The sequence below is a fragment of the Oncorhynchus mykiss genome, chromosome 16 (genome assembly GCF_057628025.1).
Source record: "Oncorhynchus mykiss isolate SJ-2025 chromosome 16, ASM5762802v1, whole genome shotgun sequence".
Classification (NCBI taxonomy): domain Eukaryota; kingdom Metazoa; phylum Chordata; class Actinopteri; order Salmoniformes; family Salmonidae; genus Oncorhynchus; species Oncorhynchus mykiss.
In genome coordinates, this window is record NC_143037.1 from 25247492 (window position 1) to 25353065 (window position 105574).

The following is a 105574-nucleotide window of genomic DNA, read 5'->3' on the forward strand; positions in this document are numbered from 1 at the left end:
ATGGAGAGGTCCATCACAGTGGCAGACTCTTTTCATAGTGTCTCCAGCCATGGAAAAAGGACAACGAGGAATAACGTATGGATACACACCATGACTGACAAGGCCTATCAATCAAAAGAGGTAATGAAGAGACAAACATGAAACTCTGGACAGTTTGTTATAGGGATGGGCCTGCAACTGGTGGCCCGCGCAGCAGAACCGTCCCGACCTTCCCCTTTTTTTATCGTTCAGGTGTATTTTTTACCGTATTTTATCTCTACCAATATATTTTCCACAAATAGTATATCCAAAATAGATTACAATTTATAGTGCCATCAACTTTGATTGTTATTAGCTTCTCATAAGCGCTCTGTTTCAGTCGATTTATGGATTGTACCTTGGGACAGAGGAAGAGCAAAATTGTCTCACTCGGGATGAGTTGTCTGAAAGGTCAACATTTCTGCAGTGAATCTCATTCCAAAAATGCCCTAGTTTTCATCCACTCGCTGCATGTGCTACACTGAACGCTGGGGAATTCATCATTGAGATACGCGCTCTTAAATGGAACTTAATTCCTTTTGTTATGCCCGTTCTTCTCCGTGAGTATTCTGACCTTGAACTAAAGCATGGGGGGAATGCAAGTGCCAACCTGGTCCACGTTTGGGGTTGATATCCCTGAAATGGAGGTGTGGTAGAGGTGTGTCTACAGATAAGATAATTCTGATTTTGGCTTAATGCTGCTTTATAACCAAGTAGGAAGGTGGTAATTACCAGTTGTGAAGTTGTAAATACCAGTTGGATGCATTCACTTGCTTTGAACTCATTGACAAAAGCTTATTGGCTAATGGCCAACAAGCTGCGTAAACCCCAAACTAAATGTTCAGCTATAGTATCACTCTTGTAAACAAATTATAGTGTTCAAAAACGATATTAATAGATTGCCTTTATATGTAATGTTTTTTGTTGCATTTAACTGCCCATAAATGCTGTTGTTGAGATAATTTCCTTAGTAGGCGCCGTCAGAGGTCAGCATGTGGGAGAAGTCGGAGCTCAGGGATGATAGACGAGTCTCCCACTAATAATTACCAGTTGGAGGGGCGTTCAAGTGAAATTTTCCCAGTCATATATGATAAATATCACCTTCCCACTTGGTTATGAACACAGCATAATTCCCTGATAATTCCACCACCTTTACGTGTGAGAAAACCTAGAATAAACCTAGAAAATCGCTGAAGTTATATCTCCCTCACTAACTTTAAGAATTAGCTATCTGAGCAGCTTACCGATCGCTGCAGCTGTACATAGCCCATCTGTAAAGAGCCCACCCAACTACCTACCTCATCCCCATATTGTTTTGATGTACTTTTTTGCTCTTTTGCACCCAAGTATTTCTACTTGCACATCTTCATCTGCACATCTATCACTTCAGTGTTCATTTTTTAAATTGTAATTACTTCACTATTATGGCCTATTTATTGCCTTACCTCCTTACTCCATTTGCACACACTGTATATAGATTTATCTATTGTGTTATTGACTGTACTTTTGTTTATCCCATGTGTAACTCTGTGTTGTTGTTTGTTACACTGCTTTGCTTTATCTTGGCCAGGTCGCAGTTGTAAATGAGAACTTGTTCTCAACTGGCCTACCTGGTTAATTAAATAAAGGTGAAATAAATAAAAAATATTTAAAAAAAGTTAAAATGGGAAATGACAAGATTGCAAAATGTTGTTGACCTCTAAAACATAATTTAGGAAAAATGAAATGACTAAGATGTTTAGTTTTTTTTCATTTGAGGAAATATTGAAAAATATGCCCTACCAGGTGGTTAAGTTTCCCATTAAATGTATTTAACACAAGTTACGCACTTGCATAAGGTCTGAAAACAAACGACTGAGAAATGCTTCAATTCAAACATGTAGAAAGGGCACATAATGTATATTCTTACAGTAAGTTGGAATCGGGGCCTGTGTGAATTGTGTTTTGTAGATCAACACATGCCTTTTTACAAAAACAGTGTCTGCATCCTGGAAAATCTTTAAAAGTTTTAAATGAATTATATTAGTCATAGAGTCATGAAACTTTCACAGAACATGGAAACATAACATTCACATACATTGTCGGGAATCAAGTTCAGGGAGTGAGTGTTTTAATTAAATAAATGGAACATCATACGAAAGAACCTCGAACAACGCACAGACATGAAACAGAAATTGGAAACAATGACGCCTGGGGAAGGAACCAAAGGCATTGACATATACAGGGCAGGTAATCAAGGAAGTGATGGAGTCCAGGTGAGTCTGACGACGCGCAGGTACGTGTAACGATGGTGACAGGTGTGCGCCATAACGAGCAGCCTGGTGACCTAGAAGCCGGAGAGGGAGCACAAGTGACATACATGCACATAAAGTGAGATATACGTTTTTCTTGGACGCCCAACAATAGGCAAACCAACTTTGTTTTGTCTGTCTACAGCCGGCTATTTAGACAGTGTTGTTTATTATCAAGGGCTCGATTCAATTCATATTGCGGAAGTTCAGCGCTATAGCTCGATTGTAATTTAAAGGTATATTCCGATTGAGCCGACATATGCAGCGTTTACAGTGAAATCAGTCGCCGCAAATTTCAATCACGCTATAGCGCTGAACTTCAGCTTTACGGATTGAAACACCCCCAAAATGAAGATAGAACAATAGGATCATTTTGCAAACTGAGGTTAACCATGACAGGATGATAACTTACCTTTGCAGCTCACTTGCTGAACCCTCTGAGTGTCATTCTCAGCCCTGACTTCCACCATCCTCCAACAGTCTCCCTACATTTCCTGACAATCTAATGAGCATTTCTGTCTGCAGTTAGACTCATACGAGTCAGCCTGAAAAGGGGCTGTGTGTGTGTGTACTAAAACCTCTGTTTTAGTGTAGGTCTGTGTGTGCGCAAAACCTATTTTTGTGTGTGTGTGCACTAAACCTCTTTGTGTGTGTGTGTGTGTGTGTGTCTTCGCCTGTGCCAGTACACATTGTGTGCGTTTGTGCTCATCGGTCTTTAAAAGAATGAAAGAGAACGTGTTTTGCTCAGCTCTCCTCGGCTGTAGAGTCCGTGGGAGTATTGACATTTAATCATCCACAACAGCTGTGCAGGATTTTACCAGACTTGTTCCACTTCATTTTAACAGTGTGCCAACAACGCACAACACAATTACCCTACTCCTTCCAGTCGCCATGGGGATGGGAAGAGGCACAGTGTAGGGGTGTCTAAATATTGGTGTTGGCACTACTTTTTCTCAGCCACATGGACATCCAATGTCCACAGTTATGAGTGTTGCGGCGTAATACACCAATAAAGGATCCAATGTCCGATGTCACTGCTCCATAGCAAGTGTTGAGTGAAGCTTATTTTTATGTTTTGGTGTATTTTAAACATGACTGATTATTTGAGAGACTGGATCAACACACGTTCCTGTCGCACAGTTCTACTGTTTGACTAGTTCGTTTTTGTTTTGACGGATGTCCACAGGAGGGTGCCACGTGCCTGGCAGCTTCTGTGGAAGAAATATATAAATATTTCTATGTAGGGTAGTCTCAGCCCTGTGTCTAAATCAGAGCAGTGCTCAGGAGAGGGAGAGAAAGAGAGAGACGCGGGGAGTGAGAAAAAGGAGGGAGGGTGGCCGAAAACTAAGAGAGGAGAGCGAGAGACGGGGAAAGGAGCAGAAAACCTGCAACACCTCATCAGCTGTTTGTACTGTTTGTCAACTCTTCTTTTACCATGGCTACAACATCCCAGGACTTAGACTAAGGAGGAAACAAAGACACGAGTGTGAGAGAGAAAGAGAGAGGAGTGAGAAAAAGAAAAAAGCAAGAACCAAAAAAAAAAAGGAAGAAGAGTGAGAGTGAAAGGAGAGAGAGGAAAGGTGGGCGAGAGGAGGAGTAGGCACCCTTTCCTTGAAGAAGTAAGCGTGCAAGGGGAAAAGGAGAGAGGAGGAAGGAGGGAGCGCACTCTACTGTGTGGACATGGGGTTGTGTGCTGTTCTGTTGATCTGTCTATCCCAGGCACAGTTTGGGAGAATTTGGGCGCAGGAGCGAACAGGTAAGATCTCAACTTGTATCACATGAACACACACACACAAACAAACACTAGCACACACACACACACACACACACACACAATACACTTACATACCTGAGGTAAATAGTCCCAGAACTAACTTCCCACTGTCAAAATACTGTGAAAGTGTGTGTGTGTGTGTGTGTGTGTGTGTGTGTGTGTGTGTGTGTGTGTGTGTGTGTGTGTGTGTGTGTGTGTGTGTGTGTGTGTGTGTGTGTGTGTGTGTGTGTGTGTGTGTGTAAGAGAGAGAAAGAGAGAGAAAGAGAATGTGTGTGTGTGAAAGAGATTTGTTTTCGATTCATGGACAAAAGTTTGTATATGTGGCCAAGCCTTACTCTTCTGAACATCTGTGCAAGCTATGCTAAAAGGCTAACAGTCCTTTCGAAACTTATCTCTGTGAGTCAGAGGAAATACTTGAAGGCCCTGTGATGGATTTGATTTTCTACCCACTCTTTGTCCTCATCACCAGTCATGAGTGTGTGTGTGTGTGTGTGTGTGTGTGTGTGTGTGTGTGTGTGTGTGTGTGTGTGTGTGTGTGTGTGTGTGTGTATGCATGCATGTGTGTGCGTGTGTGCGTGTGTGTGTGTGTGTGTGTGTGTGTGTGTGTGTATTTGCATGAGGGAAAGTATGTATGTGTGTGTCTGTGTGTGCAAACACCTTTATGTCTGTTCAACCACGTCACAGTGTTTGCCTATGAGTGTGTGTGTGTGTGTGCGTGTGCATGTGTGTATTTCAGTACTCCTTGGAGATGCAGTATTTTTAGCAGCCTCCGTTCTTCCACCGCTCCTCCTCCTACAATCAGTGCTGCTCTAGATTCACTGCCCTCTCCTGTGGTCCCCCTCCCTCTGATCAGGGGCCCAGCTCTGCAGTGAAGAGCCCAGCCCAGAGAGGCCCCTCTGGGCCCCCAGTGAGAAGAGACAGACCCCAGCCCCATATGCCCACCACAGGGGCCCCATATCGCAACAGCAGAGCCTGGCAAGAGAACAGTGCTTTCCCCTTGGATGAAGAGGTTGTCATGCCTCATGAAGTGTTCCTCGATCCTGGTCGTGGAGAACCACTGGATGTACAGCCTTCTAGTTCCATCACACACATGATTTAGATATTGTTATCGAGGGGTGTTATCGATGCAGGGGTGCTAATGCTCGGCTGGAACATAAGCCTGCCCACCATGTAGGTATACCCAGGTCCATGATGGAAGAACTGGCCTAATGTTAAAGGAACATCCACAAATCAGATGATGGTGAGACAACAGGATAAAGGAACATTAGAGCCCTCGAATCACATAGTTGGTTCTGATGGAGACTAGCTTGAAGTGCTTTGAAAGGTCAGTTAGGTGTCTCGGGATTGAGAATAAAATAAAAAATGACGTAATAGACACCTGGGAGGGGTCAGAAGAGCGCTCAAAAGGTTCTCAAAGATCAGCTATGACTTTGTGTTAAAAATGAAGGACTCAAATCGAAGTGGACATTGGTGAACTTTCATCCGTCCAGTTATTGCAGATGAGTGAAAGGAGTTAAGAAAAGGAAACATGTTTATCTAGCACTCATTTAACGAGCCTAAACTGAGCATTTGCAGCTTCGGCATGAACTGTCTAAGCATGTGCGTACCGAGCACAACCCGATCGTGTGCAGACCAAGTACAGCCAGAGCATTTTTGAAACGAACAACGAGGAAACACACCAATTGTGGTTGAACAGCCATTTTGCTGTTATCGTCATCTTTTGACTGTATGACCATATGGATCTGAAGCTCAATCCCTTGTCTGCAGCCTCTGGCAAATATAGGCAACCTGGAACACACTCAAGACGTTTGTCACTCTCTGTGGGCACATCGGTGGTTGTAAATGTTATATAATGATGGCATGAGGATTTCATATATTTTGGAAAGGGAAGAATGTAGCATGTGCGTTTACCATTGTAGAATGACTACATGTGAACACAATTCTCCCTGAGGTAATTTGTGTGAATTAGGTCACTTAACCTTGGGTGATTTTCCTGAAACATTCGTAGCACTAAGACCATTGTTGGTCCATTGCCTAGAAAGTACTTAAATGGACTGCTGTGACAAATCGTCAAAAAACTTCACTCGGGGCAAGGAAATGATTAAGATTGGGACAAAAAAAACGGGGAATCTATCCCTTTAAGATGATCTCTGTGCTACAAAGTGTCTGGGAAACTCACCCCTGATTGAAGAACAGTCAATAAAAAGATAGTGGTGTTAATAAAGCCCTTTGTAAGACAGCAGTGAATCCAACTCATATTAACTCTATTGCCCCCTATAAACTATTACAGGCCCCACTCAATATGGGTTTGGCCACAGAGTTTTGAAACCCAGAAGCCCCAAAAGACCGATACTTCCAGGAATGCCTCGCAAAGCAGACTCAACAGACTAGGTTTTGGGATTTGGAAAGTCAATGAGAGAAGTGAAAAATTAATCCTTATAGTTGTTCATTTTCTGGATAAAAAACAACTATATTTTGATGATGTGATGGGGCGGCAGGGTAGCTTAGTGGTTAGAGCATTGGACGAATAACCGAAAGGTTGGAAGTTCAAATCCCTGAGCCGACAAGGTTACAAATCTGTCATTCTGCCCATGAACAGGCAGTTAACCCACTTTTCCTAGGCTGTCGTTGAAAATTAGAATTTGTTCTGAACTGACATGCCTAGTTAAAAAAAAATGTGACTATTGACATTCAGTTTTTTGAAAGTCCTATATTTTGAGAAGTTAATTGCTGACCTGCTGAGTAATAATACCCCCAAATAAATAAAAATATAGGTTTTTGTGGATTATTCCTTCAAATAGATGAACATGGTATTACTCCAACTTTGTGAAAGTGTCAACTTGACATGTTTTAATTTGTGTCAAAGGATTGCCTTTGATTTGGATGCCTGGAAATGTGCAGTTCAGTACGACATGACCGTTAGACCCGCTGACGTGTTTCTACTCATGAGCTTAGCTAGCTAACATCCCCATGACATCGCTTACAAATGTGATCAAGGATTTATATTGGAGAAGCAATTTCTGTTGCCTGGCTACCCAAACTCCAAACACTACGCCACGCCCCCACAGACGTTAGCTTATTCTCTGCAATGAGTCTGGATCTGGATCTAAACGTGACAACATGGGGATGTCAAATTTTAACGTGATAACATGAAACAACACACATAACAACAGGTAAGCAGATGTGAAAACATCTCGTGAAATAAATGTGACAATTGTAACGTGATAACATGAAACTACACTTAACATATAAGCACAGTGGCGGTTCTAGCTTGTATGGCGCCCAGCTTGTGTGGCCCCACAAAAGAAAGCACCATTCTGCAATAACTGTCATTTTTATTCAGACATTTGGAACAACACAAATAAATAATCATAGTAATCATAATCATAATCATTTAAAACTATATCAATATATATGCAAAATGAATGAAAATGAAGTAACAAAAACAAATGGAAAGAAATTGTAGTATATAAATACAAATAAAAAAGAGAATCAAATTATTACGCTATTACCCTATTGCTAACAAAAAACACACAAATACAACTAAATTGCACAAATCCTATATCAAAAAATACACAAATAGAATAACACACTTATAAAGAAGAGAACCTGATTACTACACTGTTGCACTTCAAACAAGAAACACACAAACTAAATTGCATTACTAATTGAATTAGCACTGTACAAAGTTAGAGGTGCGCTATTTGATAGATTCCCCCGCTCCCACTACCTCGGGCTTCCAGTGAGGAGACCTGAGGTCAACCCCCCCCCCCCCCCCCCCCCACCCACCCACCCACCCACTCCGACAAGGTTAATTGACCCACAGTCCCACACGGTGACATGATGTCATTGACGTGACGTGCAAATGAGCGATAGAAAACCGATCACGCAAATGTCACCATTCTGAATATTTGTTATTTTATTTTTTTGTGCGGGTGCCCCACGCCGCCCCCGACAAGATGCCGCCCTGGGCGGCTGCCCATGTCTCCGATGCCTAAATCCGACACTGTATGAGCACATGTGAAAACACAAATTTTAACATGGGAAGTCAGGGCCAGGGGCACATATTGTATGTGCATCCGTAGCTGCAGTGAGAGATGGGAGCAATGAAACAGATTTAGATAGAATTAAAACACGATTTAAAAATCATATTAATCATATTTCCATTTTCAGAGAAAAGCTCTTCTCTATGTTATGATATGTGCAACATAAACACCTTTTCATCCCACACCCCTATGACCTTTCAGTTGAATGTGAAAACGTGTTTTTGGAACACTTCATGTGGAATTTCACGTGAAATGATGTGTTTTCCCCGTAAGAGTGTAACCTGCATGAACAGAAGCCATATTTGTTTCAGTCACAAGGCCACAGTGATTATAATGATTAGCAGTCCCCAAGAAACATTTTGCTCCACCTCAAAGATAGCCATCTCCTTTTATTAAAAGTGATTTTACTGACTTAAACTCTGGCCGTTCTCCCTTTCTTTGTCTGTCCACAGGGGTTTGAGCATGCGTGTCTGGGCAGAGGAGACGTAGTCATTATTTGTGTGCGTCTGTAAGTTGTTGTTCGCATGACTTAATTCCCTAATAATTCCACCGCCTGTACACGTGAGGAAACCAGGAATAACGTCCAGCAAACCTACCGGTTCCAAGTGGAAAAAGCATCTACCTCTTTTTTTCTGATAGAAATAACACTATTCTCTATGCATAGCTAGGTAAATGAGTAATCAATTTGGATAAAGGAATTGTAAATATAAATATAAACCTTATAATCGCCGGAGACAAATGTGAAACCAGTCATATGGCAGCAAACTGAAACATATCAACATATCAACTTTCCCACAGTAAAGTTTATTAAATGCTGTGCCATTATGCAGAAATTAAATTGTACAGCCTTTTAACTTGGAGAGATCGGCGCTGTCAAATGTCTTAATTATAGACTACTCCGACGTTCTCTGTTTCCTATTTCTATCATGTGAAACATTAGCCACTATCAGTATTGACTGTCAGTAGGTCTAATGACAACACATATTCAACTGCCAGTTAACTGTTAGTGCCCTTCAGTTGGTATAGCCTGCATTATTATTCCATTTAATTACATTGTTTAGTTTACCTTCATTTGTTTCCTCTGTAGATGCTGTCACGGCCATGTGGTTGTTGCTGAGGATCATTAGTAGCAGTTAATAATATGTTTAAAAGACCAGTCCGTAAGAGTTTCAACGCAAAGCATGGTGCAATATTTGGCATCACACAGTTCCATGGGTGGTGCAAGTTATAGATGAGATAAGTTATAGATGAGATAAGGAGATAGCCTACACTATAGTACACTATTCTTCCGATTATAAGTCTATGTACACTAATCTTTCAACAGTACCATGGGTTGAAGAACTACAGTTGATTTCGGAGGTTTACGTACACTTAGGTTGTTCAACCACTCCACAAATTTCTTGTTAACAAACTATAGTGTTGGCAAGTCGGTTAAGAAATCTACTTTGTGCATGACACAAGTAATTTTTCCAACAATTGTTAACAGACTTGTTAACCAAGGCCCTTCTCCCCCGATTGCTCAGTTTGGTCAGTTGGCAAGATCAAGGAAGATCTTAGGTTGGAGTCATTAAAAATAATTTTTCAACCATTCCACACATTTCTTGTTAACAAACTATAGTTTTGGCAAGTTTGTTAGGACATACTTTGTACATGACACAGGTAATTTTCCAACAATTGTTTACAGACAGATTATTTCAATTAAAATTCACTGTATCACAATTCCAGTGGGTCAGAAGTTTACATACACTAAGTTGACTGTGCCTTTAAACAGCTTGGAAAATTCCAGAAAATTATGGCATGGCTTTAGAAGTTTCTGATATGCTAATTTACATCATTTGAGTGAACTTGAGGTGTACCTGTGGATGTATTTCAAGACCTACCTTCAAACTCAGTGCCTCTTTGCTTGACATCATGGGAAAATCAAAAGAAATCAGCCAAGACCTCAGATAAAAAAAATTGTAGACCTCAGATAAAAAAAATTGTAGACCTCCACAAGTCTATATCCAAAGTATCTATATCCACAGTTAAACAAGTCCTATATCGACATAACCTGAAAAGCCGCCCCGCAAGGAAGAAGCCACTGCTCCAAAACTGCCATAAAAAGCCAGACTACGGTTTGCAACTGCACATGGGGACAAAGATCGTACTTTTTGGAGAAATGTCCTCTGGTTTGATGAAACAAAAATAGAACTGTTTGGCCATAATGACCATCGTTATGTTTGGAGGAAAAAGGGGGAGGCTTGCAAGCCGAAGAACACCATCCCAACCGTGAAGCATGGGGGTAGCAGCATCATGTTGTGGGGATGCTTTGCTGCAGGGGGGATTGGTGCACTTCACAAAATAGATGGCATCATGAGGTAGGACAATTACGTAGATATATTGAAGCAACATCTCAAGACATCAGTCAGGAAGTTAAAGCTTGGTCGCAAATGGGTCCTCCAAATGGACAATGACTCCAAGCATACTTCCAAAGTTGTGGCAAAATTTCTTAAGGACAACAAAGTCAAGGTATTAGAGTGGCCAACACAATGCCCTGACCTCAACCCCATAGTACATTTGTGGGCAGAACTGAAAAAGTGTGTGTGAGCAAGGAGGCCTACTAACCTGACTCACTTACACCAGCTCTGTCAGGAGGAATGGGCCAAAATTGACCCAACTTATTGTGGGAAGCTTGTGGAAGGGTACCTTAAACGTTTGACCCAAGTTAAACAATATAAAGGCAATGCTACCAAATACTAATTGAGTGTATGTAAACTTCGGACCCACTGGGAATGTATAATAATAATAATTCTCTCTACTATTATTCTGACATTTCACATTCTTAAAATAAAGTGGTGATCCTAACTGACCTAAGAGAGGACATTTTTACTAGGATTAAATGTCAGGAATTGTGAAAAAGTGAGTTTAAATGTATTTCGACTTCAACTGTAAATGTGGCATGATTTTTTTTATTTTGTTCGTAAAGGCTCTCCAAACCCTTTTTTATGATTCACAAATACTTTCCTAACCCTAAATAATCTAAAAGACCAGAGTATTATTAAATCTACCAATTGTTGCTGAAACAGAGACGAACATGCATATATTGAGGTGGCGTTCTTTCATTGATCCCTAATATTCTGAACCCATTCTGTCAATATATTCTATTGAATCTGTTGACAAATTTCTAACTTAAAGGTTCACCATATTTAAAGGGATGGCTTAAAGATAAATGTACTGAAAACCCTGTTGAATGAAAACCCCATGAGAAAATATGTTGGCCAGCAAGTGGGAGGGATGAATTACATTTATTCAGCGTGCGCAAGGGAACCATGCATGCAAAGCCCGTTTCACACCTTCATAAGGTAAGTCTGAATACCAACTACTGAGAAGTGCGTAGCAAAGGCGTTCTTAATTAAGAAATGCGTAATCTCCTACGTTTGGAATCTTTACCCAACAGTATGAGCGCCATCCGTTAAGTCAGCAGAAGTAATTTATTGTTCATTAATGTATTGGAAAAAGCTTAAAGTACCAAGTCCATTAACTTCCCTGCAAAAGAAAGTACATAAGTTATATGCAGCTATAAGAAAAGGGGCAGTATGGATTACCTTCATTGTCACTCATTTTGTTGGATGACACTGAACTTAGACAGCTTGAACTTCAGTGCATTCAGCATGGAGTATGGCCGTATTGGCCCATGATAATGCTGAGGCTTGTGAGATAACTGTGGATGGATGATATGCTGACAGAGAATGGGGGAAAGAAAATAACGATAGTGAATAGTTCAATTTGAGAGACTCAGGAGATGGATGACAGTGTATTGTCCCATACAAAAACTGCTAATGATGAGTGATTATGACGCTTAATTAACCTACATAATTTAGTGAGATAATTATTTTGTCTCGATAAGGTGGTAAATAGTAGCTTCACTTGATGTGGGTTTATTGACTCTAGGCCTACTGATCTCTCTGTGTGTGTGTGTGTGTATGTGTGTGTGTGTGTGTGTGTGTATGTGCATGCATGCGTTTCTGAGCATGTTACCCAGTGTGGAAGCTTTAGGGATTTGTTCTTACCAGTGTATTATATAGGCCTATGTATCTGTACTGTACATATGTGGCTGATGATGCTTGCCCTACATTGGCTTCTTTCCTTACATGTGTTTCAAACACCCACCAGATTTGCAAGGTTGGTGCCGCAATGCAGGCACTCCTGAGGGATGTTCTAGGGCGGACACATCTCCCTTTGTCGTAGTGTTATCTCACATAAAGCAATGGTGCCGTCCTGTTCCAAAGGATCTATAGAAAACCTGGGTTCAAACAGTATTTGTTTTGTTTCAAATGATGCACTTGATTGAGCTTGCCTGGTACAATGGAACCAATGGAATAGTCCCAGAAGTGCAAACTGCAAACCCTGCCCATCTGACACGCAGGCAGGTTCAATCGAACTCTGAAAGTATTTGAAAGAAAATGGATACTAATTTAGCATAGGTCTGGTGTAGAGGGGTGCACCTATTGTAAGACATGTATGTACTGTGCAGTATATAGGCCTGTCCTCCCATTGATTGCCTTTAAGATGTGCTGAGATTTGTTGGATCGTTGAGGGAGACACACTGATGGAGCAAGACCCAGTGTGTGTGTGTGTGTTTTGCAGAACAGTGTTATGACAACTGTCCATTCCTTGAGTCACTGTCCATCTTTCTCTCTCTCTCTCTCTCTCTCTCTCTCTCACTCACCCTCTCTCACTCCTCCTTTTCGTCCTCCCTCCGTACTCGGACGACACCCCTCAGCTAAGTCCCAAATGGCACCCTTTTCCCTATATAGTGCACTACTTTTACTGGTCAAAATGGCACCCTATTCCCTACATAGTGCACTACTTTAGACTGGTCAAAAGTGGTGCCCTATATAGGGAATAGGGTGCCATTTGGGATGCAGCCCCTCATCTTCTCAGCAGAGATAAATGCAGCCAAATTGACCCAATTAAACAGCTTTGATTGTGAAGCGTCAGAAATAGATCCTCTTCCGCTGTTGCAGTGAAATCAAACAAAACCCCTTATTAGAACCACCTCCCCCCTGTGTAGGTTTCTCTCTCTCTCTCTGATGTTCTCTCTCTTTCACTCTAGCTGTCTCTTTTCGACAACATCCTTTCTTTTCGACAACATTGAGGTCCACATTGGAAACAAGTGTTTTAATTAAGGGAGTGGCTGCATGACCAGGCTCAACACGCCTCTTCCTGAAAGCGAAACAACCTTAACGTCTCTGCATATGCTACTTTATGCAAAAAGCCATTTACATCGCTCCGCTGCTGTTTTCCCCTCCCTTCCTGTTCTCCATCACCCGATGTCTTTAGAACTGCTTTGTCTGTTGTAACTGCAAATGATATGATCAACATTTTGTACAAACCTTTTTTGTCTGTAGTTACTGTAATAAACAACATGATCAACATCTTTGTACAAACTTCTTCGGCTGCCCAGAGGCGGAACTGTATTGAAGACCATTCCTCTTCCGATGACCTGATTGCACTAATTGCTCCAAATTGGTGCAGGCCACGCCTTGTTCCACTACACCTGTTCCCACACCTGTTCTCACTCCCAAATCACCACTCCCAAGCCTTTTCTCACTCCTCACCATCCCATATAACCACAATCTCCCCTTCTGAACACTAACAATACTTTCATGGGGATGCCATGGGTGGCATGTTCTCCTTTTTTTTTTCTGGAAAATAATAAGTGAGTGCCTTATTCATTGGAGAATGTAACATGCTGATGTTAGAGATGCTTGCAATGGCTGCAGTTTGTACGCTACTGTCATCACCTTAGTACACGTATTGTCCCTATTGTCAGTAGTTATATCCTTTTTGTTATCTTTTAGATGTTTTATAATCTTCACCTATAGTTTTGGCACGGTCAGTCACGCTTGACGCTCTGTTTATCTCCCGTTTTGTATTTCCTCTGCAGAAACTGCCTAAACTTTGCAGGTGAGACAGCAGTGATTTGCTAAGGGGAAGCCACAACTCAGGAATGGCAGCCCACTGCTGGTGGTGTTTGCTCAGGTTTAGGGGTTATAGCTGGAGGCTGGGTTGGAGTAGTGCTGTGCACTGGACCTTGAAGGGGTGTATGGTTCCTGTAACCACAACTGTGCAAACAGTGCTGCATGGTCCTGAAGCTGTTCTCCATTTAGTTTTAAACAGTGCTTCGTGGGTTTGGAATGTTTGAACCATTTTCTGCGTCTGAGCGCACGTTTGTGGTCGTTGTTGAATGGTCCCTGCAGTGTACCTTTGCAAATATGTCTGGAACAGTAGCAACAGAACGAAACGCATTAACAGCAGAACTCAATCTATAAACCAGCCTAAGTAACAGGTTGCGCTGACAAAAAAACTAAATGTAAGTTAGCGACCTAACAGCTAGACTTGTTTACAATGTGCTCACCAGAGATGTGGTACAACGAAGAAATGTAATATTGTTTAGAAAAGAGATGCGCGTCAGCTGCTGTTAGTTTAGCTAACTTGGATGGCAGCCATGTTTGTTAAACAAGCGAACTTTCATCCCAGATTGTTTATTTGCATCTTACAGTGAATTGCAAAGTCAAAGATGGCTGCGCCCATTGCCTGTAAAATATTAATTTAGTTTGGGCATTTTTAAAGGATATTATAAGTCTTCAATCTACTTGTTAGTGTTTACAAGAACTGGAGCACATGACTTGACAAGTTGTTTACAGTTTGACAAAGCAAATAATGTTATCACCTCAGATCATCGCAAATGCAAGCCTAACTGCCTAACCGTAGCGTGAAAGTTAAACAGGGCTGCCAGACTTGGTTGAAACGATTTGTAGGGGGGTTAATTTCAGTTCTGGGGAAATGCAGTAAATGTTACTATGATGGAGGATTTATCAATAAATTGGGGTGGAAGGAAACAAAGTTTGTAAGATAAATAAAACCTTCTGGAAAGGGGGGGGGGGGGGGTCTGAGCTGGCAACCCTGAGTAACGATAGTTACAATCTAAGTTGAGTGAACAATCAATTTTGTTATGACATCCAGAAAGCATTGTATGATGTCAAACACGGCACGATGTATAGCTGGCATTTAGCTTAGCATTAGCTCAGTACAACCTTCAAAAATTATTTTACACACAATCTATACAATAATCAAAATGCATGATTTGTCACCATTATTTGAAAATGTGATTAAAACAGAATATACATCATGCTCCATAGTGTGCTACAGTAGAAACGACAACACGATGTACAGAAACTATAATGACAATGTAATAAGGCACTTACTTTGAAAGGAACGCACACATGTCCAATGTTGTTATTAGTAAAGAAAACCACAGAAGCAATGCGGGCGCCAGCCGGTATATTGGCCAGGAGGAAAAAGTTTGCAAGTTACAGTGCATTTGGAAAGCATTCAGACCACTTGACTTCTATATTTTGTTACCTTACAGCCTTATTCTAAACTTGGTGAGGTTTTTTTTGTGTATCTAAATCTACACACAATACACCATAATGACAAACCCGTAAACATTTATTTTTAACATTTTAAATGTATCAAGTAAAAACATACCTTATTTACATAAGTATTCAGACCCTTCGCTATTAGACTCAATTGAGCGCAGGTGCATCCTGTTTCCACTGATTGCCCTTGAGATGTTTCTACAACTTGATTGGGAACCAGCTGTGGTAAATTCAATTGATTGGACATGATTTGGAAAGGCACACACAGATACTTTACCCAAATAACATGGGAACTGGATGAGGACATGGATTAGTAGTTGTGGTTTCTACAGGGGGAACACAAAGAGGAGAAAAACAATAGGGATGCGCCGATCTCGTCATACTTACATTTGTAATCCTATCTGTTTTATCACACCCGAAACTCGGTGTGATAATCGGATTTACTCGTGATCTAAAAAACGGAAGTGCGCTTTAAATGCCAGTAAGCCTATACCCCAAGTGCGTATGACTGCACTATCAATCCAAGCACATCTGTATGTTTATTTTACTCTTCACAAGTTGTTCCAAGCTAAGAAACAATCCCGACAGCTGAAAATGCACATGATTTACTTACTTAGTCCTATTCAATTATCCACGAAATAGGCTAATAAATAATGCATGGCTGGCTACTGCAGACCTGCATTTATGCCAGACGCAGATTTAGTTGAAGGTATTCACTCGCCCTATACTTTAAATCAAAGTTTATTGGTCACGTACACAGATTTGCAGATGTTATCGCAGGTGCAGAGAAATGCTTGTGTTTCTAGCTCAAACAGTCCAGTAAAAACACCTAGCAATAAGCACAAAATCCAAAAAGAAAGAAATACCCCATAATTACAAAGCGAAAACAGGTTTTTAGACATTTTTGCTAATGTATAAAAAACAAAACAAAACTTGATTGGACATGATTTGGAAAGGCACACACTTGTCTATATAAGGTCCCACAGTTGACAGTGCGTTGTCAGAGAAAAAAACAAGCTATGAGGTCGAAGGAATTGTCCGTAGAGCTCTAAGACAGGATTGTGTTGAGGCAGAGATCTGGGGAAGGGTACAAAAAAATGTCTGCAGCATTAAAGGTCCCAAAGAACTCAGTGGCCTCCATCATTTTTAAATGGAAGAAGTTTGGAAGCACCAAGACTCTTCCTAGAGCTGGCCACCTGGCCAAACTGTGCAATCGGGGGAGAAGTGCCTTGGTCAGGGAGGTGAACAAGAAACCGATGGTCCCTCTGACAGAGCTCCAGAGTTTCTCTCTGGAGATGTGAGAACCTTCCAGAAGGACAAGTATCTCTGCAGCTCTCCACCAATCAGGTCTTAATGGTAGAGTGGCCAGACTGAAGCCCCTCCTCAGTAAAAGGCAAATGACAGCCCCCTTGGAGTTTGCCAAAAGGCACCTAAAGTACACTCAGACCATGAGAAACAAGATTCTCTGGTCTGATGAAACCAAGATTGAACTCTTTGGCCTGAATGCCAAGCGTCACGTCTGGAGGAAACCTGGCACCATCCCTACGGTGAAGCATGGGGGTGGTAGCATCATGCTGTGGGGATGTTTTTCAGCGGCAGGGACTGGGAGACTAGTCAGGATTGAGGGAAAGATGAAAGGAGTAAAGTACATAAATATCCTTGTTTAAAAACCTGCTCAGGACCTCAGACTGGGGCAAAGGTTCACCTTCCAACAGGACAACGACTCTAAGCACACTGCAAAGACAACGCAGGAATGGCTTCGGGACAAGTCTCTGAATGTCCTTGAGTGGCCCAGTCAGAGCCCGGACTTGAAGCCGATCGAACATCTCTGGAGAGACCGGAAAATAGGTGTGCAGCAACGCTCCCCATCCAACCTGACAGAGCTTGAGAGGCTCTGCAAAGAAGAATGGGAGAAACTCCCCAAATACAGGTGTGCCAAGCTTAGCATCATACCCAAGAAGACTCGAGGCTGTAATCGCTGCCAAAGGTGCTTCAACAAAGTACTGAGTAAAGGGTCTGAATACTTATGTAGAAATTGAAAAACCCATTTGCTTTGTCATTATGAGGTATTGTGTGTAGATTGGTGGGGGAGGGGGGTTGAATAAATTTTAGAATAAGGCTATAACCTAACCAAATGTGGAAAAAGTCAAGGGGTCTAAATACTTCCCAAACGTACTGTAGGTAGATCAATGCTTGTTCTGTTGGTCACAAACATTATTATACTTGGTTCACAGCAGTCCAATCATCCTGATACACCACCGTGTCTGTGTCAATGACTGATTTCACCTTTATTCCATTTACTTTGCACTTAAGTAAATCAGAACGTTGTTAAAACTACACGAGAATCGATTTAATTTAACATAGTGATTTCAGGAGTAACATCTAAACAGAATGATATGCCCCACCAACATTATACAACTATACAGAAAACCCTCATTGCTTGAATAAATACATTAAATATGTGATTAGAGAAGAGTCAGATTAACTGAAATAGCAGAGCAGGTGGGTATCTTTTTCTAAGAGGTGTATCATAAGTAATGAATGTGTAGGGGACTTCTGAGAATGCTAGAGACTTTCTTTGTGGCGCAGCAGAAAGATCAGAGTACCCAAAATCCCAGGTGGGGTCATATTGAAAAAGCAGTACTTAGTGATCATGTCAAATGTAATCATCTTGCCACTGCTTTAAAATGTTGTTTTTTTTACATTATTTTAGCTGAACAGGACCACCGCACAATGTCCTGAATGAAGACTGTTAAAATGAATGTCCTGAGCGTGTTAAATACGTCCCAACATGGTATTCAGCGACATCCTGGTAACTTAGAGGAACTAGACTAAGGTCCCCCATAGAATGTTCCCTTGGGACAATCACGCAATGTCCTAACGACGAGTAAAATGAGTCCTGAGAACGTCCTAAAAAAGTATTGACATGGTCCTCAGTGACATCCTGGTAACTTACAGGAACTAGACTAAGGTCCCCCATAGAATGTTCCCTTGGGACAATCACGCAATGTCCTAACGACGAGTAAAATGAGTCCTGAGAACGTCCTAAAAAAGTATTGACATGGTCCTCAGCGACATCCTGGTAACTTAGAGGGAACTACACAAAGGCCCCATGAACAACGTTCCTTTGGGACCGTTACGAAATGTCACCAAGGATGATGTTCTATCAGAACCAAATAGGAACCTCTTTGTAACGTTCCCTCATGGACATCAAAATAGCGTCGGGTAGTTTGGGTCCTGAATGCTGATTGGCTGAAAACTGTGGTATATCAGACAATACGATGCAAAAATTATTGTTTACTGTTCTATTTATGTTGGTAGCCAGTTTATAATAGGAATAAGGCACCTTGTAAAATATATATATATATATATATTTTTTTTTAAATTTTATTTTAATTTATCCATATCCTAGAACTTGGCACACCCCTAATAAACAGACATGTTACTTTACTTTACTGTCTTTATTGTTCCCTTGGGGAAAATGTGTTGCAGTATCATGTAGACATCTTAAAATGGTGTTTAAGAAAATAACCATACAAAAGGACCATACAAATTCATGACCGTTATATACAGTATGTTTCTCATGGTTCGCGCTTGGCCCCTTAATTCCAGCGAAGATACAGTTTAACGCTACAGCATACAATTACATTCTAGAAGATTCTGTGCTTCCAATTTTGTGGCAACAGTTTGGGGAAGGCCCTTTCAGCATGACAATGCCCCCGTGCACAAAGCAAGGTCCATACAGAAATGGTTTTGTGATTGGTGAGGAAGAACTTGACTGGCCAGCACAGAGCCCTGACCAAACACCTTTGGGATGAATTGGAATGTCGACTGCGAGCCAGGCGTAATGGCCCAACATCAGTGCATGACCTGACTAATGATCTTGTGGTTGAATGGAATTAAGTCCCCACAACAATGTTCCAACATCTAGTGGAAAGCCTTCCCAGAAGAGTGGAGGCTGCTACAGCATCAAAGGGAGGACCAACTCCATATTAATCCCCATGATTTTGGAATGAGATGTTCGATGAGCAGGTGTCCACATACACTACATGACCAAAAGTATCTCTCATACTGTATATAGGACAGATACTTCAAAACCTGGTTCCTTATGATACATTTCTTGACTTTCTGGTTTGCCATTTATGAATGTGTTATTCAATGTGATTATATGGGATACAGTGGCATAAAGTACTTAAGTAGTACTTTAAATTATTTTTACTTAAGTCGTTTTTTGGGGGTATCTGTACTTTACTATTTATATTTTTGCCTACTTTTACTATACTACATTCTGAAAGAAAATGTACTTTTTACTCCATACATTTTCCCTGACACCCAAAAGAACTCGTTACATTTAGACAGGAAAATGGTCCAATTCATACACTTATCAAGAGAACATCCCTGGTCATCCCTACTGTCTCTGATCCGGCGGACTCACTAAACACAAATGCTTTGTTTGTAAATTGTGTTGGCGTGTGCCCCTGGCTATCTGTCAATAAAAAGAACAACTCCCGGTGATCACCCTGTTGAATGTGCAGTCACTAAATAATAAACTGGATGAGTTGGCAGCAAAGGGCTAGATTTGAAGATTCATTCAATCTGCTTTACAGATACGTGCCTCAAGCAGGACAATGTTGATGTGAACATTGATGGATACACTTATTAGAGCAGATCAAGACATCACAAATCAATAGGTTGGGGGCTATGTATCTTTTGTAGATAATAGTGTAATGCGATTGAAATTCCTGTTGTATCATTTGAGTTGTATCATTCAGGCCATTCTATCTACCACGTGAGTTTGGACAGATTACCGTTATTCTGGTCTAAGTGCCTGGACCAAACAATAAAGAAGCTGCTGCTAGGATTACAGATGGTTTCAATGCTGCGCTTTCACGATCAACTGACCCGCCAGTATTTGCTTGGGGGATTTTAATACACTCTACCTCTCCTCGCACTTCCCAACTCTGCAACAGTATGTCACCTGTCCAACTCGCTCAACTTGTATCCTGGACCAGTGTTATGGCAACGCAGAGGATGCATACAAGGCAGTGTGCAGAGCACCCATCGGGAAATCAGACATAACGTTATCCATCTCCTACTGAGATACAGCCAGCAGGTGAAACAAAGAAAAATAACCTGTAGAGAAATCCATTCAGGTATGGACAGAGGAGAGTAGGGAGGAGCTCAAGGATTGCTTTGACGTCACAGACTGGGAGGTACTCTTTGACTCGTGCAGGGATCCCCACGAGTTGAGTTGACAGACAGCATCATATCATACATACAGTATTTCCCAACAACAAGCCCTGGGTCTCCAATGACTTGAAAATGTGCCTCAATGAAAGGAAGTTTGCATCCCTGAAAGGAGATACTGATGCTGTAAAGAGAAATGAATTCCGGTCAAAAATGTTGAAAGCTAAAAAAGGACTTCAAGGATAAAGTGGAGCAGTGGATCTGTCCAGCCAATCCAAAACAAGCATGGGAAGGGATTAATGCAAGGGTGGGAGGAGAAAGGAAAAGAGAGGACAATAACATAGCAGACTGTTCATCTTTTGTAAACGACCATAACTGTTTTTATGGAAGATTTGATACCGTCGATTTTAAAAGACTGATGAAACAAATATGAGCGCATCCCCAAATCCTCTCCTGTCAGAGAACAAGGTGGCTTCAGGATTGTCACATATTAAGTCACATTAAGCACCGGGCCCAGACGAACTATGGGGCAAAGTACTGAAGGTCTGCGCCAACCAACTCAAGGGAGTCTTCACACGACTGTTTCAACTCCTGCTGAGCTCCTGTACAGTGCCAAACTCCTGGAAGCTGTCGGCCATTGTACCAGTGCCTAAGAAGGCAGATGCTAAATCACCAAATGGCTTTCGACCTGTGGCCCTCACACCGCCTTCAGGCCAAATGCATGGAAAGGGGTGTGTCCTTTCACCGTTGTTGTTCTCCATCTACACTAATGAGATGAAGATCCAAGGAAACAATGTGAGCCTTCTCAAGTACACGGATGACATGGCTCTGGTAGGATTTTAAAAACATAATTTTTTTTAGATGCTACGTCAGATGGGGACAGCTATTTTAAACAGACCAACAACCTTCAAGAATGGTGCTCGTCAAGTGGAAAAGACAAAGGAGCTGATCAAAAAAAGAAGAAAGAAAACCAACGCCTGTTTTTCAATCGGGATATTGAAGGGGTTTGGGATCAGCCAGGATGTTCTGGAGAGGGTGTACAGCAGCTTGGTGGAGAGCATCCTCACGTTCAACATGACAGTCTTGTATGGTGAGGAGCAAAATCAAACTCACCAGAATAGCAAACACAGCCAGCAAAGTGATTGGTTGACCACAGGCACATTTCAGCAGTCTGTTCCACAAAGCAACCAAAAAAGAAGGCAACGGCTATCATTGGCGTCCCCTCTACACCCTCCGTTCGAGAGGCTTCCTTCTGGCCGGTGCTTGAGGATGCGTTCAAACATTCATTCGTTCCTTGTGCTGTTGTATCAGTATACATACTTATCTATCCAGTCCAGTTGGGAAAGCGGTCGCTTGGGAGTGAATGTGTCAATGCCCTCTGTTTAGTGTATGCAACATTTTATTTTTTATTTTTATTTCACCTTTATTTAACCAGGTAGGCAAGTTGAGAACAAGTTCTCATTTACAATTGCGACCTGGCCAAGATAAAGCAAAGCAGTTCGACACATACAACGACACAGAGTTACACATGGAGTAAAACAAACATACAGTCAATAATACAGTATAAACAAGTCTATATACGATGTGAGCAAATGAGGTGAGATAAGGGAGGTAAAGGCAAAAAGGCCATGGTGGCAAAGTAGATACAATATAGCAAGTAAAAGACTGGAATGGTAGATTTGCAATGGGAGAATGTGCTAAGTAGAAATAAAAATAATGGGGGTGCAAAATAAATAAATAAATAAAATACAGTAGGGAAAGAGGTAGTTGTTTGGGCTAAATTATAGGTGGGCTATGTACAGGTGCAGTAATCTGTGAGCTGCTCTGACAGTTGGTGCTTAAAGCTAGTGAGGGAGATAAGTGTTTCCAGTTTCAGAGATTTTTGTAGTTCGTTCCAGTCATTGGCAGCAGAGAACTGGAAGGAGAGGCGGCCAAAGAAAGAATTGGTTTTGGGGGTGACTAGAGAGATATACCTGCTGGAGCGTGTGCTACAGGTGGGAGATGCAATGGTGACCAGCGAGCTGAGATAAGGGGGGACTTTACCTAGCAGGGTCTTGTAGATGACATGGAGCCAGTGGGTTTGGCGACGAGTATGAAGCGAGGGCCAGCCAACGAGAGCGTACAGGTCGCAATGGTGGGTAGTATATGGGGCTTTGGTGACAAAACGGATTGCACTGTGATAGACTGCATCCAATTTGTTGAGTAGGGTATTGGAGGCTATTTTGTAAATGACATCGCCAAAGTCGAGGATTGGTAGGATGGTCAGTTTTACAAGGGTATGTTTGGCAGCATGAGTGAAGGATGCTTTGTTGCGAAATAGGAAGCCAATTCTAGATTTAACTTTGGATTGGAGATGTTTGATATGGGTCTGGAAGGAGAGTTTACAGTCTAACCAGACACCTAAGTATTTGTAGTTGTCCACGTATTCTAAGTCGGAGCCGTCCAGAGTAGTAATGTTGGACAGGCGGGTAGGTACAAGTAGCGATCGGTTGAAGAGCATGCATTTAGTTTTACTTGTATTTAAGAGCAATTGGAGGCCACGGAAGGAGAGTTGTATGGCATTGAAGCTTGCCTGGAGGGTTGTTAACACAGTATCCAAAGAAGGGCCAGAAGTATACAGAATGGTGTCGTCTGCATAGAGGTGGATCAGAGACTCACCAGCAGCAAGAGCGACCTCATTGATGTATACAGAGAAGAGAGTCGGTCCAAGAATTGAACCCTGTGGCACCCCCATAGAGACTGCCAGAGGTCCGGACAGCAGACCCTCCGATTTGACACACTGAACTCTATCAGAGAAGTAGTTGGTGAACCAGGCTTGGCAATCATTTGAGAAACCAAGGCTGTCGAGTCTGCCGATGAGGATGTGGTGATTGACAGAGTCGAAAGCCTTGGCCAGATCAATAACATGACGGACTGACTGGTTTAAATGTGTATGATGTGTGAATGTATGTGATCCTTTTCATGGAAGGTGATGCCAAAGAAAAATGTCCATCCTGGATGGGCAATAACATTTTATTCTGTTCTTTACTCAGTACTTTGTTGAAGCACCTATGGCAGCGATTACAGCTTTGAGTCTTCTTGGTGTATGACACTACAAGCTTGTGTGCAAAGCTGTCATCAAGGCAAATGGTGGCTAGTTTGAAGAATATAACATATTTTTGAATTTGTTTAACACTTTCTGGTTACTACATGATTCCATATGTGTTATTTCATAGTTTTGATGTCTTCACTGTTATTATCATACTTTGTAGAAAATAGTAAAAAATAAAATCCAAGACCAGCGATACATTGATTCAGCAAACAACCCAGCTGATGATCTGACTAGAGAAAATATTTTATCAGAGCTCTCTAAACCAAGCACATGGCAACGTGGCCCTCTTCTACCCCAGTCTCCAGAGCAACCGCCCAAAGACTCTACTCCTGAGCCATCAGAAGATCAATCAGAGGTCAAGAAATCCTTCTTCTGTGGTACAGTGACGTTCAACCCTTGTGCTCAAGATGTAAGCATACACAAATCCTATCAAGAGCTCCTAGATGCTGCTGCTCAAGTACAACACATTATCAACCACTTAACCGCAAGTCCCTCTGCAGCAGACTACCTTGATGCAAAGCTAGATCTACTCAGAGAAGCCCAGCTAGACCGTTGTAGTGAAGACTTGGCATGCCTACAAGCCCAGGAATCGCTCTCATCCACTAGCTACATACTCTGCTTAGATCTGCATCATCTCGGGACTAATCCGGGTGCGAGGGATACTACGTCACTGTGACAGGATGGATGACTCCAGGTACTATCATCCTAGACCCCTGCCATCCTGTCACAAAGCTAATCATCCAGAACTACGATGACAAACGGAACCATCCTGGGACCTCCCAGCATCCCGTCTCCACCTATACAAGCCAGCCTTCTGTTCCACAGGGATGGATCGTTTCAGACCCTACAACATTAAGCTTGACAGTAAAACGGAAAAGAGATGTGCCATAATGTTCAAATGCTTGACTACTCAGTCTGTGCACATGAACTCCATTGACACAGATTCCTTTCTTGTGAAAGTATTAAAATGAACACTTTTAAGTGCTATCCTCTGGGGATGCAATGGACATCGTGCTGTATGTTTCTACCCAAATAAATTCAATTTGATTTCAATTAAATCCTATATCTCGCTCTCTCTTACTCCTCCCAAATGTGTTTCCCTCTTTTCAGTTATTTTGCCTGGTGTAATCTTCCTTTGTCTTGGTAGCCTGGTGGAACAGGCCTGCTTTTGCTCACATTAACATTTCAATGTGAGCGCAGCAGTCAGTCTGCTTGACCAGGCTAGTCTTTTGTTACATCCGTTGACGCAAAAATGGTCTCAATAAATATAGTTGTCGGCTATGCACATTCTGCACTCAGGAATGGCTGTGTTGGCCAACCTCCCTCGACAAATTATTTTGTTTAAACTTTACATTCCAACGCCATAAATACGGACTATATTTAGGTATACTACCTTACATCATATGGTTCTGTAGAAAGAGGGAGAGACAGTTGGTTTTTCAAAATAATCAGTTTCATTCCTACACCATAAGTGGGGGCTATATACAACCTAACATTATAGTTTTTGTATACCTTTAAGGAGAGAGCGAGAGAGGGGGGGAGAGAGACACTCGTTCTGCCTCCCTGGTTTGGAATCACTCCTGCTATTTCCTCCCTGGTGAGGGCATAGCGTCACTAGAAAGAGATCCAACCAAACCAGCCAAGCTTCTCGTGTATCCCCCTTACCCTCTTCACCCTCTGTGTATTTTGTAATAATATATTACTACCTTGACTCAAGCTTATTAACGTCCATGTCACAGTTTAATAACCCACCTCAACTAAGAATGTCATTTCTGAAGAGCATTTGTTAAAGTCCCCAAATAACTACCACTATATTGTTTGTCTAATGTGTTGGGCTTTCTGTTTATCTCCTCCCTCTCCATATGACAGTCTGTTTATATAACCATTTCTACTGACCGAGTTACTTGGTAAATGTGGTTTTGCCGTAGTAAAATGTCCACAACACAGTAAGTCACGATGGAGCTGTTAAATAGGACATAAATTCCTCCAGCAAAGCAATGGCCAGAGTGAACATGAAAACGTAACCCTCTGATGTGTTGACCAGATGACATAACACACACATACATGCGCATGCACATACTCGGACACTGAAAAAAAAACACACACCCACGCACACACCCACACACACACAGGAATTGGACAAATTCCAAATATGTTAGATGCAGGTATGAAGTATTTTGTAATTCTTCTGACTGTGTGAACTTGAAATATGAAAAGACCATCAAACAACTCTCCAGAAAACATTCAAAACACTAAGCTCACCGTAAAGCGTTGCACATCAAATGTTAACTCTGATTATTTCCCCATTGAGTAACTTGACTCAAAAAACAACTCTGTTAAAATAGTTGTTCAGGGTTAAATTAGTGAAACACATCAATCCTGGTCTTAATTTCCACTTTTAGGTGCAAAAGTGATATGTTTTTCATTCTTAATTTCCTACTTTTAACCCCTCCCCCTGAAACAGAACTGATAGGTGGACTCAGAGATGCTGTGATGTCACGATACCCCTCAAGGGTGTTTTCTTTTCTTTCTTTCCTGTAATCACTCTTAATTTGAGAAAAATAAAATCATCAAAATAGATATTTTGTACACAAAGAAAATCAATTAGGGGTCCACATCTAAATATTGCTCCTAGTGTTGCTCAAAGCTCAGAACACTAATCTTATCGAAAAGAAGATGTGTTACAGTATAAACATCTCCACATGGCCTGTCTTCTCTATAGACCTAGGCCTACTTTCAAATGCCATAAAAATGCAAGCAATACAGTTCTGAAAATGCAATACGTTTTTGTTTTGTCGCTGATGCTACGTATCAGTGTGATACATTGTTCATATTTCCCCCTTTTCAAGGCTATAACATTACAATTGTATCGCTAATAGGCTGTGTTTGTAGATCGACCTGAGGTGATTGAGCCTACAGCAGCCGGGGTAATTTTTGCATGTTTTTGAGGTTCTTCAAATAGCATTTTTTAAGTTTTGTAATTGTATAGAAATGCAGTAAATCAGCTTCGACTTTCAAAAATACCCCCCCCCCCCCCCCTTTCGGACCTCACACAAACTCAAATCCTGTTTACGGCCTTTCTACAGTTATAATATAGTTGGCCAAACAGCCAATGTTGGACTGAAGATGTTAACTTAGGTAACTTCCTGGGCACGGTTTCCCGGTAGCGATGGACACTTAAGCTTACCAGGGTTTTAATAATGCATCTTTCTACAGCTGCCAAAGATTTCACATGCGTTTCCCAAAACGCCGCGTATTGAGAACGTTCAAGTGCGTCGTTGGAGCATGTGTCAATAGGATCGAAAGAAAAGCAGTGCTGCTCTCATATCAGCTTTCTCCATTCAAATCTTACCCTACCATTAGAATTATTCCACAATACTGATGACGGATCAGCTCCTAGAGCGGTTGTATTCATAGTCATGGTTGAAATATATAGGCCTTTGTAGCCTATACTGTATACTGTTATCTTTTAATGCAGTCATCGCAGTTTTCCTCTGAAATAATTTTTGTTTTTGCCTTTGCTTGTTTGAAACAATTACAGACATTGGCAACTTTGTCTTTGTAGTCAACTTTGTTCTGAAGTTATTGGCGGTCACAGAGAGCCAGAATCAAGACGTTTATGTTTAGTGGAGACGTTTATGTCTGTGTATAAACTGATGCGGAAGAGCAAAGAAGCATCTAAGCACTTAGCAGTCGGTAAATAATGAGAGTTTTCAAAGTGCAACTTTCGTAACAATGGTTTTTAGGAAACAGCTCAGAGATAGATACCAATGCATTAGCAGTCTGGTCTGCTTAGTTCATTGACTGTAATGTAACTAGAAGAGATGAGGGATGTCTCGTTTCCTCTTCCGTCTCTGACTGGAGTGTGAATTAGCCATCGAGGAGGTAGAGTGTGGCGATTGTGTCTGCTTCGGGTCTAAACTGCAGTGACTTTCCATTGCATGTAGTAGAGATAGCAAAGCCATTTTCAGTTTGAATATTGTTGCTATATCCATACAGTAATCCATTCAAAAATGTGCTATTTGTGGCCTCGCCATAACATTTTGGAATGTAAAATCAAATCGTTCAACTGAAATTGATACCAGGTGGTAGGTTTGTTGAACGAACTCACCTTTTGTAGAGATGACACACTCAACATAATGCTCCCAGTTTTCAAGCATTTTTCAAATGGAAAAGGGGGCAGACAGGGCGAAAAGAGGCACTACAGTTACCCTTTTAAGTGATTTGAATGTCTGTACTATGGATTAAATGTCCTGGCATTGTCAGAACACTATTTGTTTCTACAGACTAATTGTTTTTCCTTAATTATACTTTGGCTCAATTACAGAACGTTTACGAAACTATTGACCACTTGCACGGTCCTTACAAAAGTACTTTTTATTCAACCTGAAAGTTTCATTCAGCCTGAAAGTTTTGCTCATAATGTGGCAGGGGATAACTTTTTCCACATGTGGCGTGATGCTAAAGCCAGAGAGTGCTAACCCAGTTGATTATTTGGGTCTACAATCTAGAAAATCCCAAGATATTAAGTCACACGAACTTGCTGTAATGCGTATGTCAATGGTCACTGTCTTCTTCCCGCCAATTGTATATGATTCATATGCTGATTTGCTGTTGAATCAATTTCGGTTACAAGGCTCATCATAAAGCAAGCACACACGGAAGTGTTACTGTCTGTCCAGATGTGTCGTGTTGAGTTGTCTCTGCAAAGGTGTCCTGGTGGTCTCCCAGAGATAGTTTAGAGTTATTGATTTTCCTGCTGGGAATCTTAATTGTGAATGTTAAAAACTTCCATCCCCATGTTTCTGTTCATTGACTGTATTCCTTATGAGGCGCACATAGTTGTGACTTGTGGTTTGATGAGTATCTTTCCCACCTAATGCATCACAACTCTATCTATCTTTTTCACACGTCTGTGTTACGCAGTCAGCTTCAAAGGTAATACCTCCACAACCCACAGACCAATCCAAGTCACTGGTGAAACACTAGGTGCCAAATAAGGCAGTAAGATTTAAGGTTCACCTATGGGTCATAGGACATCGGGTGATGTTCAGAAGGCATTGTTTTACAAGTATAACCAGATGTGTCACCCCCATGCGGGGCACGGGCACATGCCACCTCAGATTTGTTCCGTTTAAAAATTCTAAATAAAATACTAGCCACCTAGCAGTTTTATGAAGTTGGCTTTAGCTAGCCCAGACAGGTTCCCAATGTCCCAACCTCATAACTAGCTACCAAGAAGCCATTTCAGGCTATCAATGAAGTTAAGAGGTAGGCTTACAGTGCCTTCGGGAAGAATTCAGACCCCTTCACTTTTCTCCACATTTTGTTATGTTACAGCCTTATTCTAAAATGAATTCAATAAAACAATTTCCTCAGCAATCTACACACAATACCCCGTAATGACAAAGCGAAAACAGGCTTTTATACATTTTTGAAAATGTATCAAAAACAAACACATCTTATTCACATAAGTATTCAGAACCTTTGCTATGAGACTCGAAATTGAGCTCCGGTGCATCCTGTTTCCTTTGATTATCCTCGATGTTTCTACAACACGCCTGTCTACGGTGTATAAGGTTCCACAGTTGACAGTGCAGACCAGAGCAAAAACCAAGCCATTAGGTCGAAGAGTCTGGGGAAGGGTACAAAAACATTTCTGCAGCATTAAAGGTCCCCAAGAACACAGTGGCCTCCATCATTCTTAAATGGAAGAAGTTTGGGACCACCAAGACTCTTCCTAGAGCTGGCCGCCCGAACAAACTGAGCAGTCGGGGGAGAAGGGCCTTTGCTCAGGGAGGTCACCATGAAATGGTTGTCCTTCAGGAAGGTTCTCCCATCTCTGCAGCACTCCACCAATTAGGTAGAGTGGCCAGACAGAAGCAACTCCTCAGTAAAAGGCAAATGACAGCCCCTTTGGAGTTTGCCAAAAGGCACCTAAAGTACAAGATTCTCTGGTCTGATGAAACCAAGATTGAACTCTTTGGCCTGAATGCCAATTGTCACGTCTGGAGGAAACCTGGCACCATCCCTATGGTGGTGGCAGCAGCATCATGCTGTGGGAATGTTTTTCTGCAGCAGGGACTGGGAGACTAGTCAGGATCGAGACAAAGATGAACGGAGCAAGGTACAGAGAGATCCTTGATGAAAACCTGCACCAGAGCGCTCAGGACCTCAGATTGGGGCGAAGGTTCACCTTCTAACAGGACAATGACCCTAAGCACACAGCCAAGACAATACAGGAGTGACTTTGGGACAAGTCTCTGAATGTACTTGAGCGGCCCAACCAGAGCCCGTACTTGAACACAATCGACCATCTCTGGAGAGACCAGAAAATAGCTGTGCTGCGATGCTCCCCATCCAACCTGATCTGCAGAGAAGAATGGGAGAAACTCCCCAAATACAGGTGTGCCAAGCTTGTAGCGTCATACCCAAGAAGACTCGAGGCTGTAACCGCTGCCAAAGGTGCTTCAACAAAGTACTGAGTAAAGGGTCTGAATATTTGTGTAAAAATGTTGAAAAACCCATTACTGCTTTGTCATTATGGGGTATTGTGTGTAGATTGATGAAGGGGGAACAATTGAATACATTTTCGAATAAGGCCACAACCTAACAAAATGTGGAAAAAGTCAAGGTGTCAGAATACTTCCCAAATGCACTGTAAGTAGATCACTGCTTGTTCCGTTGGTCATAAATATTATATTTTCATTTTATTTACAATATGGATTACGGGTTAGGGTACTAGTGGCATAAGAATATACATTTTTGCCTGGGGGGGGGGCATGACGCCCCCGAGTATAGCTTTTCTGTTTGTTTTTAATCAGTTATGTATTTCTTGTTGTGGTGTTCTCATAGTTTGCATGAGATGTGATATTGCTGTTTCTATCGAATGGCCATGTTGTCTTGACTGTTATGTCATCTTTCATGTTTGTAGATAATACGTCACTGCGGATAGATGGGGGCTCGTCTGAGATGGGCAGGATCTACCAAGACCAGCAGCCCTCCATCAAACATGGTCAGAACCGAGCGGTACGCAACGCACTGGGGGGAGGACTGGACATTGATACCCTGCCCGACAACATGACCCATGTGGTGGTGAGAAATTGAATGAGTTATGTTCAGTATAACTCTTGTAGTGGTAAGGTCTAACTAACAGGCATGATATCGATAGCAATATTGTTATTTTCCCCTCTGCTCAGCATCTTTTTAGTTGCCATCCTAGCACCCACATCACGTTTGCTCAGGATCAGGCTCATGTGACCGACTGCGTCTCCTGCACACCACATAACACTCTTAGCCCTGTGAGCTAAAGCCTAGGCCCTCTCTGTGACACAGCTGGTTGTAGGTAATTAGCCACATCTTCATTAGCCACCGCTAATAACCACATCTCAATGCATGGCTAAGCACTTTGATAATGGGCAGCAGTGTGTGACCCCAGCAGATGAAGCCAATTGATGGGAACACGTTGGCTGAAGCTATGACCCTTTATCAGGGGTGACTGCTATTGGGATATTAATGACAGGTGTATGGTAGTTTGCAAGCGAGTTTTCCATAGATGGGTTTTTACACCGTGTGTTTGTGGTTTGGTTTTACTATCCTTGTGGGTAACAGAAGTCTTCACAAGGATATTAAAACAAGGACAATTCGGAAAAGTGGGGACATTTTGTCGGTCCCCACAAGGAAAAAGGCTATTTTAGGCTTTGGGGTTAGGTTTAGAGTTAGAATTAGGGTTTAGGAGTTAAGGTTACGTTTAGTTTTAGGGTTAGGGGTTTGAGGTTAGGGAAATAGGATTTTGAATTGGAATACATTTTTGGCTTAATAAAATGTGTGTTTAAATGTGTTTGTTGGATTAGTTGGTGTGGTGGGGACCAGTGTATCATCTTGCTCTTATTACCACATAAGTATAATTTCTGCCAAATAAATTGTGATGAGCTTTTTTCGGCACTACAAATTGACAACAGATCCTGGCCTTGTCCTGTCAACTTAGCGTGTGTGTCGTCTGGTTTCACACAAGACCCTCTAACTAACTTCTCACCGCGGCAGCTCTCGTTGACCAATCTCAATGCAGCTTAGGTGTTTCAGCCCTGGGCAAAGTCTGGGGATCTGCCCTCCTCTCAGACCCGGAGATTCCCCCAGAAACAGTGCCTTGTGTTGGGTCTCGGGGAAGGAGAGAAAGTGGGTCACTCGCTGTATGTGGAGCAGCCAGATCGTCATTGAGAACACTGCATTTAACTGCTCCACTTTCACAGCCCACACCTAAACCCCAGCACCATTGCTCTCTGTCACCTTGAAGCAAGGCACACATTAATAATGTGATCGAGTTCTGAGATCCGTTAAATAGATAGAGAGGCTTACAATGCCAAAGCACTGAGATCATTAGAGTATGTATACAGCTCCCCCACCTGGTGTAAATGAAAATACAGTACATGGAAAGGACCCCTGGTGTCACTATGCACAATAGTTAACTCCAACCTCTATTACTAATTAGCATCATAGCTATCATCTTACCATCATAAGGACTACCATCTTCCACAACCATACATATTAAGAATACAATGGAATAGCCTCCTGCTCTAGATTGAATCAAGGGTAATGATTTAATTTGACTACATAGCCATAACACCTTCATTACACATCTATAAGTATTTCATGAACGTGTTATAACAGGTCCTAACCACATTAAAGGTTAATGAAATATATCCATAGCATATCTATAGCATCTTAATAGACACATCATTACAACGACAGCGTAGTGTGATCATTATGGCTGTTCTCTAAAATGTGCCATACCAGTGTTAGCGAATATGCCTAAAGGCCAAACCACATTTTGAAAATGATGCTGCTATATAGCCAGTACTTGCCCCATTTCCCGCACCGGCCGGTATAGGCCCGTGACTTAAAGTATGGTATTTTTCTTCTCAATGAGGTCAATGGTGCATGAAGATCCCCACAGTGTTGAATCCTCAGGGTAAATTTTACAGATCAAAATCGTGTAGTTGAGGGTCAAGGCTCTTTCGCAACTCATTAAACAGCCCTCCTCCACATCCCTATTAGGTTGAGCATACTGGTCCATAATGCACACAGAAAGGGTCTATTTATGAATTATATGCAGTCAAAGTAAAGCTTATCTATTTTCCCATTCATTAAGCATTTATAACTAAGCATTTCATGGTTAATTACCTGTGCAGTTTGCCACTGATCTATAACACCAACATTAAAAGTCTATGTATGATTTCTATGCAGTCAATGTACTGTCAATTCTATTTTCCCATTAAAGTATTTATAAAGCATTTATAAACATGCCTCACTTATCAAAAAGTATACAGACACAACACAATATTAAAGGCCCAGTACAGTCAAAATAAATAAAAATTCCTGTGTTTTTCATATTGTACAACAGCTAAAACTAACATTTTGAAAAAAATCTGTGTTATCAGTGTTAAATCAGTGTTAAATCAGTGTTATTTTCTGACAGTTGCTGGTTAAAAATACAATCTACACAGGACCTTCTAATCCGCAGGTTTGCATGCGAGGGAATTTCAGCTTTCCATGGTGACATCACCATACGGTAAATTTGTTAATAGACCAATAACACAGTTCCAAACCACTCCAATAAGAGACTGTTTTAGTTTTCCCCCTCCCCCCAGATCATTCTCAGACAGTCCTTGCTTGACAAAGTTTTTTGCTAAAAAGCTATTTGTGCCCAGTTAATGGAAATCTATTACTGTAAGGTACCTAATTATTACCCAGTAATGACTTGATGTTGGGCTAAAAATGGCCGCATTGTGCCTTTAAAGGAAATATGAACATTCTATTTACATTTTCCAGATGTAGCTAGCACAGAAAATAATTGTTGAGGACATCGCCGAAGAATCCTACTGTTGACATTTTTCAGTTAGACTTTTCTTGAGTAGATTTGACAAAGATTGGTAGAGCATGGCACTTGTAATGCCAGGGTAATGGACTTGATACCCAGGAACACCCATTCGTGTGGGTGTATGCATGTATGCATGAATGACTACTTCGCTTCGGAAAAAAGCATATACACTGAGTACTCAAAACATTAAGAACACCTGCTCTTTGCATGACAGACTGTGCAGGTGAAAGCTATGGTCCCTTATTGATGTCACTTGCCACTAACTATTAGGAAGGTGTTCCTAATATTTGGTATGCTCAGTGTATATGAGTCAAACATTTATTATACTGTCAAAATTGACAAATTGTGAATAGTTTAATTTTGGTCATAGTCAGGCTCGTCCAAAACTGAATTTTGTGAGACTTGTGGTAATCAAATTTATTGGTCACATACACGTGTTTAGCAGATGTTATTGCGGGTGTTGCGAAATGCTTGACTGCATCACAACGTAAATGGAGGTTGGGTTTGTTTCAATCCTGCCCACACGCCCATGGTTTGCAGCACACAAGGAATCATCAATGCAGAGTGCAGTTGCACATGACCCGATTATAATGCCTGTGATAAATTTGGGTTACTTTGGATATCCCTATGGGGCTAGCTAGGGACCATCTGTAAATTACACAATGTACATGGGACAATATGTGACCGACTGCTTCGATTCAGTCTTATGCAGCAAAATAATTGAATTGTGTTTTTCTTTTTACATTAGATAAAAGTAGAGACTCAGAACTACAAAATTGTATATCATACACTGTAGTTGAGGAACAATAGGAAAGTAATTCTGCATTGAAAGTTGAACGTGTAACCCCACTTTTGAGCAAATGGCCCTTGAATGTTTTGGAACACCTACTGGAGAGCTCTTCTTTGTTTACAACTATTGTGCATCGTTCACACCCTCTTAAGTCTTAAACCCACCCAATCTCTTTAAGGATTCACATGTGCTAAACAGAGTGAGTAAGGTGGTGTAGTAAAGAACCAAAGATTTCAAGACTGAAAGTAGTAGCCTACAATAAGGAGAAACTCCAGGTAAAAATAGACCTGATCTAATCCTTGGCCTATATTCTAATCTGACTTTGGTGCAGGTTATGTTGTTCTTCACATTAACGTCTCTAGTAAACACACTATATCAAATAAAATCATTTTCTGTCACGTGCACAGGATGCAGAAGGTGTAAACGATACAGTGAAATAGTTACTTGTATATTTGCATAGCAGCACTATTAAAAATATAAAGTGTCCAGATAAAAATATAGTATAAATATTTTATCATTATTAGGTGATGCGTATCCAGACACTAGGGGTGTGCCGAGTAGTCCGACAAACGAGTATCGTAACGGATATGGGCAATTTTCTGGATACAATTATGATCAGAGTATTTTTTTGTAATTATCTATGATCAGAAAAAATATGTTTTTTGGGGTGCCAGCAAGCATGTTTCTTACTTGTGAGAGTTTTTTAAATCAAACTATTTTGTCTTTGAGTCACTCATATGCGTGGTCTAAATAACTCAACTGGCTAGTTTGTCTGTCTAAAGAGAAGGGCGGGCTGTATGTTGAACTTGCTGTTCTGATTGGATAGAGTGAAGCTGTATTTCTCCGCCCACTCGCTTCATAATTTCATCCAAACACTTTTCCTCGCATGTTTTCGATCTGATCATTTAGATTGCTGCTGCCTGTTACTATGATAAATCAACATGGCGAGGACATTTGTATTCAATGAGCATAATATCTAACAAGTGGGGCAAGGGTTTGGGAAAGATTAAACGCTAATGCGCATTCTGACTGAGTGACAGCAAACTTGTCTGCCTGCTGCAAATTGAGGACAGACACACATACAAACCCACCCCTCCGCACACTGCTCTTAATCTGCAGCTTTTTTTGCAGTGAGAACATGCAGGGAGGTGTTTTGCCAACATCTATTTAGGCATATTAAAGCACTTGTTTTTTCCCCGATCAAGAGTATAATCCGATTCAACTGTCAATTTACGGATACGAATATAGATATGTCGGCGCACCCCTACCAGACACACTTGTCTAAATTGATGGGTCATGTGAAAGAAATGCTATAACCACCCCCCAGCCACATCTAGCTAAGTGGATGGGTCACTATTGTCTAGGCGTGTACACATGTTTGTGAAATACAATAGATGGCTGTAATCATCCCCAGACACACCTGGCTAACTTGATGAGTAATCATCTAGCGAAGTGTAGTCTTTTGTTTAGACATGTAACGTTATCTAGCTAGCTAAACAATGAACCATAATCCCAACCCATACTAATAGCAATACAAACTGATTTTCATAGCTAGCCACCATACATGAAATGCTGTAGTATCAATCTGCAGGTAGCTAAAGTTAACCAACTAGGTTCAATTTTAGATAGCTAGCTAATATTAGGCTATAACTAGCAGTGCAAATGGCTTTCTGAGATACAAATAATATTACTGCATAGATCACACACGTAACGTTTGCTAGCTAGCGAACAGTACGCTTTAATTTGCAATGAAAAAGAAACGTGTAATATTTGAAAATGTAGCTAAACTCTTACCCATATACATAGATGAACGTTTCACAGCAGACTAGAACCCCTTTAACTATGTTTTGTTTGTACAGCTTGTTTGGCCCGTGTTGTGTCAAGTCTCTCCGGTTCACACTGACCGTGTGCAGAAAGTAGTCCATCACAACTTTTTCCCACTAATCTTTGTCGATAGTGCCTGCTAAATTCGGGACAGGAATGTTAAGAGCAGTAGCAACACTTTTGCAGTAATCCATGGCAAAAGCAAGGATTATCTACACATGCTGAGCAGCTCATGTTATAGACAGAATCATGCTTGTGGCAGACTAATCTGAACTCATTGCTTGGCATGTCCAGTCCATCCATTATCTCAGACAATCATGGCTAGCGGGAAGGTTCCTGTCTTTTTCCGTGTCTAAACCAACTAGACTCGTAATTTAACCATTTTATTTGTATTTACAGATGGCGTACAAGTTCGTTATTAAGGTACATGTCAGTTTGCATATTCCAGAAGGCATTTCTGGCAAAACAAAAACGCATTTTGATAAACAAATTAAAAACAAATGCCTCTCCTGTGAAGTACTGATGTACGACATTAGCATAGCTTCATGTTAAAATTGACATAGCTCCAAACTTCAATGACTTAAACCTAAAACCAACTATAAATTGTAGAAATTAAAATAAAATATTGAAAGCATTTAATGAGAACTAAAAGGATGAAAACAAGAAAATATTGTCATCTACATTGTGTAATTCACTGATGGTCCCTAACTAGCCACGGAGATAGGCAATCCAAAGTCAAACCAACTTTGCAACGGTCGCACACCAGCCGGCTGAAGCTAATTAGTTAAATAATTTGGCTAACTCTTCCCACCATTGAACAAACACATCAAACCACACATCAAAACCAACTCAGGTCTGAATTCAGTCATGGCCGCAAGCATTTCTAAGAGATTCTCAGGTACTTTGTATACACTGTATAGCCTGTACTAGCCCTTTTCCTCCTCCTCACTTAGGTCAATAGTGCATTAAGATCCCCACAGGGTTGAATCATAAGGGTACATTTTTTTTGTTCTGAAAGTCGCAAGCACAGGCCAAAAGTGTTCCCCCAGAACATTGGGTACTACATCACATATGTGCGGTTATGTGCACCACATTATTGCTCTCTGTCTGCTATGTCCACTGAGCTGTTGGGCCCGCCCTGTAACCTCATTGGATAACGCTGGGCAGGCATCTTGATTGCTGTCACTCAAATGCGAGGGGCTGAAGCTCATTGTCTAGAACTCGAATTGCTAGAGGGCTGGCCCACGTGGGGGGAAATGTAGGGAAAATGGCGCAGCACAGCTTCAAGAAAAGTTACTTTCAAACTAGGGATTTCGTAGTTAATTGAGATGAGACAGTAATTCTGCACATAGATTATGCATGTATGAACTACACACTCACACATCCAGCCGAACGTTCCCAAAGTATTGGAAAATGTCTTTAAAACCTCTTTGGGCTAGGTGGGGCACTAGTGACCCACCTCGCCAACATCCAGTGAAATTGCAGAGAGCGAAATTCAAAATACAAAAATCATAATATTAAACATTCATGAAAATACATGTCATACATTTAAAAGCTTAACTTCTTGTTAATCCAGCCGCTTTGTCAGATTTCAAAAAGGCTTTACGACGAAAGCACACCGTACGATTATCTGAGGACAGCGACCCACTTACAAAAGCATTAAAAACTTTCCCAAACCAGCAGAGGCATCACAAAAGCCAGAAATAGCGATAAAATAAATCACTTACCTTTGAAGATCTTCTTCTGTTTGCAATCGCAAGGGTCCCAGCTACATAACAAATGGTTGTTTTGTTCGATAAAGTTCTTCTTTATATTCCAAAAAAGTCAGTTTAGTTGGCGTGCTTGATTCAGTAATCCACCTTTTCCACTCATTCAAAATGCATACAAAGGAATCCCAAAAGTTACCAATAAACTTTGTTCAAACAAGTCAAACAACGTTTCTAATCAATCCCCTAATATGTAAATAAACTATAAAATTTAAGACGGAGAATTGTATGTTCAATACCGGAGATAAATAACGAAGTGCGCACTCATCCACGTGCGCCACAACACTACAGTCAAAATAAGAGCCACCTTGAAAAACTACAAATTCTAGCTAATTTTTCAAAGAACAAGCCTGAAACCCTTTATAAAGACTGTTGACATCTAGTGGAATCCAGAGGAACTGCAATCTGGGAGGATTTCCTTTGATTTTCCCATAGACAGGCATTTCAATGGGTGGTCAACTCAAAATAAAAAAATTCCGGATGGATTCTCCTCGGGTTTTCGCCTGCCATATCAGTTCTGTTATACTCACAGACATTATTTTAACAGTTTTAGAAACTTGTGTTTTCTATCCAATACTACCAATTATATAATTATATATATTTATATCCAATACTATCAATTATATAATATATATAAATATATATGCATATTCTAGCTTCTGGGCCTGAGTAACAGGCAGTTTACTTTGGGCATGTCAGTCATTCGATCTTCCGAATACTGCCCCCTATCCATAAGAAGTTTTAATGAATCAAATCAAAAACAAGGCCAAATCAGGAAGTGCAGTTGCCTTTAACCACTCCTCTGCTGTCAAAACGAAAGCAACTGATTTCTGTGTCTTAATTTGATCCTGTTTTATACAGGACAATATACAGTGCCTTCGGAATCTATTCAAACCCCTTGACTTTGTCCACATTTTGTTAAGTTACACACTTAGTCTAAAATGTATTTGTTTTTTTCATCATCAACACACATTACCCCATAATGACAAAGAAAACACAGGTTTTTAGAAATGTTTAGAAATGTAGAAGTATTTTTTTAAACCCAGAAATATTACATTTACTTAAGCATTCAGACCCTTTACTCAGTACTTTGAAGCACCTTTGGAAGCGATAACAGCATTATGACGCTACAAACTTGGCACACCTGCATTTGCGGAGCTTCTCCCATTCTCTGCAGATCTTCTCAAGCTCTGTCAGGTTGAATGGGGAGCGTCACTGCAAAGCTTTTTTCAGGGCTCTCCAGAGGTGTTTCTATCGGGTTCAAGTCCAGGCTCTGGCTGGACCACTCAAGGACATCCAGAGACTTGTCCAGAAGCCACTCCTGTGTTGTCTTAGCTGTGTGCTTAGGGTCGTTGTCCTGTTGGAACGTGAACCTTTGCCCCAGTCTGAGGTCCTGAGCGCTCTGGAGCATGTTCTGATCAAGGATCTCTCTGTACTTTGCTAGGTTCATCTTTACCTCAATCCTGTCTCTCAGACTGGGGTGAAGGTTCACCTTCCAACAGGAAAATTACCGAATGCACTGTATATCAGCATAATTTTCAAGTCATCGTTTGGCCTTTTTGCATATTCACTAACAATGGTATAGCAGAAGCACACTTTTGAGAACATCCATAATGATGACACTATGCTGTCATTGTAATGATGCATCTATTAACATCTTATGGCTGCAGGGGCAGTATTGAGTAGCTTGGATGAAAGGTGCCCAGAGGTGCCCAGAGTAAACGGCCTGCTCCTCAGTCTCAGTTGCTAATATATGCATATTATTATTAGTATTGGATAGAAAACACTTTGAATGATGTCTGTGAGTATAACATAACTCATATGGCAGGCAAAAATCTGAGAAGAAATCCAAACAGGAAGTGAGAAATCTGAGGTTGGTCGATTTCCAACCCAGGCTCTACTGAAATCACAGTGGGATATGAATGAAGTTGCACTTCCTAGGGCTTACACTAGATGTCAACCGTCTTTAGAAACTTGAATGAGGCTTCTACTGTGTTGTGGGCCTGAATAAGAGCTGAATGAGTCAGGTTACTGGCAGAGAGCCATTTCCTGGCCACATGATATCATACTGTGTTCCATTGCTTCTCTAGACACAGATTTTAACTTTATCAAACAAAACATACATGTATTGTGTAACAGGAAGTCCTTTGAGTGTCATCTGATGATCATCAAAGGTTAGTGATTCATTTTATCTCTATTTATTTTTTGTGACTCCTCTCTTTGGCTAGAAAAATGGTTTTGAGTTTTTGAGTTTTTCTTTGGCTTGGTGGTGACCTAACATAATCGTTTGTGGTGCTTTCGCTGTAAAGCCTATTTGAAATCGGACACTGTGGTGGGATTAACAACAGGATGACCTTTAAAACGGTGTAAAATGCATGTATGTTTGAGGAATTGTAATTATGAGATTTCTGTTGTTTTGAATTTGGCGCCCTGCACTTTCACTGGCTGTTGTCATATCATCCCGTTAACGGGATTGCAGCCCTAAGAAGTTTTTAAGATACCTAAATATGAGCTTTGCATAACATGAGTGCGCTATACATATGCTATGAATATATTTCATTAACCTTTAATAATGCAGTTGGAACATGTTATCACGTTGATGAAATGCTTATAGATGTGTAATAAATGCATTATGGTGATGTAGTCAAAGTCAATTTCTACCAAATCAAGGCCTTGGGCAATTGACCAGTGAATTCATTGAAACTCTGGAAAAGCTTTCCGTGCTAATCAGCGCCCTCTCTCTCAGGAGGACTCTCAGAGGTACTACAGGTGGAGGAGTTACGGGCCAGGAGACAGACGGATGGAGGAACTCTGGGTAGACCTAAATGCTGTGCAACAGAGCAAAGTCAGAGTGCACGGCATCCTGTCCAACACACACCGGCAGGCAGCGGTGAGACATGCACGCATGCGCACACACACACACACACACACACACACACACTATACACATACAGATGGAAAGTGGTTAGAATGGTGGGAGAATGAGACGTACACAAGAGCACAGAAACGATACTGTACATAGGCCTGCATGCAGTCTTTGACACCATGACATTGCCATCATGACTGACATGCTGTCTGATATGATATATGCTCCTCCTAGCGTGTGGCTCTCTCCTTTGACTTCCCCTTCTATGGACACTACCTGAGACAAATCACCATAGCAACAGGAGGTAAACTGAATTTATATTACTAAAACTGTCCAAACTAGCCGTCTCTTCACTATGCAGTAAATGCTTCTATGCGAACACATCCAACAGTATCACATTATTATGTATTGAAAAACTAGACTGTTGCCACACAGATATATTCTTAAACCCTTCAAATTGGGCCCCAATTGTTTTGTTTCCTACAAGGTACACTTTAAGCAAGAGAAGCTATTAGCGCTCTGCTTATCCCATTTCCAGAGTAGGTTCCAGATAAATGGAATTCTAAATCGCTTTTCATAATGAAATATTAAGATTGAAAATGGTAACCATTGAGTTAGCCGCTACAGACCCAAAGCCTCCAAATTACAGGGATGTGTGATTTATGGCACCATTACTAATTAATTCACATTCTGCAGTTCCTCCTCTGAAACTATGAGAGGGTTTTCGATATATTTGACAATTTCAATAATTTCTATATTCTTGGAATGAAAGGCTTTTGAGGTAAAACTGTCTTATTGTTTTATTTGTCACTATGCAAGCCACTGTACAGAACAACATGCTACTTTTGACATCGTACTGTACATAGGAGTGTATAAGAGATGTTGCACCTACCGTGACAATTAAAACCTACCCTAACAAGAAACTGTGGATAGATGGCGGCATTCGCACAAACCTGAAAGCGCGAACCGTCGCATTTAACCATGGAAAGGGAAAGGGAATATGGCTGAATACAGTGTAGTTATTCCCTCCGCAAGGCAATCAAACAAGCAAAATGTCAGTATAGAGACAAAGTGGAGTCGCAATTCAACGGCTCAGACACGAGACATATGTGGCAGGGTCTACAGACAATTACGGACTACAAAAGGAAAACCAGCCATAACACGGACACCGATGCCTTGCTTCCAGACAAACAAAACACCTTTTTTGCCCGTTTTGAGAATAATACAATGCCACCAACATGGCCCGCTACCAAGGACTGTGGACTCTCCTTCTCCGGGGCTGACAAGAGTAAGACATTTAAACGTGTTAACCCTCGCATGGATGCCGGCCCAGACGGCATCCCTAGGCACGTCCTCAGAGCATGTGCAGACCAGCTGGATGGTGTGTTTACGGATATATTCAATCTCTCACTATCCCAGTCTGCTGTCCCCACATGCTTCAAGATGTTCCTGTACCTAAGGAGGCAAAGGTAACTGAACTAAATGACTATTGCCTCGTACCACTCACTTCTGTTATCATGAAGTGCTTTGAGATACTAGTCAAGGAACACCTCCACCTTACCAGTAACCCTAGACCCACTTTAATTTGCTTACCGCCCAAATTTAGGTCCACAGATGCTGCAATTGCCATCACACTGCACACTGCCCTATCCCATCTGGACAAGAGGAATACCTATGTAAGAACGCTGTTCATTGACTATAGATAAGCATGGGTCAACAACATCTCCACTTCATTGATCCTCAACACTGGGGCCCCACAAGGGTGTGTGCTCAGCCCCCTCCTGTACTCCTTGTTCACCCATGACTGCATGGCCATGCACGCCTCCAACTCAATCAAGTTTGCAGATGACACAAGAGTAGTAGGCTTGATTACCAACAACTACGAGATAGCCTACAGGGAGAAGGTGAGGGCACTCAGAGTGTGATGTCAGGAAAACAACTTCTCACTCAATGTCAACAAAACAAAGGAGATGATAGTGGACTTCAGGAAACAGAAGAGGGAGCACCCCAATATCCACATCGACGGGAAAGCAGTGGAAAAGGTGGAAAGTTTTAAGTTCCTCGGGCGTACACATCACAGACAAACTGAAATGGTCCACCCACACAGACAGTGCGGTAAAGAAGGCGCAACAGCACCACTTCAACCTCAGGAGGCTGAAGAAATATTGCTTGTCACCTAAAACCCTCACAAACTTTGACAGATGTACAATTGAGAGCATCCTGTTGGGCTGTATCACCTCCTGGTACAGCAACTGCACCTCCCACAACTGCAAGGCTCTCCAGAGGGTGGTGTGGTCTACACAACGCATTACCAGGTGCAAACTAACTGCCCACCAGGACACCTACAAAACCCGATGTCACAGGAAGGCCATAAAGATCATCAAGGACAACAACCATCCGAGCCACTACCTGTTCACCCCGCTACCATCCAGGAGGTGAGGTCAGTACATGTGCATCGAAGCTGGGTCCGAGAGACTGAAAAACAGCTTCTATATCAAGGCAATCCGACTGTTAAACAGCAATCACTAACACAGAGAGGCTGATGTCTCATACAGACTTGAAATCATTGGCCACTAAATGGATCACTCGTCACTTTAATAATGTTCACATTTCTTGCATTAATCAACTCATATGTATATGCTGTATTTTATACAATTTATTGCATCTTGTCTGTCAATGCTCATCCATATATTTATATGTATGTATTCTTATTCCATTTCTTTACTTAGATTTGTGTCTATTAGGTAGTTGTTGTGGAATTGTTAGTAATTGCTGCACTGTCAGAACTAGAAGCACAAGCATTTCGCTACACTCGGAAAAACATCTGCTAATCATGTGTATGTGACCAATAAAATTAGATTTGATATTACTGTCAAAAAGATGCTACAGCTGCAAAAGTTGGCCATATTCCAAAGTTAGAAACATACAGTACCAGTCAAAAGTTGACACACCTACTCATTCAAGGGTTTTTCTTTAGTTTTACAATTGTCTACATTGTAGAATAACAATGAAGACATCAAAACTATGAAATAACACACATGGAATCATGTAGTAAACAAAAAAAGTGTTAAACAAATCAAATTGTATTTCATATTCTTCAAAATAGCCACCCTTTGCCTTGATGACAGCTTTGCACACTCTTGGCATTCTCTCAACCAGCTTCAAATGTTCTGGCCTCCACAATCACCCGACCTCAACCCAATTGAGATGGTTTGGGATGAGTTGGACCGCAAAGTGATGGAAAAGAAGCCAACAAGTGCTAAGCATGCAGTGGGGCAAAAAAGTATTTAGTCAGCCACCAATTGTGCAAGTTCTCCCACTTAAAAAGATGAGAGAGGCCTGTAATTTTCATCATAGGTACACTTCAACTATGACAGACAAAATGAGAAGAAAAAAATCCAGAAAATCACATTGTAGGATTTTTTATGAATTTATTTGCAAATTATGGTGGAAAATAAGTATTTGGTCACCTACAAACAAGCAAGATTTCTGGCTCTCACAGACCTGTAACTTCTTCTTTAAGAGGCTCCTCTGTCCTCCACTCGTTACTGTCCTCCACTCGTTACTGTCCTCCACTCGTCAAAAATCCCAGAACCACACGGGGGGACCTAGTGAATGACCTGCAGAGAGCTGGGACCAAAGTAACAAAGCCTACCATTAGTAACACACTACGCTGCCAGGGACTCAAATCCTGCAGTGCCAGACGTGTCCCCCTGCTTAAGCCAGTACATGTCCAGGCCCGTCTGAAGTTTGCGAGAGAGCATTTGGATGATCCAGAAGAAGATTGGGAGAATGTCATATGTTCAGATGAAACCAAAATATAACTTTTTGGTAAAAACTCAACTCGTTGTGTTTGGAGGACAAAGAATGCTGAGTTGCATCCAAAGAACACCATACCTACTGTGAAGCATGGGGGTGGAAACATCATGCTTTGGGACTGTTTTTCTGCAAAGGGCCCAGGACGACTGATCCGTGTAAAGGAAAGAATGAATGGGGCCATGTATCGTGAGATTTTGAGTGAAAACCTCCTTCCATCAGCAAGGGCATTGAAGACGAAACGTGGCTGGGTCTTTCAGCATGGCAAAGATCCCAAACACACCGCCTGGGCAACGAAGGAGTGGCTTCGTAAGAAGCATTTCAAGGTCCTGGATTGGCCTAGCCAGTCTACAGATCTCAACCCCATAGAAAATCTTTGGAGGGAGTTGAAAGTCCGTGTTGCCCAGCAACATCCCCAAACATCACTGCTCTAGAGGAGATCTGCATGGAGGAATGGGCCAAAATACCAGCAACAGTGTGTGAAAACCTTGTGAAGACTTACAGAAAACGTTTGAACTCTGTCATTGCCAACAAAGGGTATATAACAAAGTATTGAGATAAACTTCTGTTATTGATCAAATACTTATTTTCCACCATAATTTGCAAATAAATTCATTACAAACCCTGACAAATACTTTCTTTTTTTTATGTGGGAACTCCTTAAAGACTATTGGAAAAGCAATCCAGGTGAAGAAGGTTGAGAGAAAAAAAGAACACTTTTTTGGTTACCAGATGATTCCATGTGTGTTATTTCATAGTTTTGATGTCTTCACTATTCTTCTACAATGTAAACTCAGCAAATAAAGAAACGTCCTCTCACTGTCAACTGTGTTTATTTTCCGCAAACTTAACATGTGTAAATATTTGTATGAACTTAAGATTCAAAAACAGAGATAAACTGAACAAGTTCCACAGACATGTGACAAACAGAAATTGAATAATGTGTCCCTGAACAAAGGGGGGGTCAAAATCAAAAGTAACAGTCAGTATCTGGTGTGGCCACCAGCTTCATTAAGTACTGCAGTGCATCTCCTCCTCGTGGACTGCACCAGATTTGCCAGTTCTTGCTCTGAGATGTTACCCCACTCTTCCACCAAGGCACCTGCAAGTTCCCGGACATGGGGGGAATGGCCCTAGCCCTCACCTTCCGATCCCAGACGTGCTCAATGGGATTGAGATCCGGGCTCTTCACTAGCCATGACAGAACACTGACATTCCTGTCTTGCAGGAAATCACGCACAGAACGAGCAGTATGGCTGGTGGCATTGTCATGCTATAGGGTCTTGTCAGGATGAGCCTGCAGGAAGGGTACCACATGCGGGAGGATGTCTTCCCTGTAATGCACAGCGTTGAGATTGCCTGCAATGACAACAAGCTCAGTCAAATGATGCTGTGACACACCGCCACAGACCAGGACGGACCCTCCACCTCCAAATCGATCCGGATCCAGAGTAAAGGCCTCGGTGTAACGTTCATTCCTTCGACGATAAACGCGACCATCCCTCATGGTGATACAAAACCGCGACTCGTCAGTGAAGAGCACTTTTTGCCAGTCCTATCTGATCCAGCGACGGTGGGTTTGTGCCCATAGGCGACGTTGTTGCCGGTGATGTCTGGTGAGGACCTGCCTTACAACAGTTGTTGTTGCCATCCTGTACCTGTCCCGCAGGTGTGATGTTCAGATGTACCGATCCTGTGCAGGTGTTGTTTCACGTGGTCTGCCACTGCGAGGACAATCAGCTGTCCGTCCTGTCTCCCTGTAGCACTGTCTTAGGCGTCTCACAATACGGACATTGCAATTTATTGCCCTGGCCACATTTACAGTCCCCATGCCTCCTTGCAGCATGCCTAAGGCACGTTCACAATGATGAGCAGGGACCCTGGGCATCTTTCTTTTGGTGTTTTTCAGAGTCAGTAGAAAGGCCTCTTTATTGTCCTAGGTTTTCATAACTGTGACCTTAATTGCCTACCGTCTGTAAGCTGTTAGTGTCTTAATGACCGTTCCACAGGTGCATGTTCATTAATTGTTTATGGTTCATTGAACAAGCATGGGAAACAGGGTTTAAACCCTTTATGTTGAAGATCTGTGAAGTTATTTGGATTTTTACAAATTATCTTTGAAAGACAGGGTCCTGAAAATATCAGCCATATTTGCCTTAGTTTAGTAAATAATACAAAGACAATGAACGTCTATATCTGATTGCTTTCAGATAAATAACACATCCAGCTTTTCTTATATATAGCTTCTACTCAAATAAGCTAAAAACGTCACAATTCACATACAGTGAAAATCATGAATATACATCTAAAAGGTCATGAATTTGAAAATTAGCATCTATTCCTTTTTGAAATAAAAAACAAAACCTTGACAATTGGTACAGAGCATTCGGAAAGTATTCAGAACGCTTGCCTTAATCCTAAAATTGATTCAATTGTTTTTTTCCTCATCAATATACTGTACCATACAAATACCCCATAATAAGCAAAACTGTTTTTTAGATATTTTTGCAAATGTATTAAAAATAAACAACTTAATCATTGTATTTACATACGCTTTCAGACCCTTTACTCAGTACATTGTTGAAGAAAAGTCTTCTTAGGTATGACGCTACAAGTTAGGCACACCTGTATTTGGAGAGTTTCTCCCGTTCTTCTCTGCAAATCCTCTCAAGCGCTGCCAGGTTGGATGGGGAGCGTCGCTGCACAGCTAGAGTGGGGAGGACAAGTATATGATACACTGCCGATTTTGCAGGTTTTCCTACTTACAAAGCATGTAGAGGTCTGTAATTTTTATCATAGGTACACTTCAACTGTGAGAGACAGAAAAAATCCAGAAAATCACATTGTATGATTTTTAAGTAATTAATTAGCATTTTATTGCATGACGTAAGTATTTGATACATCAGAAAAGCAGAACTTAATATTTGGTACAGAAACCTTTGTTTGCAATTACAGAGATCATACGTTTTGCACACACTGCAGCAGGGATTTTGGCCCACTCCTCCATACAGACCTTCTCTAGACCCTTCAGGTTTCGGGGCTGTCGCTGGGCAATACGGACTTTCAGCTCCCTCCAAAGATTTTCTATTGGGTTCAGGCCTGGAGACTGGCTAGGCCACTCCAGGACCTTGAGATGCTTCTTACGGAGCCACTCCTTAGTTGCCCTGGCTGTGTGTTTTGGGTCATTGTCATGCTGGAAGACCCAGCCACGACCAATCTTCAATGCTTTTACTGAGGGAAGGAGGTTGTTGGCCAAGATCGCGCGATAAATGGCCACGTCCATCCTCCCCTCAATACGGTGCAGTCGTCCTGTCCCCTTTGTAGAAAAGCATCCCCAAAGAATGAGGTTTCCACCTCCATGCTTCAAGGTTGGGATGGTGTTCTTGGGGTTGTACTGATCCTTCTTCTTCCTCCAAACATGGCGAGTGGAGTTTAGACCAAAAAGCTCTATTTTTGCCTCATCAGACCACATGACCTTCTCCCATTCCTCCTCTGAATCATCCAGATGGTCATTGGCAAACTTCAGACGGGCCTGGACATGCGCTGGCTTGAGCAGGGGGACCTTGCGTGCGCTGCAGGATTTTAATCCATGACGGCGTAGTGTGTTACTAATGGTTTTCTTTGAGACTGTGGTCCCAGCTCTCTTCAGGTCATTGACCAGGTCCTGCCGTGTAGTTCTGGGCTGATCCCTCACCTTCCTCATGATCATTGATGCCCCATAAGGTGAGATCTTGCATGGAACCCCAGACTGAGGGTGATTGACCGTCATCTTGAACTTCTTCCATTTTCTAATAATTGCGCCAACAGTTGTTGCCTTCTCACCAAGCTGCTTGCCTATTGTCCTGTAGCCCATCCCAGCCTCGTGCAGGTCTACAATTGAACCCTTATGTCCTTACACAGCTCTCTGGTCTTGGCCATTGTGGAGCGGTTGTAGTCTGTTAGATTGAGTGTGTGGACAGGTGTCTTTTATACAGGTAACGAGTTCAAACAGGTGCAGTTAATACAGGTAATGAGTGGAGAACAGGAGGGCTTCTTAAAGAAAACAGGTCTGTGAGAACCAGAATTCTTACTGGTTGGTAGGTGATCAAATACTTATGCCATGCAATAAAATGCAAATGAATTACTTAAAAATCATACAATGTGATTTTCTGAATTTTTGTTTTAGATTCCGTGTCTCACAGTTGAAGTGTACCTAGGATAAAAATTACAGACCTCTACATGCTTTGTAAGTAGGAAAACCTGCAACATCGGCAGTGTGTCAAATACTTGTTCTCCCCACTGTATTTTCAGGTCTCTCCAGAGATGTTCGATTGGGTTCAAGTTCGGGCTCTGGCTGGACCACTCAAGAACATTGTCCCGAAACCACTCCTGTGTTGTCTTGGCTATGTGCTGAGGGTCATTGTCCTGTTGAAAGGTGACCCTTCGCCCCAGTCTGAGGTCTGAGTGCTCTGGAGCAGGTTTTCGTCAAGGATCTCTCTATATATTGCTCTGTTCATCTTTCCCTCGATCCTGACTTGCCGCCCAGTCCCTGCCGCTGAAAAACATCCCCCCGGCATGATGCTGTCACCACCATGCTTCACCGTAGGGATGGTGCTAGGTTTCCTCCAGACTTGACGCTTGGTGTTCAGGCCAAATAGTTTAATATTGGTTTCATCAGACCAGAAAATCTTGTTTGTCATGGTCAGAGTCTTTAGGTGCCTTTTGGCAAACTCCAAGCGGGCTGTTGTGCTTTTTAATGATGAGTGGCTTCTGTCTGGCCAACTCTACTATAAAGGCCTGATCATTGGAGTGCTGCAGAGATGGTTGTCCTTCTGGAAGGTTCTCCCATCTCCACAGAGGAACTTTGGAGCTCTGTCATTGTGATCATTGGGTTCTTGGTCACCTCCCTGACCAAGGCCCTTCTCCCCCGATTGCTCAGTTTGGTCAGGTGACAAGATCAAGGAAGATCTTAGGTTGGAGTCATTAAAAATAATTTTTCAACCATTCCACACATTTCTTGTTAACAAACTATAGTTTTGGCAAGTTTGTTAGGACATACTTTGGAAAATGACCTGTGTCATGTACAACAATTGTTTACAGACAGATTATTTCAATTAAAATTCACTGTATCACAATTCCAGTGGGTCAGAAGTTTACAATACACTAAGTTAACTGTGCCTTTAAACAGCTTGGAAAATTCCAGAAAAGGATGTCATGGCTTTAGAAGTTTCTGATAGGCTAATTGACATAATTTGAGTCAATTGGAGGTGTACCTGTGGATGTATTTCAAGGCCTACCATCAAACTCAGTGCCTCTTTGCTTGACATCATGGGAAAATCAAAATAAATCAGCCAAGACCAGACCTCAGACCTATACAAGTCTGGTTCATCCTTGGGAGCAATTTCCAAATGGCTGAAGGTACCACGTTCATCTGTACAAACAATAGTATGCAAGTATAAACAGCATGGGACCACACAGCCGTCATACCGCTCAGGAAGGAGACACATTCTGTCTTCTAGAGACGAACGTACTTTGGTGCGAAAAGTGCAAATCAATCCCAGAACAACAGCAAAGGACCTTGTGGAGATGCTGGAGGAAACAGGTACAAAAGTATCTATATCCACAGTAAAACGAGTCCTATATTGACATAACCTGAAAGGCCGCTCAGCATGAAAGAAGCCACTGCTCCAAAACTGCCATAAAAAAAGCCAGGCTACGGTTTGCAACTGCACATGGGGACAAAGATCGTACTTTTTGGAGAAATGTCCCCTGGTCTGATGAAATATAAATAGAACTGTTTGGCCATAATGACCATTGTTATGTTTGGAGGAAAAAGGGGGAGGCTTGCAAGCCGAAGAACACCATCCCAACCGTGAAGCACGGCGGTGGCAGCATCATGTTGTGGGGGTGCTTTGCTGCCATTTTGTGCACATCACAAAATAGATAGAATCGAGAGGAAAGGAAAATGATGTGGACATATTGAAGCAACATCTCAAGACATCAATCAGGAAATTAAAGTTTGGTCGCAAATGGACAATGACCCCAAGCATACTTCCAAAGTTGTGGCAAAATGTCTTAAGGACAACAAAGTCAATGTTTTGGAGTGGCCATCACACAGCCCTGACCTCAATCCTATAGAACATTTGTGGGCAGAACTGAAAAAGCATTTGCAATCAAGGAGGCTTACAAACCTGACTCAGTTACACCAGCTCTGTCACAGGGAATGGGCCAAAATTCACCCAACTTATCGTGGGAAGCTTGTGGAAGGCTACCCAAAAGGATTGACCCAAGTTAAACAATTTTAAAGGTAATGCTACCAAATACTAATTGAGTTTATGTAAACTTCTGAACTGCTGGGAATGTGATGAAAGAAATAAAAGCTGAAATAAATAATTCTCTCTTCTATTATTCTGACGTTTCACATTCTTAAAATAATGTGGTGATCCTAGCTGACCTAATACAGGGAATTTTTATTAGGATTAAATGTCAGGAATGATGAAAAACTGAGTTTAAATGTATTTGGCTAAGGTGTATGTAAACTTCCGACTTCAACTGTTTCTTGATTACATACATATTCAACCCCATGAGTCAATACATGTTAGAGTCACCTTTGGCAGCTATTAAAGTCTTTCTAGCTTAGTCTAAGAACTTTTCACACCTGGGTTGTACAATATTTGAACATTTTTAAGCCGATTTAAGTCAAAACTGTAACTAGGCCACTCAGGAACATTCAATGTCGACTTGATAAGCAACTCCAGTATATATTTGGCCTTGTGTTTTAGGCTATTAACCTGCTGAATGGTGAATTTGTTTCCCACTGTCTGTTGGAAAGCAGACTGAACCATGTCTTCCTCTAGTATTTTACCCATGCTTTGCTTTATTCTGTTTCTTTTTAACCTAGAAACTCCCTAGTCCGATGACAAGCATAGCCATAACATGATGCAGCCACCATGCTTGAAAATATGAAGAGTGGTACTCAGTGATGTGATGTACTCAGCTGATGTAAGAAGGGCTTTATAAATACATTTGATTTGATGTGTTGTGTTGGATTTGCCCCAAACATAACGCTTTTCATCCAAGACATGAAGTACATTTCTTTGCCATGTTTTTTGCAGTTTTACATTAGTGCCTTATTGCAAACAGGATTTTTGTTTTGGAATATTTTTATTCTATACAAGCTTCTGTCATTTAGATTAGTATTGGGGAGTGACATTGTTGTTGATTCATACTCAGTTTCTCCTATTATAGTCATTAAACTCGGCCTCATGGTGAAATCCCAGAAGGGTTACCTTCCTCTCTGGCAACTGAGTTTGGAAGGACGCCTGTATATTTGTAGTGACTGGGTTTATTGATACACCATTCAAAGTGTAATTAATAACTTCACCATGCTCAAAGGGATATTCAATGTTTACTTTGTTTTACCCATCTACCAATAGGTGCCCTTCTTTGCGAGGCATTGGAAAACCTCCCTGGTCTTTGTGGTTGAATCTGAGTTTGAAATTCACTGCTCGACCGAGGGACCTTACAGATAACTGGGTGTGTGGGGTACAGAGATGACTGAATCCATGCAACTTATTATGTGACTTGTTAAGACTTTGCGACCTTTTGCCACATTTCAGGCTTCAAACATAAAGATATGAAACTTTGTTTTTTGTGAAGAATCAACAACAAGTGGGACACAATCATGAAGTGGAACGACATTTATTGGATATTTCAAACTTTTTTAACAAATCAAAAACTGAAAAATTGGGCGTGCAAAATTATTCAGCCCCTTTACTTTCAGTGCAGCAAACTCTCTCCAGAAGTTCAGTGAGGATCTCTGAATGATCCAATGTTGACCTAAATGACAAATGATGATAAATACAATCCACCTGTGTGTAATCAAGTCTCCGTATAAATGCACCTGCACTGTGATAGTCTCAGAGGTCCGTTAAAAGCGCAGAGAGCATCATGAAGAACAAGGAACACACCAGGCAGGTCCGAGATACTGTTGTGAAGAAGTTTAAGGCCGGATTTGGATACAAAAAGATTTCCCAAGCTTTAAACATCCCAAGGAGCACTGTGCAATATTGAAATGGAAGGAGTATCAGACCACTGCAAATCTACCAAGACCTGGTCGTCCCTCTAAACTTTCAGCTCATACAAGGAGAAGACTGATCAGAGATGCAGCCAAGAGGCCCATGATCACTCTGGATGAACTGCAGAGATCTACAGCTGAGGTGGGAGACTCTGTCCATAGGACAACAATCAGCCGTATATTGCACAAATCTGGCCTTTATGGAAGAGTGGCAAGAAGAAAGCCATTTCTTAAAGATATCCATAAAAAGTGTCGTTTAAAGTTTGCCACAAGCCACCTGGGAGACACATCAAACATGTGGAAGAAGGTGCTCTGGTCAGATGAAACCAAAATTGAACTTTTTGGCAACAATGCAAAATGTTATGTTTGGCGTAAAAGCAACACAGCTCATCACCCTGAACACACCATCCCCACTGTCAAACATGGTGGTGGCAGCATCATGGTTTGGGCCTGCTTTTCTTCAGCAGGGACAGGGAAGATGGTTAAAATTGATAGGAAGATGGATGGAGCCAAATACAGGACCATTCTGGAAGAAAACCTGATGGAGTCTGCAAATGACCTGAGACTGGGACGAGATTTGGGAATGGGACAAAATGGGACAAAATGGGACAAATATATCAGTTTTGGGACAGAATGGGACAAAATATCAGTTTTGCACATCGAGAGACTGACAGAGACATACCCCAAGCGACTTACAGCTGTAATCGCAGCAAAAGGTGGCGCTACAAAGTATTTTCAGTTTTTGATTTGTTCTTCACGACTTCACGATTGTGTCCCACTTGTTGTTGATTCTTCACAAAAAAATAGTTTTATATCTTTATGTTTGAAGCCTGAAATGTGGCAAAAGGTCGCAAAGTTCAAGGGGGCCGAATACTTTCGCAAGGCACTGTATTTAGGCTTTCCATAACGTGGTTGAATACTTACTGACTCAAGACATTTCAGCTTGTCATTTTTTATTAAGGTGTACATTTTCTAAAAACATAATTCCACTTTGGCAGTATTGGGTGTTGTGTGTAGGCCAGTGACACATCTCAATTGAATCTGTTTAAATTCAGGCTGTAACACAACATTTTGAAAAGTCAAGGGGTATGAATACTTACTGAAGGCACTGTATTTAAAACACAGGTAAAATCATATTTGTGACTGCTCTGAGCCTTTAAAGTCCCCAAAGTGTCCTTTCTAAACTCTCGTCTGAACAATCAAGTCCCAATAACGTTTCCGATTCCTCGCCTGCCCTTCAGAGTGAAGAATGGCTGGGTTTCTGTGGTACAAGGAAATGGCCGTATATCACTTCCCCGGGTCCTGTTGGTTTGTTTATCATCTCATTGGGGTGCCAGACATAACAATGTAGAATGATGTAAGACTTTCGTGCAGGCGTGCTTCTTCCAGTCTCTTGACGTTTGAACTTTTGGGTCCTGTTTTCCTGTTTTATTTATCATCTTGTTGGGGTGCCAGACACAACAATGTAGAAAGTTAAGACTTTCTCCCAGTGCCTCTGATGTTTGAACTTTTGATCTTTCTAAGGGTTCATCTTCACGGGGGAGATCACGCATCGCATGCTGACAGCCACACAGTACATCGCCCCCCTCATGGCCAACTTTGACCCCAGTTTTTCAAAAAACTCAACAGTGCGGTACATGGACAATGGTGAGTGTGTTGGTATATGTCTATATTTGTGTGTGGGTGGGTGGGAGTGGGAGTGGGAGTGGGAGCGGCAGTGTATGTGTGGGGTTAAGAAAAGAAAAGGAAAAGTAGCACACTTTAGTTGCTCCGGTGTAATAATTTATTTTACCAACGTTTCAACAGCTAAATTGTCTTCATTAGGGTTTTAGCTGATTTTATTTTTGTGGGTGCCTTTAGGGAGCCCTTACGTGACCTTTAATGTTGACCTCTGACCCTTGCTCTGTGCTAGGTGAGGTGTTTGTGGTGCAATGGGACAAGGTGCGGCTTCAGGGGCGCGAGGCAGAGGGAACCTTCACCTTCCAGGCTGCTCTCCATAACAATGGAACAATTGCGTTCAACTACAGAGAGGTGAGTTCTAATACAATATACTATAATAGGTGTTGTTTTTTTTTACTGTTAAACGGATGATCTACTTCATATATTTTGACGAATCTAATGATTTGCTCTAACATTATAATAGTTGGGGTTCGGTTCAATCGCAGTGAATTAAAACATGGGAATCAAAATAATAATTTGTGAATCGCGAACAGTAAAAGCACCTTCCCAGAAATGAGTTCCTTTAGCATCCCTTTGATATTTTATGTAGAAATTGTGACCACATGAACAATTCAATAAATATGACTTTTTCATATGAATAAAGACTTGCCAAAATTCAGCATTTTGACATGTCCCTCTGGGCACGCTGTGGCTTCTTAAAATATTTTAACCCACCTAACCCCAATATTTCTCCAAGTTTTCACCATCATTGTAAAGCCATAGGGACCTGGTGGATGAGGCTCTAGCAAATTACATTTTGGGAAAGCCCGGCAGAGTTCAAGTTAAACCATTCACGGGCCAAGTGAATAGTTCAACTTGAACTCTGGAAAGTAAATCTGCCCCCAGATTCAGTACTCCTGGTATATGAGTAGCTCTCAGTGACTGGAGATGCACACTGCTCCACATAATCAGTCTGTGTGCCAGTGTGTATAAGTGAGGGGATTGCAGTCCCCCTTGTCTGTTTATGTAAGCCACAACAGTTCTGACTAGAACATGACAACCCTCCAGAAATGGAGCAATGTCTTTAATGTTAGGGACACTGCAAGGAGTTCCAGGCAGTTTATGTGAGTAGAACGGTGATGGGGTCCCCACACTGTTCTGCCCTCGTGAGTTTCACCCCAACCCGAGAGAGATGCGTCCGTTGTGAGTACTTTTCTGGATAAAACAGTGCCCATCTGGGCACCCTGTGACAGAAACTTCCGGTGTCCCCAGGAGTGCAGTGCTACCATGCAGCCTATGGAGATGTCTGTGACGTATTGGGCTCAGACCTTGAGAAGAGACCCAGCGTTGAAAGCCTCTCATATTCAAACGTCCTAATGGGATGACTACTAAAGCAGTCTCAGGCATGCTTTGAAAGAGACCAGGTTTGCAATGTGAAACAGTGCTAGGCAATCTTGGAATGTTCTTATACGTTCCACTGAAAGGCGAGCTTTGAATGAGCGTGGAAATCAGAACGCTCTTTACTGTGTTTATTCTGAAACCTAGTAATGTCAGGTGTTCCAATAGTAGCTGACTGTGTACTAAGACCTATTGTCTCGATTGCGCAAACAGCAGCCAATCGTCTATGTAAATCATCAGCTGAATGCCCCTTTCTCTGAGTGAGTCGATGGCTGCCTCGGTACTCTGAGTGAGGCGATGGCTGCCTCGGTACACTTCGTAAAAATTGAGGTGCCCGTGAGAGGCCGAAAGGGAGAACGAGAAATGTGGAGATTACTGGGCCTTGAAAAGCGAATCTGAGAAATGTCCTGTGAGGAGGGTGTATTGAGATGTGGATGTAAGCGACCTTCAGGTCGACAGATACGAACATATTGCCTGGGCGCAGAGAACGTAGCAAAGCAGTGTGTGTCAACATTCTGAACGTGTACTTTCTCATGTGCCTGTTCAGAACATGTAGATCTAGGATCGGGCGAATACTGCCCCCCTTTTTTGGAACCAGGAAATATCAATAGTAAAAACTGCAGTTTTTTTTTCGGGAGGAACAACTCTTATTGCCCTTTTCACTATTAGCAATGTGATATCCTCCTGGAGTACACGCACTGATTCCCCCTGAGCCGGAGTGTATCATCTGCATCATCTCAACAGAGGGACCGAAAAGGTTTTTAGGGTCTACTGGAGCATCCAGGATCATCAGCTTCTCACTATCACACACCGTGTTTAGGTTGAGCAATTGAGCCTTCTCCTGGGATATCATGAGCACCATCGCTCTTCCTGACACCTGGACAACGGCTTTAAGCAGACGAAGATGGAGGTCTGTGGCAACACAGGCCACGAGGTTGCTGCTGAAGTCCTCCGACAGCGGGGCAATGGCGTCGAGCTGGTCGCCCCAGCTAGCGTCTTACCACGATTCCCTGTGGGGATATCCATTTCCTCTGGTGAGTGGTGCGCCGGCCCCCATGTTAGGTTCCTGTTGACTCAGGCTAGCTTGCCGTGCTCTTCACAGTGGCTGGCTCTTCACAGTGAAGAGGGCACAGTGTGGACAGGAGCCAGGGGAGGCTAAGGCTTCCTGGGCATGTTGCAGCCCAAGGCAAGTGGAGCACACCGAGTGGGTGTCTTTGGCCGATATCTTGTTTCCACAGGAGCAGATTAGTACTGGGAGCTTCTCTTCATTTGGGGTGGGAGATGTGTTTGTCGCCATAGCTTGGATGCTACGTTTTTAGCTGTCTGAAAAAACTAGCGTGGTAGGCTAGTTCGTTAGCTAGTGATTAGTGGGTTATCTCCAACGGTGCCACTCGGTGTGACGGCCGGATACCGTTTCTGAAACAACAGGTTAGAAAAGATAGCTTGCTGTAGCTAGTATAACCTTTTCTCCTCAAAGTAAACCAGAAAAGCTAGCTACGACTAGTCACTGTTTGGATACAGCTAACTTGGTCGTGAACGAGTTAACCGTGTCACAGCTGTACCCGTTCCTCCCTCCAATAATTTTCCTCTAACTATGGTTAAGGAAAAGGAACCACTGCAGTCCCGAAAATAACACCCGGCAGCGAGTTGTAAGCTCACATCTGTGGACAGTTTAGCTTGTTCTGGAAAATGCAGTCGCATCAAGGTAAGCTTTTTGAAAAAAGCGGGAAGACATGTTTGAATGACTCAGAGACGACCTTTTATAGGGTAGGAGGGACACCCTTCCCTGACGCACAAGTCTCGACATCCAGCCAATCATGACTGGCGTAGTGTAATAAATGCTTTTGAGGATTACACTCGGGGCATATCCCCAGAAGTGAAATACCGAAATGAATACTTGAAAGAACCCATCTTAATTAGGTCTGTAATCAATAGTCTAACTGTTAAATGTGCCTGACTTTATATATTATCCATATACACGACCGGTCAAAAGTTTTAGAACACCTACTCATTCAAGGGTTTTTCTTTATTTTTACTATTTTCTACATTGTAGAATAGTAGTGAAGACATCCAAACTATGAAATACACATATGAAATCATGTAGTAACCAAAAGAGTGTTAAACAAATCAAAATGTATTTTAGATTCTTCAAAGTAGCCACCCTCTCTTGGCATTCTCTCAGCCAGCTTCACCTGGAATGCTTTTCCAACAGTCTTAAAGGAGTTCCCACATATGCTGAGCACTTGTTGGCTGCTTTTCCTTCACTCTGCAGTCCAACTCATCTTAATTGGGTTGAGGTCAGGTGATTGTGGAGACCACGTCATCTGATGCAGCACTCCATCATTCTCCATCTTGGTCAAATAGCCCTAATACAGCTTGGAGGTGTGTTGGGTCATTGTTCTGTTGAAAAAAAAAATGATAGTCCCACTAAGTGCAAATCAGATGGGATAGCGTATCGCTGCAGAATGCTGTGGTAGCCATGCTGGTTATGTGTGCCTTGATTTCTAAATAAATCACAGACAGTGTCACCAGCAAAGCACCCCCACACACCCTCTTCCATGCCTCATCCATTCACCTACTCTGCATCTCACAAAGACAGCAGTTGGGACCAGAAATCTCAAATTTGGACTCATCAGACTTAAAAGACAGATTTCCACTGGGATAATGTCTATTGCTTGTGTTTCTTGGTCCAAGCAAGTCTCTACTTCTTATTGGTGTCCTTTAGTAGTGGTTTCTTTGCAGCAATTCGACCATGAAGGCCTGATTAACATCGTCTCCTCTGAACAGTTGACGTTGAGATGTGTCTGTGACTTGAACTCTGTGAAGCATTTATTTGGCCTGCAATTTCTGAGGCTGCTTACTCTAATGAACTTATCCTCTGCAGCAGAGGTAAATCTGGGTCTTCCTTTTCTGTGACAGTCCTCGGGAGAGACAGTTTCATCAAAGCACTTGATGGTTTTTGCGACTTGCACTTTCAAAGTTCTTGAAATTTTCTGCATTGACTGCCCTTCATGTCTTGAAGTAATGATGGACTGTCGTTTCTCTTTGCTTATTAGAGCTGTTCTTTGGTATTTTACCAAATATCTTCTGTATACCACCCCTACCTTGTCACCACATAACTGATTGGCTCAAACGCATTAAGGAAAGAAATTGCTCAAATTAACTTTTAACAAGGCACCCCTGTTAATTGACATGCATTCCAGGTTACCTCATGAAGCTGGTTGAGAGAATGCAAAGAGTGTGCAAAGCTGTCATCAAGGCAAAGGGTGGCTACTTTGAAGAATCTCAAATATAAAATATATTTAGATTTGTTTTGTACTTTTTTGGTTACTACAGTGGGGAGAACAAGTATTTGATACACTGCCGATTTTGCATGTTTTCCTAGCAATCAGCTAGCTATTAGCTACCTTGATCCAAAACAAAATATATATTGAACATTTTCATTTACTGTTCCATATTTTATTTAACTAATATTTGTTGTCTTATTTATGCATTTGCTCGTGTCTTTTACAGAATACTATCCTAGTAGCAGACCGATATTTACAATGTACCATGAATACTAGGCTATAATATCAACATACCCTTCTTTTATCTGATCCTCTTCTCCTTCAGCTGGTGGAGGTCTATATTTAATCTCTTGTAATTTGGGCCAACAATGTGAATGAGTTTAAATCAATATGAACAAAAATATCAATGCAAAATGCAACGATTTCAACGTTTTTACTGTGTTCATATAAGGAAATAAGTCTATTGAAATAATTTGATTTCACATGAATGGGCAGGAGTGCATCCATGGGTGGGCCTTGGAGGGCATAGGCCCACCCACTTGGCAGCCAGGCCCAGTTAATCAGAATGATTTTTTCCCGCACAATAGGGCTTTATTACCCCTCCCCCCTCACACAATCCCTCAGGTGAAGAAGCCAGATGTGGAGGTCCTGGGCTCACGTGGTCTGCGGTTGTGAAGCCAGTTGGACATGCTGCCAAATTCTAGAAAAATGATGTTGCAGGCAGCCTATGGTAGAGATATTAACATTACATTCTCTGGACACAGCTCTGGTGGACGTTCCTGCAGTAAGCATGCCAATTGGACGCTCCCTCAAAACTTTAGACATCTGTGACATTGTGTTGTGTGACAAACTGCACATTTTAAAGTGGCCTTTTATTTTCCTGAGCACAAGATGCACATATGTAGGGATTATACTGTTTAATCAGCTTCTTGATATGGCACACCTGTCAAGTGGATGGATTATCTTGGCAAAGGAAATTGCTCACTAACAGGGATTAAAACAAATTTGTGCACAAAATGAGAAAATGGTATGGTACATTTCTTTTTTTTCAGCTCATGAAACATAGGACCAACACTTTACATGTTACACTGAACAAATATATAAATGCATTTTAATTCATGGTGTCAGAATGCTCTGTGGAATAAAGCAATTCAGAACTAACTTGTTGACATGTTCTGTATCTGATTAAAAACCAGATTAACTCATTGCAGAATGTATCCATAATCAAGCATATTTATTTGACAAGAATACAACTAGTCACCCATCAATCATATCAAACACCTGCACTCCATCAATTACATTGTTATAAATAAATAAAAATAGTAAACAATGCATACACATGCCTTTTATACATGACATAACATATAAACATGTAACTCGAAGTAAATACTACATTATTTATTAATTAATCAATGCCACAAACCTGGGACATCTTAGAGCACCAACCATAGGAACTATTATTACTACCTGAGATGGCACAGACTCTTCTGCTCTTCTATTTTAGGAATTAGACCAGCACAAATAACACAAAATGTAAAACAGGCTGCGTGGTTATGGCGTTGAACTGAGCGGACTTGTTTTTACTGCTCCTACCAACTTCAGCAAACTTCTTTTAAATTATTTTAAACTCTTATTTTAAATCCTCATAACACGAACAACAATTTTCTTGGACAATTTCAAGTGTATCTACATCCATTATGAATCGACTTAAACATAGTCCTCCTAAAACAAGAAGAACATATTTTATCGACAACTTGGTCCAGGCTAGGCCAGGAAAGCCAGCTCTTCTAACCTAGCCCTGCAAGCTCAGCTAGCTGCTCACACCACGAGTCCGACATGGCAACCAATGATGTCGACGACCTAAACCAGAACCAGAACCAAGGGGTTTTGGAAGCCATGTCTGCCATGAGGGCAGACTTTTCCACCAAACTCAAAGCTGTCCTAACAGGGATTAGTGAGGTTAAACGTGACCTTCAAGCCTACTTCACACACTTGGACGAAGCAGAGCAACGCATTAATGAACGCAAGGTGTTCATCTGTGGCATACAACATGTTGCCACTTTGAAGTTTACCACCACTCTGGACTATGGAGAATTAAACCACCTTGGATTATGTGACTGTTGGCAAGCTAACTAACATTAGCTAATTTATTAGCTGCTACTGTAGTACTGTAGCTAGCATAACAGTTAAGTGAATAATAGGCGAGCTAGCCCACTCAAAATGTCCTTATATTATTTGTGGCCTGTATGTGCTCATCAGTTAGCTCAGTTTCTTCTGTATTTCAGGCTAGATAGCTGTCCTTTGAACGTTTGATGTCATGTTTATTTTTGTTATGTTGATAATTCTCTTCCATTGGATAACATAAAACACTGTAAAATGCCGGCGAGTATGTTTAGCTCCATGTCAACAGACTCAAAACGACTACGGTAACCTTATTTAGCCAGTGTGCAAGCCTTAACACAGCGGGACTTTATTCATTCATCCTGCACGACCGAGAAGCATCGGGACTACTTTATATGAAGACTTAAGTTTCGATCATATCCTTGGACTAAAATAATTGAGACTCACGTGCAAGCCGGACCTCATGTGCAAAGGGTCTTTGGTTAACGTAGCACATATTCAATGGTACCTATTTTTCTCACGTAGCCTGTTCATTTCGGATCTTTAATCGTTTTTTTGAGTTTATAAACTTATCATGGTATACCATGTTCACCCTAACCGAGACACACAATTGAGACTCCTGAGTGGCACTGCATCTCAGTGCTTGAGGCATCACTACAGACGCCCTGGTTTGAATCCTGGCTGTATCACATCCGGCCGTGATTGGGAGTCCCATAGGGTATCAGAACAGCAAATACTCACCTCAAACTGGACAAAGATTTTTTCTTTAATGAGTCTGACGCGAAGGATATACTGTTTCTCTGAGACCAGTCCCAAATCCTCGTTGTTCGCGTGAAGAAAAGACAGAGGTACAGGGGGCGGAGATCGGGGTGCCTAGTGAGAATTCGGCGGTGAGCGGGTAACCCGCCTCTACTGTATGTTCTATTGCCCAATGAGAAATCACTGGAGAATAAACTGGATGAGCTCCGTTCGAGACTATCTTATGTTTCACAGAGTCGTGGCTGAAAGACGAAACAGATAATATACAGTTGGCTGGGTTTTCTGTGCATCGGCAGGACAGGATTGCTACATCCAGTGAGACGAGGGATGATGTTGTGTGTCTATTTGTCAATAACAGCTGGTGCGCGATGTCTAATATTCCGGAAGTGTCGAGGTATTGCTCGGCTGACACTATCTACCAAGTGAGTTTTCAGCGATATTTTTTGTAGCCATCTATTTACCACCACAAACCGATGCTAGCACTAACACCGCACTCAACAAGCTGTGTAAGGCCACAAGCAAACAAGAACATGCTCATCCAGATGCGGTGGTCCTAGTGGCCGGGGACTTTAATGCAGGCAAACTTAAATCCGTTTTACCTCATTTCTACCAGCATGTCACGTGCAACCAGAGACCAAAAAAAATCTAGACCACATCTACTCCACACACAGTCAAAGCTCTCCATCGCCCTCCATTTGGCAAATCTGACCATAATTATTTCCTCCTGATTCCTGCTTACAAGCAAAAACTAAAGCAGGAAGTACCAGTGACTCACTCAATATGGAAGTGGTCAGATGACACGGATGCTACGCTACAAGACTGTTTTTCTAGCACAGACTGGAATATGTTTCGGGACTCATCAAATGGCATTGAGGAGTATACCAGCTCAGTCACCGGCTTCATCAATAAGTGCATCAACGATGTTGTCCCCACAGTGACCCAACCGGAAGCCATGAATTACAGGCAACATCCGCACCAAGCTAAAGGCTAGAGCTGCCGCTTTCAAGAAGCGGGACACTAATCCGGATGCTTATAAGAAATGCTGCTATGCCCTCAGACGAACGATCAAACAGGCAAAGTGTAAAAACTGGACTAAGATTGAATCCTACTACACCGGCTCTGATGCTCATCGGAAGTGGCAGGGCTTGCAAACTATTACGGACTACAAAGGGAAACCCAGCCTTGAGCTGCCCAGTGACACGAGCCTACCAGACGGGCTAAATGCCTTTTATGCTCGTTTCGAGGCAAGCAACACTGACGCATGCATTAGAGCACCAGCTGTTCCGGACGACTGTATGATCACGCACCCCATAGCCAAAGCCAGACGGATTACCAGGACCGATCACGGCCCCATTCTCATCGACAGGGATTTAGTGGAGCGGGTCGAGAGTTTCAAGTTCCTTGGTGTCCACATCACCAACAAACTATCATGGTTCAAACACACTAAGAAAAGTTGTGAAGAGGGCACGGCAATTACTTTTCCCCCTCAGGAGACTGAAAATATTTGGCATGGGTCCCCCGATCCTCAAAACGTTTTACAGCTGCACCATTGAGAACATAAAGATGGGTTGCATCACCGCCTGGTATGGCAACTGCTTGGCATCCAACTGTAAGGCGCTACAGAGGGTAGAGCATACAGCCCAGGACATCACTGGGGCCAAGCTTCCTGCCATCCAGAGGAAGGCTCCAAAAATTGTTAGACTCTTGTCACGCAAGTCATGGACTGTTCTCTCTGTTACCGCATGGCAAGCGGTACCGGAGCACCAAGTCTAGGTCCAAAAGGCTCCTTAACAGCTTCTACCCCTAAGCCATAAGACTGCTGAACAATTAATCAAATGGCCACCCGGAGTATTTACATTGGCACTCCAACCCCACCCCTTTTGTTTTTACACTGCTGCTACTCGCTGTTTATTATCTACGCATAGTCACTTTACGCATAGTCACCTGTTCTCCCGCACATTGACTTGGTACCAGTACCCCCTGTATATAGCCTCGTTAATATTATTTTATTGTGTTACGTTTTATTTAGCAAATATTCTCTATTTCTTGAACTGCATTGTTTAAGGGCTTGTAAGTAAGCACTTCACAGTAAGGTCTACATTCGGCGCATGTGACAAATGTGATTTGATGATGATAATCCCAAATTCTTTGTGAATTTAATTCTATTGATAGCATCCCGTTCTGGTAAAGTCCTAATGGCAGGGGATTTTCCTTGCACTCTTGATCCTAATCTAGATCGCTCCTCTGGTTTAGAAACTTCCCACTCGCAGAGTAGAAAGAAATTACAGCATTTCATTAAGGACTTCAATCTATGTGAACCTTGGAGGACTCAGAACCCGAGTAAAAGGGAGGATTCATGTTACTTGTCGACATTTAAATCATATTCTCGTATTGACTACTTCTTAGTTTATTGCTCATTGCTTCCCACTGTAGCAGGAAGTGGATATGATAGGATTGTTCTGAGTGACCATTCCCCTGTGTCATTATTCTATAGGGATACAAAACTAGTAAAAGGATCCTCTACATGGTGTTTGCATCCCAGATGGTTACAAGACCCAGACGTCTTACATTACGTTGGAGTGCAAATAGATGTTTATTTTTCATTGAACACTGACCAAACGTCAGCAAGTACCAGATGGGAGGCTTTTAATGCATATGTTAGGGGTTAAATGATACGTTTTACCAGTTTTAAATCAATAAATCTGAAAATGAGAGAGATGGACAGCAAAATCAGAAGATTTGAGAGGGAAGCTTTTAAAGACAACTCAGTAGAAGTAAACAAGGAATTATTTGGTCTTAAAGCTCAGTGTGAAGAACATTCCACCTCAAAGGCTGCAAACAGTTTAACGAGGCCTTCTGTGATCAAGGTGAAAAACCTGGTAAATTGCTGGCCTGGTTCATTAAGCAGTTGAATTCAGACAAATCCATTAATGCAATTCATAATTTACAAGGACAATTATCAATGGATCTTGTAGAAATAAACCAAACATTTGCTTCCTACTACAACTCACTTGAAAACTCTGGATCTCCTGAGAACTTAACTACTCAGACATCAGTCTTGATTTTCCCTCTATTTCAGAAGACATAAAATTGGATCTGGAAATGGAATTGGATGGTGTTGAAATATCTGATGCCATTTTCAATATGAAGGGAGGTAAAACGACAGGTCCAGATGGGCTCCCAATAGATATTTATAAGATATTTAAGGACAAACTTCTAGGTCCACTTTTTGATATGTATGCTGAATCCTTTCAGCAAGGTTGTCGCCCCCCCCCCCCCCCCCCCCCCCCTCTAAGGAATGCTTTAATCACTCTTATTCTGAAGCCTGATAAATCCCCAACAAAATGTGAAAGTTACAGACCGATTTATCTTCTGAACTCAAAAATGATTGCTAAAGCCTTGGCCAGGAGATTGGATAGAGTGCTCTCGTATCTAATACACGAAGACCAAAATGGCTTTCTGAAAATCCGTCATGGTTTTCACAATGTGAGGAGAGTACTAAACATAATGTTTTTGTTTTTTTCATTTTACCTTTATTTAACTAGGCAAGACAGTTAAGAACAAATTCTTATTTTCAATGACAGCCTAGGAACAGTGGGTTCAGGAGCAGAACGACAGATTTGTACCTTGTCAGCTCGGGGATTAGAACTTGCAACCTTTCGGTTACTAGTCCAACGCTCCAACCACTAGGCTACCCTGTGAAGGGTCCCCTGATACTGCCATACTCTCACTTGATGCAGAGAAGTTTTATTTATTTGAAGTTACATTAACAGATTTGGGTTTGGAAACTACTTCTGTAAATGGATTAAGATATTATATAAATTGCCATTAATAACTTGATTTAATAATCTTTTAAACGTTTTTGGGGCACGAGACAAGGATGTCCGGCCAGTCCAGGACTCTTTCTTTTAAAAATACCTTATCTATATGGCACAAAGTACAGCAATATCTGGGCGAATTCCCTGTATTATCCAGTTTTACACCAATTTGAGACAATGACAATTTCACACCCGGTAAAAATGACTTGGTGTTTAAAGAATAGGCAAGAAAAGGTATTGTTAAAGTAATAGATTTTAACAATGAAAAAGGGCTCATGCCATTTAAAGAACTAAAGGGAAGATTTAACTTACCACAAAAGCTTTTTTTCAAATACTTACAATTGAGAAGCTTTATTTTCCAGTCTAAAACAATCTACCCTACAACCTCCTTTGACCACTTTAGAAATGCTCTCTATTAATGTGTGTTGTGGGAGAGGTCATTATATGGGAAAATGGTAGCTACTCGTAAAGACAACTCTGACACTATTTCAGCAGAGGACTGGGGTATGATATGCTCTAGAGCTCAGATACAGACAAACACACGCCTGAGATTGTTGTAATACAATTGGATAATGAGAACATGTATCACCCCTGTTAAGCTCCATAAATTTGACCCTAATATCCCAGACCTGTGTGTTAAATGTAACACACATTTAGGCACCTTGTATCATTGCCTGTGGGAATGTGCTGAGTACTGCGGTGTATCTCTGAGATTACCCCAATACCCAAATACCACTAATCCCTAAACTTTGCATCCTAAATCTTTACCCAGAGAATATATCTTTACATAGGAGGGAAAATAAAATGGTTGACTTCTGTCTATTACAAGCTAGAGGTTCAATTGCTCTACACTGTAAGTATGTCAGTTCCCCCTGACTTGGTCATTGGTTAAAATAACGCCAAGCCTGGCTCTTCAAAATGTTACTTATATAGTTAAAAAGAAAGCCCCATAGTTTCATGATATTTGGGAACTGTTTTGAGAGTTTTTGCAAACCGGGGATATTGGAGAAGCATTGAAACTCTAAATCTGTATATTCTCTAGTTTTTTATGTGAATATTGGCTATAGTCAAACCGTAATCTGCATTATCTGCGACTGCATATTATACTTTTTATGTATTTTATGGTTGGAAATCTGCATCCCTTTTAGGTCATTGTCACTATCACTCAAGCCTTACACAAATAACTGATGATTTGCTGAGAGAAATAGATGATACAATTATTGTTGGGGCTGTCCTGTTATTATACCCTGACAACATCGCTCACATCGCATGCGCGAGCGTTGCAAAATAAATGTAGGAATCTGTTATTCAATTATTGCAAACACACTGCTCGTGCGCGCCAACGAGTGTCTGCATTGCCAAGGGCTAAAATAGAATTCAGTTCTATTTGTGACGCAGATCGCGCTACAAGTCCTGCCTCTCCCATCTCCTCATTGGTTTATAGATGCAGGTACCCACGTACCATCTCGTCATTAGTTATACCCAATGGGTGATTGAAAGATGAATTGTGTTGTCGGTCATCGTGGTAATACTATGAAAGTTTAGATGCCAATCACCATATAAGTTCAAAGAAGAAAACGCCTGGAAGGAGGAGAGATGACTAGAAACGATTCGATTGACCGTTTTATGTTTGGATTAATTGTCGGAGTAGAGGACCTTGTTAATTTCAACTCAATGTTTATATCCCAAGACAAATTAGCTAGCAACAGCAAGCTAGCTAAATAGGGCATATTAGCTAGAAAGTGCAAGCTAACTAGCTAAATTGCCATAAATGTTTAATGCTTTTCGACCTGTCCCCAAATTAATATAATTGGTTCAGAGTTTGTTTTGATATTTTAACCTGTGTCGTGATCGCGTTTGGTATGGAGGGACAAAATACATTTATGCGCGCAGCCGGTTTGGGTTCCGTGTGGACTTCAGTGCAGATTTTGACATTATCGATCATTGTCTGCTGCAGTAAAAACTGATGTGTTATGGCTTTACACCCCCTGCTATAATGTGGATAAAGAGTTACTTGTCTAACAGAACACAGAGGGTGTTCTTTAATGGAAGTCTCTCAAACATAATCCAGGTAGAAGCAGGAATTCCCCAGTGTAGCTGTTTAGGCCCCTTGCTTTTTTCAATCTTTACTAACGACATGCCACTGGCTTTGAGTAAGGCCAGTGTGTATATGTATGAGGATGACTCAACACTATACACACTGGCTTTGAGTAAGGCCAGTGTGTATATGTATGAGGATGACTCAACACTATACACATCAGCTACTACAGCGACTGAAATGACTGCAACAATTAACAAAGATCTGCAGTTAGTTTCAGAATGGGTAGCAAGGAATAAGTTAGTCCTAAATATTTTCAAAACTAAAAGCATTGTATTTGGGACAAATCATTCACTAAACCCTAAACTACATCTCGTAATGAATAATGTGGAAATTGAGCAAGTTGAGGTGAGTAAACTGCTTGGAGTTACCCTATATTGTAAACTGTTATGGTCAAAACGTATTGATACAACTGTAGCTAAGATGGGGAGAAGTATGTCCATAATAAAGCGCTGCTCTGCATTCTTTACAACACTATCAACAAGGCAGGTCCTACAGGCCCTAGTTTTGTTGCACCTGGACTACTGTTCAGTCGCGTGGTCAGGTGCCACAAAGAGGGACTTGGAAAAATTGCAGTTTGCTCAGAACAGGACAGCACTGCTGGCCATTAAAAGTACACGGAGAGCTAACATTAATGACATGCATGTCCATCTCTCATGGCTCAAAGTGGAAGAGAGATGGACATCATCATTACTAAAGTAGCTAAAGGATGGGATTAAAAACAAACAAAAAATAATTAATGTAAAATATACTGTGTCCATAAAATGTATATATTATGTAGAGGCCTAAGTGTTGTTGTCCATTAGTTTCCTACCAATTAGGGGAGGGGTGATATGGTTAGAGGAAATAATCAAGGAAATATGTATACATATTTTTAAATACAATACCGGTCAAATTTTTTAGAACACCTACACCTATCAAGGCAAAGGGTGGCTATTTGAAGAATCTCAAATATAAAATATATTTTGATTTGTTTAACACTTTTTTGGTCACTACATGATTCCATATGTGTTATTTCATAGTGTTGATGTCTTCACTATTATTTTACAATGTAGAACATAGTAAAAGTAAAGAAAACCCCTTGAATGAGTAGGCATTTGAAAACTTTTGACCGAAAATATATACGTATATATATATGCAAAAAATACACATTGGTCATTGGAAATGATGCAGACAATTACATTGATAGAAGCCACAATCTATCTGCAATATTAAATCTGATATGCCCCCTAAAAAATATATACAGTGCCTTGCGAAAGTATTCGGCCCCATTGAACTTTGCGACCTTTTGCCACATTTCAGGCTTCAAACATAAAGATATTAAACTGTATTTTTTTTGTGAAGAATCAACAACAAGTGGGACACAATCATGAAGTGGAACGACATTTATTGGATATTTCAAACTTTTTTAACAAATCAAAAACTGAAAAATTGGCGTGCAAAATTATTCAGCCCCTTTACTCTCCAGAAGTTCAGTGAGGATCTCTGAATGATCCAATGTTGACCTAAATGACTAATGATGATAAATACAATCCACCTGTGTGTAATCAAGTCTCCGTATAAATGCACCTGCACTGTGATAGTCTCAGAGGTCCGTTAAAAGCGCAGAGAGCATCATGAAGAACAAGGAACACACCAGGCAGGTCCGATATACTGTTGTGAATAAGTTTAAAGCCGGATTTGGATACAAAAAGATTTCCCAAGCTTTAAACATCCCAAGGAGCACTGTGCAAGCGATAATATTGAAATGGAAGGAGTATCAGACCACTGCAAATCTACCAAGACCTGGCCGTCCCTCTAAACTTTCAGCTCATACAAGGAGAAGACTGATCAGAGATGCAGCCAAGAGGCCCATGATCACTCTGGATGAACTGCAGAGATCTACAGCTGAGGTGGGAGACTCTGTCTATAGGACAACAATCAGTGGTATATTGCACAAATCTGGCCTTCATGGAAGAGTGGCAAGAAGAAAGCCATTTCTTAAAGATATCCATAAAAAGTGTTGTTTAAAGTTTGACACAAGCCACCTGGGAGACACACCAAACATGTGGAAGAAGGTGCTCTGGTCAGATGAAACCAAAATTAAACTTTTTGGCAACAATGCAAAACGTTATGTTTGGCGTAAAAGCAACACAGCTGAACACACCATCCCCACTGTCAAACATGGTGGTGGCAGCATCATGGTTTGGGCCTGCTTTTCTTCAGCAGGGAGAGGGAAGATGGTTAAACTTGATGGGAAGATGGATGGAGCCAAATACAGGACCATTCTGGAAGAAACCTGATGGAGTCTGCAAAAGACCTGAGACTGGGACGGAGATTTGTCTTCCAACAAGACAATGATCCAAAACATAAAGCAAAATCTACAATGGAATGGTTCAAAAATAAACATATCCAGGTGTTAGAATGGCCAAGTCAAAGTCCAGACCTGAATCCAATCGAGAATCTGTGGAAAGAACTGAAAACTGCTGTTCACAAATGCTCTCCATCCAACCTCACTGAGCTCGAGCTGTTTTGCAAGGAGGAATGGGAAAAAAATTCAGTCTCTCGATGTGCAAAACTGATAGAGACATACCCCAAGCGACTTACAGCTGTAATCGCAGCAAAAGGTGGCGCTACAAAGTATTAACTTAAGGGGGCTGAATAATTTTGCACGCCCAATTTTTCAGTTTTTGATTTGTTAAAAAAGTTTGAAATATCCAATAAATGTCGTTCCACTTCATGACTGTGTCCCACTTGTTGTTGATTCTTCACAAAAAAATACAGTTTAATATCTTTATGTTTGAAGCCTGAAATGTGGCAAAAGGTCGCAAAGTTCAAGGGGGCCGAATACTTTGACGTAGAAATGTGGGGAATTTTAAACAGCTAAATAACGTTATTCAGTAATGTTAGAGATGTCCTTGACCTAAAAATAATGTTCCCCTGAAACGTCTCCTACATGTACCTGTGGTGTCAGCTGACGTAAGTCACGTCCCAAGTCTTTTCAGGACGTAGAAATGTGGTGGATTTTAAACAGTTAAATAACATTATAAGAGATGCCGTTGAATCTTCCGGAAACGTGCACACTTACGTGCCTTGTTGGTACTGTAGGTACACACAGACGAAAGTTACGTTTCCAGTAGTTACCAGAAACTGCATTTTGTGGGGCTCTCAATGTACTTTTTTATTTTTAAACTTAAACTGTATCACAATAGATTCGGAAACAAAATCACAGCAATAAAGTCACAAAATAACAAGTCAGTAAAAACATGAACACTGCACACCAATCAAGAACTGTAAATCTGCTTTAAGCTAAAAGTGTGCTTCACTTGCATCATCTTACGAAGCACAATACAAAAAAAAGTAGTCATTATTTTAACCTACTTCCTGATGCATGTAATGCACACAGTGGAAGAAGAGTAGCTAAGAAATCCTCACCAGGTGGCTCTACACGGAATCTGCTAGGTTTAGTCACCCTCTTCGCTGGTTCCTCGTCAGATTCAACATTGGAGGTGTCAACCCACCGTTTGGCTCGTTGCTCTGCCACAAAGAAATTGTCTGTACGTGCAATAAACATTGTCATAAATACTTTCCTATTAACACTGACAAAACAGGGTCAATTGAGTATTAGTAATTCACAAAGGAATACTTTCAGCAAATAAACATAGTACTTAAGAGGGGGAAGTTACTGACTCTACTGACCAGGAGTGGGTTGCACCTGTTAGACACAAAGGTGTAAGAGATAAATTGGGCCTACCTACGCCCGACGTAACGATTTAGAAAATTGAACAAGATGTGACATGACTATCCATGAAACACTTACCTTGGAAACTAGTTATAGATTTATGCACTTAGCTTTTGCTACGCCAGGGTGTAAAAGCTATTACTTACAACCATGTGGTAACACAGGTTTACGCATGGCTTAGAACATATTCTACTTTGGAACTAGCCTCACGCATAGGATTATGTTCAACTGATGCAACCTGCTCCAGAGCCACACAACCAAGCATGCATGGCAAAATAAACGGGAGTGGATTGATACAGTAAAATATTATTTTACCAGTGGATGAAAAGATGGATATTCTGTACTTCTCCCCTAATATTTTGTCAGGCCGGTCTCCTCTCTTAATCATTGCTGCACTGGCATTCCTTGGCCGGTAAGCAACACAGTACCTGCAAGAAATGAGGCAATGTTTAAAGTTAACTATTTATCCATCTCTTTGGCTGAAAATGGTAAACCATTTAACTGATCAATTCACCCCATCTCTCTCCTCCACCCACTGCTTTGGTACAACTTCAACAGTGTTCTCTTTTACAAAATGTACAACATAATAACGCTGTGTGCCCTGTGCAGAAAAACAAAACTCAAGTTCCACACTGTCTCTTGATTTACCAGACAAGATCCTTTGCAAAACTAATACAGCTTGTGAACTTGGCTGTAGCTAAATGGGGCTTGCTACAGGCTGTGCAAAATGGTAAGCACAACACGAGTGCCATGGTTCTCCTCAAATATAATAGCTTGCTTAACAAGACTGCTCTTTGCAATGAGATGCATTTGTGCGCTCCTCGTAGTGGTGCGGAAAGTCCAATAGAGTCTTGAGTCACAGAGACTCAGCATGTAAGATTCCAGATGCTGAAACACCCTGCAGAGGTTAGTATCAGAGGCATCTTCTTGGCTCACTACCTCACAGCATGACCTATCATTAAGTACGCAGGCATTGTTTGGCCATCTCATTTTGATGACCTGTTGGCGGGGAGAAGCTCTAACGTGACTGCCTCCCTGAACGGACCATCTTCTTAAGTTGTTGCAAGTAGTTCTCAAACTTGAAAGCACTACAGTTGTCAAGGCAGCTGTTCTTCAGCATCAGCAGTGAGGTGTATGAGGGAGTGAACATTATACACAAGAAATGTGTCTCCATACAGAACCCTTCCCTGCTCAGTAAAGCATGAGCAAATTCACTGTGGATTGAAGAAAGATTGAAGCAAGATTTCTCTGGACTACTTTCCCAGTGTAGAGTAGAAACTGTCTGAATTCTGTAGCCTTCCAATGGTCAAGATCATCCAATCCCTCTGGTTTGTGAGCAAAGCAGTCTGGAATTGAATCATTTAGTCGGTTTAGTCGTTGACTGACCTTGACTTGCACCAACGACAACCTGGCCCCAGTCTTTCCCCTAGTCCACATCATCAAGAGCTTCCGGGTTACTCCGAGGCAACAAAGGTGCATATAGTCAGTTGCGAATGACTTCACCATATCAATGGGGAGGATGCAACAAAGGAGAGGTTTTCCCTTCATGGTGATGTTCTGGCTGTACTAATTCCCTAAAGGATTTGTCAGTTCTGAGACACAGGTTTTTTACCTGCAGGTACGTCATCCTCCCATCATACATGCCTTTTTGTGTGCACCTGTCACAGCCATGGTATCCAGAATACATCTTTATGCATTTTACCTTGGCTTTTGCAGGTGCATCACATGTTACAGAACAAACTTTCACTTGCAGCGTTTTGTCTCCCCACTTCAAGCCAGTCTGCATCAACTCTTTCAGCTCCAGCAAAGTGTCATGGAAGAATTCCAGGGAGCTTGGTTTCAATGATGCCATTGCAAGGGACAGAGGAAACACTGTGGGTGGTGATACTTCACTTTAAATCTGACGAACTACACATCAAACTTGACTTCAACACAAACATTGGCAGTGGAAGGCAAATCTGGGTGACCATCAGACTGCAGCATCTTCAGAAGTGCATGCCAGGTCCTATCTGAAGATAGAATATTTTTCAACATCATCATTGTCAGAGTCAGTTGTCTCCTGAATTGCACAACCAGCATTGGTTTCAGTCTCTGAATCTATGTCACTGTGTGAAGGCAGTCTTGGACGAGTACCACCTACTGCCTCAAGCTCACAATCTGACTCTTCGTCAGCATGTGTTGGCAGTCTTGGAGGAGTACCATCTACTGCCTCAAGCTCACCATCTGACTCTTCGTCAGCATGTGTTGGCAGTCTTGGAGGAGTACCATCTACTGCCTCAAGCTCACCATCTGACTCTTCGTCAGCGTGTGTTGGCAGTCTTGTAGGAGTACCATCTACTGCCTCAAGCTCGCCATCTGACTCTTCGTCAGCGTGTGTTGGCAGTCTTGGAGGAGTACCACCTACTGCCTCAAGCTCACCATCTGACTCTTCGTCAGCGTGTGTTGGCAGTCTTGGAGGAGTACCACATACAGCCTCAACGTCACTATCTGACTCCATTTTACTCTCAGTTTCAGTAGGACTGTTATCTTCACTCTTCGCGTCAGACTGGCTGATGAGACTAGATCCACTTTCATTGTCACTGTCTTCCTTCTTCACCCTTTTTTTCTTAAGAGTGGTTTTCTCCATTGATCCGTGTTAGACAAGCGAATTAAACAATGATATAACAATGGCTCCACACATACAGTACAATATGAAATTGGACTGCCTTACTTGTCCATTGAAAATTAATAACCAGTTAGACAACACATAGGTTTTCCTTTTTTGAAGACATTTTCAATCTTCAGAACATAAGTAAAGAAATAGAAAGAACATGAATCTCTACTACCCAAGACGTTATCCATAATATCAGAATCATAATATTGAATCATAACTTAAATGAGGAAAGAGCTTCTACAGCTTTTCAGGAAATCGTGACACTGCAAGGCGTTTGAATAATGTTGGTGTTATAGAACGGATAAATTGCACTTTTCATAATCTGGATTGTGCAAATTTAGACAGCCCTTTAGTTAAAATGTATGTATCAAGCCATAGCTTGTATGATATTTTTTGATGTGCTTATGCTAGTAATAGACCAAGAACACTTGTCAATGTTGTTCGTCAGGACCAAAGAACACGATTACTGAACCCTGTAACACAGGCTGTGATTACGCAGTACAACACAGCTGTGCAAGACATCTTACTCACAATAGCTTTTTCTTATTTCATACCCTCAGTCACAAATTCCACATGGACTGAGTGGAAATCAGCAAATCGAGTTCCAACATCTATTTGATCACGGCAAGCACACAAAGGAACCACAGCAACAAGAAAGTACACCAAGTTAAATGACTACATTATATCTATTCAAAGCCCTCGTGAGTGAATAAGTTACACAAACATAAAAACCATCAGGTTGAAGTCAGTTTTTTTTAAATAAGTATATGGAGCATTCTGGAATGGAATATGATTCCCCAGAGAAAAAGGTGCCAGTCTTATAGTTCACAAATCAAAGGAACAGGCGGAACAGAATATTTACATACAGAGCGAAGGGATCGGACAGATTGTTTACATGACAGTGGATTGGTGTAATTCAGTGATATGCCCTGGTTACTGTCCGGGGGGAGTCAAACTTACTGGTGCACAAGCCTGTGACCATTTGCGTCTGTTTCCTTCTGATCAGAAACCAGTTGTTCTTAAACAAGACAACTTACCCAAAGGCAGAGGCAGAGTTATAAATAAATAAACGTGAGTCATTAAATATATCAGGAAATCATTTTCTAATAAAGACAAATAATAATAATAATTTCCTCTAAAGAAATTGTTCTACAACAGGTAACGTCACCTCTGAGAACACATTACACAAACGCACAATTCAACGTCATAACACGGTCCAACCATATTCATCCGCTCTTAATAAGGTGGTCTATTTAAACACTGGGAAAACACAAGCACACACTGTTACATTAGTTTGCATTTAGTTAAAACAAGCTGGTGGAGAGCTAGTTTCTTTACATGTGCTATTGAAAGTCCGTAGATCACGAGCGGGAAAAGGCACTGACTGGAGTTTTTTTCAGTTTAACTAGCTTGCCAACGAGTAACCGACACAAAGTAACTAACGTTACTTACCACAAATGAATGCGACCATACCAGTCTGTTTTCGATGGTAACTGTACAGCTAGGTTGGTTAGCTGTTAATGATATGCTCTAAAATATGCTCTTCGCTGGCCATGGCAGAACACTGACATTCCTGTCTTGTAGGAAATCACGCACAGAACGAGCAGTATGGCTGGTGGCATTGCCATGCTGGAGGGTCATGTCAGGATGAGCCTGCAGGAAGGGTACCACATGAGGGAGGAGGATGTCTTCCCTGTAACGCACAGCATTGAGATTGCCTGCAATGACAACAAGCTCAGTCCGATTATGCTGTGACACACCGCCCCAGACCATGACTGATCCTCCACCTCCAAATTGATCCTGCTCCAGAGTACAGGTCCCGGTGTAACGCTCATTCCTTTGGCGAAAAATGCAAATCCGACCATCCCCCATGGTGAGGCAAAACCACGACTTGTCAGTGAAGAGCACTTTTTGCCAGTCCTGTCTGGTCCAGTGACGGTGGGTTTGTGCCCATAGGCGACGTTGTTGCCAGTGATGTCTGGTGAGGACCTGCCTTACAACAGGCCTACAAACCCTCAGTCCAGCCTCTCTCAGCCTATTGCGGACAGTCTGAGCACTGATGGAGGGATTGAGCATTCCTGGTGTAACTCAAGCAGTTGTTGTTGCCATCCTGTACCTGTCCCGCAGGTGTGATGTTCGGATGTACCGATGCTGTACAGGTGTTATTACACGTGGTCTGCCACTGTGAGGACGATCAGCTGTCCATCCTGTCTCCCTGTAGCGCTGTCTTAGGCGCCTTACAGTACAGACATTGCAATTTATCTGCAGTCTTCATGCCTCCTTGCACCATACCTAAGGCAGATTCACACAGATGAGCAGGGACCCTGGGCATCTTTCCTTTGGTGTTTTTCAGAATCAGTAGAAAGGCCTCTTTAGTGTCCTAAGTGTTCATGACTGTGACCTTAATTGCCTACCGTCTGTAAGCTGTTAGTGTCTTAACGACCGTTCCACAGGTGCATGTTCATTAACTGTTTATGGTTCATTGAACAAACACAGTGTTTAAACCCTTTACGATGAAGATCTGTGAAGTTATTTGGATTTGTACTACTTATCTTTGAAAGACAGGGTCCTGTCTTTCTTTTTTTCTGAGTTTAGCTGGCAAGCTCCCTCGCTAGTTAGATAGCCTGACATCATCAAACTGTCTTTATCTTGGGAGCTGGGAGTACATGAACTTACTTGTAAGGTTTAAATGGTACACGCTGGATAACTTCCCTTTCGTAAAAACTTCCAGGAGGGGAACTGTGTTGGGTCAGTCGGAGTCGATGGCGTCTTGGCTGTTCATCTGTGTTGTTTCACTTTCAGCAATTTGTAGCGTAGCTGCTTTCATTCTGGCCCCAGCCTCAGAATCTTTAGTAGCCACATCCACGTGTATATTTGCAATGATGGATAATGAAGTCAAAAGGAATATTCAGGATGAACCGTCGTCAGGCCACCACTACTGCTAGCTACTTTATCTGTCTGTAGCTAGCTGCAGGCAGCATAGGTGGGCATACAGGATCCGCCCTTTTGGACATATTTCCACATTTTACACATAGTTTAATAAAGTATTTACATATTACCAACATACGGGTATCGGTGTAAACCCCCTTCTAGTATACATAACATCCTTTTGGCTGAACATTATTGAAAACACACTAAACATGGTTTTAACAGAATTTATAGCACACAAGAAACGCAAACTATGCCACTACTGATTAAAAAATATATATTATTATTGTTATAGGGTGTGTTCATAAATTAATATGATTAAAAATATATATATATATATATATTACAAGATATGCAAATAATGTAAGCGTACAAACATTAATGAATGGAGATGATGGGTACACAGTCCATGGTGTTGATTCCAAGTATATCTTATCTGTATAGACATTGATGGAATATGGCTGATTAGGGCATTGGGATCAGAATGATGATTTCAGCATGGGTTACATCATGAAGCCGAGAGCCATTTGTGTCAAGAAAGCTAGGCCCTGTGTGCAAGGAAAATGACATCGAGGGCACGTTGTTTTTCAACAACACAGCAGACCAAAACAGACCAAATGGGTTACACACAGGGAAACAGGTGTGGTTATCAATTGTTTAAACAGTTATGGTACTCTGCTTCAAAGGCACAAAAGGCATTCCTTCACAATATGCTTGCTTGTCAACGCCGATTCCTGTACCTATTGCATCTGCAATAGTCTTGAGAACCTGGTTATGCCGCCAACCCACTCCCAAAGGCTTTGAGTTTACATCTCAACATGTGCTTCAGCAATCGTCATCTGGAGCATAACAGGCATGCTAGAGACTCCAACTGAACAGGTTGGATAGGCTGCGTTGAACTTCACAAACTTCCTGGATATGGGACTTGATGCACTGTGGCCCCACTTCCATGAGACTTCCTCTCAACTCCATGTTTCCACCAGGCTCCTTGCTTCCTCACACCCACTCTTTGACATATCTTATCTCCCTCCACTGCTACTCCTACTTTATCCTTCACTAAAGGCCCTCTTTCACTTGGCAGTCATATTTGGGTATAGATAGACCAGCTCTTCCCCAGAGTCACTGCTGCCACAAGACTACTGTGGAGCAGTCAGGTATTTATCCTCGCTCGGCCGCAAGTTTATTCACACACAGGGTTACTCCGTTACACACGGAACAACTTCACATGGATCCACAAGCAACACTATCCAGGCTCCATGCAGGCTGTCATCCATGGCAATTAGCAATCTGGTCCCAGACATGAAAGCAAAGCTGCATTGTGCCACATTCAAGTTAATGTTGAGACTTACATTCCTGACTTTTCCTGCATGTCTTCTTTAGGGAATAGCTAAAGGACAGCCCTAGCAACATTTTACTTGATTTGTTTCTTTGATTTTAGCATTGTTTTAGTATGTGTATTATGATATACACTGTATTTACTTTTAAGTGTATATATTCCAGAATATCTATTTATTATTCTTATGGTATCTTTATGTTATAAACTCTATTAACATGATGACATGTTCGTGGAAAGATATTAGATAGCAAGGGAGTTTTAAGTAAAAATGTTTAAATGTTTCTTTAGTAACACGATTGCAACGTTGTTTATAGACACGTTACACCTCTCAAATAAACATTCCAAAATGTTCTTTGGATATTCACAAAGTAGTCTGACATTCTGTACATTGGAGGAACTTTTCGGGAACATTGCATACCAAAGTGTCCTGACATTCATAACCTCCAAAGTACTTACTGAAAACGTAACTATATCCATATGTAGTCAGATGTACCCCCACTTGACATACAGACATTATGGAACATTGTCAATCTATAATTCTAACTGCAACTTTAGATGTAACTATGCATGGCTCTATACCAAACGCTCTGAATTGTTAAATCCCAACATTGACCTGACATTTATAAAATTGAAAGGACTAACTGGGAATGTTGTGAAGGTCACCAAAATCAACATATTGTTAAGTAATTTTAGAACTTGCATAGACTTAAAAAAAATAAAATAATAATAAATAAATAAATAATAATGTCCCCTTGTCCCCTTGTGCTCAGAAAGAAAATGTGACCTATTGGTCACAAAGGGACATACTGCACAATAAATATTTGAAAGTACTTTTCAGTAACACAACTGCAATGTTGTTTGTAGACACACCAGGGCTCTCAAAGGAACATTCCTAAATGTTCTTTGAATATCCCAAAAGTGATCTGACATTCACTGGACTCATTGGGAATGTTATGTAGAATATTGCCAAAGTGACGTGACAGTCAGTACATTTCAAGAACCTTCTGTGAACGTTACAAATACTGGGTTACTACGATATTAAACGTCTTCAATTCAACAATTATTGGGCTCAAATTCTTATTGAGATTTGTGAACAACCACAATCCGTGAGGCGCAAATAGCTAAATGATATCCATATCGCCGTAGACTACACCACTGCTGTCATCTTACCGCCAAGCGTTTATTCAAGTTACATAATCTTTGGATGCCGACAGCAGTCGCACCATTGGAAGACATAGCTTGGACTGTAGCTTACAAAAACCTATTCCTGCTTTTTTCCCGCGATCCATCAAATACATTTGTCATCATAAAATCAAATCAAATTTTATTGGTCGCATACGCATGTTTAGCATGATGTTATTGCGTGTGTAGCAAAATGCTTGGGTTTTAGCTCCAACAGTGCAGTATTATCTAACCATTAGTATCGAACAATTTCACAACAATACACACATCTAAAAGGAATCGATTTAAGATTTAACAACATAGAAATATTTGGACGAGCAATGTCGGCGCGGCATAGACTAAAATACAGTAGAATAGAATAGAATACAGTATATACATATGAGATGAGTAATGCAACATGTGTAAACATTATTAAAGTGACTAGTGTTCCATTATTAAAGTGTCCAGTGATTTCAAGTCTATGTGCAGTACAGTACATATATAGGGCAGCAGCCTCTACGATGCTAGAGATGGCTATTTAACAGTCTGATGGCTTTGAGATAAATGCAGTTTTTCAGGCTCTCGGTCCCAGCTTTGATGCACCTGTACTGGCCTCACCTTCGGAATGATAGCGGGGTGAACAGGCAGTGGCTCAGGTGGTTGTTGTCCTTCATGTTCTTCTTGGCCTCCTTGGCCTTCTTCTTGGCCTTCTTGGCCTTCTTCTTGGTGACATCAGGTGCTGTAGGTGTCCTGGAGTGCAGGTAGTTTGCCCCTTGTAATGCGATAGTGGTCTCTGAGTTGTGGTCAGACTCACTCAGGTGGAACAAACGTAAACTTGCACCTTTTCTTCAATGCGGATTTGAATATCATTGAGAAAACAAAGTGTCAAAGTGTTTTTTCTCACAAACATTCTTTCTGAATTGAAAAGTAATCCTCGAAGTAATAATCTAGTTTTTCAAAAGTATATGAAATCTGATCACAATATTTTTACTGGTAACATAACGGATTACAGTTAGCATTTTTTGTAATCTGTTACTCCCCAACCCTGTTTATATAGCAATACCATAATTCTAAATTAATTGTACCCATAGTACAGAATAATGAGTTAAACGGTGGACAGCTCCAGATCTGAATGGCAGGAGTGTATATAAGCTTTTGTTACAGCCCAGCTCATACATGATTACAAATCATATAGCCTATCGCTGTGATTTGTTATTTGATTATTTAAGTCAGGTGTCAGAGCTAAGCTCAGACCAGGTTTGCAAAATTCCGTGAACTTTCAATAAATTCCCTGGTTTTCCAGAAATCCTGGTTGGAGGATTGCAGATTTCCTGCTCATACCCTTCTGATTCCGTGAATCCTAAACCGGGATTTCAGGGAAACCGGGGAATTTTTTTAAGGTTCTCAGAATTTTGCAAACCTGGTCTGAGCTCAGCTCTGACACCTGACTTAAATAATCAATTGGTTCTGGAATAAAGAAAGTGCAAATAAGGTTTGCAATTTGGCATCAATAACATGACAGTAATTCTACCTCAAAAACAAACATGTGAATACCAATTTATTTAAAACCCACCATAGCATGTAGGACTAAATAAGATTACATACCTTTGCCGACAAGATATACCAACGATCTGCTGTCCAGAGGGAAACAGCAAACAAATCAATTTCTTCCCACAGTAAAGTAAGCACACTGTTGATTCAACAGAGGATGCTAATCAATCCATCTCTGAAACCTCTCAAAAATACACAACAAATTAATACAGCTAAGCTACATGTCAAGTAGTAATTGAAAAGGGCTACCCACCCCTCACCCACAGACGTAAACATTATCAAGAATGCTTAGTTTCACCCTCTAATATAGCTAGCTAGTCAACTAGAAATCTAGACCGCTGGTTTATAAAACCTAAAGAAAGATAAACTAGTTTTTATGAATTTCGCATTCATTTTAAATTGTTAGACAATTTATTATATTCAGGCTATTCTATTCAGGCTTATGTTGCTAACTAGCTAACCATGAGCTAGCTCAGGGGTGGGCAATTCCAGTCCTCGAGGGCCTGATTGGAGTCACAGTTTTGCCCCAGCCCCAGCTAACACACCTGATACCATTAATCATCTAATCCCCTATGAAAAAATGAATGGTGGAAAAAACAATTAGAACCATTTCCATGTTTGACCGCTAGGTTTTATGGGTATTATGACTCATACTATGGTACACTATAGGCTCGTGCTCTTAGTAGTGATGTGCCTCTAGGCCTTCGAGAAGAAATTCTGTTGAAAAAATGTAAATGGGAAAAATGTTCCCACCCAATGCAAGTCAAAATGTGATCAAATCAACAACAAAAAATGTAACTTGTGCCGAATACAACAGGTGTGTAGACCTTACAGTGAAATGCTTACTTACAAGCCCTTAACCAACAATGCAGTTTTAAGAAAATCCATTAAAAAAGTAAGAGATAAGAATAACAAATTATTAAAGAGCAGCAGTAAAATGACAATAGAGGGGCTATATACAGGGTGTAACGGTACAGAGTCAATGTGCAGGGGCACCGGTGTCGAGGTAATTGAGGTAATATGTACATGTAGGTATTAGAGTTATTAAAGTGACTATGCATAGACAATAACACAGAGTAGCAGCAGCGTAATAGGGGGGGGGGGGGGGGGCAATGCAAATAGTCTGGGCAGCCATTTGATTAGATGTTCAGGAGTCTTATGGCTTGGGGGTAGTAGCTGTTTATAGAAGCCTCTTGGACCTGGGCTTGGCGCTCTAGTTCCGCTTGCCCTGTGGTAGCAGAGAGAACAGTCTATGACTAGGGTGGCTGGAGTCTTTGAAATTTTTAGGGCCTTCCTCTGACACCGCCTGGTATAGTGGTCCTGGATGTCAGGAAGCTTGGCCCTGGTGATGTACTGGGCCGTACGCACTACCCTCTGCAGTGCCTTGTGGTTGGAGGCTGAGCAGTTGCCATACCAGGCAGTGATGCAACCCGTCAGGATGCTCTCGATGGTGCAGCTGTAAAACCTTTTGAGGATTTGAGGACCCATGCCAAATCTTTTCAGTCTCCAGAGGGGTAATAGGTTTTGTCATGCCCTTTTCATGACTGTCTTGGTGTGCTTGGACCATGTTAGTTTGTTGGTGATTGACGCCAAGAACCTGCTCCACTACAGCCCCGTCAATGAGAATGGGGGTGTGCTCGTTTCTCCTTTTCCTGTAGTCCACAATCATCTCCTTTGTCTTGATCACGTTGAAGGAGAGGTTGTTGTCCTTACACCGCATGCTCAGGTCTCTGACCTCCTCCCTATAAGCTGTCTCATGATTGGTTGATTCCATTGCCACTCCACAATTCTGCTCTAATACAATTAAATGGCAGAGGGCTTCTGGCTAGTTTCTGAAGGCCTAGCCAATTGCTCATCTAGATAGCTATATTTATCTCCCAAGAGACCACCAAAACAAATACCATTGAAGGGCCTCCCGAGTGGCGCAGTGGTCTAAGGCACTGCATCGCAGTGCTGAGACATCACTACAGACTGGCGTTCGATCTCAGGCGGTGTCACAACTGGCCGTGACCAGGAGTCCCATAGGGCGGCACACAGACGGGTTAGGGAGGATTTGGCCGGGGGGCTTTCCTTTCCTGCGACTCCTTGTGGTGGGCCGGGCCTGCTTACTTCAGTCGTCAGTTGAATGGTGTTTCCTCCGACACATTGGTGTTGCTCGTTTCTGGGTTAAGCAAGCAGGTGTTAAGAAGCAGCATGGCTTGTTGGGTCATGTTTTCGGAGAACGCATGACTCAACCTTCGCCTCTCCGGAGCCCGTTGGGGAGTTGCAGCTATGAGACAAGATCGTAACTACCAATTGGATATGACGAGAAAAAGGAGGTAAAATTACTTTATCAATCCTTGGGCCTTCTCTGAGGGCATAGAAGGCCGTTATAATTCTCCACTATAGTTCCTCACTATAGACCACTACAGACACAATGCTGGCTAAACGCAACAGTCTCTTGCACTTGAATGAATTGAGGAAAAAAATTGTACTTACCATGACTGTGATATGTGGTTGTCTCACCTAGCTACCTTAAGATGAAGTTGCTGCATATCACTGGTAGAAACGGGCCAGCTAATTTTCCTGGTTGTAAGCCAACCACAATATCCAGAATTCATAGTGATTTCAGGACATAGTACTGCCCTGAGGAGGTGTATCCAATTGTTGTGAGAAAAATCTAAATGTCTGTGTTTGTAGCCAGCACTTTCAGCAAGAGGATTTCAAAACGGAACTGAAGTCTCAACCGATGGGGTTGCATATGTCGTTGAAAAGTGATGCTATTCCATCGACTTTCCCCATCACTTCAAAGAGGAAGGCCTCCGGTCAGCCAACATCAGCACAGAAGAAAATAAGTCAAGCTGAGGTAACGTAGCTAATGTTACCTAGCTAACTATCTAGCTAACTACGTTTGTTTACCTAAACTAAAAACTAGCTAGCTAGCATTCAAAATACACTGGCTTGACTATCTGGTGGTGTGATTTGTAGCTTTGCAAGCTAACCTTAGCTTCGTTAGCTTACGTTAGCTAGCCAGCTAACTAACTTCCACAGAGGCGAATATGACTAACGTTATGGGTTCCATTTAAAGTCTGATCCCATCAACATCTGCAGCGGCATCAACATTAAGCTCAGCACCAGCAATTAGTGTAAATCACCTTCTGAAATCTTACTAAAATCTATTAAATCTTTCCATGGCTCCATGAGGAGCAAATCAATATACTGTTGAGGGTTGGGTATTGTGTGTGAAGGTTAATATGCATCATCTTTTGAATTTGTATTGATGGGGATAAAGTAGTAAAATGTTGGCTAATCACTGACTACTGTGTGTCCTACAGACTAATCCTGCTGCTGCTGCTGATGATGATGATGATGGCCTTGACCCTAGCTTTAGTTGTACAGAGCCTGTAGACCCATTGGATGAAAGCTTTCAGCCTGGAATAAGGTCAAGCTCAAGGTCATCTGACTTTGAAACAAGCCAGGACAGCCAAAGGTATTTAAATCACCAATACACTAAACTGTTTACAATAGTGCTCCTCAAACTTTTCACACCCTTGCAGTCAGTTCATTGGGGAGAGGGGCTGTTAGTATACTTTTCAAGCCTACTCACTCTATCGTTGGCAGTGCTTGTCTACTCAACAGCACAACTGTAGGTGCTCATACACAACAATACACGACAAGACTGTGTACAAGTCAAGCCAACTCAAACTTTTCACATCTTTGCTGACATCCCATTTCCCATCCCCGGGTATGTGTAACAAAACACCCCCCCCACCCCGTCTACTGTTCCCATTTTGTTTACAAATTAACCTATTGTATTGTATGGTTACACATCCTCATGATTAGTCTTCATGTCTTTCCAGGAGACTGACAGTACATTTAAATCTTCTGCGAGAGGTCGAAGCCGTGGGTGGTGAAAAACATTGCCTAAGCCTGCTAAACCAGCTGCCATTACCCAACACAAAAAGAGGTTCACCAGCTGAAGAACATTCTGGAACCTGCCTGAAACATTCAACCAACACATATCCACATTTAGTTAAACTGATGTTGTAGTATAATATAGAATGCCTTGTATGTTCACAACTTCATTGTGGTATAGATATTACTAGCTGTTGTACATATGTACTTTATATAAAGGTGTTTTATATAATATTTTTTACAAGTGTACTGACAAGTGACCAAATGATTCGAGCTACAGATATTTTTTGGCAGAGGTAGAGATGTCGTTTTGTTTTTACAACTTTCTCCCTGTCATTTATAATGTATAATGCATCATTTATAATGTATAGTGCCTTGCAAAAGTATTCATACCCCTTGGATTTCTTCACATTTTGTGTTACAAAGTAGGATTAAAATTGATTTAATTGTATTTTTTGTCAACAATTTACAGATAATACTCTGTAATGTCAGTGGAAGAATATCTTTAAAAAAATGTTTTAATAGAAATGAAATAACTAAAATATAGTTGTTGCATAAGATTCCGCTCCTTGAGTCAATACATGTTAGAAACTCTTTTGGAGGCGTTTTCAGTTGTGGATCTTCTTGGTTAAGTCTCTAAGAACTTTACACACTTGGATTGTGTAATATTATCCCATTATTATTTTCATAATTCTTCAAGCTCTGTCAAGATGTTGGGGATCATGGCTAGACAGCCATTTTCAAGTCTTGCCATATATTGTCAAGCAGATCTGTAACTTGGTCACTCAGGAACATTCACTGTCTTCTTGGTAAGCAACTCGTGTAGATTTGGCTTTGTATTGAAAAATATTGTCCTGATGAAAGGTGAATTCTTCTACCAGTGCTCTCCGCAGCTGACGTAAGACCTTTAAACAGGTTAACATTCACAAAGCCACAGGGCCAGACGGATTACCAGGATGCGTACTCAGAGCATGCACTGACCAGCAGGCAAGTGGCTTTTCAAGCTCTTCCTGACCCCATCTGTAATACCTACATGTTTCAAGCAGACCACCATAGTCCCTGGGCCCAAGAACGCCATGGTAACCTGTCTAAATGACTATCTCCCCATAGCACTCACACCTGTAGCCATGAAATGCTTTGAAAGGCTGGTCATGGCTTACGTTAACACCATAATCCCAGACACCCATGACCCATTACAATTCGTATACCTCCCCAAAAGATCCACAGATGCCACAATCTCAAATGCACTCCACACTGCCCTTTCTCAACTGCGCAAGAGGAACACCTATCTGAGAATGCTGTTCATTGACTACAGTTCAGAATTCAACACCATAGTGCCAGCTTGTCACCAAACTAAGGACCCTGGGACTGAACAACTCCCTCTGCAACTGTTTCCTGTACTTTTAGTAGGCCGCCATTGTAAGTAAGAATGTGTTCTTAACTGACTTGCCCAGTTAAATAAAGGTTAAATAAAAATAAAACTTCCTGACCGGCCATCCCCAAGTGGTGAGGGTAGGCAACAACACATCCGTCACACTGACCCTCAACACAGGGGCTCCTCAGGGGTGCGTACTTGGGCCCCTCAGGGGTGCGTACTTAGTCCCCTGCTGTACTCCCTGTTCCCCCATGACTGCATGGCCGTGCACGACTCCAACGGCATCATGAAGTTCACCGACGACACGACGGTGGTTGGCCTGATGACCGACAAATATGAGAGGTCAGAGACCTGCCAGTGTGGTGTCAGGACAACAACCTCTCCCTCAATGTCAGCAAGACAAAGAAGCTGATCGTGGACTACAGGAAACAGAGGGCCGAGCACGCCCCGATCCACATCGATCGGGCTCTAGTGGAGCTGGTCGACAGCTTCAAGTTCCTCTGTGTCCACATCACTAAGGATCTATCATGGTTCCCACACACCAACAGTCATGAAGAGGGCACGACAATGCCTCGTCCTCCTCAGGAGGCTGAAAATATTTGGCATGGGCTCTCAGATCCTCAAAAAGTTATACAGATGCACCATTGAAAGCATCTGGCTGCATCACTGGCTGCATCACCGCTTGGTATAGCAACTGCTTGGCATCCAACTGCAAGGTGTAACAGAGGGTAGGAGGGCCATCCAGGAACTCTATACTAGGTGGTGTCAGATGAAGGCCCTAAAAAATTGTCAAAGACTCCAGCCACCCAAGTCATAGAGGGTTACGCAGGCAAGTGGTACCGATGCACCAAGTCTGGAACCAACAGGACCCTTAACAGCTTCTATCCCCAAGCCAGTTAGTTACATAGTTAACCAAATAGTTACCCGTACAATCTGCATTGACCGTTTATTATCTGTCAATTTTCGACACAATCTGCTGCTACGGTTTATTATCTGTCACTTTATCCCTAGTTACAGTGAGCTCCAAAAGTATTCGAACAGTGACACGTTTTGTTTCCGCTCTGTACTCCAGCACTTTGATACAATGACCGAGGTTAAAGGGCAGACGGTTAGATTTATTTTGAGGGTATTTTCATCCATATTGAGTGAATCCTTTAGAAATTACAGCACTTTCTGTACATAGTGCCTCCATTTTAGGGGACCAAAAGTATTGGGAGGAATTCATTTATATGTGTGGTAAAGTAGTCAAAGTTTGGTATTTGGTCTCATATTCATAGCACGCAGTGATTACATCAAGCTTGTGACTCTAAAAACTTGTTGGATTCATTTGTTGTATGTTTTGGTTGGGTTTCACATGATTTTGTTCCCAAAAGAAATGGTAAATAATGTATTGTATCATTTTAGAAGTGTATCATTTCAAATCCAAAGTGCTGGAGTGCAGAGGGGAAAAAAAACAAAAATGTGTCACTGTCTCAAAACCTTTTGGAACTCCCTGATGTACATATCTACCTCATTTACCTCGTACCCCTGCACACCGACTCAGTGTGTGTACCTCGTAAATATATATCTTATTTATCGTTACTCGTGTATTTATTATTACTTTTATTATTATTGTTTAACTTTTCTATTATTGATCTATTTTCTTTCTCTCTGCATTGTTGGGAAGGGCCCGTCAGTAAGTATTTCACTGTTAGTCGACACCTGTTGTTTATGAAGCACGTGACAAATACGATTTTATTTTGTTTGTGCATTATTATTTTATTTGACTGAAGCATCTTTTCTACTAGGATTCTGCTTTTGCTTCTTAGCTCCATCCTGTTGGTTTTTATCCTGAAAAAACTCCCCAGTATTTGCCAATGTCAAGCATACCTATGCCATGATGCAGCCAACACCATGCTTGAAAATATGTAGGCAGTTACTCAGTGATGTAGAGTGTTGGATTTGCCTCAAATATAAGGCTTTGCATTTCATTTATTTTGCAGTATTACTTTACTGTCTTGTTGCAAACACCAGGGGTATTCAACTTTTACCCTAAGAGGTCCAGAGACGGTTTCTGTTCTACCAGCTGGTTTCTGTTCTACCAGATAACTAATTGCACACACCTGGTGTTCCTGGTTTAAATCAGTCCCTGATTAGAGGGGGAAATGTAATGAAAAAAAGCAGTGGAACTGGCTTCTAGGTCCAGAGTTGAGTTTGAGGGGCATCCACGATGCATGTTTTAGAATATTTGTATTCTTATTTTTACTCTGTCATTTAAGTCATTATTATGGAGTCACTACAATGTTGTCGATCTATCCTCTCATCACAGTCATCGAACTCTGTAAATGTTTTCAAATCAACAATGGCCTCATGGTAACATTCCTGAGCAGTTTCATTCCTGTCCTGCAGTTCAGATCAGAAGGACGACTGTATCTTTGATGTGTCTGGGTGGATTAATACATAATCCACAGCATATGACCATGCTACAGTGGGGAGAATAAGTATTTGAGACACTGCCGATTTTGCAGGTTTTGCTACTTACAAAGCATGTAGAGGTCTGTAATTGTTGTCATAGTTGCACTTCAACTGTGAGAGACAGAATCTAAAAGACCTGTTAGTTTTTATTTAAGAAGCCCTCCTGTTCTCCACTCATTACCTGTATTAACTGCACCTGTTTGAACTCGTTACCTGTATAAAAGACACCTGTCCACATACTCAATGAAACAGACTGCAACCTCTCCTCAATGGCCAAGACCAGAGAGCTGTGTAAGGACATCAGGGATAAAATTGTAGACCTGCACAAGGCTGGGATGGGCTACAGGACAATAGGCAAGCAGCTTGGTGAGAAGGCAACAGCTGTTGGCGCAATTATTAGAAAATGGAAGAAGTTCAAGATGACGGTCAATCACTCTCGGTCTGGGGCTCCACGCAAGATCTCACCTCGTGGGGCATCAATGATCATGAGGAAGGTGAGGGATCAGCCCAGAACTACACGGCAGGACCTGGTCAATGACCTGAAGAGAGCTGGGACCACAGTCTCAAAGAAAACCATTAAGAACACACTACGTTGTCATGGATTAAAATCCTGCAGTGCACGCAAGGTCCCCCTGCTCAAGCCAGCGCATGTCCAGGCCCATCTGAAGTTTGCCAATGACCATCTGGATGATCCAGAGGAGGAATGGGAGAAGGTCATGTGGTCTGATGAGACAAAAATATAGCTTTTTGGTCTAAACTCCACTCGCCATGTTTGGAGGAAGAAGAAGGATGAGTACAACCCCAAGAACACCATCCCAACCGTGAAGCATGGAGGTGGAAACATCATTCTTTGGGGATGCTTTTCTGCAAAGGGGACAGGACGACTGCGCCGTATTGAGGGGAGGATGGATGGGGCCATGTATCGCAAGATCTTGGCCAACAACCTCCTTCCCTCAGTAAGAGCATTGAAGATGGGTCTTCCAGCATGACAACGACCCGAAACACACAGCCAGGGCAACTAAGGAGTGTCTCCGTAAGAAGCATCTCAAGGTCCTGGAGTGGCCTAGCAAGTCTCCAGACCTGAACCCAATAGAACATCTTTGGAGGGAGCTGAAAGTCCGTATTGCCCAGCGACAGCCCCGAAACTTGAAGGATCTGGAGAAGGTCTGTATGGAGGAGTGGGCCAAAATCCCTGTTGCAGTGTGTGCAAACCTGGTCAAGAACTACAGGAAACGTATTATCTCTGTAATTGCAAACAAAGGTTTCTGTACCAAATATTAAGTTCTGCTTTTCTGATGTATCAAATACTTATGTCATGCAATAAAATGCAAATGAATTACTTAAAAATCATACAATGTGATTTTCTGGATTTTTGTTTTAGATTCCATCTCTCACAGTTGAAGTGTACCTATGATAAAAAAAAAATACAGACCTCTACATGCTTTGTAAGTAGGAAAACCTGCAAAATCGTCAGTGTATCAAATATTTGTTCTCCCCACTGTATGCTTAAAGGTATATTCAATGTCTGATTTGTTATTGTTACCCGTCTACCAATCACTTATTTGAGGCTTCCGAAAAGTTCCCTGGTCTTTGTAGTTGAATCTGAGCTTTAAATGCAATACGTGACTGAGGGACCTTACAGATGTTGTATGTATGGGGGACAGAAGAAGGGTTAGTCATTCAAAAATCATGTCAACCCCTATTATCTAACTTATTATGCGATTCGTTAAGAAACATTTTACTGAATACTTATGCAATGACAAAACAGCTTTAACTTTGACATTACAGAGTATTTTGAGTAGATTGTTGACAAAAAAAGACAATTACATCAATTTTAATCTCACGTTGTAACACAATAAAATGTGAAGAAATCCAAGGGGTCTGAATACTTTTGTAAGGTACTGTATACTGTATATATGCTACAAGACAGGTCGCGGGAGAATGCTCATGAATGGATTTCGGAATTTTGGAATATTGATAAGTGGCAGTTGGGACGTTGAGTGCGCATCGTCTCAATGTTCATGTTGGCCAAAACACTTGTGTTAACTGTCGAACACATTAGCTAGTGGCCACTCAAAGAAGGGCTTAATAGCTAAGTGTTCGGTTTGAGATTCAGCCATGCTTTCAACGGTGCTATCCAACACCTGACACCAATGCAGGGGTACCCTGACTGGGACTCAAACCCTGGTCTCTGTGACTGTTATACAATGTTTTTGTGAGGTCGCTTGGCGTGAACACTAGGTGTTGTACTGAGGTTGTTTGGTATTTTGTACAATGGGTTCAACTTTATTTTGTATTTTGTTTTCTCGCTTGCTCACCTCACTTAAAAAAAATGTGAAGTCTGTTAAACCGTTAATAAAATGTGTATGGCCTTGTTTAAGTTATCCTCTTATCCAAACACTGAAAGAGATGGGCACAGTGTGGCAGAAAAGCTAGCTGCAGCCATAGATAGCTGGCCTCATTTTATAGATATAAAATAATACTCACTCGGAGATGTGGAACGCTCACAACAACAGGTTAGGATTTTCGAACATGTTATTGATCACTGTAGGCGCACCCTAGCTCAAAATGGGAATACCTCAACCAGTCTCTCAAAGTCAACTTGTGTGTAAAAACGCAAAAGCCAACTCTCCAGTCTTTGATTCCCTCCTTCTCCTACTCCTTTAGGTTCCTTTGCCAGTAGAGAAGATCAACTCCACTGAACACCCAGTGAAGGTGGGCCTGTCTGACGCGTTCATGGCCCTCCTCCCCTCTCCACAGTCCTCAGGTCAGTCACAACAAGACTACACTCACACCTGCCATCCAATATCCTTCCCTCTCTACTGTACCCAGACCAGTTTTAGATGTACCGTCATATTATTTGTGTGTGAATGTCACAAGGTCAAGAATACTGGCCCGACTTCTACTTGATTTCCTCTCTATAGATGCAAGACGGCGGACCATCTATGAGTACCATAGAGTAGAGATTGACACCACTAAGATCAACAATCACTCTGCCTTTGAATTCACACCATTGCCCAGTAAGTATGCATTGTGCTCACAGACCCCTACTCAGCCAAACTTGTGACATCATGATGGCAGTTTCACGCTTTCCCCCCACTGAATACAAGCCTGTAAAAGTTGTAGTGGATCATTTGACTTATTTTTCCAGCATGTCTCCAACACACCACCTGTGAACTCTGTCTCATATCCAACCTGACAAATGGCTGTGGTTGGTGCAACACACTGCAAAGGTGAGGTGTGTGTGTGTGTGTGTGTGTGTGTGTGTGTGTGTGTGTGTGTGTGTGTGTGTGTCTGTGTGTGTGTGTGTGTGTGTGTGTGTGTGTGTGTGTGCGTGTGTGCGCAAGTTTGCATAATCTTGCATGTGTATGCATACATGTGAGTGTTAGACTTAATGTCATGTCAGAAGGACTAACATGAGACGTAAAAATTGTTTATTTGTGTAGTATTTGTGAATTATACTGCATAATTGTCCTCTCTCACGGTCCTCTCCACTTGTATTTCAGATGCTCCGATGGAATTGATCGTCACAGACAGGAGTGGCTCGACTACAACTGTCCTGAAGAGGTGAGATGGTATTAGATCGTTGGGCCGAAAAATCAGAAATTACATCGACAAATTACATCGAACAACCGTTACTCCCCCTCTCCCGGCAATATTATTTTGTAACTTTCTTTCAGGCAAAAGAGGCCACTTGTGAGGACTACACTCAGGGTGGCCCTGAGGGTTCCATGGGGTCCTTCAACCACTCAGCCCCAGAGCCCACGTCCTCCCCTGCAGTGCTCTCAGAAATCCCCGTCACCGAGGGTGAGTTGGGGGCCGGAAGCACCACCCGTCTGCTGGGTCTGAGTTATAGTGGTGCCCAGGGTTGCTGGCCATTCACATACCAAATCAGCACACCCCGATTAGCTTATTAAAGATAGTATGGTCCAACCCAAATAAATGGTCCAGTCCAATGTCGACATAGGAAATCAATGTTGCCAGGTTCGAGACATTTAACAATTTCCAGATTTAAACGTTTTTCTCCCTATCCTTTTAAAGATACCATAGTATAATTATAAGGAGACATTTCAAGTTTTGCTATGTAGCTGCAACCCAAATCCAACCTCGAAAGATTGATAAATATAGTGAGATGCCAATCCATGCTTTCTGTGCTTGCATTCTGTTGTCTAGGTTCTGTCTGTCAGTCTGTCTATTTGTTTCTCTATGTCTGTCTGTCTCTTCCCATCTCATGTGTCTGTACAACAATACTCTCTTTTTGTCCACAGATGACACCAAACTTTTCATTCGCTACAATGGTGGTGGTGAGTTGGCTTGTAGTTGGTTGGCTACGTGGGTGTTTTGCATTGGTCAGTGAGGCTGCCTGGTTGTGAGTAATGTTATCCTTACCCGGAAGCACTGACCGTAGACTAGACTGAGCCACTGAGAGGATGAACTCAGTTAAAAAAATGTAGAAAAAAAAGATCCTGATGCAACTATGAATATAACATACATTTCAGTGTGCTACCTCCTGAAAGACAATATCCTGGCTGTTCCAAGCCTTTATTATCACCAAAAGTCCAGGCAAACTGGAATACTGCTGGAGTTCCTAGTGTTGTACTGTAAGTCTTTTGTTTTTCTGTCTTTGTGATGTGTTTCTGTCCTATAACTGTCGCTAATGTGCAAGTGAAGCTGGCTAACTGTTTGTCTGTACTGTATGTATCCTGTCGTGGGCACCTTGCCTTCTCCATTAGCCATTTTATCAAGCGTAGCAGGTTAGACTAGTGCTAATTTCATTTGACATTAGCAATTCTTATTCACAGTCATTCCAAGGATTTAGAATCATTGGCATTACCTCACTTTCCTTTTCTCTCAGACTTGCAAACGGGTCCTCCGCACCAGGAACGGACAGAGCACACTGCGATTATTGCAGGTGTGGTGGCAGCCCTCATTCTGCTGGTAGCCTTGACCCTTTTGGCTGTCTACTATATCAACACACACCCCACTGTTGCTCCTCCATTCTACCTCATGCAGGTGAGACTGAGAGCAGGCCCTTACAGAATTAGATAAATTCCACTTGAATGCTCTGTTATTATATATAAATGTCTAGAGCAGGGATGCATGACTCAATTTAAGCTATGATCAACTGCATGAAAATATTCATTAAATGCCACGAAGAAATGATAGGTAGCAGGATTTCGGCCCTTGAGGGCCAGATGTGCTGGGTGGTGTTCAGTACGGCACACTGGGTCCGGAAACAAAAATCTGCTGTTTTTATTGGACACGTTCAGGTAGAACCTCCCCGTTTCAAAATGGTTGTTCCCTACTGAACACAACCTTGGTCTAGGGCTGTACTGTACTCATGGACTTGACTAATCCTGGTTGGGTCAAATGTCTGTCGTTCACAGCGACACACCAATAACTACTGGCCATCTATGAAGTTCCACAACCAGAGCTGTCACTCCACCTATGCTGAGGTGGAGCTTGGGGGTCACGATAAGGAGGGCTTCATTGAGGCCGAACAGTGCTGCTAACTAGGCTGGACTTCCGGGGCAACGTTGGACAAGAGAGTGAGCGCCATTTTGGGGATTAAAAAAGGAACTAGAGGGGACAGAAATGCAAAACGTCCCTTATTCGTACTATGGTGGACAATGTGTAACTGCTTGTAGAGAACAGTACTTTGTCTGTTTTGTCTGTGTCTCTCGCTCTTCGCCTGTCCAACATGCAGCAGCTGTCTATGGCCCTGTTCGAATACTCTAATAATACATTCTTCCTCCTTCCCTTCCTTGAGGTAAGCACAAATCTAACGTTATTTGATAGGTGAGCAAGAAGTCCACTACATTGATTTCACCAATCATATCATATCAGATCAGCGATAACTTCAAGGAAGGAGGGCCTACAGTGCCTTCGGAAAGTATTCAGACACTTTGGCTTTTTCCACATTTTGTTACGTTACAGCCTGACTCTAAAAATGGATTTAATTGTTTTTTCCCTCATCAATCTACACAAAGCATAAACATTTTTTTTTGTATGTTTTCTAATTTATCAAAAATAATAAACTGAAATATCACATTGACATAAGTATTCAGACCCTTTACTCAGTACTTAGTTGAGGCACCTTTGGCAGCGATTACAGCCGTGAGTCTTCTTGGGTATTATTCTACCATCCTGGCACACCTACACTACCGGTCAAAAATAATAGTGAAGACATCAAAACTATGAAATAGCACATATGGAATCATGTAGTACATGTGGAATATTTTCCTTCTTAATGTGTTTGAGACAATCAGTTGTGCTGTGACAAGGTAGGGGGGTATACAGAAGATGGCCCTATTTGATAAAAGACCAAGTCCATATTATGACAAGAACAGCTCAAATCAGCGATGAGAAACGACAGTCCATCATTACTTTAAGACATGAAGGTCAGTCAATCTGGAAAATTTCACAAAATTGGAAAGTTTCTTCAAGTGCAGTCGCAAACACCATCAAGCGCTATGATGAAACTGGATCTCATAAGAACCGACACAGGAATGGAAGACCCAGAATTAACTCTGCTGCAGAGGAAAAATTCATTAGAGTTACCAGCCTCAGAAATCGCAGCCCAAATAAATATTTCAGAGTTCAAGTAACAGACACATCTCAACATCAACTGTTCAGAGGAGACTGTGTGAATCAGGCCTTCATGGTCGAATTACTGCAAAGAAACCACTACTAAAGGACACCGAAGAGACTTGCTTGGGCCAAAAAACATGAGCAACCGGTGTCACGGTTTTCTGTATGGGAAGGAGAGTCAGACCAAAATGCGGCGTGGCTATTGCGATCCATGTTTAATAGGACAAAGTAAACACGATCAAATACAAAAACAAATAAACGCAACACGAAAACCAAAACAGCCTAATACTGGTGCAAAGTAACACAGCAACAGAACAAGGACATCAAGACACTAAGGACAATCACCCACAAAACCCAACACCAAACAGGCTACCTAAATATGGTTCCCAATCAGAGACAATGACGAACACCTGCCTCTGATTGAGAACCATATCAGGCCAAACATAGAACTAGACAAACTAGACATGTAACATAGAATGCCCACCCAGCTCACACCCTGACCAACCAAAACATAGAAACATACAAAGCAACCTATGACAGTACACCCCCCCCCCCCCCCCCCCCCCCCCCAAGGTGCGGACTCCGGCCGCAAAACCTGAACCTATAGGGGAGGGTCTGGGTGGGCATCTGTCCGCAGTGGCGGCTCTGGTGCTGGACGTGACCCCCACTTCACCGTAGTTCTAGTTCCCCACCTTGTCCGCTTCCGTGGCCTCCTCACCATGGCAACTCTTCTCAATGGACAGAGGGGCGGCAGCTCGGGACAGAGGGGCGGCAGCTCGGGACAGAGGGGCGGCAGCTCGGGACAGAGGGGCGGCAGCTCGGGACAGAGGGGCGGCAGCTCGGGACAGAGGGGCGGCTGCTCGGGACAGAGGGGCGGCAGCTCGGGACAGAGGGCGGCAGCTCGGGACAGAGGGGCGGCAGCTCGGGACAGAGGGGCGGCAGCTCGGGACAGAGGGGCGGCAGCTCGGGACAGAGGGGCGGCAGCTCGGGACAGAGGGGCGGCTGCTCGGGACAGAGGGGCGGCAGCTCGGGACAGAGGGCGGCAGATCGGGACAGAGGGGCGGAAGCTCTGGACAGAGGGGCGGAAGCTCTGGACAGAGGGGCGGAAGCTCTGGACAGAGGGGCGGAAGCTCTGGACAGAGGGGCGGAAGCTCTGGACAGAGGGGCGGCGGCCCCTGGCTGACTGGCAGATCTGGAAGAGTCTGGTTGACTGGCAGATCTGGAAGAGTCTGGTTGACTGGCAGATCTGGAAGAGTCTGGTTGACTGGCAGATCTGGAAGGGTCTGGTTGACTGGCAGATCTGGAAGAGTCTGGTTGACTGGCAGATCTGGAAGAGTCTGGCTGACTGGCGACACTGGCGGCCCCTGGCTGACTGGCGGCACTGGCGGCCCCTGGCTGACTGGCGACAACCGGTGGAAAATTGTCCTTTGGTCTGGAGTCCAAATTGGAATTTTTGGTTCAAACAGCCATGGTTTTGTGAGACGCGGTGTAGGTGAACGGATGATCTCCGCATCTGAGAGTGATTCATTCAATGGCCTGGCCTGCACAATCCCCCTACCTCAACCAAATTGAGATGGTTTGGGATGAATCGGACCACAGAGTGAAGGAAAAGCAGCCAACAAGTGCTCAGCATATGTGGGAACTCCTTCAGGACTGTTGGAAAAGCATTCCAGGTGAAGCTGGTTGAGAGAATGCCAAGAGTGTGCAAAGCTGTCATCAAGGGTGGTTACTTTGAAGAATCTCAAATATAAAATATATTTTGATTTGTTAACACTTTTTGGTTACTACATGATTCCATATGTGTTATTTCATAGTTTTGATGTCTTCACTATTATTCTACAATGTAGAAAATATTTAAAAAATAAAGAAAAACCCTTGAATGAGTAGGTGTTCTTAAACTTTTGACCGGTAGTGTTTATTGAGATCCTCTTATGCTCTTTCAGGTTGGATGGGGAACATTGCTGCACAGCTATTTTCAGGTCTTTCCAGAGATGTTCAATCGAGTTCAACTCCGGGTTCAGACTGGTTCACTCAAGGACATTCAGAGACTCCTGGGTTGCCTTGGCTGTGTGCTTAGGGTCATTGTCCTGTTGGAAGGTGGTCCATCGTCCCAGTTGGAGGTCCTGAGCTCTCTGAAGCAGGTTTTCATCAAAGATCTCTCAGTACTTTTCTCCGTCCATCTTCCCCTCGATCCTGACTAGTCTCCCAGTTCCTGCCACTGAAAAACATCTCCACAGAATGATGCTGCCACCAACATTCTACCCCATAGGGATGGTGCCAGGTTTCCTCCAAACTTGACGCTTGGCATTCAGGAAGAGTTCAGAGAGTTCAGAGAGTTCAAAGAGTTCAGTCTTGGTTTCATCAGGCCAGAGAATCTTGTTTCTCATGGTCTGAGAGTCTTTAGGTGCCTTTTGGCAAACTCCATGCGGGCTGTCATGTGTTTTTTTACTCAGGAGTGGCTTCTGTCTGGCCACTCTACCATAAAGGTCTGATTGGTGGAGTGCTGCAAATATGGTTGTCCTTCTGAAAGAATCTCCACAGAGGAACTCTTGAGCTTTGTCAGTGACCAACGGGTTCTTGGTCACCTCCCTGACCAAGGCCCTTCTCCCCCAATTGCTCAGTTTGGACGGGCGGCCAGCTCTTGGAAGAGTCTTGGTGGTTCCAAACTTCTTCCATTTATGAATGATAGAGGCCACTGTGTTCTAGGCGATCTTCAATGCAGCAGAAATGTTGTTGGTACCCTTCCCCAGATCGTTGCCTCAATACAATCCTGTCTCAGAGCCCCCAATCAAATTGTAGAAACATCTCAAGGATGATCAATGGAATCAGGATGCAGCTGAGCTCAATTTCGAGTCTCATAGCAAAGGGTCTGAATTCTTAAGTAAATAAGGTATTTCTGTTTTTGTTTTTGTTACATTTGCAAACATTACTAAATACGTTTTTTCTTTTTGTTATTATGGGGTATTGTGTGTAGATTGCTGAGGAATCTTTAAATATATATATATTTTAGAATAAGGCTGTAACGTAGTAAAATGTGGAAAAAGTCAAGGGGTCTGAATACTTTCCGACGACACTGTATGTATAATCAGAGAGGATGGATGTTGGTAAAACTCCATCTGAGAGAAAAGAGCTGAATACACATTGCGTGTAAAGTCAGGGAATGGTACAGACACACTAGCCTTCATTACTGCAAACCAATGTACAGTTCAACTTTATAATGGCTGTGTTTTAATTTTGTTCTGTTTTGAGAAGATATCTTGTGTTTTCTAAAATGTCTTGGTTGGTGAACAACCGTTGAGTTTCAGTATATGTACAATACTATAGCCAGATGGACTTCAATATAACAGATATATTTTAGTGATTCTAATGATCCTTATTGCCATGAACCACTTTGGAAAAACCTGGTTACATTGTTTTGGAGAAATTTACTTTCATTAAGTTTAGCATATGAAAAAAAACATGTTTTGTTTGACATCAGTACTGTTTGAAAATGTTTCAATAAAAACTTGTGTTTGGTTTTGATAAAATCCTTGAGTCGCTCAAATAAATTAGCATTTTTCAAGCACATGGTCAGTCATGGCATGGCCTATACAGTTATTCAAGATTTTAGTACACAGTTATAAGCCGAGGCCAGAGAGAAATAGGCAAAGCGAGAGGTTTTACAAAAAATAGGTCCACGATAATAAGCCCTGCAAAATGAGGATTTTTTTTAATGGAGGTGAATGACAACATGTTGAATTTGGGCTACAAAATGTTTTATTGCTAATTTGCTACGTGAGACTTATCTGATCGAATATATACGTTTCGTAATGGTTAGGTTGTTCCAATGCACTGATAAACAGTGCCGTGAAAGAGTATTTGCTCACTTCCTAATTTTCTCTATTTTTGCATATTTCTGACACTGAGGGCTCTATTTTAAGGTGGTGATAGTGTCAAACGCACATAAAAACTGGCGCACATGGCATTTTACAACCCTCACACAAAGTTCGGCAATTTACCAGTTTAACATCCGTACGATTTTGCTCAGATGCACATGGAACAAGGTATGCTTTTGGTGCCTGTATACTTCATATTTATAAACATATTAAAAACCAAGCATCACTTCCCTCCTCTTTATGAAGGCTGTTTTCCTTTCACCCTGCTCAATGTAATCAAGTAGGCTAGTCAAGACCGTTGACAAAGTGTTTGGCTTGTGAGGCCGCTTGGAAAGAAATCTTCATCTTTAATCTTAAGCTTTGTTCAAATCTAAAGTTTGAGAGGAGCAAAACAGTGAGCTGACGTTCCCTTTTTTATCTATGTATTGTAGGCAGGCCTACATTGTTGTTAGCCATGCTTTGGACATGCGTAAAACCCCCTCCGTGATGTAGACTACGTGTCCATACCTATCATGAAACAAGAGATAAGAACCTCGGTGAATACCGGCAAACCTCATATTTAGAAGTTATTTCCTGTAACAGTAGTTTGTTTTTCTGTTAAAAGAAAATCAACCCAAGCCCACGTAGGTTACCCTTACTTACCCTCGGCCTACTATAACAAAAGCTGGTTCAACAGCAATGCCTCGTGTCTTTTTTTTTACCCTGGCGATTTTATGATATTATTACATTTGACATGTATTTATTGTTGTTAACAAAAAACTAACAGATTGCTTGTTTTTTTTGTTTAATTTTATTAAAAACAAACTTATTAGAATGTTTCACTGTCCTAGTCTTATGGTAAGAAGTGTGAATGTGATCTGCAAGATGGTTCCAATATGTACTGTATACAAACAGAAATATAAACTCAACATGTCATGTTTTGGTCCCATGTTTCATGAGCTGAAATAAAAGTTCCCAGAAATCTTCCATATGCAAAAAAAAGCTTATTTCTCTCAAATTTTGTTCACAATTATCTCATTTGACAAGATAATCCATCCACCTGATAGGTCTGGAATATCAAGAAGCTGATTAAACACCATGATCTCCATGATCATTACACAAGGTGAACCTTGTGCTGGGGACAATAAAAGCTCAATCTAAAATGTGCACTTTTGTCACACAACGTAACGCCACAGATGTTTGAGGGAGCGTGCAATTGGCATGCTGACTGCAGGAATGTTCACCAGAGAATTTAATGTTAATTTCTCTACCATAATTTGCATCCAACGTTTTTTTTTTTTTTTTTTTTTTTTTTTGGCAACCGCAGACCACATGTAACCACGCCAGCCCAGGACCCCCACATCCGGCTTCTTTACCTGCAGGATCGTCTGAGACCAGCCACCCGGACAGCTGATGAAACTGTGGGTTTGCACAAATGAAACATTTTGGCTCGTCGTCCTCGTAACCAAATTCGTTGGGCACACTGGAGAAGTGTGCTCTTTACAGATGAATCCCGGTTTCAACTGTACCGTGCAGATGGCAGACAGTGTGTATGGCGTCGTGTGGGCGAGTGGTTTGATGATGTCAACATTGAACAGAGTGCCCCATGATGCCGGTGGGGATATAGTATGGGCAGGCATAAGCTACAGACAACGACCACAACTGCATTTTATCTATGGCAATTTGAATGCACAGAGATACCATGACGAGATCCTGAGGCTCATTGTCGTGCCATTCATCCTCCGCCATCACCTCATGTTTCAGCATGATAATGCAGGGTCCCATGTCGCAAGGATCTGTACACAATTCCTGGAAGCTGAAAATGGCCCAGTTCTTCAATGACCTGCATACTCACGAGACATGTCACCCATTGAGCATGTTTGGGATGCTCTGGATCGACGTGTACAACAGCGTGTTTCAGTGCCCGCCAATATCCAGCAACTCCGCACAATCATTGAAGAGGAGTGGGATAACACTCTATGCGAAGGAGATGTGTCAGGCAAATGGTGGTAACACCAGATACTGACTGATTTTCTGATCCACGCCCCTAAAACATTTTTAAAGGTATCTGTGACCAACAGATGCATATCTGTATTCCCAGTCATGTGAAATCCATAGATTAGGGCCGAAGGAATTTAATTCAATTCACTGATTTCTTTATATGAACTGTAACTCAGTAAAATCTTTGAAATTGTTGCATGTTGCATTTATATTTTTGTTCAGTGTGTATATAAAGCATTATATCTGGGAGAAGTATAAGGGTGAGTGGACATTCTCCCCTTTTCTTTATATTGGATCTTTGTCCAGTTACTTTGGAAAGATTAGATGTGTCTAAAACTCAGTAGGCCTAGCCCCTATATCAGTGCGAATGCTATGTATTATTTCAATATAGAAGCCATGCAATTACTTTGAACAAATGTGGACTGCAAACAGGTTCAAGTTAACATACTTAGAAAAGATGGGTTAGGTCTAAATTATTTAGTTTCTAGAGTTGATGTCCGAAATCGAATAACAATACAAAAAATCCCTGTCAGTTTAAGCAAGAGAGAGGGTTTTTATACATGGGGTGTGTCACAATAAATTTGTAAACATTTCTAAAAATCTGTTTACGCTTTGTCATTATTGTGGGTATTGTGTGTAGATCGACGCAATTTATTTATTGTTTTTAATCCATTTCAGAATAAGGCTGTAACGTAACAAAATGTGGGAAAAGGTCTGAACACTCTATATATGGAGACTGTTTAAGTGCCAAAAATAAGGTGTTAAATACATGTAGAAAATTATAACAAATGTTTCCTGATCTTTCGTATATCTCTCAGATACAGTTGAAGTCGGAAGTTTACATACACCTTAGCCAAATACATTTAAACTCAGTTTTTCAGGATCCCTGACATTTAATCAGAGTAAAAATTCCCTGTCTTAGGTCAGTTAGGATCACCACTTCATTTTAAAAATGTCAGAATGTCAGAATAATAGCAGGGAAAATTATTTATTTCATTTCAGCTTTCATCACAATCCCAGCGGGTCAGAAGTTTACATATACTCAATTATGATTTGGTAGCATTGCCTTTAAATTGTTTAACTTGGATCAAACGTTTTAGGTAGCCTTCCACAAGCTTCCCACAATAAGTTAGGTGAATTTTCGCCCATTCCTCCTGACAGAGCATGTGTGACTGAGTCAGGTTTGTAGGCCTCCTTGCTCCAACACGCTTTTTCAGTTCTGCCCACAAATTTTCTATAGGATTGAGGTCAGGGCTTTGTGATGGCCACTCCAATACCTTGACAGTGTTGTCCTTTAAGCAATTTGCCACATCTTTGGAAATATGCTTGGGGTGATTGTCCATTTGGGAAGAACCATTTACAACCAAGATTTAACTTCCTGACTGATGTCTTGAAATGTTGCTTCAATATATCCACCTAATTTTCCTCCTCATGATTCCATCTATTTTGTGAAGTGCACCAGTCCCTCCTGCAGCAATGCACCCCCTGTCATGTACTGTCATGTTGTGTCTTGTTTCTGTCCTTTCCCTTCACCCTGTCTCCCTCTGCTGGTCGTTGTTAGGTTACCTTTTCTCCCCCTCTTTTCCCCAGCTGTGCCTTGTCTCCTCCTAACTACCTCGTCACCCCTTTTCCCACCTGTTCCCTTTTTCCCTCTGATTAGGTCTCTATATCTCTCTCTGTTCCTGCTCCTGTCCTTGTCGGATTCTTGTTTGTGTTGTTCATGCCTGAACCAGACTATCGTCATGTTTGCTGCAACCTTGTCCTGTCCTGTCGGAACCTGCCGGTCCATCTGAGCCTACGTTTTGTTTTGTTATTAAAGAAGCTCTGTTTACGTTAATTCGCTTTTGGGTCCTCATTCACGCACCGTAACACCCCCACAACATGATGCTGCCACCCCCGTGCTTCACGGTGGGATGGTGTTCTTTGGCTTGCAAGCCTCCCCCTTTTTCTTCCAAACATAACGATGGTCATTATGGCCAAACAGTTCTATGTTTGTTTCATCAGACCAGATGACATTTCTCCAAAAAGTAAGATCTTTGTCCGCATGTGCAGTTGCAAAACGTAGTCTGGATTTTTTATGGCGGTTTTGGAGCAGTGGCTTCTTCCTTGCTGGGCGGCCTTTCAGGTTATGTCTATATAGGACTAATTTTACTGTGGATATAGATAGATACTTTTGTATCTGTTTCCTCCAGCATCTTGACAAGATTCTGGGATTGATTTGCACTTTTCGCACCAAAGTACATTCATCTCTAGGAGACAGAACGTGTCTCCTTCCCGAGCGGTATGATGGCTGCGTGGTCCCATGGTGTTTATACTTGCGCACTATTGTTTGTACAGATGAACGTGGTACCTTCAGGCATTTTGTCACGCCCTGACCATAGAGAGCTGTTTATTCACCCTAGTCACTGTTTATGATAGTGACAGTGACTAGGGTGGTTTATCTAGGTGAATTATATATCTATGTTGGCCTGGTATGGTTCCCAATCAAAGGCAGCCGTTTATCGTTGTCTCTGATTGGGGATCATATTTAGGTAGCCATTTCCCCATTGTGCTTTGTGGGATCTTGACTATGGATAGTTGCCTGTAAGCACTATTATTAGCTTCACGGTTTGTTTTGAGATGTATTGCTTTGGTTTTGCTGTGAGTTTCACTTAGAAATAAAAGGATGTGGAACCCAGATCACGCTGCGCTTTGGTCCAGTTATTATAACGTTCATGACACATTTGGAAATTGCTCCCAAGGATCAACCAGACTTGTGGAGGTCTACAATTTGGCTGATTTCTTTTGATTTTCCAGTGATGTCAAGCAAAGGGTCACTGAGTTTGAAGGTAGGCCTTGAAATACATCCACAGGTACACCTCCAATTGACTCAAATGATGTCAATTAGCCTATCAGAAGCTTTTAAAGCCATGACATTATTTTCTGGAATTTTCCAAGATGTTTAAAGGCACAGTCAACTTAGTGTATGGCAACTTCTGACCCACTGGAATTGTGATACAGTGAAATAATCTGTCTGTAAACAATTGTTGGGAAAAAAAACTATAGTTTGTAAACAAGACATTTGTGGAGTGGTTGAAAAATGAATTTTAATGACTCCAACCTAAGTTTATGTAAATGTCCAACTTCAACTGTATAGGATATACACTTCAGGACAAACTTCCTTTGGATAATGTTTGAGGGGACTATCTGTTGCTCTATGCGTTTGTATGTGCCAATAGCAAAGGCCAAACAAAAATGTCCATCAAATTTTTTTTTTATATTTTTTTTTTATACTTCAAGTGGTCTTAAAATTCCAAATCAAATAGCAAAATCATCCTTTAATTCTTAAAACAATTATATTTAACTTAGTATAACCCCCCCGAGAAAACATTTATTGCATCCGTCACGATAAGAATAAACGAAAGTTAAGGAAAGTTAAGCTTTGCTATTCACGGCTCCCGCTATCGGCTTTTCTCAGCATCACTGTAACCAGATAAGTCATCTTCCGTTAAGAAATGTGCATCTTATCTTAGTAGCTAAACTTAGAATTCAAACAATATACTGTATTTCACCTGTTACAAGTGTTTTACTTCATCTAGCTAACGTTATGATTGGGCTTAGACAAGTGCAGTGTAGTGAAGTGTCTTGAAGTGGGCTTATGCCTGCCCATTACTGCATGTCCCGTGTTATTGTTGAAAAGGCTCTCATGATTCAGACACTTTATGGTTAACGGTTCCTTTAATTGCACTTTTTAGTTAATGGTCCCTTTAATTTCAGGCACCTCTTAGCCATAGATATGTTTAGCGATCACTACATATCAGTCCACAAATGGCGGTACCCCGTGTTATTCAGGCTTTTGGGCACTAAAGATCTCTACACATCTCTGAGTTCCTTTTGTCTTTTAGTTCAGTGCCAAACAACCCATGCAGTTGTGAAGAACTCTCCTGCATTTAGCCTTTTATTTCTGTTGTCTGTGCATCACAGTACCGAAACCCAAATATTGTTTACGTTTTACTTGCTTTTCCATGTGTATAGATGCTCATTTAGACGCACTGTTGTTTATCAGTTGTAGAATGTTTTGCTGTGGCTGCGTATGGATGGTGAAGTTGG

The 105574-nt window shown here is 41.8% G+C and overlaps 1 protein-coding gene and 2 long non-coding RNA genes across 4 annotated transcripts; 2 read left to right on the plus strand and 1 right to left on the minus strand.

The window, feature by feature from the left end:
• Nucleotides 1-2111: 2111 nt before the first annotated feature.
• LOC149976618 (uncharacterized) lies at nt 2112-3035 on the minus strand. The gene is made up of 2 exons (XR_016487194.1): nt 2722-3035; nt 2112-2344 (listed from the first exon to the last, which is right to left on the minus strand). It is a non-coding gene; the product is annotated as an uncharacterized LOC149976618 (long non-coding RNA).
• On the plus strand, nt 3023-95094 carry plxdc1 (plexin domain containing 1). 2 transcript variants are annotated; one of them, XM_021565397.3, is made up of 14 exons: nt 3023-4065; nt 30766-30926; nt 40835-40978; nt 41189-41258; nt 54351-54473; nt 54739-54857; nt 91707-91806; nt 91964-92059; nt 92191-92272; nt 92546-92606; nt 92720-92846; nt 93308-93343; nt 93895-94052; nt 94427-95094. In XM_021565397.3, exons 1-14 carry the CDS (start codon nt 3990-3992, stop codon nt 94550-94552), a joined length of 1479 nt encoding a protein of 492 aa, XP_021421072.3. In that variant the 5' UTR covers nt 3023-3989; the 3' UTR covers nt 94553-95094. The 2 variants fall into 2 exon arrangements, with proteins under 2 accessions (XP_021421072.3, XP_021421073.3); XM_021565398.3 differs by lacking the exon at nt 93308-93343 and having other exon boundaries at nt 3553-4065.
• LOC149976619 (uncharacterized) lies at nt 84631-87212 on the plus strand. The gene is made up of 2 exons (XR_016487195.1): nt 84631-84785; nt 85156-87212. It is a non-coding gene; the product is annotated as an uncharacterized LOC149976619 (long non-coding RNA).
• Nucleotides 95095-105574: the final 10480 nt, after the last annotated feature.

Coding starts and splice junctions, on each gene's coding strand:
- plxdc1 (XM_021565397.3), top strand. CDS start 3,990: ATGGGGTTGTGTGCTGTTCTGTTGATCTGTCTATCCCAGGCACAGTTT. Junction 4,066..30,765: donor TTGGGCGCAGGAGCGAACAG/GTAAGATCTCAA, acceptor TCATGTTTGTAG/ATAATACGTCACTGCGGATA. Junction 91,807..91,963: donor CCCCTCTCCACAGTCCTCAG/GTCAGTCACAAC, acceptor TCCTCTCTATAG/ATGCAAGACGGCGGACCATC.